The 144179-nt window shown below is 34.9% G+C and overlaps 1 protein-coding gene across 9 annotated transcripts; it reads right to left on the bottom strand.

Annotated features, from left to right (window-relative positions):
- Positions 1-33306: 33306 nt before the first annotated feature.
- PCDH17 (protocadherin 17) lies at positions 33307-129071 on the bottom strand. 9 transcript variants are annotated; one of them, XM_070578863.1, is made up of 5 exons: positions 128525-129067; positions 124069-128418; positions 94246-94304; positions 93940-94112; positions 33307-38042 (listed from the first exon to the last, which is right to left on the bottom strand). In XM_070578863.1, the coding sequence occupies exons 2-5, from the start codon at positions 126637-126639 to the stop codon at positions 37360-37362; spliced, it is 3486 nt and encodes a 1161-aa protein (XP_070434964.1). In that variant the 5' UTR covers positions 126640-128418; positions 128525-129067; the 3' UTR covers positions 33307-37359. The 9 variants fall into 9 exon arrangements, with proteins under 9 accessions (XP_070434964.1, XP_070434962.1, XP_070434963.1 ...); XM_070578861.1 differs by adding an exon at positions 52795-52878 and having other exon boundaries at positions 124069-129066; XM_070578862.1 differs by adding an exon at positions 52795-52878 and having other exon boundaries at positions 93940-94109; positions 124069-129066.
- Between the last annotated feature and the right edge of the window lie 15108 nt (positions 129072-144179).

The raw sequence follows: 144179 nt of genomic DNA, 5'->3' as shown, positions 1-144179 counted from the left end.
GACAAGAGAAACCCTAAGAAAAATAACCAGCTTCTAGAGAATGTTTTGTATGGGATGATAACTGAATCTTCCCTGTGTCCCAGCCCTCGGGAGCAAACAAATTTCTTTAGTTTGGTTTAAGGCAGGCTTTACCTTAAGATAACAGTTTAATGCATTTACTCAAAATGAAAATTATACAGTGAGATTAAACTAAAAAAAACCTCAACTGGAATAGGAGTGAGAGTGATACTCAATACAGATGAAAATATGCCTTAGGAGTGTTCTGAACATAGAAATAAGTAAAAAAAAAAAATGCTGGCTATAAGAATCCAGAGAATGGAGCAATGAAACACAACATTTTATCTATTGGATTTTTTATAGATAAAATAATCCTTTTATAACTTTTTATATTCTGTAAATTTTCCCAAATGCACATGCAATTTTTTATAATCAAGAATAATAAAGATACTAATAAATGTGTTTATGACTTCTCATAGACGTTCTGGGAAAACAAGTATCGGATAAAAAGTAAATCATTTCTTAGTAAACCTGACATATCTTAAGAAACAAACAGTTATATTAGAGTAAAATTTATGTACTCACGGCCTCCAACCCTCTCTACTGAGTTATGAGCTAGTAACTGGAATAATGCCACTAGTTGTTCAAATGTGGTAGGCTATTTGTCATGTTTTACTATTTTTTGTTAAATTAGGAGACTTCTAACAAACAATGGGTAGAGAAAGTCGGAAAAAAGAAACAAACCAAGGAAATACTAATATTGAATCTACATGATCTTGAAAAATTTGAGAATCTAACAACGCATTTCTAGGCAAGTCTCTTTGTCAGTAAAATAAATAAAAAGCTCAAAATTATTTGGCAAATCTAGTGAGTTTATACAGACACTGCAAATAAATAGCCAACATTATTTGCCAATCATTTTCCTTGAACAGACACTAAGAAGAAAAATTATAAAGATTTAAATGTATAAACATTTTTAAAATTATTCAAATTGATTCCTGTAATGAAACCAAGCTACTTGGCTGATTATTGGATGTTTAAATTTTAACTGTATGCTACACAAAAACCTGCACATGAATGTTTATAGCAACTTTATTCGCAATTGCAAAGCTTGGAAGCAACCAAGATGTCCTTCACTGGTGAATGGACAATAAACTGTGGTACTTCCAGGCACTGGAACGTTACTCGGCACTAAAGAGAAATGATCTATCAAGCCATACTGAGAAGGAAACATAAATGCATATTGCTAAGTGAAGGAAGCCAATCTGAAAATGCTACATACTGCATGATTTCAACTATATGACGTTCTGGAAAAGGCAAAACTATGAAGATATGGAAAAGATCAGTGGTTGCCAGGGGTTGGGGAGGGGAGGATCAATAGGTGGAGCACAGATGATTTTTAGAGTGAAAATACTCCACATGACACTATAATGATGGATACACATCATTTGTCAAAACCAATGAGCGAACTGTAAACTGTGAACTTTGAGTTATTAAGATGTGTCAGTGTAAGTCCATCAATTGTAACAAACGTGCCACTCTGGTGGGGGATGTTGATAACGGGGGCGGCTATGCGTGTGTGGGGGCAGGGAATATATGGGAATATCTCTGTACCTTCCCCTCAATTTTGCTGTGAACCTAAAACTGATCTAAAAAAATTGCTTTCATTAGAAAAACTTTTAATTGTATCAAGTACAAGTATTTTTTCTCAAATATTTTAATACTTTCTCATACTACCAGTAAAAATAAAATGCTAAATAACACCTGAAGTCTTTAAATTATTTAAATGTTATTTCTTTCTTACTTTACTTTGAGGATGAAAAAAATTTAGTCACTTTTTATTGAAGATGATTTAATATCTTAGGCCTGAAAAAAAGACAAAAGAAAGAAAAAGACAAAAGAAAAAGATAAAACTTGAAGCACATTTTAACCTTAAGTGTAATACTTTAATAAGACAATAGAAAGCTTTAAGCCACAGACCTCCTTGGAAGTATTGCATAGGTCCTGAGCATCTAGGAGAACAAAGCAAGATTCATCAGAGTCACATATTTCAAATTCAGCATTATGGTTTAAGAATTATCCTTTTGACACAAGGCTGAGGAAACAAGGTAGAGAAAGTCCCCAGGGATCAGCCCTTATTCAGCATGTGACAAGCCGGGAGAAAATACATTATATATGTAACTTTGTATTTGCACACACTATGTTGTACAGATCTAATTCTACCTGATGTGCCCCAAGATGAAAAAGCAAGTAAACAAAACACACACATACACACGCACACACTCACTCTCACTCACACATAAACACTAAACAAAAATAAGAGGAAAAGAGCCAAAGGATATCCTGAAATCCTTCATAATAGGATGGTTCTTGGTATTCCTTGTTTTCACTTACACCCTAGTGTCTTTTCAATTTTCCAGATAACAAACTCAGGCCTTTAAACTCTTCTTTTGTAAAGTAAAAATGTTCTGTTCCTATTGCTTTCGTTTCCCTCTGTCTCAAGAGACAACCAGAGAGATGGAAATATGAGTTTTTCATCTTTGATCCTTTCCTCCTTACAAAGAAAATGCACACAAAAAGTATACGATAAAAATTCTCCTTGTCAATAATAGCATTAAATAATGATCTTCCGTTAACTTGTTGTAAATGTGATATGTTTGATTTTGGTTTACATATTTATGTAATAAATTAGTGAGTGTATATTTTATATGTGATATGAATTTTAAGTGTTTTTAGGGTTGGTGATAATTGCTCATAGATAGAAAATGGATCGCATAAGGAATCATGAACCCAATATTCCTGTAAGCATGCATGTGCACGTGTGTGTGCACACACACTCACACACGGGAAAACAACCATTGGTTTATTTGGAGTTTCAACCATGAGTGCAGTGGTTGCCTTTCCTTATGCCTATGCCTCCCTGCCTGTATCTGATTGATTGAAAAAGAAAGTTAGGATTTGGCTAATTTGTTGGCATCCATGGCATCCTAGTTGTTAAGGGTGAAAAATTTAGTTAATTCAATATTTTGTTTCTGATTTCTTTTTTACCTTTTGTTTTTACCTTTTGTTGAGAAGTTCTTTGGCTTAGTGATTTAATCAAATAAAAATGAAAGCTAATGCTTATATAGCTATGATCTTAACCAATAAAATTGGGGGATTGGTAGAAAACGCCAACAAATATTTTCGGCTGATTTTCGTTCATTGGGTAGTATGAGTCGTTATGGCATTGTCGCCCTTATTTTATTGGCTCTTCACTTATTACTGCAGGACTCTAGCCTTCTGTCAAATCCTGCTTGGTTTCCGGGAATCAACAGAGGTTTAAATTTGCTCGTAAGAAGGTACACTTATTTCTCACCTGTTTACAGAGTGCTCTCTCTGATTAATAGAAATGCATCCTCATGGTTCTAATTTTGTTTAGTTATGGTGAAGAGGGGAAACACTTTCTGTTTTAGGTTGTCCTCATTTAAGAATGATTAAAGCTATACCGCCTTCTTCTTCACCATTTTAGAATTCCAATGGCAACTGCTTTCTCAGATCTTACTATGGATCCAACCATGGGCTCAGTGTCAAATTTGAATGCTAGATTCACCAGGTTGTGTTTAGAATCACTCCTTTTTGATGAGTACGTTTTTGTTATTCTGATAGATTTTCTACTTTACCTCTTTCTCTTAGGATGACTTTTCTAGATAGAAAAACGCAAAAGTGCTTCTGGTTGGCTTATTCTATAAATCCTCATGACAAGAATAGGCACTTTGAATTTGTTTTGGTGGACACAGCTGGAATTCTCTACCACATAGAGCAGGGGTGTTAGATTTCTTAAATAAAGATGATGATCATTCTTTGAAATAAATGTATGGCAATTTATCCTTCTTCACATATCTACTTTTTCCATTGGGAAATGCGGTCTCCCTCCTGAGTGTAACCAGAGCTGACTGGCTTTGTCTTACTATTTTCTACCTGTACTTAGTCTCACTTATATTTAATTTATGTCTCTGATAGTAGTGTGTATAATTTATAAGCATTATGAATATAATCCTAGCAAATAAACAAAAGAATGACTAAACACATTTCCTTAATTAATTTAGATAAGTCATATAATAGCTCAATTTACAAATAGATAACATGTTGTTAGTAAAAAGTAGATATATAATTAAAATACGATGATAGTATTGCTTGGGATTTAAACTTCAATGTATAAACATCTCTCATGATGCAATTAGGTTTTATCAGTGGTACGTCAGTAAATGTTTAATAACTGGTGTAGGGGAAGAAGAAATATTCCTCTACCCTTTTAGGTTCTTCTGGCTGGTCTAAGAATTAAATTGACAAGAGATAGAATAATAGGAGAAAATTAAACAAATTTAATAAAATGTATACACGGAAGAAACCAAGGAAAACTGAGTAATCCACCAAAATGGCCAAAGCCACCACCTTCAATACCATCTTCAACTAAAAACAAAGGAGGATGTTGGGGGTAGTAATTTGGGACATCAAAGGGGAGGAAGGCAATTCACCTGGAGATAGAAACGGAAATGTTTGGTAAACAAATGTTTGCCATGCCTCGCAAAGACAATGAGACATGGAGAGCACTTTGATCAAATGGGCTTTACTAAGTTGCTCCCTGTCTACCACACCTGGATCTTATTATACTATAGTTATCTATGGTATTAACTCTTTCCTGGAACAGGCCTTCTATCTTAAATTCTTGTAGGCAGTTAGAGAGTGAGGTCAAAGTTTTTTCCTGGGTCTTTTGTTCTTAAAAATAATCAAGCCAAACAGACACACTTTGGGGTAGCAAATTCGGCGGCCCTATACTGGCTTTTCAGGGAAAAAAATAAGCCCTGATTTATAACATTTGCCAATTTTCATGGTGTAAATACTCCCACAGGGACTAATTTCAAGCTACCAATATGACGTCACTTAACATGCAGTTGGGTAGAAATGTACAAAAGAACCACTCTCTCACACTAGTTGGTGCAAGCCAGTGTGAGCCTCCTGCAAAATATTATTGCTTGTTTTTGCATATCCTTCAATAGGTATTTGTAAAGTTTCCATTTCTGAGCTAATGTATTTTCAATTTTAAAATATAATTCAGTATATTTTAAAGGCCAGTATTTTATAATAGCCTTAAAATGTCAGTCACTAGGAGAAGCAGTTGCAGATAATAAAAATCTCATATCCTGGACATCAAAGGTAAATATTCCTTTACATTTAATAAGCAAAAATAATGATACAAAACTCTATGAGAAGCATAATGCGTATCATGATGGAAACACATGAATAGGGGTTTTCCTTAGAAAATCAGTCCCAAATATTTTCCTTAACACATTTAAGAATGGCCTAGATAACAATTACATTGCTTAGAAAAGAATTTAATATTGACCTCAGTTCATTTTACAAGAGAAAAGATTTACACTATGGTTACTGAAATCTTAAAAAGTTCCTTGTTCATGAAATTCTAGCTTCAAATTTTGCAAAATATACATATTTCAATTTTATGATTCAAGTACAATCTTTCAAATATTTCTGACAGAAGATCTATGATACACGAGATAAAGCAATAAACCAGAAACTTTTATTTCACAGCCTCTCACACTCACTTCCCTCAATAAGTCTGTCGCGTGAGGAGACATAATCGTATAGAACTTAAGGCTTCAAAGAAAGACTTCCAAAAAGTAATGCTGATTCACGCAGTTCCATGATAGGATCATAGTCTCTCAAGCTTAGAAAGGTCATAAATTTCATTTATTACATCTATTCATTTCATATTTAAATAAACGCAACAAACACATCTCTAGTTTAAAACACTTCTGTTGACTGGCAACTTTTATCCTATGTTTGGACAGTTTTGAATGTCATAAATGTCCACTTATTGTCTTCATTTTGTTCTTAACTTTATCCAATGGGGAAACACAAAACAATATCGTAATTCTAAATTCTTCAAATACTGTAAACAGCTTAACGTTGTTTAGTCTTTCTGTACCTATCTAAACCCAGTTTCTTCAGCCATAAATCACAAAAAAATACACTTGTATTCTTTTAATATCTTGATTACTTTCTTCTAAATGCTTTCTGATTTTTGATAGTATTTTTAGTGATTTATTTCCAGAACTGAAAATAATTTTCAAGATATAGTATTGCCACTGGAGACTAGAAAAGGACTTAGATCTTATCTATCATAGGCAATTTCTAGCAATTCTGCTCAAGAAAACTAATGGTCTGAAAAGTATAATTTAAACTTTCATAAAACAAATATACACACACACACACTTCACACATAGAACTTTATATTTGCAATTTTTGTGTCTAGGACAGCATGCACACCACACCCTTTTCTCTTGTAATTGGGACTTTCTAACAATGAAAATGGTAGAATCAAACCAAAGAGTAGTGGAAGCTAGGAACAGTAAAATAAGAAGAATGCAGTGATCTTTCCCCTAGATCCCTCTGGTTTTTCGATACGTTTTTCTCTCAGATATGAATCTTCTAAGATTCTTCCCAAAGAATGCCAAACACATTTTAAATGATAACAGCTATACCCATGACATCCTTTATGCAAAAAGTAAACAAATTGATGACTTCACCTTCTCTATCCTAGCTATCAATTTTACCACTTACTTATATACATGAAACTCTTTTGAATGGCTATCTATAATTTAGCAGAGATTATAAAACAGACTTACACAAAATACTGGTCATTGGTGTTACAGAATATAAATATCATATTTCAAAAGATCAGAATAACACCGTCCTCCTCTTTTCCTCTTTTTCTTTCCACACTTTGGCTATGCTCCTGAGAGGTCAGATAGCTGATGTGTGATCAAAGGGGCAAGGTCCTGCTTCTCTCTCTCTTGCCTGTCTCCCTTGGGATTCTTTACTATTAGACCCTTACTCTGTATATTTCTGTATTCTGTTTTCTATTTAGCTGTGAATATCTAAGTTCTACATATCTAGCTTCAATGCTGTTTAAATCAGACAGAATACTATAATATTTCCCTTATTTGTGGGTGTGAGTATGTATAAGGAAAATGGCTGTCTCCTTAATAAGACTATGTGGGAGATAATTCAAGAATCTTTGAAGATAATGATTGGAAACATCTTGTATTCTTTTCCTTACGTGAAGTTTTGTATTTAATATAAGGACAGTATTAAGTGTGAGTTTTCCATTCGTTAAATTAATAACACAGCTGTGAAACTAAAATTGTGAGATTTGCAAATCGTTGCTAAAAGATGTTAAATTTCCACAAATTCCAGGGTGTTTGATTACATTTTAAATCCAGGATTTCCTGAATGAAAAGTAACCCAAGTCATAGACCCATTACTTGTACCTGAGAGAAAGAGATCATGCACCTAACTTTACTCTTTCTTCAGTGCATCCTGGAAACTTCTTCCTGCTCTTTTGCCAGTTCTCAGCCAAAATTACATTAAAATACTCCTACGCAATTTTTACCATAAGTTAAATCATACAAGAAGTGACAGCAATGTTATTTCATATATTGATGCCACTCTGTGTAAAGATGAGAGCAAAAATGTAAAGATCAAAGTTTATTTTGATAAGAGCTTGTGGCTCAATTAACGGTACCAACTTTTTTTATGTTTTTAAAATTTTAACTCTGGACTTTTTTATTCATATTCTATTACTCTCTTGCAGTCCTGGTTAGCCAGTTCTCTACACTGACCCTGGATAGATGTCCTTTGAACACTGGGAGGTTCAAGGGGAAGGTTAGACACTAGAAGTTCAAAAAGACGTCAAAGAAATGATGTGCTGCTAATTAGCGTTGAATCTCATGCCTGCATTTCTCTTGGCCCTTTTTACCAGTTTTTATTCTTTGACTTTGGATACATTCTCCTTTCTGTCTTCTCTTTTTCCCTCTTTACTGCTATCCTGCCATATTGATTATAAGTGTTAGTTTCAATCATTTGTTTTCTGCATTCCTGGTGGTGATATATCTCACTGTGATTCATGTTAAGCTTCTACTGGCTGTATCTTCTGCCACAGGGCCCTTCTTTTGCTGACATACATGCACCAGTCATCTATTCTGATTTAAGATGAGTCAAAAGGTATTACCTACAGAAAGGAGCAGGAAAAATACCATGACTGCCATGCTTAGGTTGTTATATATAGTCATCATAATGTTTGTCTTGCTAATGTTTTAACTTTGTTCATATTTCAACATCTTTACAAAGATGTTAGGATCAATTAAAAGCAAGAGGGAGGATGTGAGACCATTAGGATGAATGGTATGTGCCAGCGTTCTTATTTTAACTTTGAATTATTTTATAGGCAAAAATTCAACAATTTTCATTGAAAGAATACCTAGTATGTCAGTTGAGTGTTTTATTGTACGTTGATGTTTTGAGACTTTATCCACAGTTTAATATATATGAGCCTAAAATAGCCTTTAGCTAGAAAAGAAATTAAGTGTGAAAAATTGCATTTGTAAACTGAAAACAAGAGTGAATATTCTTCCTTCTTTATTTGCAGGGAAGCACTGGTAAAAATGTGTACTTGAGATTTGCCCTCTGCCTTACATTTTTTCCATCATGATCTTTTAGCCTCAGTTGGATAATGTGGTATTTGTTACTAGGTAATTCAGCTGTTAGAATGTGCAATCTGGGGGTTTATTTGTTTTTCTTTCAACAGTTTAAACAACTCTATGTAGGTAATAGAATTACCTTTACTATCTCCTCACTAGTTTGAAACCTAAAAAAAGGATTTTATGCCATAATGGTAAAACGTGGTAAAGAAACCAATTCAAAAAGCCAAATGAGTTCTAACATGTGCTGAAAATATAATATTCTTCAAGCCAATGCAACTCAAGCAGACCATAATAACCTGTTGGGGTTAGAAAAGTTCACGCCCAAAACGGCTGATTTCCCTAGAGCCAATCAAAATGATGGAAACATTGGTGCAAAATCACAGCTGAGCAGGTTTAGTCCTCTCTTCACTAGCTACAGATGGCATGTAATTTAGGAATGCCCATTTGGTGAAATTTACCAGTTCCTCTAGAGATCACACATACGGGTTTGCATTTAAAAAGCAATTGCACCATGAATAGCTTTTTAAACAACAGATGTAAGTATTGACAGTAAAAGGATGTCCAAAATGCAAAGTGTCCACATACGAGAAAAGGGAGCTTATGTTATACTTTACAGCACTTTAAGTGGCCTTTTAACTTAAAAAAAAGACGGAAAATAATTATGAAATCAATGCATACAATGTTTGCCAACCCATGAATTAGATATAAGACTCTCTCTTCTCACTATGTTACTTTCCTGTGTTTGACTCCTTTTTTATACCTTCATATATTACAACCAAACTCTTAAATCCCCAAAGAATAGAGAAGAACCTTAAGAGAAAGTTGAGAACCATGAGGCAATGTGAGCTCTCGGCTTTTCAAAGCACTGTTTTCTGTTTTGTTGCTGTTTGTTTGATTGATTTCTTTAGGACGTTCACAATGAATCTGTGAAAACACCATCATCATTTAAAAAATGAATGCCACGTGTGTAAGCATACACAGAGGGGGATATTTGTGATTGCAGATGTGTGCACTAGTTAGTAGAGAGTTTTAGTTATAAGTCGTAAGGTTTCCAATTGCCTGTCCTTTATTGCTTCCTTTAAAGAAGGAAATTAATTGTGTGAAATTGCCTTGCTGGTAAAGTGGAACCAGATTGCAATGGCAGCACTGACCTAATCTAGCAGTAAAACAGGCAATCACTTCCTCAGTGAACACTCACAGAAATATTTGATGTCAGGAGTATGCAGGACCAAAGTTTCCCTGGAGAAACAAGCACGTAATTTCTATTCTTGCATTCAAAGGTAGTTCTGCTGTGGAATTCTCCTGTAGAGTACAAGATCTCGTTGTTTTTACTGAAGGATAAGGCTTTGCACCTCACAGCACAATCCCATATGGAAGGAAGCTCTAATTAAAAGGTTAGGTTTGGACATTAGGCTTTTGACACTGATTGTTTCTTGATTGAATAAAATACAATATTACTTTTTCTCTCATTCTCTGATGCAATGATGCACTGGAATACTAATAGCTATGCAAATGATGATATTAACAGGAAGATTCCATTTTTCTGGCTGCTTATGACTAGCATCAGGTGAAAAATTGTGGGAGATTGGATTGCTTTTGTTTAGAGGTGCAAAGAAGGGAAATTGGTACTATCCCAGGAAGCAAAGGAAAATGAAATTGCTTGTACAAAGGGATGAACAGATTCAGATTAGTACTCAAATATTTATGACGCCATTAAATGGGTGTACTGAGGATGCAGAATATGAAATGCCCATAAAGTACATATTCAAATAAGAGAACTGTTGTTATCATGCATCTTCTTCCATATTTGGCTTTATTTTTGTACTGAATATTTACAAAGAAACTACAACATTGCCCAAGCTATATTAAATTTGTGTATTAAATTAATTCAAGTGTTTTCTTATTTCACGGAATAGACTATATTAGAAGTATAAATGCTTGTATATATTACATATAGAACCATAAATGCAATTGATTGTTGTATTCCCACAGTGTTCTAACTGCTACTGTGCAGTTAGATAAAGAGCTCTGATTTTAGAAATTTACAATTTGAGAAAACAAAGAAACTACATAAGGCTTTCGCTTTGGATGCAAAATTATCAATTGTTTTCATTAGATATGTAATAGTTTATGTGTAATTTCCTGGATACAGGAATATGCGGTATAGTCAGTTTGGAATGAGGAGGGTGTCTGCAGAAAGGAAGACAAACTGAAATTCTTTCTAGGCATACAGGAAACTCCAGAGGTGAAACAGAACTAATTGCATGATTAGTGAGGCAGAAAGATGGCAGTGGGAACAGCTATGAGAGAGTTGCTCCATTGTGCCGCACATGCTGAAGGGGCTTTGTGGAGTATTTGAAGATCTCATTTTTTCCTATACTTCTGATTACTCTGGGCTCTCTCCATTGCCTACAGGCAGACTGCCAAAGCAGACCCTAAAGTGAATACATACATTTTTGGACTTTAGACTTCAAAAGTGACACATCAGGTATAGGAAAAGACAGAAGTTTCAAGAGTATCATTTCAGGTGCAGGAAAATACTAGGAAATGGTTGGAACAAATATTTGCTACCAATCTCCTTTTCTCTACTCTCTGCCCTGCACACAAACATAAGACACACATAGGTCATTTGAGAATCATTTCAAATAGAGAGAGAATTGAAAAGGACAGTGAAACAATGCAGGTAGGTGCTCGGGAGTATCCCTGAGAAGAGATCATGTGTCCATCCACCATGGTGAAGGGGTAACAGTGGCCTGGGAGAGTAGAGTATGAGAAGGCAGGTATAGGGCAGCCTCATGGCATCTCTCTGCTCCTTGAGGGAGAGAGAGGAGAGCCCTCTCTTTTTTCATGCCCGAATGTGGCCTGAACTAGCAGACCATGTCTTTTCAGCTGAGATAAGAAAACTATGAGGTGTTCAGACATCTGCCTCCCCACACCAGGTCACACAGATTTCTCAGAACCTAGATGACTTCCTAGGGAGAAGTTGGGAGGGTGTAGAGCTGTGATTGATCAAATTTGTCCTGAAACAACTGGGGAAACTCTCAAGCAATTCAATTTATCCTGAATTGGTGACATGAAGTTTTTTTATTACCAGGTAAAATGGCTCATTATAAAAATTTACTTCAATTAGAGAAAAAAAATAAAGCTAGATTTTTGCACATCTAAATACATGAATGAAGAATTCACACTGCTATGTAAATTAATCAGTAAATAAGGATTTTGGAAAATAGCTGTGGTTCCTAATTAAGGTTTTTTGTGGAAGTAAAATTGGTGTACATAAAGATAATTAGGGAACAATCCATGATGGCATATAAGTAGGTACTAAAGTGTGATACAGACCACTAGTGCTGTGGACATTTAGAAAAGAGAAGATTAGTGAAGATTGGAGAGGTCGCAAATGACTTTCTGGAATTTCTGAAAAAATGGTATAACCTGATAGAGAGAACATTTGAGGATGGAAGAGAGACTAAACTGTAATCGTCATGAGGAAAAAGGCCCTGCCTTCTACAAATACTATGTAGTCAATACTCAGTCTGACATATGGTAGACATTCAGTAAATATCGAATTATTGATTGATGCTAAAATATGATCACCATAAATTCAAAATACAATAATATTAGCCCTGAGTTTCTCAATGTCTATGCTGTGGACATTTTGGACCAGATAATTATTTGATGTGTGCAGCTGTCATGTGCATTGTTGCATATTTAGCACCACCTCTGGCCTCTATCCACTAGATGCAAGTAGCAACCCCTCTCCCTCAAGTCATGATGATCCAAAATGACATTGCCAAGTGTCCCTTCAGAGTCAAAATTGTCCCCCATTGAGAATTATTAGGTTGTCCTGACTACACCCTGAGAAGTAAATTAGGAAATGAGGTATGATAGGTAGCGTAACTGAATATATTTTTATAGATATAGGTTTACATGTTTTATTTGACCGAGTCATTGTTTTTTTCCCTTAATATGGCACCATTTATTGAGTTCATGGTCTGTCCAGGCATTATATTAAGTGCTTTACGGTCATTATTTAATATAAGAAATATATATTACTATCCTTATTTTGCAGACAATGAATTGCTAAAGGTTGCACAGTTAAGTTTGAACCTAAATCTGTCTGATTCAAAAGCTATGTTCAACATTAGGCTATACTGTTCCTCTATAGTGCTATAAGCTAATGGTATAGTCAGATTCTTAGATAATATATTTACACACATATGCATGCCTATCTGTAGACATATATATGATAAGTGGATGGATACGTACATACATTTATATACATACATAAACATATTTGCTCCATGTCTTATGACATAGAACACATTGATTACTTTGAAGATAAGATTATCTGGAATGAGATGTGTATTTCAATTATTACCTGAGCCAATATTAATCTTGCTTTATTCAATTTGAGTACAGTGTTGACTAACACTTCAATTAGTTCCACTTTGCTTAATTTCACACCCCATAAAAGTTAATGCCAGCTGTGTCTACACAGGCAAAGTGAAGATGAAGTGATTATGGCAAAATCCTAAGTAGGAAACACACATTCTGTTATTGAAAAAAGCTGGCCTGATAATCCTGATCTATTCAGATTGGCTTTCTACATTCAGGGCATAATATTAAAAGACAGAAAAATGTTAATTGACTCTTGGCAGACCTATTACGTGTTCTATTTACCTCAGTGAAAGAGAGGAGGATGAAATGAAGAGTATTTCCTACTCTGCTTTACAACTCATCTTGAAGTAACACAATTCTAAATCTCAATTTCACATGCAAAATACAGAGGCTTTGAGAAGTAAAATTTTGGGGCGGGCCTGGTTGAATTGTGTAATCCTGTTTTACTCCTGACATTTTCTTAAGCCAGATGGCTGTCAACTCCTCCAGTTACTTTACAGACTGCCTTCAAGTTCCTCAGGCCTCCAAGGTCAGACAAATTGAGTCTTTTGATGTAGTGACCACAGTACCCTTTGTTGTGTACATGGCACAATGGTCATTCACATTAGAAAGTAACAACCTGGTGCTGGGCATTGCAGCTCTCCAACTTGAGCTCAGAAGGCTCAGTTATGCAGTCTTCGAGTTCCTTTACTCCAGCTTTGTCCCTAGTCTGCAGTTTTGTCACTTAAAGCAGTGAATCTGATTGGAGTCTGTTCCAAAATCCAAAATTTGCCATCTTATTTACCATTTCCTCTTTTATTTGCCTGTTAGTCTAATCTTATCTTGCCTCTCCTTCGGTAGAGGTACGAACATAGCGTGGTTACGGGTATGACCTCCAAAGTTTCACGGGGTGGATTCAAACTGTGATTTCGTCCTTACCATTTGAATATCCTTGAGCAAGTTATGAAAGCTCTGAATGTCAGTTTTACTCATTGGAGTAATTAAAGTAACAATAATACATAACTACATAGGAATATCGTAAGGAATAAACAGCTGAAAAACAATACAGCACTTATGACAGTGCCTATTACATAGCCAGCCTTTACTTAGCATTTGCTATTTTATATTACATCATAATATTAGAGAAACAGAAGTTCTAGAGCAGAGATACACAGACAGCTGGAGGGTTGTGAGGACAAACATTTCATATTATAAGATTAATAGGCTTCAAGCACATACATCATCACGTCTGTTCTTTCTATTCCAAGAAATATGTGTGTGCAAAACCATTTTATAAACTTTAAATGCTATGAAAATTAACTCAAAAACACCAAAAATTTTCAATGCCCTGGAAAGCGTTAACACCTCATGTTCATTTTTAAATCACCACTTTAGTGGCATAAAGATACTTCCTTCAAGTTTCTTCAAATTCCTTGAAAAGATTTATTTTTTAGGGAAAGTGAATAATATAGGTATTTTGTTAAATAATAAACTGTTTTTATTTACCAAGTTATTTTCTTACTGAACTCACTGTTTCTCTAAAATTCCTTTATGAAGCAGAAATTCCAGCCCTTTTTGTCTTTGTACGAAAGTTCCCAAAGTTACTGGTTTCCGTAAAGAAGAAGGAGAAAATTTCTTATTCCTGAAATAACTACAAGAGGAGCTTTCATAGCACACGGGAATTCAGGTGTTGAGTAACTCCAAGCCGGGGTTTACAGTGACCACCCTTGTTTCTCATCTCCAGGTTTCTTGCTATCTGCTCTTTTTCCTCCCACTATGAAATTAGAAATTTTTGAGACGGAAAACTTCAAATAGTAGTGTATTAGACATTCATATCCCCAGAGTCAGTAATTAACATTTTATCTAATTTCCTTAATATCTATCTTGAATCTTTTAAAAATAAATTGCAGCCATCTTAACATTTAACCCTAAATACACATCAAATCCAAAACATAATCACATTGCTTTTTATTATGTTGTCTCTTTGGCCTCTTTTTGACAGAATGTGCTCACTAAATTTTCTTTTTTTTTAAGCAGGATATTGAATTTTAAAGAAACCAGGCCAATTACCTTTAAATATCCCATATTCTGAATTTGCCTGATCGTTTCCTTATAGTTTCTTTGAATCTATTCCTCTATCTCTGGAATTTTCTGTACAGTGAATGTTAGGTTTGAGATCTTGATTTAAATTAAAAACATTTTTTTTGGTAAGAATATATCATACATAATTCTGGGTCCTTTATATTACATGTATCAGGAGGCACATGACATCACATTGTCTCACTATTAGTGATGCTAAGTTTGATGGCTCAGTTAAGGCTAAGACCACAAGATCTCTGTTGAGAAGACTTTTTTCCCCCTCTGCAACTAGCAAATGATTATTTTTCTGACAATTTAATTGTGGAGATGAGAGTTCAGTTTTTGAATGTATTGAGTTTAAGATATCAGTTAGACATAGCAAGTAGAGATATCAAGCAAGGAGCTGGATATATGGAATTGGAATGTAGAGAGAGAGAGATCTAGGCTACAGCTGTAAATTTAGGAATCATTTGCACATTGACTAAAGCTGTGAGACCAGAGGAGACCACTAAAAGAATGCATATAGGGAGAGAAGTACTCCAAAGACTAAATTCTGAGGTGCTGTAGAATTGAGTTTATGGAGAAAAGTAGAAATCAGCAATGATACTGAAGGATCAATCAGTGTCAGAAAGAAAACCAAGAGAGTCTTGGAATCCAAGTAAAGAAATGTATCAATGAGAAAGGACAGAAGTGATCAACTACATGAAATGCTGCTAGTGTAATTGACCATTGTATTCAACAACCTGGAATTCAACTTTGGATTCTGCACCCTTGCCAAGAGCAGTGTCATGGGAATGAGAGAAGGGAGAAAAAGCCTAATTGGATTAGACTTCAGAGAGAATGAGAAGAGAAGATTTGGAGACAGAGTATAGACAATTTGTCCAAGGACTTTCATTGTAAATGGGAGGAGCAACAACAAAATATGCAATAACTGGTGGGGGAAGTAGGATCAGGAGAAATATGTTTGCGTGTGTGTATGTGTTTATAAATAACAACACATTTGTTTGCTAATTGCAGTGCTCAACAGAGAGCCAACCATTGATGATTCAGAAAAGAGTGACAAGAATCGCCTGGAGTGAAGTCCCTGAGAAGATAAAATTTGATGCAGAAATGATGGAATTGGTTTGCATGGGAGACCTGAGGGATCATCCATGGTGACAGTGAAGGAGGCAGAGTATGTGGGTACATATGCTATTTTCTCCTTCAATTGCTCCAATTTTCTCTTGAGGCAGGAAAAAACATCATGAAGTTTGCAAAAGTACTTTGATACCTGTAAAGAACTATTAAGGATATTATGATTTCTTATCAGGTCAATTGCCTTACCAATCCACTCTGTGTGTTACTCCATCACACATTATGTGTCTGATGGGTAGTTTCAAAAACCTTTCATGATCAACTTCAGTATGAAGTACAAACTCATAACAAAGCATTCAAGGTCATCCAAATCTAGCACAATTTGAATATTACATTCTAGTTCAACCTCCCACAGTCCATATTCCAATCACATAAATGTACTTCCTAATATAATAATCAATGAAATATCTTCCAAATAATCTATAACGTATCAGCCAAATTTGCCTTTGCTCTTAGTAGTCCCTTATCCTACAATTTTCTTCCTTCTTCCTACTCATTTAGTCTCATGTAGGTCTAGTTTGAATAGTACATCCTTTAATTCGTGAAGGGCTTCTCCAACCCCCTGCGTAGAATTCATCCAGACAAAGGGAACATATTCATGAGACAGCACATATTTCAAAACTGGGCCTTGGTTAGAATCTTGTGTGGATTAACTTGTCTAAGTTTCAGTTTTCTTACCCATTAAAAAAAGAGAGAGTGATAATAATATATAACAAAGCATTTATTTTTAAAATCAAATGGGGTAAAATATGTTAATTGAAACAGTGTCTCTCTCCACCTTCCTTAGTACTTCTGTATACAGTTGTTATATAGCTAAGATTCTCTTACGTTCATCATCTTTTTATTTTACATAGGATCTAACATATTTCCCTGAAGCTCAGCGTGAGTTTTTTGTTTGGAAATAACTTCAATTATAAAGGGATTACTTAATAATCAGCACTACCATTTAAAAAGAAATTACTATGAACCAGGCACTGCGTTGTATGTATATTATATCATAAAGATTATCAATTTTATCTGCATAATAACCTAATGAAGTAGGCATAATCATATGAATGAAAAACTGTAACTTAGATAATTTAAATAAATTGCTCAAGTTCACTCCATTTGCAAGAGCTTGAAGTAGATTTGCACATGTATCCCTCTGATTTCAAAGCCTGTGCTCTTAATAAATGATCTCTAATTATATCTCTTATATTTGAAGTGGAGAAACTTTTAGATGAGAATAAAATAAAAGAAATGAGCATTTTAGGACTTATCCCATAATGAATCTCAAATATATTCACTCTGCTTGTTTGCTTCTAGCCCAAGTGATGGAACTGGTGAAATAAATAAATATAGATATTCACATTGTTCAATATAGAGAGATAATACAAGCTCAATGTTTTTAAACTAATTCTACACATGAGATACGAAATTTAAAATGTGTGGAACAAACAGCGAACAACTCAGCACCCAAAATTCTATCTCACAAATGAGATCCAAGGGTATCCAGCCAGCAATGGCAAAGGTTATAATTCAATAGCAAATACAAGTATTTGGTAGAAACCCTCACTCAATGTAACACAATGCACTACTTTGGTATAAATATTTTTTTTTTTTCCTGAAATGTTCCCTTAGGGACGACCAGATCTGTTGTTCAAACACTGCCACCCACATCCATATGTATCGTCTTCCCTGCCAATGTTTTTCAGTTAGTTTTTACTTTGTTTTGTTGCTTTGCTTTTGGCCACCATGTAGACCTTAAACAGCCAAAATATATAGACACACATACATTATGAGATACATGTGGCACATATGACATAACTTCAGAAAAAGTAGTTTCAACAAAGTGTAATTGGGGAATGCTTGCCATACTCAGGACATTTGAATTCATTGCTAGTTACCAAGTTTCTTAGCAATATGAAGTAAGACCTTCTAGAATCTAGATAATTAATACAAATAACACATTTGGAAAACATGCCAAATTATCACTTCCTTTTGAAGGAATCACTTATTTCCTTGGAAAAATATCTGTCTTCTTGGAATAACTTTCACTCTAGTTTTAGCACATTGTTGTGGCAGTTTATTAAAACTTTGTGTGGGAGTCATACAGATTAGTCTATCTTATTTTGCTTTAACACTAGATATTTGTTAAAACAGAACAGATCATTATATCCATTCATCATCATTTGACTGTGAGGCTGCTGTAAGCCAAAAATAGTCAACACTTGTGGAATATATAATAATTGAGAGCAACAGTAAATTACATTTTAAGGGCTCATCAAGGTGAGAATGAGACACTTCAATGCCACTTCTTGCTTTCTTGTTAGGAACTTTGCCAAAATGAAGAAATATAAAGATTTGTTAAGCAGTGCCTAATTTCATTGACCTTTCCTCATTTAGAAGATCAACACTTCACCTCAACTCCTTCTCATCTTGTGGAGGTTCCCTGCATGGCGCTGATGTGCTTTTTTTCAACTGAATTGTGGATAAGGCTATAAACTCTGCTTATATTCATGAAATCAAATACAATTGCTAAAACTCGATCATGTGTTTCATTATGTTTCTATAGTACATTCTATTGTATCTCACAATTTAAGGCTTATATTCTGGAGAAAATATCATGAGGAATAGGATAAGGAGAACAAAAATAATTTGGACAAAAATAACCTCAGGATATTAAAATGACCACAATAAAAGATTCCTTCTATAACAGTTTCTCTCAGTTGGGACCCATATGTTCTCTAGGATATGCAGACATATCCTTGAATGTCAGAATATTTTCTACCAGAGTTTTCAAAGTATAGTGTTTCATTTTTAAAATCATAGAAAATTTTAGTTATTAAATTCAGACCTATATAACACTGTGTTTATTGCAGGAAATCATTCAGTGGGCTCATACTTTTTGACAGTAATCAATCATTCCAATAAGAAATTTCCTATTAATATAATTTTCTAAACAAGTCACAATTTTTCAGGCATCCAGGTTTTGTATGTGCTGCTTCCATTTCATAGAATTCCATTCTTTCCACCAATTTTTCCATCCATCCATTCACTGTAGAGACTTCTACTTAACCTTTAAAACAGCTAGGTAGTTACTTCCTGTGGTAACTCCTTTCATGAAGATGTTTGGGAGAATCAACTTATACATGCCTTGGACACAAAATTAATTCAGGTTACATTTCCCAGCCTGGTTCTTGACAGTTCTAAACCAAAACTACCATTAAACAAAGTGTCCCTAAGCACTGACAATATTGTGATGTACCACCTGCATTAGTTAGGGTTCTCCAGAGAAACAGAACCAATAGGAGATAGATGGATAGAGAGATAGATAGATAGATAGATAGATGATAGATATTATATGAAATTTACACACAAAATTAAACGTAGTACTCCTTCATATATAATTCAAAATAAAAATATCATAAAAACAGAACATATTTGTGAGGAGATCCAGTAATCATTTTACTCTCCCCATAATTAATTTAATCCTTTAAAAAATGTCAAATATGAAAATCACCATAAAACTTTCTCTTCATTTTTACACACAGCTTTGCTGATGTTCTTAACATGGCCATAGCCTGCTTACTTGGAGATCTAGTGTTGAATGTACCATGTACACCCCCAAATGATCTCACAAATGTGGACTTGTTGAATTTCCAAGTACTAAATATTAAGTTGTGAACTGCATGTCAAATTTAGCTGTTATTTCTTGAGATCTCTGAAATGAAACAGTAATGAGAACTGAACAAGCATAGTTTCCTGAGAAAAGCCTAAGCCAAGAAGCTGAAATGAGATAAAGAAAAACAGCAAAGAATCTAACATTTAATGAGAGCGAGCATATGGACTTTGTAGTAAACGACTCATGTTTTCAAAGTATTCAGCAGAGTCTATCGGTGGATATTTAAAAGTGCAATACCGTGCCGGCTCTGTTGTTCTCAGGTAAGGTCTGGAGCTCTGACTCTACTTGGTGATGCAACCCTCTCCTCCCCTCCCACAATGTTCAGAAATGCCTAAATGATTTTTGGTCAGCAGACCTGAGAGCATGGTAAGAATTAAAAGGGAATATTTAGAGAAATATTGCTTTTCTGAGATGGTCATTTTCTTTTTCTTGGAACTGGCCTTGCAGGCACATATACATTGATACATATATATTTTTAAAAGTCTAATTTGGTCTTAAAAGAAATTAAACTACTTTTATTGAGCAGAAACATTACTAAAAATATGTGTCTCTTAAACCCAAATTACATTTTATATTTTCAGAAGGTTATTTTTTAATACTTGATATACTTTTGTAAAATGCGATTGAAAGTGCATGGTTATATGACATTTTATATTTGGGTTAAAAAATCTTTCATTTAACTCTTCATTTTTATTTAAAGTGAGTCACGTATAAATTGCTCCGAAGTGAACTATTACCAAGATTTCTTCTTCCAGATTCCTAAAAGTTCAGATGTGTTAAAAATACAATAAAATTCTCATAGGGATTTTCTTTCTGCATAAGATTATAAGAATATTTTACTTTTCTTTGGAAAACACAATGGAACAGGTGTTAGGTTTCAGGATTTGGGGGAAATCAGAAATTAAGTTGCTTTTTCTAGATTAGGTACTGATTTTTTTAAAATAATGCTGACTTTGCCTATGGAAACTGCACTTAATCCTACGCCATTATTTTATATAGGCATTTAAAGGTGTTTTAATGAGCTTTGCAAGAAAAGGAAGCTAAACTCTAGCAATTTTTTCCTTAAATTTCCCCTCCCTTAGCATCTTTACTACTTATTTAAAAATAATTTTATTGACCTCCCAGAAAACTTACTAAGCTTTTTCTTTGGAGTTATTCTTTTTAAAGAATTCAAAATAAAGAACTATTTCCTTTTCTTCTGTTAAATTGTCTCTTCCTAACTGTTTTTACCCTCCCTCATTTTCCATTTTCCATTCTAAGCAAGTCTTTTCAAGTTCTTCTCACATTTGCCACCTCATTCATTTGTGATCCCCCTGTAATTTCCATGTGCTTAGTTTCACAGGTTGCGTATGCTACACAAAGCTGAAATAACGTATTGTCAAATGCTTAACGCGGTACTTTCAGTGGAACACAATTATAAGTGATTTTGAACATAATCTGAGGAAGGGCCAATTTGTTATTTTAAATCAGAAATAGTTGCGATGGTGATACATATTTTTCTAAAATTCCATTAAAACAATATTCTTTTCTACCCATTGATTTGACTTCGAAAGCAAATTCATATTTTTAACAACTGTCTGAGTTACATAACAGGACTCAATTACACCAGGTGGTATTGACTGATGTATTTAATAACGTGATAAAGATGCCAGCCATGACAGAATTGGTTAGTTTGATATTATGGCAAAATGCCATTTCTTCCACAATGTTGGCTAATAAAAAATATTGCTTACAATGTGGTGAGACCTGTCAGGTAAATTTATAGTATGCAAGAGTCATAAGCTCTCAAATATTTCTTTGGAGTTTGGCAGCGTGGGCAGCCTATAATGTGCTCTCTGTGTAAGAAACAACCAAATTGAAAGGAGGGTTAACTGGCTAGTAAGCAGTCCACGTTACAATGAATTAACTGGAAATATTTCATGTTGTGTATCCATCTATTATCTAGAATGTTCTTCTTTGGAGAGTTCTATATTTCCCATTCAATTTTTATGTTCCCTCGCAAGTTTCTCTGCTCTCACAATTCAGAGAGTCCGTTGAAGGGGAAATTAGCGGCTGTGATTCAGAATTCAGTGAGTCTAGCCCCTGCAGAAACTTGGCAGAGGATAGAATCAGTTCTTGGGATGCCAAATTTAGTGGCCGTGGGCCAGATCCTAATTTTGAATGCATGGCACATATCGCTTTGTGTCTCGATTAAGCCATGTCTGTGAATCCCATGCAAGCCCAGCAACAGATTTTATGCAACACATGTATTAGCGTTCAGCACATCGTAGATTGAATTCCGGCTTTAAACGTGTGACAGAAATTAATTATTTTACATTATAAATTCCACCTCTTTAAAAAAAAAATGAACAAGGAATTTCAATGGACTTTTTTAGTCCATGATTCCTTATTTAAAATTTAATAATACCAATTTTGGTCATTTCTTGTAAAGGCGTATTCAAGAAGAAAGAACTAATCTTACATAAGTGTAAAAATATGGCAGAGATAGCATAAGATTATTTTCCCCCTCCACTTCCTTCCTTCTTTAGTATGTGTTAGATAGAAATGTATTCATTAATTTGGATTTGCTCATAGGCTAATTCAGGAGTCTTATGGAAGACTAATAAAAATTATGGAGCAAAGAAAACTAAATATCAATGTATAAACCTGGGTTAAAAAGTTTTATTTGATTATCAATATTTCTACCTTATTTGAATCATACTGCTGTTTTATCCCCTGGGTACCTTACCAGAATGTTTTCTACGTTGGGAAGCTAAAGTTTTCTGCATATCTAAGCCCAGAAAAACGACCTTTTCCACGGAAGTAATTTTGGCATCGTTCTTGTTTGGAGTCATTTGTAAATATATATACATGTGTATTTTTAAGTGTAAAAAACATTTGAGTTGCTAATATAGATTTTTAAACATGAGAGTTGGAGCTATTGAGGGATAGAGAGGATTAATGTGCTGTCTTAATGTACTGAAGATGAAGTGTGCCAACTTTCTCTGTTTTCAGCCCAGATTAAAAAGACCAGGATGAATCATACACAGCTGGCTCTGTGAATTACAATAAAACATAAGATTCTTGTAAATGTATTATCTGAGAGCTCTACACAAGAGTCTTCTATCTAGGCTAATAATTGAAAAAAAAAATCAACTGATGTGTGAGAAACCCTGACGTTTTGTTCAGAGAAAAAGTCCATTAGTTAAATGATTGATTTTGTGCTTAATTTTTTTTCTCTACAGCATTTTATTTCCTTTCTGTGTTCCTTTTGAGTGTGTTTTATGCAACTCTGAGTATTTAGTCACCATTGGATACTTAGAAGAGAAAGGAGAGGAAAAGGCAACGACCAAATTAGAAACTCTTTTTGAATTGTTGGCTCTTATTCTAGCCAGTCTTCTTCTGAGTAGGAAATAATGTTGCTTGTTTGTAATTAAGGGGAAAAAAAAGATTTCAGTGTAAATTATATCGTTATTTTACAACATGCTTGCATTGGCCTAAGGGAAACACAAATTGAAACAGAAGAAACTTTTGAAGCACAGTAAAAAATCTTGTTTTCATCCAACACTGGTTTGACTTTGAGTGGATCTGGTCTAAATTGTGGGTACTGCGGTCATAGATAATGGAGATGAGATTGGGGAGGCCTGACATCTCTTAATTTATTTATTCTACCAGTGTAATGCTAGCCACCTCCTGTTTTTATTATACCAATTTAATGCCAGCCATTTCCTGTTTTCATTAGACCATTGTAACGCTAGCCTCCTACTGTTCTCATTAGTGCAGGACTGTGTAATGGCAGCCACCTCATGTTTTCATTATAACAGAGCTGTATGGTGCCAGCTGCCACTTGTTTAACTTTACTGAGAAGCATTTGACCATGGACTACATACTTCTACAAGCTGGTGGCAAAGAAGGGAAAGGCGTCGAGGGTTCTGGTGAATTAGTGGTAAGTGCATTAAGCGACTTATTAGATATTAATGTGCGAGGAACAGAGTTGCTGGTAATGGCTGGGAAACTACCGTAAACTGAGTAAACCCTTGAACTGTTTTGTTATTATTGTTGTTTTGTTGTATTTTGCTTTAGAATAATTTGTCTGACCAACTCCTTCAGTAAGATTTTGAATTATGTTTTATGGTTATGTGTGGATAGATTTGCCTTACTGAGAAAAGAGTCCATTTGCAATAATGGATAGCATTCATTGAGAGTTTATTGCGTGTCCAAACTATATCTAACCTGTTTATGTATTATCTCATTTATTCCTTATAATTGCCTTAGATGATATTTACTCTTATTCATATTTTACAGATGGAGAAATTGAAGTGTATAGTAGTTACATAATGCAGGGGCTGGCAAATTTCCTCTGTACAGGGCCAGGTAGTGAAGATTTTCTGCTTTGTGGGCCGTATACTTTGTCCTAACTCCTCAACTCCGCTGTTAGATTGGAAAACAGCCATAGACAATATGTAAATGAATTACTGTGGCTAGCTTCCAACGAATCTTTATTTACAAAAGTAGGCTGGGGTTTGGATTTCGTCCAAAGGCCACAGTTTGCCCACTCCTGCTATAAGGTCACATAGCTAGAAGGGTGGGGGGTGAGAGTCACAGCTCTAATGGAGGGAATTCAGCTATGCAGCCTATGACTGTAACCACTATCCTTTATGTCTCCGTAACTTTGGAAATACTTCCAATTCCATTTATTTGGGAACTTTTAATGTACAATGCTTAAAGTTTTCAAAGACAAAAATGACTTTGCTTAAGTATGTGCTTTTAAATTCTTTTCTGTTTTATTCTTTATATTTTCATAGTTCTGCCTCTAATGCTTTTACTTACGAAGCATCTCAGAATTCCTTTGAACAATAACATAAATATGAAATTTATTATTGAAAATAAAAGGAGTATTTGCTTACGGATTAAAAAAGAAAACTTTCAAATATGTTTTGACCTGCATTTTCTTTTCTTTGTGTTAAAACGTTACGGAATAAAACTTTTTAAAAAATCCAGCACTTCGTCACCTCAGATTGCTGTATTATTAACTTTACCAAATAGGGTAATTGACAGATGTGTGTACGTTTGTTGAAATGATTAAAAGCTGTTGAGAATTGTAACCTGTCAGTGTTCCCTGGGAAACGAAGTCATATCCATCTGTTAGGGGGCTCTCTAAAGGACTGTAATGAGTCACCTTTAAAATGGCAGCTGTCACCCTAGGATTTGAACCTTGAAGCATGAAAAAAAGTGCATATATCTATAAGGATGCATGTGCTTCAACCAAAAGGGAAAACATATCCCCAAATTTCACGTTCTTGATCACAGAAGGAGGTCAGAAAACAATGCTGTGTTATCTATAATGGGCATTTATAGTGGGCACCACCGTCTGTCTGAGGCCAATAAGCGTCAGGCAAGCAGGGGTGATGTTGAAGTTTGGTGAGACATTCTATGTCTGCCTGTAACTTTTCCCTTGTCTTTAACATTTCTCAAAATGAATATACCCACACAATGAACTTTGTATGGCTCAGCACCACCCGTGGAAATTACCTTCGCTGAACTTCAACAGTAAAGACACAAAAAGAGATTGAAACAGAAAGGCACTGCATTTATTAGTGGTGAGGGGAGAAAGCATCAGAGTCTTTCATGCCCTTTCCCGGTAACCAGGTTCAGTGTTGCCAAATGGGGATGGGTAGGTGAGAAGTTTCTTATATTCATTCTCTTCTTTAACTGTTTCTATTTTCTTCCTTAGTTTTGATGTTTTATCTAAAATAGGGCAGGTGGACTCATAACATTTGCTGCGAAATAAAATGCAAATTCCACTATGCAAATAGGCCATTAGGAAGTAAATTAGCTTGAACCATAGTGGTATTTTAGCAATTATATTGCTTTTTAATATAGAAAGATTCAGCATAAATAAAACCCAGCATGTTTGTGTCTGTGCTGGGGAGGTGACTGAGTGCCCGCTGGAAGACGAGCGTCCAAGGCTGAGGCTGTGGTTTTCTTTTTGCCTCTCGAGTTCATTTCAAAGTGTTCCTGGTCTGTTGGTAACACCAGCATTCACTTCAGTGTATAATAACTTTATTTTTCACATGCTTAGTGCATATTTAGTCAAGTTATACTAAATAAAATCTCACATGTCGATTGGCTATGGTAATCACTATTTATATTAATTAGCCTGTTAATGTGCAGACTTTCAACTTTGCCACTGGAGTTCCTGTCACCCTTTTAACACATTACCATTATTATTTTTAAACCAGAGTCATTTCAAGTTCAAATTCATAAAATGTGCACTGGAACCACCCACCCTGCATTACAGATGGGTAAAACAGAATGTGTCAAGAGAAATAAAACTTTTAAGAAACCATTTGCACTCACCTTCCCCTCACCTCATTTAGAAAGTGAATCTGACATTTTTTGGCATTCCACATATTACTTTGAAAGAATTAAAATCTGTATTTATGGTAGAAAGATGCCTAAGAGATCAATAGAGACATTCATTCTACAGCATCTAGGCATATTTATGGTCACTTAGCTTCTGCTTGAATGTTGCCATTCCTTGATCTGTCCCCTCCCCACCATCATCACCTTTTCTCTCTGGCCCCCACGAACTCCCGATGTCATGGTAGAGACAGAGTCCTCATACACCTTAAGGACAGGTGACTCGAGGTTGGAGGATAAGTTGATCACGCCAATTGACCTGTAAGGCAAAGTAGGCTAGACCCTCAAGATAGTCCCAGAGGCAGACTCTTTTCCCTCCCTTTATAGGCATGGAATTTTGTTTTCCCTGCCCTTCTTAGGGAATCAACTTTAGACTGCTTCGGGAGGCGTAAACAGCCAACCCAAGCAACACCTTTCTCTTTCATTTGATGGAGAGTCTTCTGTTACATGTGTTATTGGTACTGATTAGAGTTTGAGATAATATTCTCAGCTGCAGGGAGACACTGGCCCTGGCCCTGCCAATCTCCAGAGCAGAATATACCCACAAAAGTTGGAGATAAATTCTTATGCAAGGTAGTTAAGAAGAATTGCTAAGACTCCTCTTGAAACTCTGGAAGAAAATATGTCAATCCATTTAATATTCAGTGCCCATTATGCAAAGCCCAATGTTGTTCACTCCTCTTTGCTTAACTACATCCTTTTTCCCTAAGGCAGGATTTCTCAATCCCGAGCATTACTGACAGTTTTGACAACATAAATCTTTGTCGGGGGTGAGGAAGGCAATACTGTGCATTGCAGGATGTTTAGTAGCTACTAGATGCCAGTAGCAATCCAACTTCCCCATCTCTTGACAACCAAAATCGTTCCTAGATACTACCAAACATCCTCGCGGGGCGAAATTGCCCCCAGTTGGCAACCACTAATCTTAGGTTATTATTCCCTATTTCAGTGCCTAAATAATGAATAATTATAAGCCCCTCTACTGAGATGCATAGAACATTAAGGAAGCACTAAGATAGGACACCTATATCAGTCTGGGAGTTCCTGGGACAGTGGACATCGACAAAAAATTCTTAGGCATGGGGTTATTCTGCCTAACAGAATTCACACAGCAGATACTAGGAGATGCTGGAGAATCTGAGAATGCTAAAAAGCTACTTTTCCAGGGATGAAAATCATCCCCACTCTTGATCTTCGCCTTTCTCCTCTGTCTCTCTTTGCTTCCTAAAGCTTCAAACATGATTGCGGATTTCAAAGGAAGAATTATTTCTGGGAAGTGGGAAACATATACATAAATACTCTGCTGAGGGCTTGAAGCTGAGAATTGCAAGATTCAGCAAAGTTGGCACTGCCTCTAGATAGTTGGATCCGACCCAAGAACAAGGTGCTATTAGGCAGCATCTTATGAAGAATGGATCACCAGGCAGCAGCAAGCTGTCCTAGTGTTATTTTCCTGAATTCACATTCAGCTTGGCAAGACTTTCACAGAGCTCTCCCAGCTAGTGAGCCTAAGTCAGGTGTCCTCGAGTGTGTTCTTAAGCTCGGCATTGAACTAACCCACCTTTCCAACCCTTTCTAACTTTCTAATCAGAAAATACTGTGACTTCATTGAAATATTTTTGCACACACTGCCTCTCTCTTCTTCCGGAATGCATTTCCTGTAGATCTCCACTGCCAAAATCCTGTCCCACCTTAAATGTTCAATTCAAAAGCTGCCTTTTCCAAGAAGCTATTACTGATTCCCTCCCCAGCTTCTCATTTCCTCAGCTGAAAGTACTTGCTCTCTCTATTGTTTTTTTTTTTGCCCATTGCAGCTTGTATTTCTGTCACAGTACCAACTACAAACTGTATTTGTGTAAATATCTTCATTTCCCAATATATGTTAAATTCTATAGAGACAGAGACTGCATTTTATTAATATCTGTGTGCTCCATTCTATTCAAAAACACACTATATGCTCCACAAATTAGTGTTGAATTGAATTGGGACGTCACATTCTCAGGAACGAAAATCACCAGAGAAGCCAGGGTTGACCCTTCATTTATTTCTTTCCTCCCCTGGATTATGAACAGAGAGTAAATTTGAGTAGTTATCTAAAATGAAAGAAATGTTAAAATATGTATAATAGTTGAATTTTAGAGGTGTTTGGGGGAAAAACGCAGATTGAGAAATCATAAGCACATAATTTCAGCGGTAAGGATCTTTTCTTATCTTTAATCAAAGCCAAACATTTCATATGATGAGATATTAAAATGAAGATTTCTTAACGTATAGAAATTAGTAAAGACAGAGTAAGATGATCCACTTTCTATTACTTTTGCAACCTTTCAATGAAGTAGCTAGGCATTTACACAAAGATTTTAAAGAAGATCCTGCATCTTAACCTATTTACCTCTGTTACATTTTATTATGCATTTTGTCCATTTTAACACTCCATGTAGGTTACATCTGAAAAATACTGTTAGTTTTCCTATAACTAAAAAAAAAAGTTTGGACATTTTCCACCTGATGCCATTGAACATATGTATATATATTTATATATATAAACATATTTAATGGAATAATAGATTAAAAAGACTACATAATAGGTCATATTGAGAGAAAATTATGAAATGAAGATGCAAATAAGAGCATAGTCACATGCAAGGCCGTAGACAATTATAGGATGTTTAATACTACAAGCAGATATAGACGAAAATCTGATTTTAAAGGGGGAAGGATAAAATAAAAGTTCAAAAATCTTATCTCAAAGCAAATTATTATATTGATGACATAGTCTTTCAACTGAAATGGTAAAGGAAAATAATATCAAAATCTGATTTCATATTGCTAAAGAGGTAGTACTGAGATATTCAGGAGTCATATAACAAATAAACGAATAGCATGTCCAATCTATTTGAATTTAGATTCCCAAAACACAAAATAGCTAATTAGTGTTAAAAGGACATTAAAATTTACTTCTGGGCCTCTTGAGAATAAAGCTGGTTTTCTGTAAGTTGTAAAGAGAGATACTAAACAATGTTTTAGTATTCAGCTAGAATCAGAGCCACTTCCTTTTTGATTAATCAGTCTGAAAATGACTTTGACAGCAATTGCAATCTCTCTTTTTCCTCTGATCACTGAAGAAGCCAATAATATGTTATCTAACACGGATGAGGCAAGCCATATATAAAAAATGTGTTGCTCGTCCCTTAGCTATATTGCTACTGCTTAACTTCCCTCTCTCCTTTATTTTGTGATCCTGGTTGTCGAATATTTGACTCTCATTCCCTCAGATGTGTATATTAATCCATATGTATGGATGTAATATTTCAATGTCTCTTCAATATTGCTAGACTTTATGTAATTATTTCTAAGAAGCCAATTTGTAATCCTATTAATTTAGTATATGCAAAACTTCATGATCTAAAAGAATTCAGTAAAGCCTTTATGATTGCTTCCAGGTGAGGATATACCAAGTTCATGGACAAAACTAATGTTCCATAGCATCCTTTTAGAATATTTTGGAGTACACACCATCAATGTTGTGAAACATTTTTATAGATGGCAATAAAAAGTTGAGAGCACTCAAGAGAGCCACGGTTCTTATGACGTCTTTTCACTTTCTTGGAGACTATAAATCCTATTCTCTGCTTTTCAAATTATTCAATACTGCTATGAACTATTAATACAGAGACAATCTAAATTATATGATGTGACTGTCAATATAAAGGGAAAGCCCTATTACTGGCATTATTTAATTTTTTCAGATGATAAATTTAAGATACTAGAGAGGCAAGATATTAAATAGGGTGAAATTGTAGAATTCACAAAATCTGAAACAAGCAGAGGAACTGGACTTTTACTTTAAGTGTTGGCTTAAGGCTTCCTAGTTAATTGACGTTGGATAAGTCCATTTTCCTCTTTGAGCTTCAGAATTCTTAATTCTATGATGTCTGTAAATTTGTGAAAGTGCTCTATAAATTAGAAAATTCTCTACAAACAGAAATTATCAGTATTAATTTAGGTTTGTGTAATTATTCTTTTAGTCAGCCTTCCTGATGCTGTAAACCCCTAAGGAAGTAAGCAGAATCTTGATATCAGCAACACTGAACACACACTATGTTTCAAAGAAAATACAGTGATAATCTGTATAAGGTGAACAAAAAGACGCTTCCAAATTTGGCTCTGTTTGTTTTTGAACAATCTTTGAAAAATACTGTGAAATAATTTGAGTAATATAACTTCAGGGAACCAAATTTTTAAATATAAATCATAATCAAAATTTAGATTATTAAAATGCTATAGATATTAATGTGTATAAGAAAAAAAGAGTGGAACAAATAATAAGTTGTTCCTCTCAAAGTGAAATATTTCATCTGTAAGATAAAAAGTACAAGACCTATCTTGAACTAATGGGTGATAAATCAACCTGTGTAATATACAGTTTATAAAAATTCACTGAAATCTTCCCTCCCTGATTCAATCCTTGCATGTAACATACTCATTATTGATGAGGATTTTAGGCTGGTTAATTTTAAAACTGCAGATGAGAAGAAGGCTCTGAGGACTGGAGTTTGCTTGCCCTTTGTTGGGAAACATTTACATTTGTAAGGGAAACCTCCATCTGTAAAGATGCCTCCCTCTCTGTGCCGGGAAGAAGGCGGATGGCCTCATCTCTAGAAACTCTTAATTAATGCCAGAGGCAAGAACTTAAGTTGTTTATTGCCTGGCAACTTCATGTAACTGACCCCTCCCCCCAAAATTCTCCTTTGTCTTTGGCTGAGGATAATATTTATATGGTGGCTTCTGCCATTTACTCAATCCGGTTTGATTCTTATCTAAAAGTTGTGGGACTGCCCAATGGCCTGACCCTACCGGCACTGAGACCATTTTAACTTTTTTACATATTCTTTCCTTTGTCTTGTAAAGAGATAACTCATGTACCTATGCCTTAAATTTAGCCCTACTCTCCATCCATGTTGGCAGCAGAAGCGGCAACAGCAGCAGCTCCTCCTGCCCGTGGGTCCTGTCCCCATGCAGCAGCTCTGACTGCCCATAGGTCCTGTCCCCATGCTATTCCACACTATTCTCTAAATAAAAGAGCACTACTGCCAGATCTTGAGAGTCCAAGAAATCTTTCTTTCAACTCCTCGGCTCACTGACCCCACATCATTTCTGATCTAAAATAGTTTGAAAAAACTAAGTTATCTTTTGATAATTTTTTCTGATATGTTAAAAGGGGGAAATGGTAAAAGAAGCCACATTCTCTTTTAAAAATACTAAGAATTAATCCTTAATGTACAGTGGGTTGTCCAGCATTAGTAGTGTCTAAAATGAACAGAAGATGATGTATTTCCTTGGTAACCATGCGCAACCATCTCCAAAGGCACTTTATAGAGTTTGAAGATGGTCCATTGACTTGCTGATCTATCTCTATGTGCCATATTGATGCAATAGTGACCTTTAAGAATTTGTTATCTTCATATCCTACAAAGAATGTTCCCTACGATCGTCAAATAATTGTATCTTATGGGCATAGCTTCTTTAAAAAAACATAATTTGAGGGTCTTTAATAGTTCGTTGACATGGGGTAAGCCTGTAATATATCTCCCATCACGATTTCCTCCTAATTGCAGCATGGCTAGGTAAAGCTCTTCTTTTGAATGGCTCATTGCTCCCTCAACCCTGGTCAGATGGTTCAGGTGAGTCAATTAACAGGTTGGTCTACTCTCACACTTGACAGCAGTGAATGGCATGGTAGGCATATGGTTTTTCCTATTTTTTTTTTTTCCTTTAGATTGGCACCTGAGCTAACAACTGTTACCAATCTGTTTTTTTGTTGTTTCTGCTTTTTCTCCCCAAACTCCCCCAGTACATAGTTGTATACTTTAGTTGTGGGTCCTTCCAGCTGTGGCATGTGGGACGCTGCCTCAATGTGGCCTGACGAGCGGTGCCATGTCCACGCCCAGGATCCGAACCAGCAAAACCCTGGGCCGCCGCAGTAGAGCATGCGAACTTAACTACTTGGCCACAGGGCAGGCACCAGGCTGGCTTTTCCTATTCTTAAAAGTGAAATTATTTTCATTATGAAAAGGTAATAGTGTCAAGGCAACATAAAGCCATTTCCTATGTTAGCAAACATCACCTAGGTGCAAATTATAAGTACCTTGAAGGCAAAATGTACTTGGCTTAGTTTTTTGTACCTTAAGATCCTTGTACAGCACCTGACACTTAAGTGGTGCTCAGTGAAAAAGAAACAGACAAGTTTACAAATCAATGAGTGAAAGAATGAATAGACAAGCTATTTAGCCTATCCCAATAGGTCTCGCCCATAAAGATCTTCTTAACTATGAGAAAACAAAGCACTCTTCTTGATATATGTTATTCTGTCAGAAGAACAGTAAAGTCAAAAAAAGAAACTTAAATGGGTAGAATATCATGTTGGTTTGTAATTTAGGAGATGCCACTCACTGAGGGTGAGATGGCAGAAATGTGGGATGTGTGGAGTAACTGAGGAAAAATGCAAACAACCAAATCCAGTTTATAAAGAGGAATGTGTATCAGAACTTACCTATTTGTTTCTCCCACCAGACTGTGACCCAGGTACCATTTCTTGTTTACTGCTTACTCCTGGGGCATAGTAGCCCAGGGCAAACACACAGTGGGAATTCAGTAGATGTTTGTTGAATGAGCGGAAAGAGAGGCTCATTATTTTAAGATGCCATGATAAACATGCATTTACTTTAAAATGCCATTTATAAATATGCGTTTTCATCAGTCATGTAAGATTATGAAGGGGCTTATAAAAATTACTTTTCTTCAGTCTTTAGGATCTTGTACCAAATTGTCTTCAAGCCAATTGCAAATATTAAAAGCCACAAGTATCATTAGGTTATGATTCCATGGTGATTATTTGACTAGCCCACCTATGTAATCTATCCAAAAGATAAATTATTAAAGATAATTCTTAAATACATTTTTTAAAAATCTTACTTTACAGGCAAACAAATAACTAGCAAAAATTGTTGTGATGCCACAGTTGCTTTCTAAAATAATTATGATCAGGGTCCCTGTACGCAGTGTGTAACACATCACTTGTCTGTTAATGAATTCAAGGGAAGGCAACACCACTATTAGTAATAGCTTTTTATTCGGAGTCCTCATTTTCCAGATAGGTCACATTAAACACAGCCATTAAACAATAGCGTTGAGATAAATCCATACAATGTATGCTGCTTTTGTTGTTGTTGTCCTTGTTCACCAATCTCTTGGTGCAGCTAAGAACCTTATGGAGCGATGGGGCTGATAAATGGGAACAGCAAACCGGCAAAACACTGGGGCCAGGAAAGTCAGACTTTAATCAGGTCTCTTTCAATTATGTTTCGAATCAACACATCTTGATAGCCAAAACTCTCATTTGAATTAATGCTCTGATAAATGCTGTCTGTTGTCAAAAGAATATAATTAGACAATAACGAGTGGGCATATATTATGCCAGACCTCAGTCTACTTGTTGACCTCAGCAACTTCTACTCCATTAGGCAACAAACAGCTTTTAACCTGGTTCTAATCAAGCATACTGCTCTATTACTACATACTGCACTATTGACTATTTTTTATGGTGTCATTTTTTAAATTGAGCAGTGCCTAGATCCTTTAAAGGGAAGTCATGTTTTACAAGATCTCAGCTAATTTAGGAAAACAAAACAAGTCAATTTCCCAACCAGGAATTCAATTAATTTATGGAGCAGTGAGCCAATCTTTGTATATTGCCTGCAATAAGGAGAAGTATGTGAGGTTAAGAAATAATGTGAAAGCGTTCTTTGAAATTGCATGATATGTCTTGGAAATGTTTACTTTGGCATAGGTATAACTAACACTGATTCTCACTACTTTTAACTTTGATGAAAAGATCTTACATCATTTACATTTAATGAAAAGACTGTTTTGTTACTGATTTCTTTTTATTTCATCAGTAAACAATTTTTAGAGCTTTGACTTTCTTAAGAAAATTTCTATAAATTCTTTTCCTGTGCTTGACTTCAGTTATTTAAGGACCTAAAAGGCAAAGTATTATCAGACTATTCATTTTGAATGTGTGGGATTTTTCTGAGGGGTTAGTATTTGGAGGATGTGAATTAAGACAATTTTTTCACATTCTGAATTATGCTGAAACCCCTTGAAAGATCACTGTTTGATCATGTATCTCCCTGGAGAGCAAGTTGCTCCCCAAAGGGGTGATTTTGGCATCTCATAGACTTCCATGGAAGCCAAGCACCAGAGGTCTATGATAAAGGCAGTTGCCAGCCAAACGAATAAAAGCGAGATTCCCTCAACTCAACAATAAAAGCTTAGAGTCCTGACTGCTGAATTACCACCAACTTGTAAATAAATAATCTCTACTAAATACAGATAATGTGTTAAACAGCTAACACTAGTAAATCACTGGTGACAGAGAGCCTAAAGGTAAATCCCTCACACATTGGCACAACCAATTCTGAAAATCTTATAGTGTTTTAATATCTTTAGACACATATAACAAATTGAACAACTGGTTACTCAGCGTTAAGAATGTTTTAAAGAATAAACCCTACTCTCTTGATTGATTTCATTTACATACTGCCTTAGATTTTTACTAAGTGGCTAGTCTAGTAAGAGAGAGGCAACACTTGGTAAGACTAAATGGAAATCAGTTTTCCATCAAATTTCAGCCAACAAGCTAAATCAACCTGTAGTCTCCTGGCAAAAAGTAACATCATATAACAGAGACAACACATTTCAGTTACATAAATTGTCCAAAATATAGAGAGTCAATTAGCTTTCACATGTACAAGATCCCTTCTTTTCTAATTTAAACATTTACGAATAATAAAAACCACGAGTAGAGCTTTGGAAAGGCTGTTACTAGGAACCAAATACAGTTCTCAAGAGAATAAGGCTGCTGGGAGGTGTCCACTCTTCCCTTTCGAAGCAGTTTTGCCAACGAGGTACAGTCTAAAATCTGGACGGCATTTGACGGAAATATTTTCAGTTGAATTTTTTGAGGTTTAAAATTACAAAACTTAATTCAGTTCAATATTTGTTTTTGCTTTTGTTTGTGTTTTTAATATACAGATTTTATGACATTTATGCTGTTTCTACACTGGCGTGGTGGCCAGAAAAGAAGGCACAGAATTCTCCACCAGTTTGCAAATAATGCGTTTTTCTACTCCAGTGCACAAACAGCCTTTATTTAACTCAGCACCACATTTTCTAAGGTATGGGCTGGAAACTGTTTGTCATGAAGCTGTAAAATGCCAAAAATTTTAAACTCTGAAGGAAAATGTCAATCAAGGCGTTTTCCCATCTGCTGTTACTTCTGCAAGTGCTAATTTTATTTTTTCCAACTCCTGAAATTTGAGGTTTCCTAGCCTCATATGGAAGAAAGTTTGAAATGTGCTAAATGTCACAAGAAAAGGTGCGACCAAATGAAGGAATAGAAGGTGTATTGTTCTCAAAGGACACCAATAAAAAGAAGCAGAAAAGCATTGAGAAAAAGGAAAAACATTTTAAGACCCAGACCTCTTGAAAAACACTACACAGTGTAAGTAACCAATGCTGGTACCATACATGCATTAAAGCATTTTTCATGGTTTTGAAATAGAATGGGAACACGCATCTTGAACCACTGAAGATACTTTTGAGAACCAATCAACAGTATGATATCTACCTAGGCAGAAGCTGTATGTTATTGAGAAAACATGAAAAAGTTTCAGGTATTGGTACAAATGTAATTCTTGTGATTTAGCATGACTTTAATAAAAGCTTCTACAAGGACTTGCACATAACCCTGACTGACGGATGTATTTTTTGACCTTTCAGTTAGCTCCATCAGCTCACTCAAACACATTTTGAACAGATTATGTACTGTAGTACTTGGTAGACTATACATTAAACAAGAGACTCTGCTCTGAGGCACTGCTTCCCACACTCCATGGGGAAAAGGAAGCAGGAAAAAACAAAACTCATAGAGTTCGACAGCTACTGAGGCAACACTTGCCATTTACAATATAAGCCCAAATATTTTTGCAACACAACTATATATTAATTTAATAAAATACACAATATAGCTCTTATACACTTAACAATTTGGCTCATATGCACTGAATCTGCAATAAATCAATAAAAATATGTCATTTGATGTAAACACGTTGAATCTTCTTACACTTGCACATTTAAATGGTCATGTGATTTGTGTATGTCTAAGACATTTTCACTTTCCTGAGCTATTTTAGTGTCCACCAATGAATAAAACATATTAATCATGTTAATTTTCTCTGAATATTATCACTCAATGGCAACTATTTTTCAGAACTTTCCTGGGTCAGATTTAAAACATAGCCATCATTATTTATATGTTTGTTGGACACTAAAATGCTTAAAGAGACATTTTAAACCTTTAAATTTTCTTCTCCTTTCATGAAGTGAATTAGTCTATGTGTGTGCAGGACAAAATGGACTATATCTTTTTACACTTAACTTTTATACGACATGAGGTGTCTTACAAATGACCAAGTTTTTAAGATTTTTTTCGACTAATGATATGGAATGTTCTTTGTGTTTATATGTGTGGCAGGTAACTTTATACAGAAATGTTTACCACAAATATGTGTTAATGTTTGGTGTAGCTTGGACTACTGCAAGGTCTTTTTGGGACTTTCAGTAGAAGCCTATGATGACTGCTAGAAATCCACCACAGATCACAAATTATGACCCTGCTTTGTATGGGGTTTATAGGTAAACAGTTAAGTCAGCATAAATCACGGAGGACAGTCTTAAAGTGATCAGAAATACTTCAATTCTCACACCGCATACCTTCCTAACAGATTGTCAAAAGGTAACTCGCCTCCTCATTCTTGCCTCCTGTTTCTTCTCCCTTTTTTCTTCTCTCTTTTTCTGTTCTCTTTGAGCATTGTTATTTCTGTTCTAATATAAGGTTGGTCAAAACAAAACCATTGTTATCTCTGAAAAAGAAACAGCAGTGAAAAGAACATACTTGTGGGCACTTCAGATGTTCACTAAAAGCCTTAAAGCAGCATTGGTCTTTCTTCCTCCCTGTAAAATGGGTTGTCACCAGGAGGGATCATTTTTAAATCAACAGAAGAGACAAGAAAATGCCAATGCCTTTTTTTTTGTTTTTGTTTTTCACTTTCTCACAGCCACAGGGTCGTTTCCCCGGCAGTCCTGCAAAAGCTTATCAATTTCTCTCACGACTTCCTCTGCATCCACCGACTCTCTGCCCAGATCCCTGTTGGGGTGGTCAAGCTGCTCAAGAACAGCACCCATCTCACTGGAATCCCGGCTGGCTCTAGAATGCACATCTGCGAAGACCCTTGCCATCTGATCCGAAGCCATGAAGGAAGGGTCTCTTGGTTGCTTACTAGGCGACAGATACTGACTGTCATTGGGCAAGTACTGGCTACTTGCTTCAGCCAGGGCTCCAGCTTTTGCCTCGCAACCATCCAGAGAGCCTTTTGTTGAGGTGCAAGGCTCAATGCACGCCTTGGTTGGGCTGCTTGATGCTGAGGGGACCTCTTGGAGGAGAGGGCTCAGGGCACGTTTGGCTTTTAAATAAGGTTTAACATTGGCAATGAGAATAGTGTGCTCTCGCTTGTCTTTTCCAAATGTACAAAAAGTCTTTTTCCCAGTGGGATTCACAGTTTCATAAGTCTCAGTCTCGACATTAGCTTCAACTGTGGGTACAAAGAGATTTGTGCGGTAATCTGCATTTTCAGCTTGATTGGCTGCAGGGAACTGTGGCATCCAACACCTGTCAGAATGACCAAGCACTCGGCATTCATCTGTGCAATTAACACACTCTTCTGGTTCTGCAAAACAAAAGAGAAAACAGCAAATCCAATCATTAGAGTTGCCTTTAAATTTCTACCAAGGCTGCAATCAGCTCTCAGTGGGCTTACTTGACCTCTGGTCTCTTAATTAAAAAGGAAAAGAAAACAATAATTAAAACATTTCAGGACGGTTGCATAAACCTGCTGTTTGAGACAATGGTTTTATTTAAGTCTATCCTCTAGATATTAACGAATTCCCATAGCCTGGGAAAAAGTAAAAAGTGGCCATTAGAGAATCATTCTCAGTAGAATAGAACATCACTGTAAGCTAATCTCCTGGGGATATCAGTTTGTCTTTGTTCCGTATAACTCATCCTGGAAACGGTGAATTTCAAAAAGGATTATCAGGATTAATTTTTCAAATCAAATAACAGGGCAAAACTGGATTGCAAACTTCCATAACAAGTCCTAAGCTGCCTTTTTTTTTTTTCATGTTTTAGCCCTATTTTGCTTGTAATTGTTATTTTGGTGATAGTCATAAAATAAAAGGTTTCCTTTAAAAGCCTGCTTTTCCTACGGAGAGTAGCAAATGGAATTTTCTATCAGAATGTGTTATGAATAAGCTTGTCAAAAAGTGCACATTCCTATTTTATTAGATATGCGTATGGATCATGTAATCAGTTTTCTTCACTTCAGCTTTTTGTTTTTGGTGTAAGTAGGTGAAAATGGATTTAGTCAACAGATACAGTTGAGAATGAATGACAAATCATGGATTCCTATTTTTAAAGATAATGCTTTCTGTGAGAATTTTTGCTTCTCTTCTTTGTCAATAGGCATATAGAGAATCTAAATAAAGCATTCTTTAATGATCCCTATTTCAAAGATGCTGAACAGGAAAATATGAAAGAAAATTCCTTCATTGTGACAACAGCTGCATACTTCCATGACCCTAATATTTTAAACTATAACTTTGAACTACATCTTCCCAGTTGTCCCTTCATCTACAAATGGTTGTTCCCCTTATGTGTAACGATCCTTTTTAAATCAGAGACTCTTTTTTTTTTTCAGCAGAGGATATTTACAATTTACATCTATGTGATGGGAATAGAATTCCCTGCACATTTAGGAACACTTGGGATTGCCTCTTAATTGATGCAAGAGGATCTCTACAAATTCATAGTGTCCTGTGCAAGGAAAAAAGTCCATGTGAAAGATATTTAAAATAGAAAGCAGTAAATTTTAACAGTAGTGATAAATTTATACTGTTACTTTTTAAAATCATATATAAAGTCTGAATTTATATATAAAACATATAAATAATTCCTTATCCAAAAGGAAAAAATAAACAACAATCTATTTTGTCTCAAAAGATTTTAGGATAAAATAATTTCGTACGAGACTAAAAGGTTTTAGAAAGGAATCAAAATGACGTCTTGACAGAATAAAAAGACTGTGGCGTGTATCAGTCACACTTGTGAAATGTTAAAAAAAATTTAGGTAATTTGCCTCTATTTAATTTTGTCATGTTTTTAAAAATTTATTTACCTATGAGTGAATGAAATATGTTAAGTTTATCATGTAATGCAGGCAAGAATGCTGAAATGTGCTCTCAAAGCTAGGCATATAAAATTTTCGAAGAAGTCTTCCTGTACGGATTTAAAGTACAGCAGAGATTAAAAAACCAAAAGGATATCAGAAAAGTTTAATATCAGGTATCTCTCTTCTTTGCCTATTCTGAATGGGAATCATAAATATTACCTCTGTATCTGTGTCAGTAAGTGTTAGAAAAAGATAATATGTATCATTTTATTCAATCAATTTTATCTTTCAAAAAGACAGTAGAAAACGTTACTATCTATTTCACTTGGTAATAACTTTTTTATCTTATAGGCTTGTGATTTTTAAAAAATTCGTTTACAACCCATACACTCAGTTTGAAATACAGCAACACAGTTTTATATTCCAATATTGACTGGCCTTCCATTTCAGCAATTTGGATAGACTAGCATTGAATAAATTCAATCTGAATTGAAGAAGAGAGTGAAAGAGAGAGAATAATGCAGATGTATGAATGTGTAAATCGACCTCGAATTTGAAACCATCAACATAAAATGATTGTTTGCACTTCAAGGCTGAAAATCTGCAGCTTTTTACTTGACTTCTTTATGTCACATCCTAGGGAGCAAATTTTGAGTATTGATTATGATACATTATAAGCTGTTCACCTAGCGATTAGACTGTAATTTTGACGGCAGCAGTTCACACACAGCGAAGAAAATCGAATGACACTTTTGTACTAGAAGCACAAACTGTGAGCATAAAGTGACCTATAGCTGCCAAGGGTCAAATAAAGATTTATGGGAGAGTGGAATTATTTCTGAAGTAACATAAATAAATAGATAAATCAGTAGGCACATGAAAGAGATATAGGTAGGATATAATGAATGACTAGCTAGACAAAAAAAAAAATAGACAAAATGAAAAAAAAGAAGAAAAAAGAAGGAAGAAGGAAAGCTAAGTGAAAGGAGAGAGGTAATCAGGAAGCGAGGAGGGAGAGGAGAGGGTTTTAAGAAAAGGGGAATTGTATTGGCAGGCTTTCTGCCATGTGTACCTCCTAGTATATACGTTTTTAAATCCCCTCAATAAAATAAGGGTCTATAATAAAGAATAATAGTGTGGAGTATTTTCTCAAGCCCTAGAGATATAGAGGTAGATAAATCAAACTTCTTTCTGTACCTCAGGGAAAACGGATCCCTGAAAAGATATGTTAAAGTGTAAGCTATAGAAATTAAAAAGTAGCAAATTATATAAACAGCCACTATTTGCATAGATTACACATTTGTATCCGAAACCAAATTCAGAAACCCTGCACAGAAGAAATCAAAGCAAAAATAATTGATCCAACATTCATTTTTTTTCTTCTGGACCAATCTGGGATAACAAAGAATTTATTTACCATAATTTTCATCCTTGCCTCAATATAACATGATTATCCTTTCACAGAATGCACCCTTTGCCAAGAAAGATGGTATAATCCAAATGGTGTGAAAATGAGAGAAACTGAGAGATGAGCATGTTTATGTTGCAAAGAGAAAACAATTCTAAAGTCCAGCAGCTGGAATTCAGGCCAGTTCAGCCTATAGGGAAAGCTCATAGTGTTTAATTTTTAAATGCATGATTCCCTGAAGGATCAGGTGACAATCAGATAAATTTAAATACTTGTTTAGTATTAAGAATCATTTTCTATCCTCCTATAGTCACATCTATTATACAAGCTCCCAAAGGGAGGGATCTAAACACAGTCATCTTCATCAGCTAAATTTTGCATCTTAATTTATGTGATAATTTTTGCAAAAGATATAAAGTCATTCAAATGATGATCGTACTTGCAGTTCAGCTGCACCACAAACCATACACACACGTGTATAGATCTTTATTTGTATATGTGTGAGTGACAAAATTGAGCTTTCTCCAAGTGTAGTTGAAATGAAATTTAAGAACTTAAATGCTTATCCAATGCATTCCTGAAAACTAAATATTAGTAACTGTCATAAGAGAAATAAAGTGAATCAATAAAATACACAGGAAAGTTCTAGATTCATAATATTTGGGATAACATAAATACATATAAATACATATAAGCATATTTTTATATATAATGTACATGTATATGTATAAATCTTTTTATTTACAATCTCCAACAAACAACATTTCAATCTTTCCCTTTGCCCTACTACTGTGAGTGTGAAATCTATGCTTGGATCAACAAATTGACTACCTCCGATTTTAGAACTTTATATAATTCACATTGATTTAGACATAAAGATTTCTGAAACCTGCATATTCATATTGGCTGACATATCTGAAAGCTCCCTCTCCCTTTTTTTAACCTAGACTAAGCAGTTTAATAACTTAATCTTAGAAATATTAAGCAAGTAATCGTTTTGTGCCAAAATATACCTTCAAAGGAGCTGTCACTGTGGAAGTTACATCCAGGTGAGGAAAAAATATTTAGTTAAAATATCAAGTAATCTGCCCTTAAACTATTGAATTTTAGCCATCTTCCACAAAGATTACCTTAACTTAATGTTTACAAAGTGATTTTAATGTAATGTTACTATATATCCTTAGGAGTGCCAAGTCATTTCAATGATGGGTAAAAGGTGCCAACAATTACTATTTGTAAGATTAAAATTTGAAGCCAAAACACTTTGTAAACCAGCAAGGATTAACAAAAATTAAGGGGCCTCTGTTGAACATAGTTGTTTTGAGAAAGGTCAGAGAAAAAACTCCTCGCGTGTTATGACTCAGTGGTGCTCACTGTAGAGGAATCATGTTGAGGAAACAGGCCATAAAATTTCTTACTTCAGAGTAAATCAACCTCTGTATTCTAATCTGTCTCATTCTCAAGCAGGAAATATCACAAAGGAAGCAGTCAAACTTATTTGCCCATCTTCAAAGCACTACACCATGCCATCCAAAGAAAGATACTTGGCAACTAATTTGTTACCACTTAGGGAAATATTAGAAAACATGAAAGGATTTCCTCGCCTTAGTTTCAAATTTGCCTGCTGCCTCCAGAACCCACATATTTGTACATCTGAAAACATGCACATAGTTTCTAGAATAAGAGTTTCAGATACACATCTGATTTAATTTTTTATAATGAAGAAATAAATGTCTGTGTCTTAGAAATTTGAAAACCAAAATCTCTAAATCAGGGCATCACTGGGAGGTTCTGAAGTGCTGTGGCCATGGGGGAAGGATATCTAGGAGTTTTCTCTGCGTTATGACTGTCAACAAAATGGTTTTATTTCTGCTTGTAAACAGCTTTAAACAGGAATAGCACTCTTCTATTGGTGCCGTGGTTGCTACTGTTTCTAACAGCATCTTAAAATTAGAGTTGTTTCCAAGTAGACAACTCTATAAATGGAAGTCCACTTTTTATTTGTTCTCATTTTTCTTTTTTATTTCTAATTTACCTTCTTTCACTAACATAAGCTTTCATAACACCTAATTAGTTGTCTGGAAAAGGAGAGAGCAGACACCCATCTCTATTTATGGCTGGCACAAGTGTTCTGCAGAATAACTCTACAGAATTTAAACTAGGCACCCATCACAGATTATCTACCAGCAAACAATGACAAGCAAGACCTTAGACTGGCAGTTCATGTTTACCAGTTTTCTACTGAAAGGTTTTAATGGTGTAACCACAACTTCCTTTTACTGTCTTTTTTTTTCTTCAGCGCACACACACTATTTCACACGTGCATACATACTTCTCTATCAGCACAGTAAATAACTTATCCAAATATATTCTAAAATATCACAGAAAAATATCAATACTAAAATAGAAATCTCATCAGAACCCAGTCTAACAAACCTCTAACAAAACTTTTCTTTCAGTAAATTGACATAATTTGCAACATCCTGTGAAGTGACACTTTTCTAACATAAATGGTTCTTTCTTTTTTGGGGTGATATTGATTATTATTCATTCACTTCCCTTTACCATCCTATAAACGCCTTACACTTGTTATGATAGGGGGAGTCATTCCATGTAAATGGCACCTTATATTCATTCAAATTATTTCCATTTATGATTTCTATGTCCCATTTACTACCATAATAGTTAAAAATAAATTTTCTGATTTCACTCTATCTGACTATGAGAGAGAGAAAAATTTCACTTTCATTATTATTTCTGGAGACAGTGTTGGAAAGTTATCTCAAAACTTTTTTCCTTGTGTCAGAATAAAAAAGAAAGGAACATTCTTTTACAATTACAATTATTAGAATTTTACCACATGCTTTTTTTTTCTGCTAGTGTTCACATAATTGCCAGGCTTAATTTTAGCAAAATTTTTAATAAGCTTGGTGCATCTCTTAAGCAGGGAAAAGCAAAGAAAAATGTGGCATCAGAGAACTACTCACTTTATTTTAGCTAAATGATCTTTCATCTACTGCATTGTATTTCCCATGTTTCTTAACTGTGCACGGGGATCTATGTTAGTTTACTAGTCAAGTAACTGATATACACATACACAGATGTGAAATGTGTTTTTGCTTCTTTTATTTTTCAGTGTAAGGCGGATCATGTATCTGGTTACCATATGCTCATTTGCTCATTTCAGGAGGATGCCCATTCACATAGTGACATAATGATAAAACACTAAGTATAGAACTCCAGGAACTTAAATTATTTCCTAATAATTGGCATAAGAATCAGAATTTAGAAACGTAGTTCACATAATAAAACTACTATGACAGAAATGTGTGTATTTTTAAGTGGATGCACTGCCAATCTGGTTTCCAGATTTTACCTCCATTGCGAAATGCCATCCTATCTGCTTTTGATAGGCAGAGAGCATAGTTTGAAGGGAAGTTATTACAATATTGTCAAATAGTCAAACCGTGACAGCTTTGAAGTACCGGTCTTGTACTATGCACCTGCATCGCACAATGCTTCTGCGTGTATTGCCACAGCTGCATTCAGACACCAGAAACCACTGGCCTGTATCGTTTTCAACTGAATCCAATTGCAGCTGGGTATCTAGAGTGCTTGGAGCATCTGCACTTACCATTCAGTGCACCGGCACACCTTCAGTGATGGTTTTAAGTGGTTGTGACCCTTTGGACATACTAGCATGTCTACCAGAGTGAACTTTCTGGCATATATGTTAGAAACACGTAGAGAATGCTCTGAAATGAAGAAAACTTAAATGGAAATTCATGTTAAAGAACGTAATGCTCTGGCATGAAGCAAACTTAAATTAAATGGAAACTCATGTTAAAGAATGGAAGCAAAAGGATATGAAGAAATTTGATATGGAAGTACCAGGAGCATAAAAAAATGAAAATCTAAACCATGCATTAGGAATCTATGGCACAGATATAACTGTGTCCCATGGCACACTGCTCTGAGATGAACATTCAAAATTTAGCTGACTCCCTGCCCCAATTCTGTACTGTAGGCACAGTCATCCCCTGGGGCAGCAGCAGATGCTTGGAAGTGAAGGCACAGATAAATAGGACCATCTCTTTCTTAACAGGTACCCTGAGGAGAGCCGGCTCTGTAGCTTGATAATATACTAATGGAACAGGGTTTGTATTTTTTGTGTGAGTGTGAGAAAAAAACTCTAACACAACCTTTCAAGAAAAAAAATACAACTCAAATGTCCCACCAGAGTAAAGACAGCTCAAATTCAGTGGGTGCATTAGATGCATAGATGTGTGTAGTTTAGCAGTTAGTTTAAAGGATTTATACTCAATCATTCATAAGGTAAGAATGAGTTAAACATCAACTTCGTGCCTAGGCATTGGAAGTTTTCCAGCAAAGGAATCTGGAATAAAATGTTGTAGAACAGGTGTTATGTCAAGTAAAGGTTTGTGGTAAATCAACCTATGTCTATCTGCCTCTAAAATTCTCCAGTCTGGAAGACTACATCTCCTCACCAAGGACTTTACACCTTGATTGGAAACTAGACACTAGATTTGAAATCATCATAGGGGAAATGATGTTAATCAATTACATTTTGAATCATGTCATATGAATGTCAAGCAACAGATACAGAGCGAAAAGTGTAGACTGTAATACTGTGAAGGGCTCTGTACAAGGGTGGTGCTTAATGTGCAATTCAAAGGTTGATCAGGGTTTCAACAGATACTGGAGAGCAAGGAGAAGGAGATCCTGGTGAAGAGATTGAAAAATGAAACAATCACCACACAGGAGCGTTCATTTCACAGAGTAGTAAGAGCCCAGCTTTAAAAGTCAAAGGATGTATGTTGCAATGCCAAAAAGTAAAACAATTATGTAGAGGAAATTGGCTAGGTTTTAAAAGAGAATGAATGGAAAAGCTCCTAATAAAAGACCAAATTTAATGTAGCAGGCAATAGAGCACTAATATAGGTATTTGAGCAGTTTATTGTATGTCTCAGAAGATTCTTGAAATATTTAGGTGCTTTATTGCAAAAGTATTGGATGACATGTATGAACATGGGGGCACAGGGCAAGTACTATTCAAGTCAGCATCATTTGTGGAAACAGATATCTAGAATTTTGGCTCTAACCAGGCTATCTCCATCAGAGCACAATAGGCTTTGGCATGATTCAATGGCATAGTCATTCAGACCCCAAAGCAATGGTACTCTGCTTGCATCTCATCTCACTCCAAACCTAGAGAAATGTATGATGATTCAACTGGTATTTGATATGAACTGTGTAAACCCTGCATTTTATAACTCTGCATTAGAAAAATATTTCTTGCTACATCTACTTTATCTCTCTTCCCTCTTTCTCTAATTTGTTATTATTAATAACCAATCATAAGACTGCATATGATCACATACTTGAAAGATTAAAGGATTTCTTTAGAAGATCAGAAAAGAGAAAGTTTGGAAGAAAGAAGATCTTTATAGATATCTAGGAGAGAGGTAATAAATACTCCCACAAGACAAGGAGAATGGCCACAGATAAGGTAAATGTGGAATCTCAGAAACCTTTCAAATTTGATTCTGGATATTCAAGAATAAATAATGAAAGAAAATTCCTGAAAATTTTCTCCCAAACAAGCATTTCTATTTTGGATCAAGATAATACCACCATTTTCCCATTGAATTATATATCCTAGCCTTGCTGGCTAATTCTTATTGTCTTTTAACTGTTTGCCTCATTGAGATCCTTATATTCTTTGAGGATCAAGATATCGATACCATGGTGTATTCTTTCATGTTCTGTTCCTTCAGTACACAGAACACAATACTCACACTTCTGAATTTGAACAGAATGCTGTCACTGACGTAAAGAAAGATTAAATTTAAAAGGTATCAAATATTATTGGTAATCTATAATAGGAGCGACTATGCCTCACAAATTACTCAAACCAAAACCATTCCTTTTTCAGGCTTTAATGTCAGTTTTCAGAATGATCGCAGGACCTAAACAAAGTTATTCCTAATAGTTCTCTTTTGCTATGAGATACACAGACTTTAAAGTAACATCAGATCTGTCTGTTAAATATCATGTTTATATAAAAATCCAAAGTTCTCTATTTATTATTGAGGGTACGATTTTAAATAAGATAAGTAAATCCTGTCTGACAGACATCCACTGAAACATGGAGGTCAGAATATATTCCCCTAGGGAATTTTTTAAACCAGTGACTCTGTTACTGAAATTATAGCTTATATTTAAATAATCACCTCTTTATAATTTTAAATTATGAAAAACAGTGAGTATCCTGAAAACCTACATCTCAGCATCTACAAGTCTCTTTCTTCTCTCCTAGGTTTCTCCTTTTGTCCTCTTTTGATTCTATGGCATTCAAATGTGCCAGTTTCACTTTTGTGTTAAGTTGGTTCCCTCTGTGTCTTACACTTTAACAGCTATCATCAAAATGTGAAGTAACTAATAAGCCCTTGTAATTTTAGAGTCTTCAAAGGGTTAATACAGCTTCTAAAGGAACCTGATTTATATGCAGTGACAAACCTATGCTGTGGCATGCAATAGTTAGTAAAAGCTGTTTGGTTTACAAGGACAAATTTAAAATTCTAACAACTTAAATAATACTGTGAATTTCAGACCCAAGACTATTTAAATATGCTACTCTTCTTCATCTTTAGAGAGGATGTTTTCCTCATGCTTTTATTACCTTTGTAAGCTAACCTCATCTCTGATAATAACACCATTTTTTGATGACATGGATGAATACATAGAAAATTGAAGTCATCCTCCTAGCAAAGTGGTAATCCTGTAAGAAAGGTCAATGAAAACATGCCTATTAAGCCAAACTCCTTGTAAGAAGCAAGCAAGATAGTCTTATTAGTGTTTTCCTCTCCTGCCTGCTATCTGATGTCTACTAGGATATATATCTATTTACTAGTTTAAATCCTGCTGTTCATCTTGTTTCTAGCACTTGTTTGTGTTCAATTGCTAGAGACAAGTAAACAGAATCGGGTGTCATTTTTAGCATTCTCAGAAAACAGAGTTAATTCAGATGCAACTAATCCTCTCCTGCTTATTATTTAGTAATCATGCCTGTCAATAGGATTTGGGAGTCCCAGAAGATAGATTTTTATGAAAGATTTTAATATTTTTATGTTTTTAATGACATTCTAGTCTCCAAAAGCTATTCATTAAATTCATAGAACTCTACTCTAGAGATAGAGCTAAAGTTTCAATTAAGTTACCTGAAATTAGATGGACACGGTTCCAAAAGAACAGATGGGTGCCTTGCTTAGATCAGTATTTTTAAAAATATGATGTTTTTAAAGAAAAAAGTAATACAAAAGATGTTTTCTTTTAAGATTTAAAGCAGTGGGGAATATATTTGAAACTATCCTTCTCCATAAAGGATTTCTACAAAAATTATTTATATCATAAAAATTAAAAAATTAACTGAAACTAAATATCCTCAATGTGCATGCATGCACACACATGAATTACAATAAGTATATATTTTCACCAAAATTGTTTCCTGTGAAATGAAGTCTCTGAGAGAACTATTAAAATTGACGGTATCCCGAATGTAACTTTAGAACAAAATACAGGCCCTTTGAACCAAAACATTTTGGCCTTGATCTTACTAAAGCAACATCTCCTATCACCCAGCTGCTAATACCATCACTATTATTGCTACTATTAGTCTACTATTATAGATAATTTAAAAATATATAAAGAGTAAGAAAGGAAAGATAATTGACATTTTAAAGAAAATCTGTTCTTGGAATTACTTCTCTAAAACCATTCTGCTCTTCTACCATTTAGTGAGCTGTAAGTTTATTGGAAGCTGATGTTTTTTATCTTGTATGATTGGGTCATCACAAGAACAAAATTTTAAGCAAAATCAATACACTCAATATCCATGTTCTAGAGTAAATGTACAGAAGTGTTTCTTATAATGGATTTTACTGGCAATGGCAAGCCATTTTTCTAGTAACAGCTTTAATATTTTGTAATCATTAAAACACACTGAAGCAATGAATAAATTGGGAAAAGAGGTCAGTAAACTCACATACAGAAAGATAGGGGATGAGGCCCTCTGAATCACTCTGGTTTGTAGTCAAATTGAAGGCCAAAATGCTATTGGAGAAGGCTATCCTTGAATCAGAGCAAAGATAAAAATGTGGTTTTAAAGGCTATGAAAATCTTTCCATACATAATGCCTTATATACATCAAAAGGTGTCTACAGTAGTGTTTTAAATACTTTCTTATCTTGGAGAGTACTTTCTGTGATTTAATTGATAACCAGCTATACCTGGAGCAAGGAACAGATCATAAAAGTGAAACATATTCCCCATGAGTAATAATAACAGAAAAATAAATATAAATATATGAGAATTTGTCTTATTTTCAGACTTGTAATCTAAATCTAATCTAAAAAGAAATTCATATTGACATCACAGGGAGAATTCACTGAGACAGTCTTTTTTTAATTCAAGCATGCTACATTTGAGTTTTTCCCTTTAAAAACATGTCTGCTCGATCTTAGAAGGAAGCAATCCTTTGTACTGGCTAAGCTATTTTTGAGGAACTGCCTGACAATTTAGAGGGTCATTACTGAAAAAGGTTATAATCTGAACTACTCAGTTTGGTGTTCAAAGTCCTCCATAATCTGTTTCCAATAAATTCTTTAGGCAATTCTGTCATTAAAGAAAAAATAAACTTAAATTCTAACAACTAGTCAAATTTGTACACTTTCTTTTACAGCAAATCTCTTTGTAATCTTTCAGAAAATAGTAGCATAACTGAATCCTAAAATTCCTTTAGAATGTTGTGATTACTTAAGTCAATTACAGAATGTGGAACCTGCTACTGGGCACATATTTGGGATCACAAAGAGTCTTCTCAAAGGAGAGAACAACTTGAATTTGAGAAAGTGTCTCTTTAACCTTAAATTTTTAGATAACATCTAATTTTTTAGATTCAGACAAGTTTTTTTTCCTTGATCTAAAATTATTCAGTTTTGGGGCTGGCCCCGTGGCCGAGTGGTTAAGTTTGCACGCTCCACTGCAGGCAGCCCAGTGTTTCGTTGGTTCGAATCCTGGGCGCGGACATGGCACTGCTCATCAAACCACGTTGAGGCAGCGTCCCACATGCCACAGCTAGAAGGACCCACAAAGAAGAATATACACCTATGTACCGGGGAGCTTTGGGGAGAAAAAGGAAAAAAAAAGTCTTTAAAATTATCCAGTTTTAAAATACATGTTCCACCCAGAAATGGAATGGAAATTAACTATTTAATTTGACAAATTTCAAATAAAATGTTTACTTTAATGTTTATTCATTGAATTGATAAAAACATACATGACCACAAGAGAAAATTATCCAGCTAGTTATTACTGTAAATATTGTCCTTGTGGTAACCATTATTGCAAAATGGAAAAATTATTAAGTTAAGAGTACTTGGGAAAGAGAACTGTCTTATCTATTGGATATGGTTGCGTTATTATTAAAAACATATGTATTTGCACATAATTTTGCCTAAAATACCAGATATAAATGATGTGTTGTGAGATTAGGCATTTATTTAAAAAGTATACAGTCTAACATATATAACTCATTGATTTACATATTACCCAGAAAGATAAGTGTTGTATCTTTGTGAATCATATATTTGGGAGATAGTGGTTTAAACAAAAAGAAAAAGATACAGTTACTTTTTTATAACATACAAATAAAGTTATTATATTACATATAATAATTCTAGTATAATAGTCAAAGAAATATATATGTACAAAAATAGAAAAAGAGTATATTTAGTAAGCCCCAATAACTGAGTTCTAAATTCAAGAGTTTTATTGTAGCATATACATCAATGGAAAATATTCACAAGCTTCACCATCTTGATACTTTAAGTGAAGAAAATATAAGTTTTGAAATGATAACATCAAACCTGTCAGATAAAACTATCAACCAAAAAGTACAATTAAAAAGCAGGCGTGCATATCCTTACATATGCACCCTTTGTACACATGATAAAAAATCACATTCCTATTCCAGATAGAAATGAATGGAAGGAGGCTTGCCTAAGGGCGAAAATCTTCTAGAACCATTTAGTAAATGTAACAATAAAGGCCTGATCCACCTAACGACAGCTTCTGGTTTTCCCGGTGCTCAATCACAGCTCGCAGATTGCTCTGTGTTTCAGCTTGGTAGACGGCCATGGTCAAGCACAGGTGTGTAAAAGCACACACATGTGCACCCACCAGCTATCGTGCGCGTGCACATGAGCGGAAAATGGATGGCAGACCAAGAGAGATTTTTAAGAACACATAAAATAATGTATAGAAATTTACATTCTGAAAGCTAAAATGCTTTATTGGTATAAATGTGATCCTTGAATTTAACTTTTACAGAATTGAAAAACAAAACTCTCATTCTCAATTCTTTATACTATAATGATTGTGAAATCACAAGTATTTAAGGGTAAACAAGAATATTTTAGATAAATGTGTGTGTGTGCGTGTGTGTGTGTATGCACGCAGACGTGCTGTCAAACTTCCTATTTCACCCACTAAAATGAGGGAAGAGTCTAACTTTCCTAACTCTAATGCCATTTATTTAAGGCCTTTGCTCGCATTTTCTGCATTTACAATTTCCATTCATTTCCATACAGAAAATAATGCAACCTCTTCTCTTTCTCTAGCATGAATAAAGCAATACAAATAAATATAACAGTGACTGTTAGATTGCTATAACACACATGTATATTTTTCAAGCACAGCAACAACCTGATACAATAATTTTCTCCCCTGGTTTATTTCCCTTATGTAGAGATTAGACTACTCAGAAACCAGAGATTACTCAGAAACCAATCAAATCTCTCAAAAGCATTCAAATGACTCAAAGACTTGGACTATATGTAATCCGAACGTAGAAAAACATAATGTAATGAGCTAAAATTTCACCTGGGACAGATTCTCCTTCCTGCTTTTCACATAATCTGTTCCATTATTTCCAATTTTAATGTGTTTTCCCAGATTATCTGAGTCACATACTTAGAGCATACATAGAGATTAAAATATGCAGGCAAAATTTATCAAGTTCAGGGGATTTTAACATTGAGCTTCACTAGCTGTTGTAATTTATATGAATTTGGCTCTGCTCTGCCTTTAAGAATCTATATTAGGGAGATATGTAAAGATTGCACAAAGTAATGTGTAAAGAAACCTTTAATATATTTCCACAAAATAACACTTATCTAATATGGAGTGTAATTGCCTGTTCAAAAAGAAAGAAGAATTTGGGGATCCGGTTTCTCAGGGGAAACACAGTTCTTCAGGTTGTAACATTGAAGCAGCTTACACTGCACCCACAACTAACATCCAAGGAAAAGAATCAGTCCTTTTTTCTGTACCAGCCCACTTTTATTCCATCAGTTTCTTCCTTCACATTTTCTATATTATCTCCAAAGTGAAATTAGTGTAAGTGCTAGATTTTTTATATTAAATAGTTCAGATTTGGACCACTTAAACTTACCTAAGAATAATAAATATGAAAAATTCTGCTATAAATAAATATTTAGATTCTCTTTTCAGCCCTTAACACTACACAACTTTTCCTGAAATGCTAATAGTACCAATGCAGATATAATAGGATAAGTTACTTATTTACTATGCTATTTTCCTTGAAATAAATAAAGCCTACAAGTTCTGCACATATAGATGTATGTATGTATATGTATATATACTATATAACATTTATGTGTGTATAGTCTTATGAGTGCCATCATCTAACAAGTAAAATTAGGATCACAGAGAAGAAAGCTAGCAGATGAAGAAATTGCTCACCTGGAGGAAGCTGATCAACAGCCTGAAGTCTACTTGTGATGGTGTGTAGGGTGAGGATAGCAAAGGAAAGCAAAGTCGGGAATGCTTGAAAAATAAAATATTTTTAGTTAACAAATAGAAAAAGCAAGTGGGTAAAAAGGGCCAATTGAATCAAGAATCCTTCTCTATTGATTTCAAAGTTAAGCCTAAAATTACTTGGATTGACAAGTCCCTAGAAGATACGGTCATTGGTATTTCCCCAGATACATAAGACTTAGTCTTATTGGAAGAAAATTATTTTTTGGAGTACTTCAGTTTAGCTGAGATAGAACAGAGCAAAGTTACTATATGAATGCCTGGGTCAATGGGAAAAATACTCTCGTGATAACGGTGGATTTACTTAACCTAAATAAAATAGATACTTTTCTGCAATAGTGAGTAGGTAGAAGATGTGAACAAGCAGGCCACCAAGATTAAACTTGCAAACTGTCTATTTTTTTAATATCCCTAGAGGGCAAGGTTTTAACAAAAATTTTTACTGCATCTTAACGTTAGTTACGCAATGTGTATTGTCTGGAACTTGAAACAGCACAATAGTTGTAATTTAGCTCTTTACTCAGTCATCTAGAAACCTTCAATTTTTAAAAGCGCATTGACTTTAGTAATGAGAAAAATACATATATATATTTCTGTAACAATTTCTACTCTTTTTTTCATCTGATGTGAAACATTTATGTAATATGAAATTAAGAAAATGCTGTCCTTTTTGTTTTTGTTTTCCTTTTTATGAACTACTAATTTAGGGATACTATGGATGTGTATAATTGATCAATTTCTTAGACTACACAAAAGGGAGGATTTTGTTTGTATTAATGTTATTGAAATGTACAGTGAATATAAGAAATCGATTGTCTGAAAGTCGTGCGAAAAATATACCTGTCAGTGAGCAAAAGTAGCTTTAATTTTTAAATAGTCTCATTTTCTTATTTTCCATCTTTATTCAACATCTGTTGTTTGCCCCTCCCCTGGAATGTAATTATGCAGGATTCCAATGTAAAACGGGTTGAGTAGTTAATAACAGGCAGCTCAAACATTTTTTTCCACACTGTTGCCCTCCAGATGTTTCTTTCATTTTTTTTCTTTTTTCCCCTGGCTTCGTGTTTAATTTGTGTATGTTTCTTTCCTATTCTTAAAGTACCTTCCTACAACAGATGGAAACACCTGAAAATAAGTCTGCCTCATGCACATGTTTAAATGATGCCTATTGTGATATTTAACACAGTAAAGGGAATACAGAATATACAGAATATTTGTTTAGGGGAAGGAAAATAATTAATCTGTAAGTCATCTTGTTATTATGTTCAATTTAAAATTCTGAAGAGACAATCTACTGCTTGCCAAAGACATATGAAGAAAAGTTTATAGTCTACAACCTTCATTTGTTCTTATTTTGTTAACAGATTCATTTGCCTTTTTTGCATTTGACATAATTTTCTTAAATTTTCAGTGCCACTAGATATCGTACTTTTTTTTATTCACTGACCATTTTACACATAAAAGGCACTTTACATTCACTTGATAATAATCCAAACTCAGTAAACAGTACGTGACATATTTTAGACATATTGAAAATATGTCATATATTTTTTAAATAATATAATCAGAGTCACACCAGGTATAGAACGCCTTTATTCAGAAAAATATACCTCATCCAAAGAAGAAAGAACAGATATACGCTGTGCACTAGGTTGGATACTGTCCCCTCAATATTCATGTCCACCCGGAACATCAAATAGGACCTTATTTGGAAATAGGGTCCTTGCAAATGTAATTACTTAAGATGAGGTCATACTGGATTAGAGTGGTCCCTAATCCAAATTCTGATGCCCTTATAGGAAGAGAAAACTGAGACACAGACAGTCGCACAGAAAGAAAGCCATGTGAAGATGGAATGAGAGATTGGAGTGTTGTGTCTAGGATTGCTGGGAATTACCAGAAGCTAGCCAGAAGCAAGAATGAATCTTCCCCTAGAGCCATCAGAGAGCATGGCCCTGCCCATACCTTGGTTTTGGACTTCTAGCCTCCAGAACTGCAAGAGAATAAATTTCTGTTATTTTTAAGCCACTTAGTTTATGGCATTCTGTTATGGCAGCCCTAGGAAGCCAATACTGATTTTGGAACCAGGAAGTAATGTGCTGCTGTAACAAATACTTAAAAATGTGGAAGTGACGTTGGAATTGGGTAATGAGTAGAAACTGGAAGAGTTTTGAGACACTTGATTAAAAAAAGCCTAGATTGCCATGAGGAGACTACTGGAAGAAATATGAACATGAAAGGTGATTCTGATGAGGGTTCAGAAAGAAGTGAGGAGAGCTGTAGAGAAAGCTTCTATCATCTTAGAGGATACATATATGGTTATATCATCATGAATAGAAGGTGGGTAGAAGTAAATGGTAAAGGTGTTTCTCATGAGGCCTCAGATGGAAATGTTACTGGACACTGGAAAGAATCATTATTATAAAGTGGCAGAAAACTTGGCCAAAGTGTTGTGTGGAAAGTAGAACTTTTAAGCAATAAACTTGGATATTTAGCTGAAGAGAGTTCCAAGCAAAGTGTGGTAGGTGTGGCCTGGTTTCTCTTTGCCAGTTATAGTAAAACATGAGAGGAAAGAGATTAATTAAGGAATGAACTTTTAAGCAAAAAAGAACTAGGTTGATTTGGAAAGTTTTCTGCCTATCCAATTAGTATGCTCTGGAAACACAGATAAGAGTGTGGCTGGACAGTCATTTGCTGTAGAGATTAGCCATGTGATTTATGGATCCAATCAATCATCTCAAGACAAGTCAGGATTGGAGAAGTGGTTATTGAGGATGGATCTGTGGAGGACAGTCTTGTCTAATGGTATGGATCCCCTCAGCAGCCACAGAAGACAAAGTTTCTGAGAATTTTACGCTAGCAGAACCACTGTCAACTTGGACTGAAAGAGACAAGAAAGGGGACAAATGAAGGGAAAATGACTCCAAGGGTACAGTCACAGATACAGGGACCCAGAAGAATGGGAGACTTCCCCAGAGGGTCAAGAGGACTTAAAGGCAGAGCATTAAGACACAGAGGATTATTTTCAGGCCTTGAAACTTAGTGGAATTTGCCCTGCTGCATTACCAACTTCCTTTAGACTAGTAACCTCTTCGTTCCTTCCATTTTCTCCCTTTCAGAATGAAATGTCCATCCTATGCCTTTTCCACCATTGTATTTTGGAAGCAGGTAATTTATTTTCTAGTTTGATAGGCCTGTGAAAGGAAAGGAATGGTGCCCCTGGATGGACCATACCCAGAGTCTCACCCACACCTGGTGCTGATGCTGAGATTTGGGACTTTCTGAGTTAGTATTTAGACGAGATTTGGAACTTAGAGTTCATGTTGGAAAAGGTTAAGACATTTGGATGATGTTGGGAGGGGATGAATGGATTTTATAAATGGGACAACTGTGAATTTAGAGGGGGCCAGAGGGTAGACTAAGTTGAATAGTGTCCCCCCAAAATTTGTTCACCCAGAAAATCAGAATATGACAACAGAAATAGAGTCTGCAGATTTAATTATTTAGGATGAAGCCAGTTAAGCTAATATTAGGATGGGTCCTAATCCCATGACTGGTGTCCTTATAAGAAGAGAAACAAGAGACACAGGGAGAGTCATTCAAGAGAACACCATGTGACCTTGGAGCAGAGATGAGAGTGATGTGTCTGGGATTGCTGGCAACCTCCAGAAGCTAGGAAGAGGTGAGGAAGGATTCTTTCCTAGAGCTGTGAGAGAGCAGGGCCCTGCCGATACCTTCATTTTGGACTTCTAGTCTCCAGAACTGTGAGACAACAAATTTCTTCTGTTTTAAGCCCCCCGGTGAGTTCTATCTTGTTACAGTAGCCCTAGGAAACTAATACAGACTGTCAAGAAAGACTTTAAAAATATAGATACCCAGAATACAAAAAAATGGCTGTTGAGAATGACAACGGGGCCAATTAAAAAGTAGAGTCTAGAAAAGTAAAACAAGATTGATTGATATAACTAAATTAAAATGTTGTCTTCTATAGGATGGTTCATAAATAAACTAAATTTGGCATAAGAGATAAGTACATATGCCAGTAACATTGATGCCGCTGAGTATAAGACTGAAGTGAAATCAGCCAGGAAAAAGGTGTGTGTGTGCATATGCGTGTGTAAGATTGTTCCACATCTTACCAAATACTTTGAAATTGAATATTTCCTTAAAATGCCTGAAAATGAATAGTTCTTTGTGCTTTATTTTCTAAGATTTCTAAGGCTTCTCTTTTCAGTTCATATGACTTGATTTTTATGTATACTAATCACGTTTTTGGTACCATCTGCGCAGCAACTTTTACTTAAAATCTCCATGTCTATTAGAGGACTATTAAATAAAATGTATGACTGTAGGTATGCACGCATATGTGCATGAGTATTTGGATTAAAATAAAAAAAGAGATAGTCCTTTGTAAGTAAAAAACATATCTCCCTATTTGTGAATACGGCTTCAAATCACCCACGTTTTTAGGAAACTTACTATGGATAGTATGGAAAAGTGATTCAAATTCACATATACTCAGAATTATCTCAATGCATATACTAATAAATTTTTCTACTTCTTTCAAAAATGAATACATAAACATTAAAATATTCAATTTTTATGTATTTATTGGGAGGCATTTGACTACATTTTTTATTTAAATGGAAGAAATAAGGCAGAAATATATTTCCTTTAAGAAATACAATGCTAAATTTCACCAAAATATACTGTACATTAGCAATAGTTACATGCGTTATTAGCGAAGACATTTCTTTTTAAGTTAATATAGTACGCGCCCAGTGTGTTTCTCTTGGGTTTTATGTCCCAATTTATTAATATTAAATCATCTTTTTTTCTGTAAGACACTCGCTTTAGTCTGTTTAGGCTTCTGTAACAAACTACCATAGACTGGGTGCTTATAAACAACAGAAATGTATTGCTCACAGTTCTGGAGGCTGGGGAAAAGTCCAAGATCAAGGCACCCGCAGATGCAGCATCTGGAGAGGACCCGCTTCCTGATTCACGGAAGGCTGCTTTGACCCTGTGTTCTCACATGGTGAAAGGAGGCCTCTTTTATTAGAGAACTAATCCCACTCGTGAGGGCTCCACTCTCATGGCCTAAGCACCTCCCAAAGGCCCCACCTCCCAATACCATCACATTGGGGATCAGGTTTCAACACACGAATTTTGGATGGACACACAAGCATTTGGTCTACAGCAGCCCTCTACTTCATGAAAGAAAAGAAATGTGGGGGGAGGGGAGAAGACCAAATGCCACATAGATCTAAAAAGAAATTGAGCCAAATCTCAGATCTAGTCTGTTGTGGAACTACCTAAGAATGAAAAGAAAAAAAAAAAAAACCCTGCTACATTCTATATATGTGTATATATAGAGAGAGACATACATATATGTTAGTGAGTATTCACGTGCCCTTTCCAAGTGCAAAGCCTAAGAATCAATCCTTCCATGTTATATAATATGTCTCACAGTAATTGAATCTAACAGTGTGTAAAAACTGACATCAGTATCTCACACACAAATGCAAGAAAATATCTCACTGTTTTGTGATATTGTCCACGTGATGTTATTTCAGTTTCTTTACACGAAAAATCAATGCATACTTTATTGTAACATAGCAAATTACCCCTGGTCACTTTGTTTCAAATAGTGTCTTCTAAGTACCATACTGACATCTTAGATTTCAGTGGGTTCTGAGCAGAGATTTGAAGCACCGAGCCAGGTTTTACAATAGGGAACAGCTATTAAATTAATTTTTTCCTGATATTTGGCTCTCAATCATTAGGCTGACCCAGAAAAATAATGTAAAACTAGATTTTAAAAACTAATTTACCACAACTAGAAGGACCTGCAACTAAGATATACAACTATGTACAGGGGGGTTTGAGGAGATAAAGCAGAAAAAAAATAAAAAAGAAGATTGGCAACAGTTGTTAGCTCAGGTGCCAATCTTTAAAAAAAAAAGCTAATTTATATTATCAGAACTATAATCAAAGAGGAAAAATGCTCCATACATTTTGGGTTTTCTGCAAAATTTCTGCTCACTACCATACTGCTTTAGTGAGCAGATTTTGTAATGTGTAATGCCTACCAAAAAGTCACAAGGCCACAATAAGCCATCTAATCAACATTATCCTTGATGATGGTTACAGAGAAGAGGGAAATCATTTAATCCATATGACTTTGATGTCAAAACAAAATGGCACACTGACAGGTGCAGGCCAGGTTGTGATTAAATTTCAGAGATTACAAACCCGGGTAGCTGAATTCTCGTTCATTTTAGTCTTGAAATCAAAGGACAGGTATTGAAGAGTATTAAAATATCCAACTAAGACAGAAACAGATCTTATCCGAAAATTTCTCTGTAAATTTCTCTAACAAAACAGTAACAATGACAGTAAAAAGAAAGACGAGTCAACATTCTTATTATGACAGAAAGCAAACATCACTAGTACATTTCCATGCAATCAAAAATACTGAGCTTATTCCACAATTACAAATGAGCTATGTTCTGAAAGTTTATTCATTATACTGACTCTGGGAATTCAAAATATATTGTACTACATGTAAAAGTCATGGAGATTCATAGTTTAGTTTACAAAAACCTACTGAACATATGGAGTGGCTGAACTATAGTACTATGAATATCAACTCTGACATTAATTTGAAGTCCTAGCAACAGGGAACAATAAAGATAATAGGAAGTGGAGGAGGTACAGCTAGTTCCTTGCTTCCCAGACACAAGGGACTGTATGAAGACATACGGAATAAGAGTTTGTTTCACTCCAACCTCCTTTGCTCTCCCTTCCTTCTCTTCCATCCACTTAACACTCTCCCATCCCTAAATTTATTAGACTTCCTTTATTTTCCCAATTGGCCAATTTTCCCTTGGCTAATTTACTCTCCTTGTAAGTTCACTATGCCTCCAAATCACCTATAGACTTTTCCTCCTTCAAGAAAACTTTACTTCGTGCCAAGCTGTTCACATCTGGTGTATGCTATGCCTAAAAGCAAGCTCATTGAATATATCTAAACTCATCTGACTTAATAAACCCATACCACTCTCAAAATTTAAAGAAAAATAAGGCACCTTTTATGAACTTTTTAAGAAACTTCTTGGCCAAAGAGACCATGTCTTTACAAATTTGGGAACATTAATAAAACAAGTTTGTCTCATTTGTGAAATTTTAATAGAAGTAAACTGGTGATATGAAAACATAAGACAGAACACACAAATACACATGTGCACCTGCACACACACATACGTAGAGACTTTTGCAGAGGCACAGAAAGGCCAGTGTCATGTGGCAGCCTGTCAGCATCCCTAGCTGTGCCTGCTTCTAATAGCAGCTTCCTTTTCTCACTTTTCGAAGGCACAGTCAGCAGCAGGGGTTCAGAATGTGGCAAAGACAGTGAGGAAGGGAGAGTGCCCTGCATATGTGGGTCATTTATAAGTCAGAGACTGCCTGTGCTGCTCCCTACGGCTGCATATTATACTGCCGAGCTCTTGGTGTCAATGTGGATACCAAGTCAGTTTGAATACGGAGCCTCGTGCAAAGGAAAGCCATTCATTTTGGGATTCTACGTTTTAGCATCACAAAGCAAAACATAAAGGTATTCTTGTTTTTAATATGGTCATATAATACTTCTCACACCAAATTTAAGCACATAATGAGTAATACACATAATCACTTGGGGGTGGTATTAATCTACAGTTGAGGTGAAAAGGTCATAAATATATGATTCTTTCCCTCTAGGTCATTTTTGTAGTGAATGGAGACAGAATTCCAGGGCCGTTGAAGATCTATTTCTACGTTTCTCTAACAGGAATGTGTGTTTGAGATACACAAAACCAAAAATAGATAAGACATGTTTTTCTGAAGAATAAAATTACTAGACAGAAAATAATTTAAATCATTAATTCTCTGTTAAAGCAAATATTATTACAAAACAGAAAGCAAAACATGGGTATTACCAGCAGTCCTCAGAAGACTCATTAGTATTCATTATTTATCCTCTGCCTTCAGGGATCCTTTCATGGAAAATCTGAGAAATACCAGAAAGATAAGGGGCTTTGACCTGTGTCACATGCAAATTAGAAGCAGATTGGAAGTCAGAACCACATATATCTATTTTTCTTTTTTCTTTTTCTTTTGGTGAGGAAGATTGGGCCTGAGTTACCAACATCTGTTGCCAATCTCCCTCTTTTTTTTTTTTCCTCCCCATGTCTACCATACAGCTTCTTTTCCACCCTCCATTTCTACAGTTTATGTAACAAAAATCAGGGAATCAAAAGAGATACAGTAATACTGTGACAAGGTAATTTGATAAACTACAAAAAGTGATGCTAGCTTTTGTCTTTCTTTGAGTTTTTAAATAAAGTAAATTCCATTTTTAACAATTGTTTTCTGCCTGATCTCAATAGTGGAAGAGAATGAAGAGGAAGATTTATTTTTAGTTTGGCCTTCTCTTCATTATTTACCTATGGTTCCTTGACATTCTAAGAAATAGTGACACACAAAAAAATTATATCTCATTTAACTCTTAGTTGAACATTGTGGGAAGCACCCTATTTCTAGAATGGCTTGGCCTTCGCTTTTCTTAGAGCCTAGTTCAGGTGTCCATGTGTATGAGTGACTGCTCAGACAAAGAATGATAGTTATATTAATAAATTTGTTTTGTATTTTCCAAATGTAATTGGACAACATCAACATAACTCCAAATAGAAGAAAGCAAATATTCATGCCTGCAATCAAGCCACCTCTTCAGTCAAGTATATCCATCTAACCTTCTTTCCTTGCAACTGTTGTTTATATGCATAAACAATCTTCGAATAGTTTGAATCTCAAAGGAGATGCACTTGTGTGTGATAATTTACATTTTAGGGGTGAGAGGGAGTCTAGATAATACAGGAGTCTATGTAATAAAATGTCTTTATATTCCAGGTAAGAAAATTGAAGTTCAAAATAGTTAGTGGCAGACTAAAATTATTCTCCTAATCCTAAATACAGTTCTCTTCCCACACTACATCCATATATTTTTCTTTTCTTTTCTTTTGTCTGGTGAGGAAGATTGGCCCTGAGTTAACATCTGTTGCCAATCTTCCTCTTTTTTTTTTTTCTCCCCAAAGCCCGAGTACACAGCTGTATATCCTTACTGTAAGTCATTCTAGTTCACTATGTGGGACACCACCACAGCATGGCTTGATGAGCAGCATGTAGGTCTGTGCCCAGGGTCTGAACCAGGGAACCCCAATCCACAGAAGTGGAGCATGCGAACTTAACCTCTATGGCACCAGGCCAGCCCTCATATATATTTTTCTTTCTATGATGTTTTGTTGTAGTCACCCATAACACAGTGGCCATATAATGTATTGTCCAAAGAAGGGTGTTTTTGAAAGAGATAGGAGCCACTATTGATAATTATGCCTGGACAAACAGTGTAGGCAGAGACTTTTCTGAGCAAACCACGACTAATGATAATCTACACAGAAAGTAAAGAAAGACCAAGGTTAGCAATCTTTGATTTGTTCTGAAAAGGCCATTTAAAAAACAAAACAAGTAAGGGGCCAGCCCAGCGGCACAGCAGTTAAGTGCTCATGTTCCCCTTCTGGGGCCTGGGGTTCACTGGTTCAGATCCCAGGTGTGGACATGGCACCATGTGGCAAGCCATGCTGTGGTAGGCGTCCCACATATAAAAGTACAGGAAGATGGGCATGGATGTTAGCTCAGGGCTAGTCTCTCTCAGAAAAAAGAGGAAGATTGGCAAATGTTACCTCAGGACTAATCTTCCTCCAAAAAAAATAAATAAATAAAACAAGTAAAGGTTTCATTTTGGATCAATAATCATAAAACTTTAGTAGAAAATAATATGAATTTTTATCCTTTAAATTTGGAAAACAATTTCATATTTACTGACTGAATTAAAAGATGTTTCATCTATGTACATAGAAAAATGCAGTAGAAAAATCTTTATTGTTTTTGTTAGAAACCAGAGACACCACCATGAACAAAAATAGGGGACTGTTAGGGAAATCCATATAAAATATTAAGCTAATCAAAGCCCTTTAAACCAAATTAAGAGTTACAAAATAGTAACAAAAACATGCCTTGTAAAAAATCTAATAGATAAAGCAGCTAGTAAAGAACAACACACAAAAATAGAAGAAGGATAAAAAAGCACTAGATCCAGAATGAAAATGCAAATATGCAAAGAGATTACGTGAATTAATCATACAAAACCGAAGGGAGAAATATGACGTGCAAATTCGATGAAGGGATCCTGGTGGTGCTCACTTGAGCAATCAAAGAATGAAAGATCAATAATTAAAATTAGAAAGATAGCTGAGAGAATAGTCTGTTAAAAATTCAGGAAATGAATAGAAAAGAACTTTCACCTTTTTTTAAATTTAAGGAAGAAACAACCCAGAGATGTGAATTATTTCATACACACACACAAACTTTAAAAACACAAATCAATGAAACATAACTAAATATAGACCTTCTAATATCTCTTTTGACACAACATCAATGCCTACAAGGGAATGCACACATCACAGTAATACAAGCTGAAACCATTCAGATGTACCATGGCTAGTAATTATCTAGGACACTAAAAGTTCCAGGCAAAAGTTAATCTAATAAATCTGCCATTATCTCTAATACTTCAACTGTGTGCCTAGAGCTAAACAGTTGTCAAAATGGAGATCTGTTTACATAGAACTGAATCAGAGTGGGGGAAAACAAGATGTCAAGGCTTGTCTAATAATTTTTGTTTCCTTTCAGTTGTTGGTGTGAAATAGTTAGCTGACCTATTTTATTCTGACTTTCCACAAGGTGCCAAAGATCGCCTATTTTCTCTCATAAATATATGCTACATAACATGAGGGTGACTGCTCACTCGAATTCTTTAGATCTTAAAGCCAGCTTTGGCAGTGTTTAGGGCCATTCTACAAGACAACATCTCTGATTATTATATCTCTACGACCTGAATGAATCAACCTCAGAGGAAAAGACAATATGTTGGAATATTTTTTGAGGGAGTCATATTATTCAATGACTTCTGTAAAATAGGTAAATTCATTTCACTAGATAGTGCTCAAAATTAGTAATTGAAATTGTGAAAAACATGATACGCTGCTCTTTAGTGTTTTCTGTAACGTGGGCATGAATAGTTGCCTGAACTCTATAATCACCCCCTGTTTCTCAGGAAGGTTAGGAGAGAGCAGTATGATCTTTATAAACCACTGAAGCCCAATATTTGAACCCTGATGTTTCTTCAAAACTGTGACTATGCACGTATCTGCTCTGTAGCCTCAATTTCTCTATCAGGCCAACAAGAAAAGTTTGCTCCTGTGAATATCTCCAGCAATGGTTCTTAGAGTAATCATATGAATGGAGACTTTTGTTATTTAAAAAAATAAACAAAAGAAAACTAAAAAACCCTCTTCTCCTCTTATATGTATCCCTCTATATATTCTTTCTGTAGTTATATTAAAAAATGCAATCGGTTCAATCAATTCAGACATTTTATAGGTCTACAACGGCACAAAATATATCAAGTCAAGGTAAAAATCCACTTGATGAAATCTCCGTGTACACTGTTACACCAAAATATACATTTTACTACCTTATCCAAGTTATGGATGCTTACTGTCATTGAATTTTGATGCTCCACCACTATGACTTGGTTATCTATGAAAGGAACTAAAGAACATGTAGGATACTAAAGTATATTGTAATATATTTGAAAGAATGATGGAAACCAAAGTAGAATTATGATTTATTCTATTTCATATAATAAAGATAATTTCAACTCATTTAATGTGAAGTACACTAGACTTAGAGTCTTGGCTCTGTTTTGTTTCTGACCTTTCCAACTTTATTTGTAGCCTTAAAAAAAAGTCGCCCTTTGTTTTAAGATGTAGGATGAGGATGCTCAACATATAGATGCTGTGTTTTAGTTCATTGTTAGTATTCTACAATCTTTAAAAAAACTTCTAGAATATTTGAATTTTGACTCTACATACAAAGTGTACAAAGACAAGCATTCTTATCCAAGCATTATGATCTGGTAACAGGTGGTTCACAGATCACGTTTTGTAGAAACATGCTATATTAAACCTAAATCACAGATAACATGATAACAGAGCCATTCATTCATGTTGGATATAAGAGACAGTTGGCTTCTTAACATCTTTTTCCCTATTTTGCTTATTTGGCAAGATCTTCGCTTTTTTTTTCTATGTGAGTTGTATATAGTGGATGTTAAACATATTAAAATAAATCTAAAAGGCTAGCTTAAAAAAACTAATGTCTCTTCAGGAATAAAGAAAGTCATCTTAGATTTCTAGCATGAAATGCATGCAAAAATTTGCTAAATCACTCTTCCGCAACATGGCTAATATGCATAAAAATCATTTTATTTTGTGAATAAATAAGGACTACTTTGTATAGTCTTGAAGGTCTAGAAAGAGTAGAAAACCAGGCTGAATTCATGGGGTTTTCAACTTAATGAAAACAAGTGCATGCAGCTCAATGGAGAGAGGGGCATCTGAAAACGTACGCAGGTGCCTAAATGAATAGAAGACTGTCTCCATAAAAGATGGAGCCCCTACCATAGAAAAAGCAAATGGCTGCTCTAAAAATGTAAAGTTTTAACGATAAATAAATAAATAAATGATAAAAGACAGAAAAAACCACACAAATGATTCCACTTGATGTATTTCCTAATGATTTCTTCAAGTCTACTTAAAAATCCAAAAAAAATTTAAGAATTATTTAAAACAAATCAAGTGGGCAATTATCAGTTTGTTGAGAGTGTCAATCAACTGTGGACGTGGGAGGAATTTAAGCAGATGAAAGCACTGCCAACCTTCATATTATAGACTCCTTTCTTCTACTAACACAGATAAAATCTTTCGCAGTTTCACTGCCATTTAGAAGGAAAAATGGTTTTTCCCTCACTGTGATTTCAATTTATAATTCTTTTCTAAATTCTATTGTTAGTACTCAAAATGTGTAAAATCCTATACCTTGCTTGAAAAAGAGAATGACTAACTTTCTTTATCCAGTGTAAATGACAAAAATAAATTTTAACCTCACTATTAATGCTTTGAACTATGTAATATATTTTGCTGGATACAGTATGAGATAGAATTAATCAATTCTAAGGCATTTAAAAACAATCCAATTATTTTCCTCATTTTTTTGTTTGCAAAAATTTTATATCTGTATTTTTCCTTTACTAAAATATCTGTTTGAAATAACATTGACATTTTCTACCAATATTCTATTTTAATGTATTTCTCTATTCATTGAATATGGTTTTCTTTCTTAAAAAGTTAGGGCTAACTACAATTAGTTTATATGAAACTGTAAATCCTCTTTTTTGAAGATTTATAAAATAAGAAGAATTTGGCTGTTTAAAACTAAAGATTTAAATAATTTTATACCAACTGCAGTTTTCTTTTTGTATTCTAGAAGCAAGATAGTATTTTCATAAAATGCTGTCAGTTGAAACTTAAAAGTAACTGGTTTGGAATATCAAGGTAATAGTTAGAAAAAACTATAAAGATCAACCTTTTACTCCTATTTCTTGTTAAAAACAATCATTATTATAATATCATATGTGTATAGAGTTACAGAGTTTACACATTGTGTTTACATATATCAACACACCTGAACTTCATTTCTAAAGAAGATGAGGCAGGTGTTACTAGTTCTGGATTTCAAAAGAGGATCTTGAAAGCCAGACTTAAAGGGACAAGTGGCAAAAATAAACCAGAACCCAGGTCTTCTGCATCATGTCTACTTCTACAGGAAACAAGATACCTTAGACAGAGTAGACAGCGCACAAGAATAATTGCTGAGCCATAATCTAAAATACAGAGGTTTTTATCTGTGAGGACAGTGAGGATGTAAAAGACGGGATACAGAGTAGAGATGTGGTAAATGGCAGACGTGTATTCTACTGCACTCGTCCATCACTGTTAAATTTGGCCAAATTGTCCTCTCCAAAATTAACTTTATTTCAGAAAAGCTTAGTTTTTTGGGGAAAAATGATAATCAGCAGACTATAATTTAGAAATGGATTGATTTTCATTGAAATAATGGAATTAATACAATTTCTGCTGAAAATATAATTTACCTTTAGAAACAAATCTTTTCCCTTCCTTCTTCTCCCTCCTCCACTTTTCCTCTCTCTCTCTCTCACTCTTCTTCCTACCTCCCTTCCTCCCTTCCTTCTTTCTAATTTGTAATCTCAATTTTATCTTGTATGTTTTGACATGAAAGCCCTGTTTCTGGCAGCATCTCAAAACCAAGGACTTAAGCTAGAATTGCTAAATAAGAGGCAATAATTTACCAACAAACTAAACTTGATCATGTCCCTCCTTCTTGAGAGCTGCTTAATTTTTTAAGATGTAAATTATCAGCACACTTGGAGCCACTGTTTTATACCAGATAGTTTACAATAGAAAAAAAGCAACTCAACTTTCCCTTCTTCCCCATACACTTGATTTTAATGTATTTGGAAAAGAAAAACATAGTTGATTTCATTTCATGCAGGCAGTGGGAAACTTTTGTAAAAATTATCTTCAATTGGACAATAAAACTTTCACTTACTGGACAAAAAAATGTGTCCTACTTAGCAGGTACGCTAAGTAGCAACTGAGTGGTTAATAAAATACAAAACACTAAAGTCTCAGTAGCACAAAAGGCCAATATCTTTCTACTCCTCACCAGGGAATGACAAAAACATCCTGACCCAGGTCTTTGGACACACAGGAGTTGCCATCCTGATTCAGATCCTTGATTAATATACTCTAGAATGATACATCTGGCAATGGCCTACATAGGATCTCTCTCAGGACTGGGGAAAAAATAGACTCTATTAAAATGGAACAATTATACTACCATATACTACGACCGTTTTTTGGTCTGCAGTGAAATAAAACAAAACAAAACAAAATTAAATTTTTTAAAATAATCAAGTGCTGATCTCAAGACAAGAGACTTCACTTCAGGATGGTGTAAAAGAAAAGATAACACTTACCCTCATATAGTTTATTTTAGAGACTGAAACTAGTATTAAGTGTGTTTATTCAAAAAGAAATGAATTCATACGGACTTCATTTTGAAGGTTAAAAATTTGCCTCTAACTTCTGAATTCGCTAATGCTTCTTAACACTTTTCCTAATACTGAACATGCTCTTCCACAGGATAAAGCCGTGCATGCAAGAGGAAGACTGAACCGGAGGCTGGTCCTTCATTCTCATTGAAACCTTTTCACATTTATTACTTACTGGATTCTAACAATTGCTCTCTATGGTAAGTATGTAAGCCATTGTTGACATAATTTTACAGATAAAAAGGTAGCTATTATAAGGCAGTAATCACAGTGTGTTCCAAAAATACTGCAGAGATAACCCCTCTCCAACGGGTATTTTTAACAAACGTCTTTGGCTGACAAAGCAAAGCATAAGAGTCATACACTTGAATGAGTTTACCTACTTCTAGCTTTCAAATCTTGATAACTGAGTCAAGATTCAAATTTTGTCACATTAAGTTAGGACTGATTTCATTCTGCATCTAACTTGATCCAGAAAGAAAAGATGAAACTCAGCTATAACACATCCAAGATGTGCTGCCATCAATTATCTGGACCTTCCTGATATGCCATTCTTTACATGGTTTGCCTAAAAAAAATATTTCAATGAAAGTTGTAATATGATCCCTAAAATTTATGTATCTACAGTTTGAAACTTGGAAGTATTCTTACAAACTCCTGTGACTTTAATGGTCTCCGAAGATGTAACTTGAATTGTTATAAAAAGAATATAGAACACGAAACTCTAAAGACAGTTTTTAGATTTTCTCCTTAAATCAGAGATTTATAAAACTGTGTTAGTATTTTTCTAACAATATGTACACCCTCCAAAGACAATAAGAGATGATAAAATGTGAGAAGAGTAACATAAAAAGATTTATATAATTAAGAAAACTACCATTTGACTGCAGTGAAGTGCTGTGTAATAATTTAACCCTTCTTTGAAAAGCTATTTCTATGTAGCTGAAAATTAAAAAATAAAGCATCATCAATGTTGAATTATTGTACCCCCACTCTAATATTTGAAACAATATTATCCAAATGATTTTAAGCAATTTGATTTCATTCACCATTGCCAAATAAAATAAATAGGATCCACTTCCACTCTGATCTACCTGTCATTCCTCTAATAATATGCTGAAACTTTAAAAAATAAAATAGGAAAAAGCAACGCAAAAATTTTTAGTAGATCTGAATCTCGAAATTTAAGTATTATTTGAGAAAATATGTTTTCTCTCCTAACTCCCTGATATACCCAATAAAAGTAAGTGAACATAGCAGGTTCCTTTTTTAAAATTTATACTTCAAATACCATTTCAATTCACAATGAGTTATGTTGAAATAGAGAAAAATGTTGCTCTGCATTCAAGTGTTCACCTTTACTACTTCAAGAACACCAGCTGCTTTGGTATTTGAAAATTGTGGAAACATCTTAAATGGAAGTCCTGACAACAGGCACTTCCCTTCAGAGGAGGAGTCAGGAACTGTAACCTCCAACGCGAGCTGTGTCATGGTCTCTTTGGCTGTGGGAAAGCTGAAAAATTCCAATATCTCTTTTCTTCAACTGAAGCAATTCTTAAAGCTCTTAAAATTTCATTTATTTATTTATGTGAGAAATGGACCTAAAATAATGTGATTAGAAAGGAAGTTGATATAAACTCAAAGGCTGTATCATATAGATCATCTTACTGCCAAATATATGTTTGTTTTTTAAGTGAAATGGTTATTTTGGAAAATGAGATTTACTCTTACAGATTGAACTGGAAAAATTAAACAAATTTTCCTCCTCTTTGAAAAGGGTGGCTTGAAAAGGGGCTTAAAAAAGAAAAGAAAATAGAAAGAAAGAAAGAAAAGCAGGGTCGGCGCCAGTGGCCTAGTGGTTAAATTTGGCACACTCCACTTCGGCAGCCCGGAGTTCGGTTCCCAGGCACAGATCTATACCACTCATCAGTGGTCATGCTGTGGCAGTGACTCACAAAACAGAGGAAGATTCGCAACAGATGTTAGCTCAGGGAAAATCTTCCTCAGCAAAAAAAGAAAAAAGAAAGAAAGTAAAATAATAATCTAAAATAAGTGAATGAGATTATATTAGTTCATCTAATATTGCCACTTTTGGAAGTGTGTTCTAATCACGGATATGAAATGCATACAACACTTCAGAATTCCCAGATGTAACTCTTTTATATTAAATAAAATATCTGACTTACTATACAAGTAGCTGAACTAGTTTATGGCACATCTTAACTCATTTTAATAAAAGGCTTTGAAAATCTTATTTCAATGTAAATAAGATTGCCAAATATAAGCCTAGTTAACCTCAAAACATATTACAATATTAAGAAACTAAAAAGTAAACTAATACAGATATAATTAACTCTTGATAAACCAAGAGAGCAGCTAAAGTAAACTTCCACTGATGTATGGAAGTGAAGTCTGCCAGTATGCTTCCTGGACATGGCTGAGAAATGGAGAGATTTTCATTTACTTATCCATAAATTGCAGACAATTTAGTAATAAGCATAGAACTGTTATTCAAAGCATCAAAATGCTAAATACCAAGGTCTGGATACCAGAAAATAAAGGACAAAAAGAAATGGTAAGAGAAAATTTTATCAGTCTGCACCATGAAACATTATCAAGTTGAAATTATCTTCCCAAATTTTATAGGCCTTTTAACTTCCTGTTCTCACTGGCATTTATTAAACCATAAGTCACCTTAAATTGGTTTACTTGTATTAAAATTTAATAAGCTCCAGTATACATTCAAAATAGAAAGACATAGTCTGTTATGCATTCAAATATAGGTTTCCCTTTAATTCAAAAATAAATTACCTTTATTACTTGGCATAATACTAATATGTTTATTGACTCAGGAAAAGGCAAAATATGTAAGAATGATATGCTTTCATTTTGGCAGCAAGTAAAATTATTCTAGATAGGCCATTTTATCTATGAATTAAATTTAAATAATTTTCTTTCTCATAGATTCCCTTTCAAACTACACATTTCCACTTCTAAATACTCAAGGGAGACGCGTAAAGCTATTTTTAAAGCTATTAAACTTTTAATTGATGTGTACACATACTACATCTACGAGTAACAAAAATAGCTTGCATTCTCTTTAAAAATTAAAATGCAAATGTTAAAAGCTTTAACAGTAAAAAATAACCACAGAGGAGCCAAATAGAACAATGCTAATTTTTACTTTTCACTTTTTATCTCTTCATTATACTTACATTTTGGTTTTCCTGCATAATAACTCTTTATTCCATTTATTTAAAAAATCCCTATATATTAGGCTGACCATAGGTTCAGATTTGCCCTGAAAAATCTGTTTCAATGAAAGTATTAAAAGTGTCCCTGTCACCCTAAAGAATGAGTCATTTTGGAAAATAAATCATATGGTCTTTTTACTAAATACTCTCATTAAGTGCTATTAAAATGGTTATGAATTAATGAGTGAATGAAATTTACGTAAAATGACCAAAAAGTTTGCTTCATTTCTGTATTTTTTTCACTTAATAGAATTTTGGCTGAAGCAATTAAATAATTGTCCATAATTTCTTCATATTCAACTTTGGGAAATACTTTTGATAAATTAATTTGTAAATAGTAGCCAAGGAAATATTAACTTACCATACATCCAATCACCAGGAGTAGGTGAAAAAAATATATTGCAAACATTTTTCAGAAGATGTAATTTTTAACTCAAATGCATGTAACTTAAATGCTTGCAGAATGATTCTGCAAAAATGTTGACGCTGCATTTTAAAATCACAAGGGATATCATTTTCAAACTTTATATAGTTACACTATTAAATGAAGGGCATATAATATAGCTGGTTACAGTAATGCAATTAGTGAACATGCTGTGGTTAGACTATTTTGAATATTGTACCTGGCACAATGTAAAGAGTACACAATTTACACATCACAGACCATCACACATAAATGATACTATAAAGGATTTGTGTTATGGTTCATGCATCTTTTTTCTTCCCATGAAAAATTTCAGTTTTATTCAGAAGTCATGCTCTCTGATCATAGCTACACACTAAATACATTATTTCACCTAGGAAAAATCCATGATTTTGCATTCAGTGTCAGTTGCATAATTTGATAAAACAAGGTATATTCTTTTGTGCATATTATGGTAATAATTTTAGGTTTTCTGAACTGCTGTGTCTAAAAACCAAACTCCCTTATTTCATCAAATGATCTCTTTATGCTCTAATTGAATAAAAACCTTTGAACGCAATCTCCTAAACTCTTTATTACATTAAACTGATATTATAGCAACTCTTAAAATTAATTTGTGAAAACATTTTAGCCCAAGTAATGTCAACAATATAATAAAAACCCAGCATGAATATGGCTAGGGTGCTGATCTAAAAATTAGAATAATTATTTTTTCATACATGATTTCTGAAACCTAATTAAATATGAAATGTGAAAAACCAATTATATTTCCTTCTTAAGAATATTTCTATGTGAACAGTATGGATATTAGGCTGGTTTTCCATGTGAAAAGTTTGAGTAATCTAGAGCCTATTAACTTTATTTTAAATTCCTTTGCAGTTTTAGCTTTTATCAAGAAGCTTTAAAAACATTCATATTCTTTGAAACAGTAATTGTGCCCCTAGGATTGCCTTTTAAGGAAACAGTAAGATACATTATTGTAAAAGGTATCTTCAAGAGTATATTGTCTGTAAAAGTAATTAGAATATCCTATTATTTATCAAAATAATTTTAAAATATGTGAACATATGTATTATATATAATTTTCCCAAAATAGTAGCATGCTTCTATAAAAAATTGTTCAATCCACAATTTTGAATACTGAGTTGAATAAGACTATCGTTTTTGAAGAAATTTAGGGATCAGAGACTTGCTTAAGATATAATGCAAAGTGTTAAGGGAAGTGCCCAAATTATATATTTGAGATAAATCCAATTGTGATATATGTATATCTATATATACACACAAACGTATACCGTATACACATACACAGATACATTCAAAGACACTTAATGAGGAAACATGCAAACATGTTTACAAAAGTCATCTCTAGGCAGGTTTGATTACAATCCATAATTCCCACAAAAGTTTGGTGTTTACTGTAAGAGATCCCCATTTAGATGATTCTTTGAATATAAGCATCATCAGTTAGACAGTAACTAGAAACTGAGTTCTTTCCGTTTTCTATGACTATATGGTCATCTGCCACCCTTCTGCCTTCCCCATCTGACACCTACTTCAACTCAAACTCACCTCCTCTGCCCCAGCCATGCTGGATTTTGTGCTTTTTATTCAACATGCCAGACAAGCAGGGACTGCACTGGTCATTTTCTTTGTTTGGAACTGTCTTCCCCCGGGAGCTACCTGGCTCTGCTTCCTCACTACCTTCAGGCTGTCCTCCCTCATTACCACCTAGTGTTGACGAGAATGCCATATTCTCCATAAGGACTCCTGTCTCCACTGTCTACAGTGTATCTGGCTTATTGTAGGCACTTAGTAAAAAAATGTTAAGTGAATGAACTATTTCTCAGAAATATTTTTAATTATTAATATATCATCATCATCCTTATCACCAGCAACAGTAGGACTGTTGAACATTTGGAACAGCACAAATGAATTCTCTCTCTAATAAATTCTCAGTTATTGACATTACCTATGCAAACTTAATCATAGCTTTCTCTATACAGAGAAAATAATTGGTAGAATTCTAGTAGAGGCTGCCAAATCAGTCTTACAATGGCAAAACTTTTCAGTTTCCATATATCTGCATATATAGGGCATTAAAAGGTGGTAAGGCATATTAGGGATAACCTAATTTGGTCCTTCCACTTATGGATAAGGCATTTAAGACTCAGGAAGTTGAGGTCGTAGTCAAAGACGTAGAAATGCAACTGGTATTACTACTGAGCCAGTACTAGAACTGAGCCTACTAATTCCTGATCTAACATGCCTTACAATGATGTGGAAAGTTTTGACTTCTTCTGTGTATTTCATAATAGATTAAAGCAATTTTATTTGATATATGGCATTTCTGCAAATACTCATGCAATCACAGCTGATACTTCCCTGCCAATATGTATTTGTAAAGACAAAAACAAAAACAAGTCTTGCATTAAGGAGAAAGAACAGTCTCAGATATAATAGTCATTAACCTTGCTTTTTTCTGACCAAAAAAATTTTTCGATTGCATTAGTATGTGTTGATTAGTATAAAAATGGATATTTTATTTCACTTGCTATATACAAACATAATTTGTCCCAAAGAATTTTTAAATGCACTATCTAACTATCCGAAGAGAAAAGCCCGTAACCTCGAAAGATTTCAGAGACAATAGGATGTGGGGTAGGGCATGATTAGATTAAGCTTTTTCAACGGAGGAAAAATTCCCAAAGATATTTGTAACTCATTGCCCTATGAGTAATCTAAAGGAACAGCCTCTGTCCACAGTTTATCCTGCCCAAATACTTTCACAGGATTCCAACCATCCTGAAAATATTTGCACCTGATGGGGGAAAATAATCTATCATGTTCCAGGACTTTGCTCCCCTGAGAGAGATTCCCCCACAGCTTGAGGCTTAGACAACCCTGATAGTGGGGTACGATACAACAGCTCATGGTCATCACTGGAGAATTTGTGGTATCCATCCTCTCATGTGAACAAAAGTTCCAGTATTCTTTCCAGGTTTTCAAGGGCAAATTTGAGGTCAAATGTATACATCTTTTAACCATTTTAATCATAAAATTATGTCACATTTTGCTGAATCCAAACGAAAAGCAGTATACAGATCAACACTGGATGTGAGTCCCTTATCTCCTCCCTCCCTGACCACGAAGAACTACTTCATAGCTATTCTTTCAATAATGTAATTTTAGGTTTTTTTTAAATGAAGTTTTTTTTTTTAATAAGAATGACCCTAAAGAGTCAGTCAAGTCTATAAAATGCAAATTCAAATCCAATTAAGATTGTGTTGAATCTAATAGGTATTTCTAATTAGAACACTTCAAAATGCATACAAAAACATTCTAGGAACTTCCATTGACATCAAGGGGACTGTTCCACACAATAGGAATAAGTTTCAGTTCTCTCTCTCAAGTTATTACTGGTGTTTTGTGGCTCACTTTCAACTTCGATAATTCCAGCCATTTACCACTCTTTATAAGTTTCAGAAGTAATTTATTTTCCACTTGTGAAATACAGAACATAAAATTACTTTTAATAATAAAAAGTAGAAATGTAAATGAGAATAAAATAAAAGTTAACTACCTAAAATTTCATTTTATCAAATGAATTTTGGAATTGTAGCAATGTGCCATTTTTAGACTTCTATTATAACCATTAATTAATATTGTGAATACATATTAAAGATTACTGATTAAGTGATAGTCTGGCAGCTGGAAATTTTCCTATTTTACTCCTAATTCTTAGCTTATGCATTAAGAGGGAGTGGCTCACTATAGATTTACGAGAAAAATATTAATATTTCAAATAAGACACAATCGTTATAACAAAAATATTGTGAAATAGACCAGTAACATTCTAGGCTCAAAAATTCCAAACATTCCTTCTTCACTGCTCTAGAGGTTTCAAATTATTTAACCATAGGACATTCCTGGAGGAAATGATTAACTCAACTGGCCATGGGAACTCAAATATATCTTCTTTTATCCTATCTAATTTAACACCATCGGCAAATGTAGTTTCTAAGTCTAAAATTATATATTACTTTCCCATTGTATGTCCAGTACATTATGTTATAAATCTCTTTCCTAAATCACCCAGACTTTGTTTCTCCAATAGACTCCATATCCAATAAATTGCCAAATACTTTTAGTTACTTCTTTGTACTGTGTCAAATCTTTATCTTTCCATTCACACTGACCACTACATGAATTCTGGTCTTTATCACTTTATATGGAAGTTATTGAATCAAATTTGTGTCCTTGGTGCCACTTTTCCCTTCCTACAATTTGTCTGTGCAGTCACAGAAAAAGTTTCTCTAAATGGCCGCATTAATTATGTTATACTCTTGCCCAGACATTTTCTTTTTTTTGGGGTGGGGGGAGATTAGCCCTGAGCTAACTGCTGCCAATCCTCCTCTTTTTGCTGAGGAAGGCTGGCCCTGAGCTAACATCCATGCCCATCTTCCTCTGCTTTATACGTGGGATGCCCACCACAGCATAGCGTGCCAAGCGGTGCCGTGTTGGCAACCTGGATCCAAACGAGCAGACGGGCTGTCAAAGTGGAACGTGCGCACTTAACCACTGCACCACGGGGCCTTCCCTGTGCCCATTTTCAATAGCTTCTTACTGATCATTAAAAAGGCACAAATTCTTAGTTCAACATCTAAGCTTCCGTACAATTTGGTCTCCTCAATTTCTTTTCTGCCAAAGTTAAGAATTTGTAAAATAAACTTATAAATTTTAGAATAGGTTTAGATTTACAGAAAAATTGAGAAGATACTACAGAGAGTTCCATGTACCTCACACCCAGTTGTCCCTAACATCTTACATTCATATGGTACATTTGCCATAATTAATGAATCAATATTAATACATCGTTCTTAACTAATGTCCATACTTCATTCACATTTCCTTAGTTTTCGCATTATTTGTGTCCTTTTTCTGTTCAAGGATTCCATGTAGGATATCATTCCTCAGTATTTTTATCTATATGAAGGGGGTAAAAATTCCATCCTACAACTTTCACAGCTGCAGATAAGAGAAATTTTTACCTCACCAAATTTTTAAAGTTAACTCTCATGTATTCATTGATTTTTACAGGGTAGATCTAAACTGTGTCTTTCAGACTGTACGCTTCACTAACAAAAAGTCAGATTAGATATTGTTCTGAGAGTTTTGAATAACACAAACACCTACTAAGGATAAACTGCAAGAGATCAGGACGTGGGTTTGTTTTGTACATAATTTCATTCCTTAGTGCCTTAAACAGTGTCTGGCACAAATAAATGTTGAATCATTTAATGCAAACCATATTTGAGAACATGAGAAATGATGTATACCACTTTGAAGCATCAGCAATGCTTTATATATCAGTATAATTATTCCTGGGTATATCTGTTATCTAGTCCAACATTTTTAATAGATATTGCACTAAATTAAGAGCATAAACATAATTAAAGGGATACTTATAGTACTAAGGGAACAAACTACTTTTAATCTCCCCCAAATAAATTAGAAGCAAATCATAGATAACATACTAATTACTATCTATCACATCTATTCATCTTTGAAGATTTTAATAAGGATTTATATGGCAACATACTATTGAATCAATTTGAATTTCAGTACATCTTTGAATCAAAACAAAATTGAAATCTGGCTTCTTTTTAAAGTAATTCTTGATGCAGATAGGTCCCCAGATAGAATTAATGACCATGCTGTACTATTAAAGTTAATTTGAGTAGTTTAACATTATTGAACTGTTATGAGAGAAAAATTGGTTACATCTGAAGAAAAGGATAGCCTATCACTCAAGCATTGGGGGTATTAACAAATGTATCCAGAGTGTCCAAACAAACTGATGATATGTAAGTAATAAATATACTGAATGAATGTACATATTTATATTCTTAACACATAGTTCCAAAAACTACTAGGCAAAATACATAACGTCTAATCATAAAAACATATTAATCACAACCTAAAACAAATAACTAGCCCTATGACTTTTAAAAAGCTGCTTCTTCCATTCTTTTCAGCATTCAAAATTTTTTAAATGATGGTTAATAAATATTGCCATGTGAATACAAAAGTAATTAGGTTGTTAATGGATTTCAAATACTCTTGTGCTAATATACCTATGAGAAAATAGATTATTATATATTGTTTATACTGTTGTAATTGCAAGGACAAGTCTCTAGTAACCTGGTATAATTTCCAGGCATAATTACAATAAATTTGAGAAGTTAAAGATATTCTGGTAGACGTAGGCTAAATGTAACGAAAAAAACTTTTAAACCTTTCCCATTCAAATTTTGAAGATAACCATATGTTTATATGGTTTATACACATAAACTCCTGTATGTTTTCATACATATATGTGTGAGTATAAAACAGAAGATAAGTTAAGTAATCAAACAGAGAATGTCAAAGTTATATCTCATAAAGACAAATCTAATAGGAGGTGTATTTCCTAACCTATGGAATTTCAAGTAGCCTAGTTTTTTAAAATCTCAATATTCTGCAGAAGAGGGAGCAGAAACATAGCATTGGTATCTTCAATAATATGTAAGGAAGAAATCTGGGAAACCTTGGTTTCTAGAGAGTTGTTTCTTTAATCTTTATTACTTTAAAAATATGTTCTTCTTAAAGTATGAACTCAAGGGGATCTCACACTATCCTGGGAAGAGGTCCCCTTGTCCTTGTCTTTAGAAATTATTCAATAAATGACTACTTTCCTGCTATTCCTTTTCTTAGTGTTGCGTATTAACCCTTATTGACAAAGCTTTGATTTTCACCACATCTCTAACACTTTAGATGGACATCTAAATCAATGATTTTCAAAATCAGTGCACGTATATGGCCAACTGTATCGGTATTTCACAAATAAATGAGCACCATATTCTGGGTATGCAAACCTAATTATTTTATTGAAAATGTGGGTTCTGGGTCTAGTAATATGAAGGACCACTTCTGAGCCCTGTGGAATCTTTACCTGCCTCCCCTAAGGTTCTACATTGCATTTACTCACAAGATAAGTTTCCATTTTACTGACTTGTCTCCTGTGTTTCATAATAGAAATTTGCTTTACTGTCTTCCTGAATGTATCAGTTTATCCACTTGCTCCAATTTTTGTATATACTTTACAGTCCAATATTAGTAATTGACATTCCAAAGCTAATCCAAATTTTTCCATTTTTCTCTCAACATTACAGCATATTCTGAGTGTCTGCAGTCATATATTGGAAGTAGATTGTACTCACTTTTTGAATTATTATTTCTCTTTTCACCCATTCCTATTGCACCATGTACTTTCTCTGCATATTGCTTTCACCAGCTAATACTATTCAATAGCTCAACAATATTGTTAACACCTGATGGAAGCTTTAAATATTGAAAAATTTGATGTTTGTTTCTTACTCCCTACCAAGATGTTAAGATCTTTATTTTTCAACTATTGTCATCCCAATGACTCCCTCTTATTTTCACTATCACCTAGACTGGTTAGAACTTTGCTATTTCCCACGTGGGCTATTGCCACTGTAAAATAATGAAAAGGCCTATGAAATTATAATCAGATACCCTAGGCTACAATTTTGGCTCAGCCACATAAAAACTCGATGACATCCTTGGTCATTTCTTCTACTCAGAATGGAAATGGCAACATACGTCTTATAAAATTATTGAAATTTGTGTACATTAAATGAGATAATTTAAGTAAATGTGCATAATTCAGTTCTTTGAAGTCATTCAGGGTTTGTTGGATTAGTTTCTAATGACAACAGACCTGGCCTCCCTAAAGATGAATTCAATATCATATCATTTACCAGATCAAGAGCCTTTAATTTCACCCAATAACTTCAAGTTCTCTAAAATCTCCTCCTGAATCTCTGGTTTTAATCCTTGATACTCCCCTCCCCACTTTTTCTTAACTAAACATTAGGAATACATTGGAGAATAAGAGAAATATCTCCTTCGCATATGGAGCATGCAGACTACTGAGGGAGTGAAATTAGTGCAAAAAAGGTCCCACCACTAGAAGCCTCTTGAGAAAGAAAAGAAGAAACTGAAAGAAGACTTCAGTGACTGACAGGTGGTGAGCAAGAAGGAGAGCGACACAAGCGCAGGACTTAAAGGCCAAGGTTAAAAGTCCAGATCTTTTTTTGTATTACTCTGTGGAGGCCACTAAAGGGTTTTAATTGGAGTGAAATGATTAAATTCACACCTCAAACAAGATATCAAGGGAAGCAGGTGACCACCTACCTAGGAGGGTGTTGTGGTGAGAAAGAGAGGTGGCCTTCAGTGCGTCAAATATGGGAGGTAAGGGAATGAATTAACTTCAAGTAAAACTGGCTGGTGGTAACAGTAGAACTTACTGATACACGCTGGGATGAGGAGGAGAAAGGAAATAAGAGAAGTTCCTGTGTTCTGACTGAAGTGACTAGGTAGAGGGTAGTACCTTTTACTGGGATTAGAAGGGAGCTGGATGGGAAGGATTTGAGAAAGTGCTGGTAGGTTAGGGATGGAGGGGAAAAAATGAGGTAAATGGCATATATTCAAAATTTTTTGCTTCATTTTAATTGTCCAAAAATGTTGATCAAATGCCTGGAGAACTGTGAAACGCCTTAAGAATACATATGAACTACAGCATTTTACAAATTGTAGATTACAAATAAAGTGGAGTTCAATTTGTGTATGTGACTTAGATATCTCTGAGTGGTCTGTCATAGTTCTAAAAGTAACACTAATGCTAGAGCTTAATGCATACAGTATTTAAAAAACAAAGTAATTTTATCTATTGCTCAAAAATAGCAGAAATATCATCTGTCAAACTAAAGAGGCAATAAAAGGGGAGATGGAACATATATCTGGAACTGTCTTGTTATACGCTGTTTTGACCTGTGATTACATATTACTAAGCTGGCCCACATTCATAAAGGCGACTCTTAGGAGCATATGGAAATTAAATTATTTTCCAAATGGTTTCAATGTACTTAACATGGAAAATTTTGTGCTTTTTGCTCATTAATAAGATTGACTAGGGTTAACTACAGAATCTGTAGCAATGAAATAAAGGTTATTCTGGGTAAAGGCAATTAGTCTGTATAAGGACCAAAAAACAATAGTCTTAGTACTAGATGCTGCTGCAGAGCGAGTCAAAATAATGATAATAATAATAAAATCATGGCATGTGGTACTTCAGAACCCTTCATAACTCTACACACTTAGGCATAAAGAATCAGATTCAACTCTACTTTCAAAAGTAAGATACCCTATTTTCACCTTGGAAATATTAGTATAACTACCCTGTGAACTCTCCTTTGCACATTATTATTGAAGACTATAAATATGCAAAAAGGACAAGAGTGGAAACAGCACAGACATAGCATCAGACAGACAATTGCTCCATTTCTAAGGGCATCAACCATGGGCACGTTACTTCGGTTCCCTGATGCTCAGGTTTTTCACCTGTTAGAGGAGATAAAAGCCATCTCACCAGCTTGCCATGAGACAAATTTGTTTAAAAGTACTTCACACAGTGCTTGACATATAGTAGATGTTCAATAAATGTTTTCTTTTCCTTTTCAATTCCCTGTTAATACTAACTGATCTTTTGTTATCTGATTAAATAAATTCACATAGTTTGTCATATATTTACAATTTTTTAATGGTTTTGTTAGGATTTATATTTAAGGTAGTGTTGTCAGCTCTGCTGACATAAAAATGAAAGTGAAAATCAACTTTGATCAATTGTAAACTTATAAGTATAAATAGTACTTTGATTTGAGTAATCTTTCTTCTGAGTTATATTTATTGCTCAGAATGATTTCAGTAAAAACTCTTGGGCATGGAAATTAAATTTCATGACATTATGATATACAAAAATTAGAAAATATTAAACACACTCCTGCACTTTTAAAACTTGATAAATGATCAGTTTGGTCATTGAGCTCCCTTCATTTCCAACCCTACTATGGTCTATTACTAATTGATCATTATAAAACAAAAATCTGATCAATAACTCCACTCAAAATAAAGTTTTTAATGTCCTATAGAATCAGATTCAAATTCCTTAGTAGGGCATTCAAGGTATTTCATAATCTGACTCTAATCCATTCATTTGGTCCAATTTCTCTCCATTATAACTCTACACCTAGTATTCCAATAAAAATATCTCTACTCATTTGCCACTTGTGGATTATACCATGACTTGCCACATCTATTGTCCCAGCTTCGAATATTTCAATTCACTCTGTATCTTGCAGTCCTACTCTACTTTCAAGACCCTATTAGAAACATATCTAATTTGTGAAGTAGCTCCCTATTCACTTCTCTAGCAGAATTAATTTTATGTATCCATATATCACAATATTTAACTAATTGAATTACAGCTGGATGGATAGAGGATTGATATCCTCAAAGACTAAACACCTTGAAGGCAGAATGTCATACACATGGGTTCTGAAATAATATTTATTAAATTAACTTATCTATGTATTAATTAATGGCAATGAGATCTGCTCCCAAGCAAGAGTCACAACATAACTCCAGGACTGAAAAAACAAAAAAATTATCAGATATATTTACTTAAGATTTAATCTATTGTCTATGGTTTCCCACAGTGTGGAGTAGGGCTTCTGTACATCACAAAGTCATTCTGTGTATATTAAAATTTTCTAAAGTTTTCTTGCCAACTTTCTCTTAAATATCTTTAAAAATATTAGCTTGTAAGGGTAAAAGGTCAGATGTCTATATAAAGGATATTATGTAATAAACACAGTAATTAAAATTAGGAAGGAAATGACTCAGGACAGAAACAAAATAAAACAATTTCATCCCTTAATATGAATTTTCAAAACCTCAAAGAAAATAAAATCCAGGGCAGACAAATCAATCTCCATGAAATATGTATCTTGTTTCAAAAATATACCCTGTATTGAGGTGAGGGTGCATTTGTTATCTGTCTGCAAATCCTAAAAGTACTACTCAAAATGAGCTTATGATGTGATTAAACATTTAAACGTCCCAGGATTACTTTTCATCTTCCCAAGGTAAATATTTATCACGTTAAAAGTATTATGAGGATGATAGGCAATTTTGTCTACATTTGGTCTGAAGCAAGACCCCCAACTGCACATTTATATTATGATTTAAAAAGAAACTGAATTAAAAAATTTATCTTGATGGTAGATAATATCTTTTTCACTATTTTATTACTGGAATCATCATCAGTATAACTGGCTGTCAAGAATTTAAGGAAGCAAAAGTCCTAACATGCAAATTAAGTCCTTATCCATAATTTTGAAATCTAAAATAATTTCAAATCTGGAAGTTATGCTGTTACTCATTCAGTGGTTAACAACTGACTTGAATTGACATGGGCTATTTATATTATTCATTTATTCCATTTAGTGTGAATATTCAGACTTTTTACTACAAAATTGTTAATGTGTTTGATTGTGAGTATTGGCCCAGATCCCAGTGGGGATGTTATATAATATGTGGTATATGTATTACATCACCTTTCCAAAATCTGAAACATTCTTGATTCTAGAAAATATCTGGACTGTAGGCCTACACATCAAAATATCAGCTTTCAAAAATTCATGCAAGCTATGAAGTTGAAAAGTATAGGAAGAGTTAATATGAATATGTTAACATATTTGGGTTGGTATATCATAGGTTCCTATTTCTTGATTTTTAACAATTACAAATATAAAATAACGGCCATATTTGTTTTTGACAGATGTGCACTTTACTATAGACTATCTTGGTAATTTCCTAAGCTGTCTGGCTTTTCACAAATATGAGTGTCATTTATGTAAGTCCTTATGTGAAAATAAGGAGATTGATGACTTTTCCCTTGCAGTTTATAGAGAAGATTGGAGTCACCTTTTACGAGCTCCCTATAATTATTTCCCCTTTACCTCCACATTGTTGTTTATCTTTTCAAATTTATTTCTCCTTTCTTTCCTTTACAGAAAAGGAGTTCATCTTTACTTTAAAGTTAGTGTCCCCATCATGCTCCAATGAATATCCTCTATCTAGTCCAATCCTTCAATAATTCCTTCTAATTGGATTATTTGCCTCAGCATATTGATATTCATTACCTTGAATAATTAAACCATTTCCATCCATAATACTATCTTCCTTAGCAACTTTTTCCCTTTCTTTCTCTTATTCCATTATCTGATAATCTTCTTGAAAGAACAGGGAAATGCTGTCTCCAATTCCTTACCATACCTCCATGGTACATCCTTTCGAAATCTCTTTTCTTTTTTCATTACTCCATCAAAACTCCTCTCATGGAAATCAAGAGTGACTTGTCAGTTATCAGATGGCATAGGCATTCCTTGAGTCTCATTTTCTTGGATTTCTCTAAGGAATCAACACGTTTCTTCTTGTCTATCTTTGACTACTGTGACACTCTGGCTTGCTACTTACTCCCTTCCTTAGTGACCACTTCTTTCCTGTTTTCACCGGTATCTCTTCTTCTTGATTTTGTCCATTCTCCTCTGGACACATTTGAATTATTTATTAACCCCTCTATATTACTTACACTTTCCACATCCCATGAGTGTGATTGTGTATTTGCTGTGTTTCTTCTAACTCTCAAAGTAAAGACTTTGTTCACTCCTTAAGTCCTAGCTCAAATTTCAAGTCTTCCTTGAATAATTCAGTATTCTATCCCTCCTTCTGAAACTCTCAGACCCTTTTATTTATACCTAATCAATAGTACATTATTTTGTACATTTTATTATATTTTTAGACTATAAGTTCGGTGGAAATGGGTTTCATGGGTCTCAAGAGGGTTTACTTGAGAATTTCATCTTCATTAGAATGTAAGTTCCATGTGAGCAGAAATATTTGTATCTCTTTCTACTCAATCCTCAAAACTTGGAGAAGTGCCTGGCACATACCAGAAACTCAACAAATACGTATTGAACAAATAGTCAACATAGCACCTAAGATAGTCCCATATACATAATAGATACCATGCAAAAAGTTACTGGATTACATTAAAAATTAAAAATATATGATTCCAAGTGAAGGTTTCTTCCTTCAAAATAGTGAGCTTTGGAAGTTATACATATATGCCAGTGATGACAGATCACATATCTGGGACTGTCCTCAGAACTAGTTTGTGAACCATAAAGTAAAACCAGTTCAGTATCATTGTTTTTAAAACAAAACCCCATTATCTAGCTTTACGTAATGAATTGATTTAATTTGGCTCTCATTTACATTCGTTGGAAATGAAATCTAAAAACTAGGCGTCAGTCAAATAACTCATCTAGGGGGTCTCCAGATTTTGGATTATGACAAAACATACTGAATATGTTTCTCGGCAGGTTGAACAATTATTAAACTTTTCCCCTTCTCAATTTCTAAAGGCTATGGTTTGCACGATTCTATCCTGGACCTTATTCTATTTTTTTCCCCAAGAATCTTTCTCACCAAGTTACTTTAATTTAACTATGATCCTATGTCACTGGCTTCTAAATTTATACCTCCTGACCTCTCCTCTCATTACCAAACTCTAATTTTCAGTTGCCTCTTCTGAAACTCATTTAACTCTTCTTTTTGCTTCCCAAATGTTTTCCGATGACGATCTCACCTTGTCTTTACCACTTTAGCAAACTGAACTCAGTTACCCAAGTCACAATCCTAAGATGCATTATGACACTAACTTTTATACTACCTCACTGTTTTCTGAATGTTCTCTCAAAGATGTGGTTAACTGAAATTTTTCCCCCTAGCATCTTTGAATGGTAGAGTTTATTAAGTCAATTCTACTACACAAATAAGCACTGGTCATTTAGAAAAAATGTTATAAGTTTCAAACATTTATGTGTTAATTTAATATATGTGGTACATATCACATAAAAAACTTACTTAAAGGCATTAAATAATTCAAGTGATATCCCATTTACTTGGGCATCAAATGATTATTTTCCTTTAGAAACTCTACATCAAAATCGATTTGAAATGAATACCAAGCAATTGATTATAATCATAAAAGTATAGTATATACTAAAAGAAGTTTTTAATCTTTCACTTTGTTCCATTTCTGCTACCTCTTTACTGCTCTGGGCTTCATTTTGCCCTGCTTTGGATTACTTCCCCAGTTACCTAATGGTATCTTCATCTCCCGAGGCATTGTTATATAAATCATCTCTTTAAAATGAAATTGTTACCTCCTGAAACTTCTAGGGCTCCCTATCAGTCATCCCATCATTGGGCTTCTACTCACATCCCCAGTCCCGGACCTGCCATTTCTAGTCCCACACGTCACTACTTACATGCATCTAACAGCAACTTGCCATGCATAGCTTCATTTCATCTGTGTTTCTGAGAGTGCCTTGTCATCTTCCCTCCCCCAATTTCACTCTGCCAAGTAAACTAAACATTTTCTGAAGGGTCAACTCAGGTGTTTTCTCCAGGAATTTTCTTTAATCCCCCAAATGTGGGCTGAGTATTCATTCTCATGACTCCATTAATACTCAGGACATCTCTCTCACTGCACCAACCTCATAGTTTTTATGTCAAATTCTCTTACTATAAGGTGAGCTCCTTGAGGACCCAGTCTGTGCTTTAGCTCATCTTTGTATCCCTGACACAGTCGTTTATTGAAAGAAAAAATAAGTGATTCAATAAACGATAAATGAAAATCTCTCCTGGAACCACCATTCCTTAGTGCACCAAGAAGTATCAGGGACCACAGTTAGGAGAGCTGTAGGTATGGTGCCCAGGTTGAAGAGATATATACATTCTTGTTCTTGGTGACAAATAACATTGTAGCATCAATGTCCAACCTCTGGAATAATACATTTTATTGACCTTTTGGAGCTTTTATTAAATATATATAAAATATATGAATATATGAAATATTTATTCAATATATACGAAAGAATAAAGAATGAAGCTCCCAAGTATGGCTGCTGACATCTTCAGATTAATAAAGAAATAAAGTGTGATGACAAATTTGAAGTATCTGTGTGGAGACTCTGAGGTCACTATTAGTTACAGGAATGGCATTGAAATATGGAAAGAACTCTAGACAGAAAATTATAAGCCTGGAACTAGTACTACCTCTGCCACTGACTTGAAGACTCTACAGAAGTCACTTAATCTATTTTCTTACCTAGAAAATAAGGGAGTTATACTTCAAGGATTCTTTTTTACCCTAATGTTTTGTAGTACGGCTTTCAAAAGAACAGAGAACCTGCAATATTAGAACATGTTATTAGAGTGAAAGATTGGAAAATTTCTAGAAGTTTCATACTCATTAACAGTATTTTCGTATAGTTCTTAATTAACAGGTCAGCTGATAACCGTTCTTGATTTTCATAGTTTATGGGCATACTCCTACTTTCATAGAATTGTATGGAATATCAGTATAGAATTTTACTTATGAAAGTGAAAAAAAATATTGTCATTATAAAAAACTGCAAAAAGTAAAATCCTCTGGTTTTTTGAGAGTATTTGAGAGATACAATAATTCTAAGGCTGGGGAGGGTGCCGCTGCTACCAAGTATGAAGCAAAGTAAGTTTCAAAAGGTTGCAAAATACTGTCCCAACATTCCCTAATTGGAATATTTTAGCAAAAGTCATTGCTGTGCTTACCAAAAGCAAGAGAATCTCAAAATCACATTGAGACTATAGTAAATCATGCAACACTTGTTAGGGAGGCTTTACGACGAGCAACAAATGTGAGGGTGATAAAATCTCTCTATTTTCATGATACCAGCTGCTGGATTCTTGAAGCAGATGTTTGCATATGAGGAAAAGAGATGTCACTGAAACCTTTAAAGTTAGGTGAACTGAGGGACAGTTGCAAAGTTTGATAAGCAAAAATAAACTGAAGCTGCTCAGAGTTTGGGAATATTTTATCCAGTAATATGTAAAACCAGATGAATTCTGAAAGTTCTAAAAGATAGCACAGGAGAGTGGGGAAATTGATATTAAGGTGCTTGCAGATACACATACTCTAATAAAAACAGGGCTTGAAAGTAATATGAATTCTTGGTTAATAATATAGTCTTTTAAATGCCATGAACGAGAATCGTAAAGAAGCAGTGCTTTTAAAAATTTGTAAATGATTTCTTCCTGGCATTAAATATCCAACAATTCTTCCCCATGTCCCCATATATGGCAGTAATTTTCCATTTCCTTCCCAAGACAAATTTACTATTAATAAGTTTATAGCAGCATGTCTTTTAAAAATTACTTTCAGACATTGCCAGATGGTTGCTGAGAGAACGGACATAGACATCACCTTCGCGCTCTCGCTTATGTAGAAGTGGACTTGCTGTTGCCTGTTATGGGAGGGTCTGGGAGAAGGCACTGCTTGAATGGAAGGGTCTTAACTGCAGTCACCATAATGCAGAATAGAAAACAGAATGGAAGCTTGAGAATATAAACATACTATCCTGGTACTTTTCCATTCAGGGTCAGTTCTAGGGGAAATTGCAAAGTAGGTCAAGTTTGTGTTCAGCCTCCTAACCCTCTTTCTCAATAAGCTCCTCCCAATTCCTGAATGTGTGGTTCCTCCCTCACTCCACTGAACAAGAACCTCGACCTCTCTTCCCCCATTTGCCTGCTACTGCTTTTTAACAATAGCTCCTTCACAGTCAAGTATAGAGTGTGAAAACCTTAAACTGTTTCCTTTCCAGACATAATTAGAAATGTGGTGAAACCACAGTCATTGAGCAGTGACTTAGGGATGCTGATTTGAAGGAATGGGGCTTAGAGCCTCGCCATACCTGGAAATCATGTAACAAATATTGTAGTCATTTAAACTAGCCTAATCCTGTTTTGAATATGGGGCCCACAAGCAAAATTCAAGCACTGACTTAACGCAAAAAAGGAACAAAACAAAATTCATCAGTTTTAGTTTTTGAGGTTTTCTAGAATCTCCTCTTGGAAGAGGGAAGGCAGCTCTTAAAAATGTAGTTTAGGTTTAAAACTGAATTTACCGGAGCAAATCTGGCTTACTTGGTATTTCTATTATTCTCAAGTTTCTTTTTATTAGATTTTAATCAAAGATTCCATAGTGAAATGTTTTGAACCCAGAACGTAACTTAAGAAGTCAGATTTTCTAGCAGTAGCGAGAGGAACGGGGAGGCACAGAAATGAATAGACAAAAAAAGAGAGAGATTATAAAGCAATTAAATAAAATGAGAAAGAATTTGAATGGAGCAATTCCTGAGGGTCAGAAAAGTCCTGGAATCCAGTCACAGGGGAAGAGACCCACAGCTGGCCACCCAACAGGGGTGTCAGATGCCATGACGGTGACGCTTCTAGCGCAATCCTGGCACGGGTGTCAACACAAAAGGTACAATGCTATTCCATTCACTTCAGGCTTTGATTCAAGAACTTGGTTTCAGTCAATTATAAAGATATCAGAAGACTGATTATCCTTGGAAAATTGATGACAGTCACTGAGTTATCCATAATGAGCTCAGAGAAATCACCAGTCAGCATTGACGAAAACTGCACATTTATTATTTGGGAATCAATAGAGAGTACTGAATTTTAGCGAAAGCTTATTAAATCTTTTTAAGGAAGAAACAGCTATTGCTAACAATCCAAATACTTTACAGGGCTTCTAGTGGACAGAAATTCAAAGGTGTAGTACTTCCTTAAAGAAGTCAAAGTGTGAATAATATTCTGAAACCTAAGAAGTAAGTAAACTTAAAAAAATTTTTGGAAGAGTTTTTATTCTTTATAAAATTGTTTGTGACTCCTCTTTAAAGAATAACATTATATGTACTTTTATTAGTTCTTGATATAAATCAGTTTTTCTTCTTCCAAAATATGAAATCAGCAAAATAAGATCAAGTATATTTTTGTCAATTTCCTGTGTCATTTTCTGATAAACAGTGGTTTATTAAATAGAAATATATTTATTTGCCTTTCTAATTAAGTAATTTGCTACTGTGGTACCATATAAATTCGAAAACATTTGGATTGTTTTATCTATCTACCTATTTACCTACAACATTTCATGAAAGGAGTATGGAGAAAATCTAACTGACAAATAGAGAGGCAGGGCACAAAAATGCAATCAAATAGAAAGAAATTAAGTACATTCTATGAGATGGTTTTTTTAATCACGCCAAGGGAAAGTAAAATAACCTCTTTCTATTAGACGGTTTATTAACATAAAATTCCTTAAAGCTATCTTCAGCTGCAGTGCCGCACATCATACCTTCAATTAACTACTGAACACTTCCAAATATTTTAGCTAAAATAATGGGCAACACATACTAGAGCTGTATGTTTGGGATAATTAAACTGATGGTAGCAAAACTACACAAACAGCAGGAGCAGAATAAGAGGAAAAAATCTGACTGCACAAAAAAGAAGGAAAAAAGTGACATTTGAGCTAATAAAATAAAATTTCAAAAGGCTTAAGTCATCTGCAAAAGAAAATTATTATTAGCATGGAGATTTCCATTGAAAAATGTGAAGATTTTCTTTTAATCATTTGAATTTCTAAAGAAATATTTCAATGTGGAGATAGAACATTACTTTTTTAATAGAAATGATTTAAACAAGGAAAGAAGCCAGTGAGAATAATAGAAAAAAATGTTAAATATACTAGGCTACTGATTTTTCTGTTTTAAAAGATTGGCACCTGAGCTAACAACTGTCGCCAATCTTTTTTTTTCTCCTGCTTTTTCTCCCTAAATCTCCCCAGTACATAGTTGTATATCTTAGTTGCGGGTCCTTCTAGTTGTAGCATGTGGGACGCCGCCTCAGCATGGCTTAATGAGCAGTGCCATGTCTGCACCCAGGATCTGAACCGGTGAAACCCTGGGCCACCGAAGTGGATAGAGCGAACTTAACCACTCAGCCATCGGGCCACCCCTAGGCTACTGACTTTCAATTGAAATCTGTTAAGGTATTATTACAAATTTTTAAGAAAAGAAAAATTCTGATAAATATATTTCTTTTTGTTTAGCTTTTAGTTTCTTTCTTTTAAGAGAAAATTTTGCTTTTTGGGAGATTTTTAAAGGTATTAAAAATTAAGGGTTAATATTTAAAATCTGACATGAGATAATTGTTTGAATACAGCTGTCATCATCTTTCATCTGTAAAGAAAATTATTCTTTATAGTTGTGCATTGCATTAAGTTGGCATGGCCTCCCATGATGTTTTTCAAATAAATTAACAGAGTACATTGACCAAGACAATGGCTGATTGCTTCTTCAAACATTTTAAAATTATTTCTGAGTAAACCATTCATTACGTGAATAGTATAAAGCATTGCGTAAGAGGTCAGGCTGTGATGGCCTGTTATTTTATTGCTAACTCTGCCTTCACTAATTAAAGCTGCAGAATGTTTAGGAAGTTTCTTAACATCTATTAAATGTGAAAGCAACAATACTTACCTATCTATAAATGCAATGAAAACTACATAGGATAATAAATTTTAAGTACTGAATAATTCATTCAATGCATATGACCTATTTTGATGTTCTCCCTCGAAGTTTGCTTACATGAACTCAGGTTTTAACTTACTCTTCAATGTTTATTTGATGTCTAAGTCACAGCAATGCATCAGAATGCCTATTTGAGTAAACTCTTCCACTTGGAGACAAAGTTTTATAGAAACGACACAAGTTTTGGCCATCTCTAGACCTAGGATAAAACTCCAGCCTGCTGTGCAAGTTAATACATTTCCCATAAATTCAGTCTTCTTATATGTAAGATAAAAATGATAACTGTTTTAGTTTTGCAGATTAAATAAGCTAATGTTGAAATGAAGCCAGCACAGTTTATGGTAAGTAGTTAGAACTCAGTAAGTGCTAGTCTGCTCCTCTGAATCTAGATAGATAGATATTAACATGGATACATAGATAGAAGAAAGAAAAGAAGGAAGAGAAAAAAAGGCAAAAAAGGTGATATAGATGATAGAGAGAGAAACATAGATAGGAGATAGATACAGAGATAGATAGGGAGACAGAGAGATGACAGATAGAGGTTATTGAGAGAGGAGAGATGAGAGACAGAAACAGAGAGAGACCTCCTATTTCTATCAGTTACATATAGTTTCTTGAAGGGAGGCTCCAAGTGAAATTTATTTTTGATGTTTCTGAAGAATCTAACTTTCCTTACATACTGAAAGCAGTTAGTAATTTATCAAATAAATGAATTAAGGAATCAAACCAATAGATCAATCAATCAATGAAATACTATTTTAGCTTATCCCTCTAAATCATGTTTTAAAGCAGAAGTCAGTCTCTCTTCTATATAATTCATGGATTACGTAAGTGTGGCTTCCAGATTCACAATAACTTTCCCATAAGGATGTGTGAAAACTATACGTTTTACAGGAGACATTTCTATTGGCATTCTCACTTTTAGACTAGTAAGTATTTTATGTGGAATATTAATTAAAATACTGTATGTGCCAAATATTTGTTCTTTTAAGAATAGCCACCTTTCTAAGATAGTATTTTTTTATATCAAAATTGAAAAAACAGCTTTTCAGTATAAATTTCATTTTATGACATAAATGAAACCACTTCCTTTTTCTATAGAGGTCTTTGTTCATTTCCATCAAATACAATGCTCAATTAGTGGATGGAAAGAAATTAAAGAGTTAATGTGAGCAGCAGATTATTATTTTTTTAATTAACAAAGTTTCTCATGAAAATATGACAATAAATGCAAACTCTTTACTTACTCTATACAGCTTTACAAATAGTAGCCAATGAATTACCTGTCAATCACTGTCAACACACACGTAGATGAGTCTGTGTTAGGCTATGAATTCACATAGCAAGAGCCAACAACCTATTATTTAAAATGTGTCTAAAAGATTCATATATCATAATATCACGTAGTCAAAACCCATCAAGACAATTCAAGTCACTTCAGGTAAACATTCAAATTTGCAGGAGTTGTGAATATTAGATAAATATTCAAATAGCTTTTGTTAAAAATAATTTAAAAAACAATATCCCATTGTTACACAGAATGTTACTATGGTATATCTGGCAGTTGTTACTTAGAAAAGAAGACATTTTGGGAAGTCAACCTTAAAATAAATCCGGCATAATTATATTCAGTGCAGAAATATTGATACATATGTAATACTGAATATGTATATTTATTTCTATATTGAATGTATACATATGTGTGTATGGGTATACATATTTGTACTGAAATCTCAACATGATTAGAGAAATTAATAAGCATTATATCTGCTGAGATATAAGTGATAGGACAGACTTACTAGAGGTAAAAATTTACTTTCCATGAGTCATCAATCAATAAATGACTCAGAAGAATAAATGACTATGTTTATGTAGTTTAAATGTAATTTCTCATTAAAAAACCTGAAACTATAAATATTAAATATTTTTAAATACTATTAATATTTTGCAAACTAATATTAAGCAATATAATATGCATTTATAGTTCTGAAATCTGATTTATACAATAGTTATTTTTATTTTTTGTAATTGGACATAAAAAAAAACCTATTCACAATGTCTAAGGCTTACACATAAGAGTAGCTTAATTCTCTTTGGGTGAAGTGTTAGCAAATATTCTGTTGTGTTTGAAACAATAAAAATATCAAAATTAATAAAAAGTCATATCAAATGAATAAATTGAAGGCAGACTTTTAGAAAAAAAATCATGTATTTATTAAAGTATTTCATTTTTATCTCTATCTGGGTAAATAAGTTCAAGTTTATTTGATATCCACGAAGACTTAGATGTAAATCAAAAGAAGCAGCCAAAACTCTGGCTTAGCTGTTATTTGACTCTTGAAAACCTACTTTGAAGCTAAAATTCACGCTAAAAATAAAGCAACATTGCTAAGAGCTATAAAATTCCAGTCAAGTTTTTATTTCACCTAAAAGTGTTGAAATTACTAATTTTAATTCTGTAAATTAGTATATTAAGATGTGCATATCTAATATATGACTTATTTTCCTTGTTAATATAATGCAAAATAGGAAAGGTTAGGAAATGTCCATAAAGATAAAAACAATATAATGACTTTGGTCAAGTTCTCATTTCAAGAATGTTACAGACTAATATCCATGGCCTTCCTTTTTCTGTTGTTACAGAAGCATCGAATAGTTGCTTTTTGTCTGGGACAACCTCAGGATTTGCTATTTCTTTTGATATATTATCAATAGTCCATTCCACTATGATAACCTGCAACTCTAGAACTAACAGGTTGATAACGACTGCTTAAGCTTTACACTTTGTAAGCATCGGAAGGCTTCACTCACCTTGTTCAAGTGGTTGGCTTTTAGTTGAAGTAGTTTTCATCTTGAGTGCCTCCCTAACAGACATGTCACAGCAGGAGCCTTTGTTAGTGTCTTGGTCACTGTCAGCCTGATCACTGTCCCCGTGCCCACTGTCTCTCAGGCTGGCTCTTTCTGGGTCCTTAAACGTGGAACTACTGAAATACATATAAAGAAAAAGAAGAGAAAGTGTTGTCTCTACAAGTTTGAATCTGAAGTGTAGTCTCTTGCAAAGCAATTTTGACACGAATGCAAATGGGGAAGCTGAGAAAGTTATTTAATAGGCCTTACCTTTGAACAAACTGCTGCCTGCTGCCCATGTAATTGGGCTCTGCGGGAAAATTGTCTGTCTGCGAAAGAGAAGGAAAAAATACGTATAGTTGTACACTGGACAAATCTCCTGCAGAGCAACAAGATTTCCTAGTGGAAAAATGATTAATAATTCAAAAATTCCCTTAATCTTCAGATTTGTACATTTTAATTAAATTGGAAATTGCTGACATGTAATTATGTACTCAGAACAATTAAATGATTCCGGTCCACAAATTACCTGTTAAAGTAAACAATGAGCCTGTCATAACTGGCATTCTCTGTTAGTACCAGGATGGATAACACTGTCTGTGTTGTTTCATTACTCAGATACCAACATTTAATATTTGTGGGAGGAGTGGAAAAATGACCTAATTTCTCCATATTAAAAGTGTGAATTATTTAATAATACTCATTTTTAAACATAATTACATCATCTGCTGGGATTCCATGCCCTCCTTGAAAGAATATCATTTAAAGTCATCCACTCTTCAATTAAGAGATACAGGGCCTTGCCTTCAAATTTTGCCAATAACAAATACAAGCATGATGCGTATGGTTGAACTCATCTCTATGATTCATTCTCATCTACATCCCTACTGTGGAAAGTGTACTCAAATAATACAAAGGAAAGAGTTATTCAAAACAAAGCAAAGTAAAATGTTACTTTAAACACTGAGAGCAAAGACATGGAGAACCTAGGCTTGTTTTTGTGGTTGTTTTTACTGCTTTCCAAACTGTCGTGGAGGTCTGCCAAAAAGAACTGAGTTCTCCTTGTATCATGGAACAGAGTCTTTTGGGAGAAAGAGACTAGATCTTTCATAGATCTCCCTATACTGTACATTCATACACGTTACTGCTTCTTGCAGCTGACCCAGCGACAAAGGTTCTCCTGTTTTCGGCATCACATCATATCACACCATTGTGCTCTGAAGCAGCTATGGGTTTCTACAAGATCATCCAGCATGCAAGTATGAGTGACACAGGAGCATGCAATTCACGAAGCAGAGGGCCCAAGGTAAGGCTTAATGTAGAGCAATGTGTTTTCTTTACAAACAAGGCTAATTTGAACTAACAGTACTCTTTTTTTCTTCCCATATAATAATTTAAATTATTTGCCTTTTGGAACTATTACTGAAAAAAAAAAAAAAGCATGTTAAGAGTAATAGCTTAAAGTATTATCTAAGTTTCACCGTCTGTTAGAAGTTTGGGAACAGAAAAACCCTCACAAATTTCTTAATCCGTAATCTTTTTGCTGTTGTTCAAATGCGCTTTATCAAATTAAATGCAAAGATAAAGGTAAACAAGGTAGATTCATTTCTGACTCCTAATCCTCTTAAACTAGTAGTTGGTAACAGACATTTGCCATTAACATGTTGTAATAGTTTCTAGATTTTGTGAAGCACCTTAATTTTTGTTTCCATAATAACAAATTACCAATTTTTAAGGATAACTTGATCTTCTGGTAAAAATAATACTAGTAACCAACACCAAGGGCAAAAATATTTGCAAAAGAAGTTTGCTAATTGTCAAAACTGTAATTATTTAGAAACTCCACATTTTAATTTAATAAAATCTAGGTCACTTTTTGAGTTGGTCAAAAACATGTATCCACGCCACTATTGCTATCAGTTGAAAGCTAAGCATGAGAGTATCTTAGAACACTTCAGAAAAACAGAATCCTGGGTGTTAAGCAGAGAGTAAAATGTAAAGTGGAAGTGGAAACTCTAGTTAGAAAATATAGGTGCTATTATAAGTAGTCTTGTGATTTTAATGGCTTTAATTGGGAGGAACCTCATCCGATGTGGATCTCTATTCAGTTAGACACAGAGAGACAGATTGGCGAAATTTTTCTTCACCTGTTCTAATAGGGACAGTCTTTAAAAATGTTAGCATATTATTAAAGTTCTAAGCGATTCTAATACAATAAGAGACTTAAGAAGTAAAATACATTTTTCCATTGACTGAAGAGCTTTTTTTAAATTATACGCGTGTATGTGTGTGCGTGTGTGTGTGTGTGTGTGTGCGTGTATCAGAGAGTTAGATGAACACTGGGCAATGGTATTGATACCAAATATTGTTTTGATGAAAATAGAAAAACAAGAGGAAGGTAGAAAAGAAGGGATTTTGGAAGGGAAAGAAAGAGAAGAAAAACCAAAGCAGGGAGAGAGGCAAGGGAAAAATAGAAGGAAGAGAGAAACAAAAAGATATACGAAGGAGGAGGAATGAGGGTGGAAAGAGGGAAAAAGAAATGTAAAAAAAGAAAGAAGTTGGTTTATTATTGTAAATTTCACAAAATACAATTTTAAAAGTTTGCAACTTAATCAGTAGTAGAGAATCAGAAGTTTACTAATAATGTCTGCATTCATTCATTAAAATAGGTAGGAATGTGAGAGATTGTGTTTGCACTTGTAATTACCATAATGAAATAGTCATTTGGCCTTTAACAAACATATAACTAATTCACTATAAAAATCACACTGGTTTTAATATAGAAAATAACATTTTCAATATCCAGGCTCCAAGGGTGTCTGAAAACTCATTTAAAATAATCTGAATAAAAATAACAGTATTTGCATAGAAAAATGAAAAATTGAGAAAAAAAAGCCATATGTATCACAGTATCATTTAATTTAGAAGTAGAAGAGCTTTCAGATATTTTCCAACACTGTTTTATAAAAATTGAGTTCTACCTTGTATATTTATAAATCTTAACTTTTAAGTCTAAGAAGAAAGTAAAATTTGAAGTCAGACACTTGTAGTTTTTTGGGTCTCAGCAGAGTAATAAAATGTGAATATTTACAACTCTTGAAAATTTTATCTTCTTCCATACAAACTGATTACTAGAAAGTGTTCCCCTCAAACTCAATTTGAATCAGTGACTTTTAACTATTATTTTCTTGTTTATTATTTTAAAAAGTGTAGCCGGAATTGGTGGGCTGTTACAGAAAAGTTCTAAAGTAGATACTTTAGATATGAAGATCTTTTTGATCTATTCCAAAGTCAGGAATAAAAAGACAAAAGTTTTGGTGTTTTATAAGTGATTATTTGCTCATAAAAAAACAGATCAGAACTAACTTATAAGACTGAGTGTGCTCTCCTAGTTTTATTTTTTTGTTTCTGGTTATTTTGTTTGATGAAGATAGAAATTTAGATATTCTTTACTTTCCTTTGTACAGAAAACATGAAGAAATAAACAAGTAATAAAGTAAACAAATGCACAAATTAGATAAAGTCTGCACGATATGAATGGTTTCTTTGATTATTTGCTTTTATGCATTTTCTCTACTAGTGCTCAGCAAATTGTAGCAAATTTATAAAAGATATTCAAAACCAGAATTTTTATCAGCAGTGGTCAATAATAAACTATTCCTAAGATACACTATCTTCTACAATTTGCTCATGCTATTAGAACTCTAAAAAACAAATCACGGGGCCAGCCCAGTGGGGTAGTGGTTAAGTTCCCGTGCTCTGCTTCAGGAGCCCAGGGTTTACAGGTTCAGATCCTAGGCGTGGACCTACACACTGCTCATCAAGCCATGCTGTGGCCACATCCCACCTACAAAATAGAGGAAGATTGGCACAGATGTTAACTCAGGGCCAATCTTCCTCTCCAAAAAAATAAAAATCATGACTTAAAAAACAAGCCTCTCTGAGAAAGACCAAAAGAAAACACCTACCGAAACTGAATGATGTCAGCCGAAATTGGGAAAGCTCTTTATTTGTGGAAGTAGATTAATTTAATATGACCACTTATATGTGCTCAAAGAAGTTAATTGAAAATGGATAGTAAAAGTGGGTCAAAATAGATGTTTTTACCACTAAAATATTAAAAACAGAAATTTTAAAAATATATCAAGCATGTGACAAAATTCAATTTCAATATTATTAATGATAAAAATTCTCAGCAAAATAGGAACAGAAGGAAACTTCCTCAACTTTAGCGAAGGGTGCCTACCAAAAAAAACCTTATAACTAACATCATATTACTGGTGAAAGATTAAAAACTTTCACCCTAGCCTTCACCTCTTCCATTCACCATTGTACTGAAGTCCTAGTAAGTTCAATAAGGCAGGAAAAACAAATAAAGGATACACAAATTGGAAACAAAGAGAAAAAAATTTTCACAATGTTATTGTATTCACAGATAACATTATTGTTTAGGAAGAAAATAAGAAAGAATCAAAACAAACAAAAACAAACAAACAACACTTTCAAGAACTAATTAATAAGTTAAGCAAAGCTGTCACATTCAAGGTCACCATACAAAAATCAATCATCTCTTTATATTCTAGCAATGAACTATTGGAAACCAAAATTTCAAAATTCAATACATTTATAAAAGTTCCCCAAAATCAAGTACTTATCAAATAAATATTTTTAAAAAACACATACAGAATCTGTATGCTGAACATTACAAAAACTGATGAAATAAATCAAAGACGACCTACATAGATGGGGAGATATATCATCTTTACAGACTGGAAGACACAAAATGGAAAAGATGTTAATGCTCCTCAAATAATCTATACATGTAACATAATTCCATTCATATTAATAGCACAATTTTCTGTAGATATAAACAATAGGATCCTCAAATTCATATGGAAAATATAATAGCCAAAATAATTTTGAAAAAGAAGAATAAAGTGAACAAATTACACCATCCTATTTTAAGAGTTACTATGAAGCTACACCAATCAAGATAGTGTAGTGTGTCAATGGAAAAGACACATAGATCAACGAAACAGAAGAGACTGTTCAGAAGCAGCCCACACAAATATGGCCAATTCATTTTTGACAAAGTTTCAAAAAGGCAATTCCACCGATAATTAAAAAATTAAAAGTTGAAATGAAATTCAACCTCCACCTCACATTTTATTAAAAAAAACAAAACAAAGTGGATCATAGATCTAAATGTAAAACATAAAACTGCAAAACTTTACAAGAAAACCAAGCAGAAAATATTTGTGACCTAGTGTTAGAGTTCTTAGACATGATACCAAAAGCATGATTTGCAGGGGAAAAAAAGATGCAAAATGACCCAGCAATTTGGTATTTACTTTAAAGAAATCAAAACTATGCTTACACAAAATTTGTACATGAATAGTTACAGGAGCTCTCTTTGCCAAAACTGGAATCACCCAGATGTCTTTCAACAGGTGAATAGGAAGACCATGGTTCATATACACAATGGGAAATTTAGCAATAAATAAACGAACTATTGATATCACAAATTGGATGAATCTCAAAAGCATTATGTTGAGTGAAAGAAACTAGTCTCAGAAAATTGCAAACTGTATAATTCCATTGATAGGACTTCTCAAAAAAAGCAAAAACTATTATGATGAAGAACAGATCAGTGGTTGCCAGGGGTTAAAGTTGCCTATGGAGATACAGCATGAGGAAGATTTTCGGGGGACAGAACTGTTTAGTATCCTGATTGTGGTGGGGTCTCATGAAGCTATACACGAACAAAACACACAGAACTCTAAACTGAAAAAATGTTCATTTTACTGTGTGCTAATAAAAAGTAATTCTAAAAATATATCTACAGTGATCATCTGCATCTCATAGATGCTGAGGATTCTTCTGTCTCATTGAGAATTATAAAAATACAAGTTCTTTTACTAAATATTCTCAATAAAGAGTTTTTCTGAACTTTGACTTTTAAAGGTATACTCTGCCAACTTTTAAAATCCACGTATAAATCCCATATTCATTTGGACAGACTACAAATTGATTTGGGATATAAAGATGCATTTAGCCACACTAGCAAACCCAAGCAACAGCCCTATAAGACTGTCACCTTAAATATTTAAATATGAATTCTTTAGCTCAATTTTCATTTCTTTCAAATTTGTTTTTCTTGTGTGCAGTTCCTGTTTACCCAACTACAAAAAAAAAAGTACTTTAAAGAAAGATTTAAGACTGCATTTATGGCAAAGAGTAGCTTTTCCTTTCAATGCAGGAAACAAACATGGCTTTATCGTGAAAAACTGAGATCCATCCTCAGAAATGATGAGTTTTTGAACTTAGAAAATGCCTCTTAAAATCAATTTTGCATTTGGAAGCAAATGAATAGAAAACCTTTGTAAAGACGCTAAAGAAATTTAGTATGAAATGATTAGCATCTAAGATGTACCAAAGCTAGGCAAAATATTGTACAAAGTGTACACAAAATAATTTTACAACTTTGGTGTAAAACTAGGATAACATTACCTAAAATGTGTGCTTTTATGTTTTATATGAGATGATATATGAAATTTTCTTAGTTATATAACACAATTCCTGTTATAACTTTTTTATTATTTAAAATCCTACACGCAGCACTGTAATGATCATGAAATAATGATAATTGGATGAAAGTCTGGTAAATTTTAAAGCAAGACTTAGGTATCTAGAAAAATGAGACAACTGTAGGATGAGAAAAATTAAAACCTCATTATTTTGAGTCTTATTTCAAATAAATTTCTAAGAAAAAATATCAGAATGCTATTCTTCAAATGTATCCCTGAAAAAGGAAGAGAGAAGAATAACGTGAGCATTAGGAAACTGGATTCTATGATTAGTTTTCACCATCAGAGGTACTATTTAAGTAAATGTTGCTCAACACCTTGGTGCTAATTTGCCAGTATTATCCTATATTTCCCAATATAGAGTCATGGGACAGTCAGGAAATTTCCAATGGAGAGAACAATTTTGACAAACCAAACAGCTCTTTGCATTTCCAGAATCTTTCATGTGGAAACACAAGAGGCAATGGTTTATAAATTGCTGGCATTCTTGATATTCTTTTGCCTTTCTATGTCAGTTTCTTCACCAAAGAGGAGACCTTTGGGACAGAGGCCCAATAGGTAAATTCATTCCATAAATACACATTTAGCTCAGACCATAAGCAATATAAAAAAATCCAGCATTCGACAATGTAAAATTCACAATATCTGAGATCTAATCAGGAATTACAAGGCATGCAATAAACCAGGAAATATAACTCATATGTAGGAGAAAAATCAATCAATAGAAACAGATCTAGGCAAGAAACAAATGACAGAATTAACCAATAAGGACCTTTAAAATCTATTAGAATATTAAAAGTATGGTCAAGAATGTAAAAGCATGGCCCTGAGCATAAGTGCCTCCTTAAATTTTGAGCCCTAAGTACCTCCTTGTCTCATCTTAATCTCGCGCCTGAAGGACAGAAATAGATGATATAAAAAAGACCCAAATGGAACTTCTAAAAATGAAAACCACAATATTTGAAATTAACAATACACTAGATATAACTGACAGCAGATTAGAAACTGAGGAAGAAAAGATGCAACATTTTGCACCAGGTTCTAGAAGCATTTGCCTCAATAATTATACATAATATTAAATCTATTTTTTGCATTTATCTATATAAACTTTATATGTTTGTGTCAACATTGTCTTCATAAATTTGTAATATACTAGAGAGTAAAGACAAGTATGTCAAATGCCAAGAGGATCTCCCAAAAGTTGCAATACAAATATGAAGAAAGTTTAATTCTAGAGGTATTTATCTAGAATAGGAATTATTAAAAAAAAAATGAAAGTACGTCTTCAACTCTTTAAAGTCATCATTAAGAGAGCAACTTAACTCTCACAGACTAATTTGGGGTTGGATGTTTACTTATGGTATTAAATCATATCATTATAGCTTCAGTTATACTTAGATGATCATTCCTAATCCAGGAGTACAGGGGAGTGGAATTTTGAAAATTCCTTTGAATTAGGAACACAAGGTTGATTGCACATATGGATGCTATTGGTTGAAAACAAAATAAATTGAACTTTTCCCTTAATTCAAAGTGACTGCTTTTCACAGTGATAACGAGTATTCTCTTTGCAGCAGATTGAACACAATGGAGTGTTAAGACACAAATAATTCACTTTAGCCTTTTCATACCGACATTGCTTCTGATAGTTTTGCCTTCAACAGAATATATGGTGTGGTTCTTTGTACATTGCTGAAGTAGGCAACAGCATTTTAAGCCACTACTTATAAAGTTATCTGACAGCACCTATGGCTTTGGAATTTTTAAAGTGCATGAAGTATGGCAATAACTGTAGTTATCAGCGATTTTCACAATAATACATTTTACACAAGTATAGTGTGGTTGACATTTGTGTTTTGTTACTAAAGGCATAATAAAACCAAGAGAAGTTTGTACCACATTTAGAAAAACTAGCATTATTATAAATTAAAAATGGGAGAAAAAGGACAGTCACATCTTGTAAGTTAGAATTTTAAGTCTACTGCTCAATTAGGATGATTTAGATGATTTTTTTAAAGTGATGTGGCTGTATAGTAAAACTTCTTGCAAATATTAACTCTTTTATAAGTGAAACTGATAACTTCAATAATAAATTCTGTGCTAGAATTTAATTATGTAATTTATGAATCTTGAAGAATATCATCTTTGACAAGAGAGAAGAAAATCGAGATAATCAAAAGGTAAGATGAGTGATAATTGTTATCTATGAAAGCATGCAAAATAGAGAAGGCTGCACATTCTTTTTATGTATTTCTGAAGCTTGGGGCCCAGAGGTCACTAAGGTGCCACTGAATGCTAGATGTGCTTTCTCATTGGCAATGGCACAGCATTACACCACGAGTTCATGTCTTAGGAAAAAATCCACATTTACTTCAGCGTTGCTAATTTTGACATCCCCCAATTAACCCATTCTCTTTGGTACAGTCAGCCTCTCCATCTCAACTCTATCCAATACCCAGTCTTCCCTTTTTCTTCCAGTGGTGATGGTGGCGAAGGGAGTTTGGAGTTGTTTGCTTTCCTGTTTTTTGCTCTCTCTCAACCAGACATTCCATCTTAGGAGACTTCTCTGCTTTCCTCCTATCATGTTCCTTCTCCATCTCTATTAAGAATACTGAAGGATCTTCCCACTGGAAGGAATACCTAAAATGGGATCCCCTGCAATCAGCCCTCCAAGATGAAGAACTCAACACTCATATACAGCCAATGAAAACTCATTACAAGCCTGAACTTCTAGAATTCTCGACACATGAACAGAAGGATAGAACAAGGAAGGAGACAAATTGGTGACACATTATTTTATTTATTACCACTATGAATGCTGAGTCTTCTGCAAGATACTTTTCCTTAAAATCTTATTTTATTAATTTTTAGGAACTTGGTAATAAGCAAAAGGAAATTTTTACAAATTGAATTATGTAGATTCAAACCAGTTCTTAGTCTAATGTATTTAGCTAATATAGACATGCTTTGAAACTACACTGCACTGAATCTAAATGTATGTAAATAGCGTCATTGTGCACACTGTGCTAGGAGATTTGGAGTATGCTGTCTTATATTAGGATCTGCAAAACAGTAGTATTGATACTCATGATTCATTCTTCTGAATTGCCCTAGGATACACAGTAGTGTTATTGTCCACATCTTACTTTTTTTAACAGAGAAACTGCAGCTAAGTGACTTTCATAAAGTTGCCCATTACAGACTCAATTCATTGTAGAACAACAACACTTGCCAGAGACAGCCGGCACCAGTCAGTTGCTGTGCTGCCTCTCTGAGAAACAGGGAAAAATAATGATCCATCTCAATACTTTTAGAAATAAGTTAATGAGAAATGAATGTAACTTGCCTTGAAAATGCTTTTAAAAATTGTTACATACTATGCAAAAATAGTACTGCTATCACCTCTAATAAAAAGAGAGCTCTTTGAAAGTCTGCACTTTCACCTTTCTATATTTCCATGTAAATCATTTTAATATGCTGAACATTACATATAACACCAATAACTAGATTTTTCCTAGACCTAAACTACAGTTTAATAATAATGGCCATTTATTATCAAATATTCTAATGCATACAGCGGGCTTAACTACATGTTTACTTACTATCATTATAGTCACATAAATTGTACAAATAGGCACTTCTGAACACTTACTTTTTAAAGTGTAAAAGAAATTTAAAATATTACATTTAATCAACCATTATGTAAGATTCCCAAACAAATAACTAATTTAAAAGGTGAACTGAATTGCATGTCTGTTATTCATTTGATAAGCAAAGTTTTCGACAACACACTAAAATTAAAAATATCATGAATGTAATAATTTTGGTAAACATAATTCACCAGACTTGCTCCTCAAAATATTAAACTGTCAATCAGAAGATAGTGTCAACTATTATTTCGATAATAGGTTATATTTTGCAAATGAGAGAAAAACTTATCAACAAGGTCAGTTTCGTGTCTGATTTTGCATCAGCTTTTCAAGTTATCACCTGCATGGATGCATTCCAGTTTCTAACAGAAGGAAAGAAAAATAGGAGGAATTCAAGGTGAAATTGAATGAGGCAACACCTTTCTAATTTTTTCCTTCCTCTAACTCTTGATAGGCCTAGAGAATTTTTGACTCTTTATAATTATAATCAATAATTCAGCCAACTGCTAATCAACCAATATATTTTACAAGAAATTAGTAAATACTTTGGGAGAATTTTTAAGTCCTCAACTTTTTGCATGGATTTCAAAGATAATTTACTAACCCCTTCCAAAAAGCAAAACTTACATAAAAATTTAAATTTCCAAAAAAATGTGCCCATTGGATTTTAATTTTTAGTTTGAAAACACAAGAGTAAGTTGAGAGTACAACTATGGAAATTCAGGCAATAACATACATGTAATTTAGAAAACTTGTCCTCAGAAATACTATTACAAAGGAAAAGGCATTCCTAAATTTGAGGAAAAATTAATTATTAATCAAACATGAGTTTTAGTTCACTAGACTATTTATCATTTTCTCTCTGAAACACAAGAGTGAGTATCACATTTAAAATGTATGATTCAATGGAAAGAGTCTATTTTCGGTTGGTGCTCATACCTGAAATTAAAATAAAGCTAAGTATCTTTACTAATATTAACATATTTTTAATTAAACATTAGCACAAAATGAAATGAAGTATCTCTAATCTTTATCAGATTTTCACTTAAGACCTAATTCAAACATCCCCAGCTCTTCCTTTGCTTGAAGACTCTAATTCCAAGAATTTTTTTCTTCTAGTGAAAGAAGCAATCTTACCTAGACAACCACTTCATGAAACAATAGGTCTGTATTCTTCTAGTTTTGAAACAACATTTTGATTTTGTTAGAAACTTTTTATAATGTACATGGTGTAATTTTTTTAGAAACACACAAATGGTAAAAAGTTAAGAAATATTGTTAACAATATTTAACTATATTATTAAGAATATTATTAATGTATTAACATATTAAAATATTAGCAATATTTAACTATATTATTAACTATATACCTAATAGTAAGGCATTAGTAATGCCTTACCACAGTGGTTGGTAAACTCTGGCCCATGACCCACTATCTATTTTTGAAAATAAGGTTTTATTGGAACTCAGCCATGCCCTTTCATTTATCTGTTATTTATGGCTGCTTTCATGCTTCAATGGCAGAGTTGAGTAGTTATGACTGAAATCATATGGCCCACAAGCTGTAAAATATTTACTATCTGGCCCTTAATAGAAAAAGTTTCAGGCTCCTGGCTTAAAAGGATTGCCTCAGCTCTTAATTATATAATTAAAATTTTTACTGTACTCAATCCTGTAGATAAAATACTAATAGGGCATTTTCATATATGCACTATGCTTACCTAGGTTATAGTTTAGGGAAAAAAATCACAAATCATTTTCATCCTCTGTAGGACACAGATTTGCCTCACAGAGTATGCATTTGGAAGGCGCCTGATTGAAAAATTGTTCACATTTTTATAAGTGGATTTCAGTGTTAGGTGATTTGTGGCATGTTTACATTCAATTTCAAACTCTTAAAACTGTGGAAACAGCACCATCATGGCAACACCTGAAAACAAAATGCACTTAGACGCATGAAGTTTCCTGAAGTGTATTACAAGTTCCTCTAGAGTGTACTTAGAAGAAGAGTAAGTAACCCATTCTTTGCCAGAGGAAAGTATTCTTCGGTTCTTGGTCCTTTGTCTCCTTTGCTTCCTTGTACATTTCACAGGGTTATCTCATCACTATATTTCAACCCTTCTAAATTTCCTTTAAACCAGCGGGGGCCATTATAATTATTTCTAATACATGGATGGAGAATTTGAGGCCTGTGGAATTAATGAAAGGCTAGCTGGAGGTTGCAATATGACGAAGAAATATAAACAAGTTTCATTTGACTAAAAATTTTGGCACTCTTTTAAATAAAAAAACCTGCAAGTACTATATAATTCATCTCGCTTTTGTGTGTATTGTGCTTTTCTTTCTATTTTATTCTATTTACCATTGTCTGCTGTATTCTACAGATTTATTATTTTTATTTTAATAACGCTTGCTCATCAGTGCTCCCTCCAGAGTTCTAATACCAGGTCATACCTCCTTAAATAGTTTTGTTCCTATAACTGTTCAGCTCTGAATTAGATCAAACACAGATAAAAGCAATTAGGTCTACTGAACAATTTTGATTAGAATAAAAGGATCAAAGCCAGGTCTATGATCATATCTGAGAATCCCTGGCTGCTTCTGGAGTCTCCAAAATTTAGAAATATTTTCACTATATTATATAAGACCAAACTAGAGAATCTCTTGAAACTACTGCTGGTTCCTCATTTGAAAGACTTTGTGGCAATGTGTTATACATAATTCCAGCAGAAGTTTTGATGATTAATATGTAGAGGTCTTGGAGAATTCTCTTCCAAATTGATGTAAAGTCTAGGAACTCAGTGCAGTACTTCATAACAGAAGTATTCACGTGATAAGATGTTCTCGGACTCCACAGATAATTCAACATACATGCATGTCGAACATGATATCGCTGGTATAGGAGCAACACCCTTAAATTTCTCTATTCCTAGCTAGCTGTATACACTTGGGTAGCATTTCTGAGCTTCAATTTTCTCACATGAAAAGAAGTGCAAATGAAATCAAATGCTATCACATGTCTCTAACTTTCTAGTATTCGTTGCCCTACAATAGTTCTTTGTGAAAACTTCTTTGCAGTTTCTACCTGGTGTGAGGTTTCTTTTCCTACAAGCTCTTCCTGCATAAAAACCACAGTTCTTAAGGAAGACAACATCTTTCCATTTCAGAGTTCATTTTGGTAGTTTAAGAAGTTTAACATATCTGGAAACCAATTTTTGCAAGAAAGTCTATCAACAATTGGTCTTTTTTTAAAAGGTCTACTTAACATTAAGACAAAAGTGGCCAATCCTGGTTTAGAGACGTCAAAATGGAAATTTTCAAGAAAACAAATTAGCATTCCAGTAAAATTACTTTTTTAATAATTTTAAGTACACTGGAATAAAACTGTACTCTCGTACAATTGCTAGCATTTAGGCCAATCAAAATATTGTTTTTACAGAGAATATGTCTGCATATCGGTGCTCTAAAGTTTAATTGCTTCAGAATGTTTTATGTCATTTCCTGTTAACAACAATAATAATACGTGTTAATATTCATTCAGCATTTAGTATCGATCAGTCTTGAATGCATAATCATATTTCATCTTTACTTCCTAAGACACCCCTATGAATAGCAAATATTATTACACCTGATAAGAAAGAAAAAGAAAACAGTTAAACAACTTTCTCTGGACTGAAAAGCTAATTTGTTTTTTAAACGAAGAACAGTGGGAATAAAATCTCAGTGTAAAGAATCTGTCCATCAGAGAGTAACTGATTAAATGAATATATCCATTAAATTGACCCAGAATTCCACAATTGTTAAGATAATATGATACTATATCATTGACATGGAAAGATGTCTTTGATATATTTATATAATTTTAAGCAAAAAGCAGCTTAATTTATTATGTTTAGTATATACCACTTTTTGTAAAAAATCTAGTGAGCTCATGCACACATGCCCATATGGAGTGGGAAGATACACAGGTTCACAATCCCTTATTCTAAACCCTTGCATCCAGACATGTTTTGTAATCCCAGCTCTTTCATATTTCAGAATGATATTTTTTTGTATATGTCATGTATTACTCATGCCAGCAGGGACTGGTACAACACCTCAAAATTGAACATATTGATGTTTCTTCAGTAAAAAATGTTAATATTAACACTAAGTGGAACAAATAAAGATTAAAAATAGCTTTAAATCAGTTCAGATCTGAGTCCTTTAGATTTTGTAATTAGAAAAGGGATAGTGGATCCGAACCACAAAAAATTTAGCAATAGCTACCTCTGAGTACCAGATTATGAGCATTTACCACTTTCTAAACGCAAATTCCCCTAATTTCAGTCCACAAGTACATAATGAGTTCTATACACCAGGCACTGTTTTAGATATGGTTTTTCAGTAGCATATTTTCAGTTAGTAAGAATTTCTCTTAAAATTAGGCAAAAAATGCAGTCATTTAATTTTGAAAAAAATGAAAAAGAAATTCAAAGACATATACTGGAAAACAACTTGAAGTTATTTTAGTGCAAAAATTTAGATTTTTGCATATCAGAGTTGTGCAATAGTTGTTTTCCCCATGAATGAAGTCTCTTCTAGGGAAACTATTGACTTTCTAAACATCAAACAGGAAAGGAGTAACTGCCCTGCAGTCAGATGTAGCCAATTCATCCCTGGAGGCTGACTACAAATTGCCAGTTCAATGATAGAGTAGTTGAAATCCAAAGGCACTAGCGGAGCAGTGCCTGAATCTCAGCTCCACAAGTCTAGAGACACAGTGTCAGTGGAGCAGCTCCATCTTTGGAATATCTGCATGGAACAAAAAAAACCAAGGGTCCAAAAATCTCAAATATTTAAATCTCAATTGTCCTTGAAGAACTCTTCCTTACAGATTACCTAATTCTATGCTTTTTAAAAAATATTATGTCTTCTTATTGGTGCATTAGACACATTTTGTCTAAATATAAAACACAAAGTAAATAATTTTCCCCAAAAAGAAATGAAAAAGCAAGATTGTTCTCTTTGCTGATAGTCTCCTTTCTCTTTCCTTCTTCTCAAAACAGGGAATCAGGTTATCATATATAGTTTGAAAAACAGGTTTTTCCTCCCTCTGAAGGAGCATGAGTTTATTCAAGCAGAGTCAGGTAGTTTATAAAAGCTATTCACTTAATTTAAAAAAGTCAAAGTATAAAGCTCTTGCCTTAGTCTAATGTGATTTAAAGATCCTGATATCCTTTTTCTTGAGAGGACAGAACATCACAAATCTGAAACGGAGCACCTCGTAGCACAGCGCATAAATAACTCAAGCTGAAAGCATAACAATAAGTTCTCCGTCTATTATTGCAGGACCAATAAATAAGCATAATGAAAATCATGACACATTATTACATTACTCTGTATTGCCTCTATTCATTAAAAAAAAAAGATGAGTGCATTTGAAATAATTTCACATGTCAAATGACAGTAAGCCTTGCAGTTGAAATGATGCTGAAAGGAATATTTGTAAAGGGCAGATGTATAGTCTTATGTGGCTTATATCAAGATTACGATAGAAGTAGGAAGATCTGAGCAGTAACTGCTTTGCACCAAAATGGTAGTAGCATAGTATCCAAAACATTTACATCATTCACCTGTGCCATGTGTGTTCGGGAATTATGAAGTGAATAAAAGCACATTAAAAAGCTTTAGAACAAGCTTCTGTGTCAATTAGCACTTGGATAGGTTCTACTTTTTCAGTTTCCCTGTTGATTTAATATACTAGATTATATTAACAGCACTCACTTGTAAACAGGGAAGATCTGAATCCTATTAATGGAGATATGCTGCCAAAATAATCAGCTTCATACTTAACAAGTTTCCAAGTATTTGGAAAAGCTGTGAAATGGGATTATAAGGTTAAGCTGTGTACATCTGGCTCATCACTATATAAATATTTCAGAAATTTGATCTTGTAGGCTGAAGAAACAGCTGTCTAATCATGACTCTTTTCCAGCTTATATGAACTTTAGTGAGGAGAGCAGTACACAAATGCTGACAAGAGATCATGATCAATTTACATAATGCACTTCTTATATTAAGCGTATAATTTTATCATATATCACCCTCATAAATGAAGACATAAGAAACATTTTAGGAAGGTTCTGTGGTATCACACTCATAGTGACAAAAGGGGTTGGGGGAGATGCCAAAATTTTTGAAATTCAGAGCAACCACCTGATACTAAATACTGCTTTTTTCTTACGCCATGGTATGTAATTTTAGTGCAATTGGGATGTTGTAAGTATAAATGTAGTGTAATATGGACCCGGAGAATAATTAATGAGAAGCAGGAGTTCGTGCATAAAGTGACAGTAAAAAGTTCAGCAGTCCCTCTAATTAATCGAAACCTTAATGAAGTCGAACATTAGTTGCTTTAACCAGATCCAGCATTATATAACTATGCTGACTCTTTGTCAAATATACACCAGTCCATTAAGCCTGATTTTATTTTTTCAAATTTTGTTCAAAAAGGTAATTGGGTTAAAAATGTACTGAATATAGCTCTTATCAAATTAACTTCAAATGTCCAACTTGAAAACATAGATTTTGAAACTATGGTCCAAAATGGCAGGTAAAGGCCAATGAATTGAGTTTCCAGTTATATTTCCTGGGAGCAGATGGGTGCAATGAAACCTAATGATTGAATTTTAAATGCTTTCATGCACGTTTTATCTGTTTCCCAACATGTTGATTCTACCTTAATGCTCTAACAAGATAATAGGTTTATCACAATTAACCAACTGAAATGATATCTCCATTTTCCAATTATTCATATCATATTACCTGGGGATATTGAATCAGAGCTCCTTTCTTTCTCCCACTCCTAGTGCCTTTCCATTACCATCCCACACTTCCACCAAATAAAACCCAAACTATAATATCATTAAATAACAGATGTGTCTTGGAGATTTGATTTCTCTAGTTAAATGATGAGTATTTAAAATAAAGTTTACTTTCACCGAGCCTCAACGGAAAACTTCAAAAGAAAATAATTTTAAGGAATATGTTGACTAAGTTTCACTGTAAATTTCCTTTCCTTACATTATGAACTGATATGTTAGTCTATTTCTCTGACCTGCATAAGTATAAACATATAAAGAAGGTTTATTAGGAGGTAAAAATATTAAACTTTCTACTTTCAGGAGTGGCAGATGGAAGGTTTTATCTCTACTATATCTCAGTAGTGCATACTCTTGCCCGGACAACAGGAAGAGGGAATCCTATGGAGAGGTTTACTTTATAGCTTTTATATAAGAGAAAAATCAACATTTTACCTCTTAAAATATATACTCAAGTCTAGATTAAAGGAAATCCAAGAAGCTTTTATTTTAATAATCAAAAGTTTCTTGTCTATTAAATGCATTCTAATAATGCTAAACATAATACTATTCAATCCAATCCATTTCAGAACCATCCCACCACTATATAGGTCCAGCATATAAAATCAGCTACATGAATCTCGGGTCCAAATGAAGAAAGAGGTAAAGATAAAACTGGTGATAAACACCACCATGGTCTCATCAACATATATATCCAAATGTTTAAAAAATACTTACATTAGATATAAATATACAAGGTTCTTAATGTATCTCTGTAAAAATATATTTTCAAATGGATATCACAGAAAAGAGACCAGATGGCAAGGATAAGGAGAAACTAATTAGAACAAGTTAAAACAAAACGCAAATAATTCCTTTCCTTTGCTTCCCTTCAATTATGTGTTTTGAGACTTTTCAAATAAGCAATTTTTTAAAGTTTTTAAATAATGAAATATGTTTTTAGATTATATGGTTTTATGTGAAGACTAACATAAATGAATGAAAACGTGTATTTGCAAAACATTCACATTTTTTGCGAACATTGTTTGGAAGTCATATTTCCAGTAGATTTCTAAACTGTATTTTTTAAAAGAAAGCATGTATGACAGTTCAAGAAGGAGCACATTCAGAAAAATGAGTAAAATTCGGCAGATTATGGAATCTTACAGGCCCAGCTTCTGATCGACTGTCTGAGAGAATTTCTGCTCCCAGTACTTAGGCCTCTTGGACGACATGAAACCAAGACCTAGCTAAGCATCCCACCTGGCCAGAGCAGCACTGATTGCTATGTGCCTTCTTTCCCCAAATGCCAAATATTCCAGCGTAAATTTACAGAAGGGCTTGAACTATAATGTTTAGATAATTGTGGATATAAATGTCCCCTTTGCGAACTTATTATTTGTGATCTTATCTTACGTAATATTTAACACTATCAGTTTAATCTTTCAGAAAGTCTTTCTCTGCTTTATGAATGTTAACTGACAGTGAATCCTAAACTTCTTAAATTTATATTCTATGCTCTTTTTTAGTATTTTTTCCTTCATTTTGTATCCCAGCCTCTCTGGCAAATGGGGACAATTAAATTTTTAATACAGTTTGAAAGCTTATTCTCCTTGAAGCTTTTATTCTATCAAAGCTCTGTCTTGTTAGATATGGATTTTGCAATTAAAATTTAAAATTCAAATAAATAGTAATTAAGTCACGGGATAGCTTAAAAGTAGTAAATTATTTCAGTTAAGAGCTTTTTAAATTATTTCATTATTTATTAATTGAATGAATGATTAGGAGTGGAACAACTCTGCAGGTCGTAGATTATTTTAAATAACAACACTGAAATGGGCAACACACTGTTTATATGAATGTTTTCTTATGTTTCCTCAATATGTGCATGAAAATTTCATACCACCTACACAAGATAAATTCTGAAATTTTAAGAAAAACTTTGTAAGTTTGTTTATTATTATTACCTGCATTTGCTAATCGCCCATGGTGATTTTCTTTTCCCATTATCAGATGGCAAATTGTTGGTACCAAAGTGATTAAATCATAAAATTATACATCAACAAATACAAATAAATGTAATCCTAAAATTATTATTTATGATTTATCTATAATTTCATTTCATTAGAAAAATCATATGGAAAGAAATTATTTACATTTTATGGAGAGTCTTCATTAATATAAATATCTTAAATGTAATTAATCTATAGAAAAAGGATCACATTAGTTTCTTAATAATTTACTAGAGCTTTGTGATCTTTAAAGGTTTAACAAACATAGATAACATCTGAATTGCATAGTTTCAATACTTTATAAACTATACCAACAAATGGGACAAAAGATGGGAGATATGCTCTTACCAACACTATTTTCTCTTGCCATACTGTATATATATTTATGCATTTAAATACATGTGTGTGTATATATATATAAACAAATTCTGTGAAAGCTTGACATTCATAATTTGAACCTTGTTCACCTGTTTTTTTCCATGAACTTGTAATATTATCAATAGAGTTGTATAGGAATTTTCTTTGTAGTTATTAAAAAGGTAACAACTATAAATAAAAATTATCAAAATATGCCACCTTCAAATAAATTATTTACCAGCAGGTCATTATTTCAGTATGTTTATATAAATAATAACTTAGACTTTGTCCTTAGTAATTTCTAGGTTTGAATCCAAGCTACAGCTCATATCTGAACACTGATCAGATCCAATTACAAAGAATTCATATACTTTTAAGTGCCTACTATGTACTAGAAACCGTGCAGGATTCTCTCAACTATAGTGACAAACAAGATGGATGTGGTTCCTGTCCTCAAATGTTCTGCTATCTAGACCTCTTTGTGACAAATTACCTTTACTAATAAAGAGTTACAACCCTGATCCATAGGTTTAAAACTGTTCATATTTAATAACATTCACTAATTTGTGAGTAGATCAATTAGATCTTGGTTAAAAATGGAGTTTACACACCACAACCAAAAGAAGGAATGAATAGAAATTGATAGAGTGTTCAGTCTCCTTAGCCATCCAGTCTCAATATCTGTATTATGGCTCTTTAAAATTCTTATGCATTAAGTAGCTTTAGAATCAAGCATAGAATAAAAATACTTCCATTGATTTCTGCTGATTAGATATTATTTCACAGTTGAAAAGACTGCACTTTTCTTTTCACCTGCTGGTCTAAGTCCTGCTCTCTCAACACTGCCAATGGGCTTACTACCATCTAATTCAAACTTAACCAGGCAACAGAGGAGCATGTTGGAAAATATTATCCGCTCCTTTGCTGACATGTTACATGTCAACTTTTCGCCTAAGGCAAAATTTAATGGCTGACTTGTGGATCTTCATTTCTAGAGATTTACTATGGAAACACTGACATAACCTTTAACCAGAGCAAACAGAGCCACTCTAATAAGCAGGTGACACCAAACCTAAAAATGCACGAGGAACAGAAAGATCCTGGCAGGAATTAATCTGCCATTTTCACACATCTGCCCAAGGGAGGTATTGTAATTGCAAAAATTTACTCTAAGACTGCTGAGACTCATAGTAATTATGTTTCTTTTTTTTTTTAATAGAAATAGCCACAGGTGGTAACAAATTGGGTTTTGAGATGGGGAACTGGGCATGCATTCTAACCCAAATTACTATGTAATTGTCTTGATTATAAAAAAAATCGTGGAACGCCTATTGCTCAAAATCAAAAAAAAAAAGTCTCCTTAAATGTATTCCTTCTTTTAGTTTTTCTCCACTTAGGGAGATTGCTTCATTTGTTGGTTTTGGCACATCTGACATTAGGGCTACACTATAGAATAGGCTTTTGCCAATAACCCTTACAAATTCCTGTGAGTGGGATTTGTTTAATAGGATAGTTCTCTTATTTCCTGCCTTATTATCATCTAGGCATAAATAGTAGCTTTCCTAGAATGTCAGGATTTGGAAATTTAGCTAATAATTACTACTATGCTGCATCTGCAAACACTAAAAGTGCAAGGCTATTGACTTTTTTTCAATCTATGCATTGTATTAAAAAGTTTGCTATTTTCCATATGTATACATCTGCCGCAATGATCCTCCATTTTACCCCACACTTAAGTCCATGCATTAGCACCAACACACTTTCATTGTTTTTTATAATTACAAACTCACGACAGGCAAACGATGCTGAGTAAGAGTCAATGTGTTTCACTAAACTTTTTTTTAATCAGGAAATTCTGATTTAATCAACCAAGAATAAAATAAGAGACTAAGCATTGGTTTAAAACTAAGGAGAAAAAATCATTAAGGCAACAGGAGGTTCCACAAAGCTTAAAATAAGAAGAAAAAAATAATCAAGTGTCTTGCCTTGAACCTATGTAAACGCAAGTTTGTATGTAACCTTTAATTCTATCTTGATACTGATAATAAAGATAATTGATTTCTCTTTTGTTTTGCATGATTTGTAACTCCTCTTATTCACATTCTTAATGCAAATAAGTTGATTTGGGATAAACTATTTTAAAATAGATGCAAAAGCAAAATCTAAAGCAAGAATTTTGTCCCCCAAGAAGACACTACAATAGAATTCGTCAATATTTACACAATATTCTGCTTTTCACTGACAGAACTATAGAAATCAAAGCAAGTTATTTTTCAAGTTGTTCAGAAAGCTTTCATGACAAATATTTACAAAAAGATGCATCATTAAGCAATTATTAGATTTTAGCTGGAAAATATCCCTTTTTGAAACTAATTCTTTCTTTTTCCAAAATACTAAGTGATAACACTTTCTCTTAGTACATTTTGCTAAGATTTTAAGCTTATTATTTCTCAAACATTCTAATTTCTTTCTGTCATCTCATCTACTGAAATGGGGACATGAGTAAAAAGCGAATATTGGCCACTTTACACTGTGGGGAGATAATCCTTCTCATGGTAATCATGGGTGAATTACTTTTAAAATGTCAGTTCTGCTTATGCAATTGCTCTGGTGAAATAGCAAAAAATCCACTGAATATTCAGTCATAAAATAATCTCAGTATACTCTGATAAAATACGCTGTGTGAAAAGTAAAATGAACAGCTTTGAGCAAAGGTATTTATGTTTCAGTCTGTGAATAGAAAAGGAATATTCTATCTTAACAGTAAAAACTATAGTTTTAAGTTTCGAAACTGATGAAAGTGTTTGTACCACAAATAAATAAAAATTTAAGATAGTCTATAATTGGCTTATAAAAATAAGAGGTATTTAGACCCCTGTGACCATTTTTGCCTACATTAAAATACTTTTTGCATTTCTACTGTATAAAATTAAGCTATTGGAATTGAGAGGATATACTTGTATATTTCAATTTGAGTTTTATTGAATTGGAGCACATGAAAATTCTAGGTATAAGTATAATCCCATCATTGCTTAGCAATGATTATTAAGGATTCAGGTAGAATTACCATAAAGAAGTATACCAATTGATGTCTTGTGCTTAAATTACATTTTTTAAAATTTATCACCAAAAGAAGCTGAAGAAAATATATCTAAAGCACCGTAGTTGTTGGGAAGAAATTAGTTATTTAGCCACATTGTAAATTAAATCTGTTATTTAAACATACATATGCTACCAAATAGCATTAGAACGTTTCTGAATATAAAGGCATTATCTACATTATGTATTAATATAATTTACAAACATGTACCAATTGTCTCTTAAAAGCAGTGTATATCTACAGAACAATTCTGAATGTATAGCTTTGAAAACTTGAAATAGAGTTTTAATGCTCTTGCTTTCAAATTCCACAAAGGCTGCTTTTAGCTGATAAAGAGAGTAAACAAGAAATTGTCCTTTATATGCTCCCTTTAATGTGTTCCATTAATTAAAAATCAATCAAAAACATTACAAGTTTAAAAAATAATAAATATTGTTCCAGAACCAAACAGAAGCTTGTACGATTGTATTTATCTTTACCTTGTCCATTTTTCATCCAATATGGTTCATGACTATATTATTGAATAGAAACATGAAGAAAATAACACAGGTCTTTAAATTTTTCAAAATGACTGAAACAAAATGCATTTCTAATACTATTAAATTATTTTAATATATTCCATTCCTCTAATCAGCCCAAAGTCTATTTATGTAGATTAGTTACATCTAAAGTCTCATTTATCCAACCTGTATTTATCCTTTGATCACAAAGCTTGTTAACTTAAATGGTCTTTTATTGTTATGATTCGTTTTCCCATAATTATGCTGTTTAACTACCTTATTTTTTGAATAAATATATGCAAACGTGCCAATCATCTTCAGCACAGTTATGCTAGATGCTCAATGAACTGTATGAGCCATTTCACCACAATAAAACTGCCTGGAATAGATCCAGGGCAAGGCCTACAAATACCAGTAATCAGGATGTCACTAGGACCAGAGCAGATAAATAGAAGCACGTCACATGTATATCAATAGATTCTCTCAGACGCTGTCTGAAACCAATTTTACAATCTATCAGTGGAAGAACTTGGTGCATACAAGGGAAAGATGCCACCCACACAGCCACAATTTTGTATCTGTATTTTGTTACGAATCTTTTTTTTTGGCTTTCCCTTAAAAATATTGAACTCATACTTCTGCAGTAGCAACGAAGCACAAGCAAGCTTCTGCTTAGTCACAGCAGGAAATGTTGATGTCATTAAGGACTTCTTTATTGCAGATAATTTATTTCAGCAGACCAAAGGATAGCAATATATCACTGTCAAAGCTGGTGGTGAAAGCTATGACTAACTGTAAAATACTGTGTGCCATTGAAGGAAATTCCTGTCAACGTCTCCTTTACTAAAATAGGTTGACAATAGATTAGTGTAGGTCTGATGAACTTTAAAAGTGTTTTGTAGGTGGGTGGCAGAAGTCATTCTATCTTCAAATTGATACTTCAAAATGAAGTTTATGCTTTTCTCTAACAAATATACAGTCATTGGTTGAAGGAATTCAGTACAAAAAAAAAAAAAAAAAACCTTCCTAAAATATGACTTTAAGACAAGGCCCTGTGGGATTTATTAAACAGAAGTATCACTGAAGGGAATACATTCTGCAGCAATGACTAATATCATAATTAGCAGGTGCATTTGTAAGAATTTACCCACTATTGAGTGTATTGCAAGACTTCTCAGCGTAAGGGAGTTAAGTTTTACTTCCTAACTGGCATGAGCCCAGTTCCAGTGGCCTCATCTTCCTCCTGTTGTTTCATCATCAGGCTCACAGCATATAACCTCACAAAGTCTCTAGCTATCCCACCATCCTCCCAAAAGAACCAGAAAAAGATGAGATTTTTTTTTCTCTTAATCTGCATAAACTCCAACCTATTGTCTACTGAAGGCCAACTGTTCCTTAACTTTTTCTCTGCTCTAGAATGACCAGCTCTACTCTAAGGAACTTCAAAATGTTTGAAGTTTTAAAACAGTAAAGACATCAAGTTTTAACATATTTTCAGAGAAATATAAAGGATTGAGTCCATCCTTAAAAAAAGGAGAATTGCCTTTGAATTAAAAAAGTATAAAAATGGGCAAATATTTGTGCTTAAGTATACATGTATTATACTGAAAATATAAAGACATATGTACATGTATACATATAATTTAATTTTGCCAAGAAGTTTTATTGTTCACATTTTCATAAATATAAGCAGAACCAACCTTCACTGCAATAAATGCACGTAAACCTTTATTAACCTTAAAAAACATAAAATATTTTCTTAATTTACAACTTTTATTTTATAGATATATTTCTATTGCATTATACTACATAAGCAGAAATACAGCGAAAAATTTGAAACCTAACAATTATAGTGAAACATGATAATGTATAACTGTTACATTGTTAAATAGTATTAAGTATTTATCTAGAGATTGTGAAAGTTTTTTTCATTTAAAATATGTATATTTCTTAGTCCTTTAATAGAGATAATATTTGGGATTATTTTAAGAATAATTAATTTATTTTAACCTCATATATAAATACGTGTCTATGTACTGTAAAAAAGTGAATAATACATATTACAACATCAACTTTATAGAGAAAAGTTTCTGGAAAATATACTATTTTAATTTTTTGTATTTTAGATTACTTTTTGGCCTGGCTTGATCAGTATAGTCACAGGCGATAGATGTTTTAGAACATGTAAAATTTTTTTTGACTAAAAAATATGTTGAAGCAGTTGAGATAGAAATTTTAGGGCACACTTTTCTATGATTTGATATTTTTCACAATCACACACAGCCTTAAAAAACGTGAAGATGCAGAGAATAAAATTCCAAAATCCTCCATGTAGACTTTACATGATATTTATTGCAATTATAAAACTCACTCATAGAACTCAAGGAAAATTATAGAATTCACTCATAGAACTCAAGGAAAATTATAGAATTCACTCATAGAACTCAAGGAAAATTATAGAAGTCAAGTAAAATAAAAAATTATCTTACTCTTACATTTTTAAAAGACTGATGAATTATCATGTCAGAGTAAGGATGATTAAGTATCACCTATATGGTCCTTGGGAAATTCTATTGAAAAATAAAAACTAATAGATAAAGAAGTTATTACTGTATGAGTAGCTATATCAACTAATATTAAAAATAAGATTTTCAGGTTTCTAGGTCATATAGTTAAAATTATACTTTTTGTGTTTTCATTTATTGTAAAATAGAGAATGCACACAGATTTACATCGGGGTTGAGATTTTCATGAGTGTACACAAAACTAAGGATGAAAGTAACAATATGTTAAGAATGATGATAATAATTTGGATTTTAAACTCTTCTCCAAGGAAACTCAAAACACCTCAATGACTGACTATCTTCTTAAGTTTATTTGTACTACTTTTAATACGTGGTAAAACACACAAAAAAGTTTTATGACTGTGAACTTACGTTAATTTAAAGAAGAAATTAATCTTTCTACCTTTTAAAAACCTTTAATAAAAAGACAGGTGGACAAGACACTCCCTTTCTACTCTGCCCACCGTACGTCTATAAATAGAGATGTAGATAAAATTTACGGAAACGAATGCATGTAACGTGTCAAACGGTGCTGTCATAGAATAACATTGCAGAAAAATATCTGCAAAATTATAAACGAAGAAAGAAACTGTTCACATACTTTGTGTTTGTTCCTGAAAGCACTAACATACTAGAGTGTGAAGTTTTGAAGACCGTGATCTTGGGAGCTCGTCTGAGTCTCTATCGTCAAGACTCTTGTACTAGAGAAGTGGAAATAAAGGCAAACAGGGCATAACGTTGCCAGTAGAGACATACTTTTTCTTTCACCTTTTCATTTTAAAATACTGAGTTTAATGTCTATACTCTGATACTTTAGCCTTCTATGCATCAGTCTTACTTTTATATATTTTGGATTAACTGTTAGTGTTTACCATATGTTTAACTCCCTTTTATTGAAAAGGCCATGCACATACATCAAAAGGATTTTCTCTTCCAGTATAAAGAGTTTAAAGTGAATCCTAATGTGAATCTTTTAAAATTGAACTGTAAAACACTGTGAAAGAATGCATTTCTTTAAAATTTTATTTTAGTACATCTTATCTGCTGGCTCAATATATTTTCTTCTGTGACAGAATATTAAAATGACTTGTGATAGTGCCACAAAAAAATCTAAAAACACAGATGTTCAATCAAAACTGAAAATTCTTCCACCAGTGAGAAGTCCCCAGACTCCTCGCCTCTTCTCAGTCAGGCTACGTTGAAAACACCTGTTAAGAAGTTACCCTGAGACTTAACAAATAATTCTCGAGAAGCCACGATTAGCAGTTACTCATGACAACTAGTAATGATCTCTACTTGATTTTAGATTCTCACATTAACATATGAAACAATTCACATGGAAATTGCTCTTATGAAAAGTGCTTTTATAAATTTTTACAACAATCTATTTGCCTTACCTCCCACAAAAGCTGCTCCTATTTTTCAAAATCAGTTTCACAGCTTTAAAATGAATAAAATATTTTATTATAACAATGCTGCGTTATGATTCACACTACTGACGATGTGTTAATCACTAGTCTATTGTTTAAAAACTTCATAGACTGACTTTACTTCTGCTAAGGAACTTGAAGAAGACCCGAAATAAAATCTCTCCTCACAAACCACTGTTTCTACATGATTGTTCTGTATCCATATTCAGTAGAAATACTTTTATGCCCCAAGAACCTACAGATCTTTACTTTAAAATTTTAGACGCTGTGACCCACACAAAATCTTTTGATACTTAAACAATTCTTAATTTAAACTGAAATATGAGTCTTATAAATCCTGAAGTTTCTAAATTTCATATCAACACTCTTTCCCAGTGTATCTCAAAACAATTATGAAATTCTTTTCATTCCATCAATAGAAATATGCTGTGCACCTTTTAAATAGCATGGAAGATGCTGGACTATAAAGGTAAACCAGACCTAGGAGCTGCTGGTCGAAGTGTACTCTGTGGAGTATAATACTTCCTTCAGAAATACACGTGAGATTAATAGTATTTCCTAAACAGGCTGTGTTAAATACACACAGTAATAAACGCACTTGAAACAACATTATGGGATACCTACACATTTTAATTTAAGCATGTCACTTCAACACAAAGTGTTTGCAGCATACATAAAATGAAAGAAAAAAGGAAGGTCACTGCAGTTAATTTACCGGGTACTCCATAACAGGTATTGAGAAAAACCTGGTACATTTAAAAGGAAATTAACATATTAGGAATTTACAAAGTACCCCTCATAGGATTGCAAAAACTCAATTAAAAAAAAAAAGAGCCTGCTTTAACAGTTTATACTGAGGCTATTTCCAGGGTAGGAGCAATATGGGAAATTGAGCCATTTTGGAAAAAAATTCAGGAACTTTAACTTTTTCTGTGTCTTTATAGCATGGATTAAGATTGTAGAAGAAAAGAGAATAACAGGTAGTTTGTCCTTTGTTTTTTGTCTAAACTATTTCTCTCTCTCTCTTTCTTCCTGGGTGAGTGTGCGTGATTTGCTTTAGCTCAAATTTTACTGCTAATGAGAGGAATCACCATCACCATCATCATCAACATTCCCTGAGCAATGACCAGCTTCAAGAACAGATGGTGTAAAAACAGTATATGCACCCCTGTCCCTCAAAGCCTTCTGGATACTTCCATCCAAAATTGTTCCTCACTAAACTGACTAAGGAATCAGGCTTACTGAGAATTCTACTGCACCAACTTAATTTTTACTGGATCCTGAATAAGAATTCAACTCATAGCACTTGAAGTGGAAGATTAAGCATTAACCCTCTGTGATACTATTTAATTGTCAATGCTATAAAATATAAGAAAGGTGTATAACATGCATATTTATAAAATGCCTGCAAAAGATCTATTAATACATATTTTCACGTATTTCCCTCTAAAGAGACTGATTATCATAAATACCAGTTTTACGAGTCACAGAAAGACTTCCACGGAAACCACAATTTTTCTAAGGGAGGAATTTCTTGTTCAGTTTTATATAGACATCAAACAAAATCCTGATTACTGGTATAGAGTCAACACTGTAAAAAGTGGTGTTTAATACAACAGTTGATACTTTAATATTCAGTAGCACCAAGTACAAGAGTCTGGTTTACCAGGACATATACTATCATATGAAAATATGTTTTGCTAAGTTTTAGTATTTGTTACACTCATGTTAGAAAGGATAAGATAAGATTTTGAAATTTTACTACTCCATTTTAATAATAAAAACCTTACCGAGTCTAGTGTCATTAAAAGGTATTTGCTTTTCCAAGCATAAAATTATGAACAAATTATTTTCATCTGCCCCAAACTAATCTTCCTCCCGAAGTGTCACTTTTAGTTAAACTTAATTTTGAATTTCAAGTACTGCTCATCCAGAGTAATTTGTAGCAACATGAATTCATAATAAACAAGAATTAAGTTTTCCTGTGACACAACTCAGTAGTGGATTAAAGAAACGAGGCAGTGACTAGACATAATATGGTCACTTGCAGTCGTTAGAATCTATGCCCATGCTGGGTCAGTTGGTTTTTTCATATATCAATAACTTTGAAATATACTATCTAATATATATTAAATATCACTTAGATATACTAAAAATATGCAGTATGCAAACTAAATGCATCCTGGAATTCTTTCCGGCACAAATGCCTTTAGTGCAACTTTGCCTCCTGTTTTCAACAGCACAAAATGAGTGTGTGACCCTCTGGTGTTCTCTGTTCTTTCTTCAATGACTCCAAGAAACAGATCAGGAAAACCACAGGACAAAATGAATATAAGCTTTTCATAGACAGTTACTAGTCATTATCCAGAGCCTACATTTATTCAAACTTTTGAAAGATCTTCAGAGCACAATTCACATTTCCAAAGCTTAAGCCACACTAATGCATTATGCTGCAATTCCAGCTGAAGAATAAATGAGATTCATGTCTTTTAAAACACTTCTTAAATATAAAGCTGACTTTTTTGAGTGGTGAAAACTTCGTTCAAATTGATTCAGGCTCTGGAGTTCTGACTGGTTGCTATGTTGTACTTCAAGTAGTTAATTTCTCAATATTTGGGTATACATTTTTTCATTTTTGGCATCAGGGTTTTCTAAATGGAATTAAAAACTTTGAGTGAATTAACCGAACAAATTTTTTTTCCACTCTGGATATCCTTTGTTATGAAAGGAAATGCAGACCCACAAATAAAAATGAAGTAAAATAAACTATGAATACTGAACATTGCTAACATTTTTAAACCTATAAAAATAAACTTTAAAAATGCAACAAAAGTAAGACATTTACATCTTGTAGATTTTGTACTATTTATATGGGAGGGGTTATGTATAGAATATGTGGTACACCCATTGGCAAACTGTAAACCATTTGCATTAAAAAAATTTTCCCCTCTCACTGCTGTTGGTCCTGTGGCTTGTCCTGTTCCAAAGGTTTCAGGACAGCTCCCAAACCAGCAATAAAGTGAAGTCTCAGTTATGCTAAAAGTCTCCTACCTGAATTATGGACATCCGAGTAGCGGGGGTCTCGCTCGCATTAGTCCCTTGTCCAGTGAAGCTAGTGTGGCAGCCCGCGTGCCCCTGAGGGACAGTCAGGTTGTTGGAGGCCGGTTTGAGATACATCACCTCCGACCGGGGCGAGCTGAGGGGCAGGCGGGTCTGGTAGTCGAAGTACATGGGGGAGGTGGCCAGGGAGGGGCTGCTCACCACGTTCATGACGTTCATGGCGTTCCTCTCTTCCACCTCGCTCTGCACCAGCATGATATCATTTTTGTTGATCTTCTTCTTCTTGCCCTTGCCCCCACCCAGCTGAGGGTGGCTATACTCCGCGATGCGGCAGTTGTAGGTGCGGATCTCCTTGTTCTCGCGCTTGCACTTGACGGCGATGGTGATCATGGCCGCTAGGAGGATGATGGAGATAGTGCTCAGAGTCACGATGAGCGGCAGCGACATGTCCCAGTGGTGCTGCTCGCCGTTCACCCGGGGAACCCCCTCGGGCAAGGAGCCGCTCACCGAGCGGATGATGAGCTTGGCCACCGCGGACAGGGTGGGCTTGCCATGGTCAGTCACCTTCACTACCAGCTCCACTACAGGCGTCACGTCCTCCCAGAAGGGGTGCAGGGTGCGGATCTCGCCGCTGGATGGATCGATTTCAAACAGGTGGTCGTCGTTTCCGTCTACGATCTCATAGGTGAGGCGCCCGCTCTCGCCGAAGTCGCTATCTAGGGCGCGCACGGTGCTTACCAGGTAGCCCAAGCCAGCATTGCGCGGTACCTGAAGTTCAGCCGTATCGTTCTGCAGAGTGGGCAGCACGATCACCGGAGCGTTGTCATTCACGTCTAGCACTGTCACCCTCACAGTGGCATTGCTCTCCAAGTGCGCGGGCGCCCCGGAGTCCTTAGCAAGCACCTTGAACTCAAAAGCCTTGGTCTGCTCGTAGTTAAAGGAGCGCAGGGCGTAGATGGCCCCGTTGGTGGGGTTCACAGACACATAGGTGTAGATGGACACGTCGCCGATGTGCGAGGGCAGGATAGAGTAGGACACTGTGCCGTTTTGGCCCAGATCGGGGTCCTGGGCGAGCACCGAGCCCAGGTACTCTCCTGGGATGTTGTTCTCGTGCACCTGCAGCACGTAGAGTCCCTTGGTGAAACGAGGCGGGTTGTCGTTCTCGTCCAGAATCTTGACGGCGAACGATTTGGTGGAGTTGAGTGGAGGTGAGCCCCCGTCCCGCGCCACGATTGTCACGTTGTACTCATCCTGTGTCTCGCGGTCCAGCGGGCGGTCAGTCACGACCGTGTAGAAGTTGTCATAGTTCTCCTCAAGCTTGAAGGGCACAGAGCCTCCTGATCCGCCCAGACCGCCGCCGCCGGTGCCCCCTCCGCCCAGGACCCGGCACTGCAGCTGCCCGTTCTTGCCGGAGTCGCGGTCAGTGACCCGCACCAGGGCGATGACGGTACCGGGCGGGGCGGCCTCGCTCAGCGCCCCCTGGCGCACGGAGACGAAACCGATGGACGGCGCGTTATCGTTGCGGTCGATGAGCTTGACAGTGACCTTGCAGTGGGCAGGGATGGGGTTGGGTCCTAGGTCTCGGGCCTGCACATCGATCTCCAGCATCCCATTCTCCTCATAGTCCAGATTGCCCTTGACACGGATCAGGCCTGTCTTGGGGTCGATGGAGAAGAGCTCCCGCACGCGGTCGGGCACATAGCTGCTGAAAGAGTAGAGCACTTCGCCATTGGGACCCTCGTCGGCGTCGGTGGCATTCAAATCAATGACCACGGTGCCCAGCGGGGCGTTCTCGGGCAGCTCCACCAGGTAGGAGGGCGCCTCGAAGACCGGGCTGTTGTCGTTGGAGTCAATCACCTTCACGTTGATCTGCACGGTGGCCGAGCGCGGCGGCTCGCCGCCATCCAGGGCCGTCAGCACGAGAGTGTGATGGTTCTGCTGCTCGCGGTCCAGCGCCTTCTGGATAACCAGCTCTGGGAACTTAGTGCCGTCGCCGCGGGACTTGACGTCCAGCGCGAAGAGGCCGTGGTCGTCGCGCGTGAGCAGATAGGTGCGGAGCCCGTTCTCGCCGGCGTCGGGGTCATGAGCACTGGTGAGAGGGAAGCGGGTGCCAGGAGCCGCGTTTTCCGAGATGTCCATCTCAATCTGGTCTGAGGGGAAGGAGGGTGCATTGTCGTTAATGTCCTGGATCTCCACCTTGATCATGCAGATCTCCTTGTCGTTGGCGAACACCTCGAGGGACAGCTGGCACTTGGCGTTGTGGCGGCACAGGGACTCGCGGTCGATGCGCTGCTTGGTGTAGAGGAGCCCGCTGTCGGCGTCCACGTCCAGCAGGTGCGGCGCCGAGTTCTCCAGAACCCGGTAGCTACCCGACTTGCTGCGCCCGCCGCCGCCACTGCCGCCGCGCTCTGCGGGTGGAAGCCCTGGCTGCAGTCGAGCATCCTTGCCGATGTTGCCGATCACCGTGCCGGCCCCTTGCTCCTCCGGCACGGAGTAGTTTAGGTTTTTGAGCGTCAGGGCAGGGGCCCATAGGAGGAAACAGCAACAGATGGAAAGGTACATCCCAGACCAGTGGGGTGGGGACAAGAGCAGCCGGACTGGAGGGGCGAGCGGATGGGTGCGCGCCAGCCTGGAGCCCGGGCGCAGGGTGCGCGCGACGCGAGCTACAAGTCTGTGGGTCCTTCCTTCCCTCTGCTCCCGGGATGCGGCACCGGGCGGTCTCTCCTTATTCCGCTCAAGTTCCCCGAACCTGTTGATCTACAGCATCCGCACTGGGCGAGAAGCAGCGGCGCAGCGGAGCCGCAGGGGCACGGAGCAAGGCGGCGGCTCCCTGCGGCTGGGGGCGAGCCCGGGGCTTTGTCTCTCCCGCCGGGACTTCGGGTGACTCAAACTTGAGCGATGAGGCCGGGGATAAGAAGGAAATCGCGTCTGGGAGGGATGATAATGAGCTAAAGAATCCGTGGGTTTTCTCCACTCCCGCTAGGGCGCTGCAAATCTACTCCCGCCGGTAGCCTCCCGATTACTCTTCACATTGGGTGGGGGAGGGAGCGGGGAGGTGTGTCTCCAGGCAGATCGGAAAGTGAAATCCTTACTTGTTTCTCGTCTCCTGTGATGAAATTGATGGGGATGAGGAGCAACGAAGAGAGAGTCAGATAGCTTTTGAAGCTTTCCCGGAGCCTTGTGAAATGTCTGCTCGCTTCGCGGGCTGGTCTGTTTTCAGGCAGTGTTTTGCTGCATTTAGAGATCTAATCTCGCATTGCTGGCTGAGGCAGCGGCGGCGGCGGACTGCATCTCCCAGCCAAGCGTATTTTTTTTTCTCTCCTTTCCGAGCAGCCAAAGGGAGGGGAGGAAATGCAGCGCAAAGAACTAGTGTCCCGATTTGTAGTTTCCTCCCTCCGCCAGGCTCCTCCCTCTCTTCCTCGGAAAAGGCTCTCCCCCGAAGTCAAGAAAGCTACAGCCGGATCAGCGTTTGTGGTGTGTCTACCGGGAGGGGGGAAATGTATAGCTAGATCTCCGCCTCTGCTCGTAGAACACACACTCTGTGAATTCTCTACGCCAAGCCGCCGCTACCATCCCATTCTCTCCCCGAAAGCAGAGACTTTTCTCGATGCAGTTCAATTCCAGTTTGCTTTTCTTCCCGGGCGAAAGGAAATCAACAGGCAACTCATGGTTGGATGTGCAGATTTGAAGGGGGAGGGGGAGGCGGAATAAAAAGGAAGGGGGAGCCACCCTCCCAGTCCTCGCACACACACTCTCCCTGTCTCTCGCTAGAAGGGAAACAGTCTCTGCATTCACAGGGCTAGGCTGTCAAGTGCCTCTCTTTTCTTTCTATTCAGCATCTCCTTCCAATGGCCCTGCCTCCCAGTCCTCTTCATCTAGAAAGGAAAACCTTGGCGAGGAATAAAAGTGGTGAATATTTGAAGCGAATAAAGTGAGGGGTGTTTTTTTTTTTCCTTCAATTTTTTTTAAAGTAGGAGTGGGCTGGATAAAAGAAACACATCAAGGTTTGGCGCGATGCATTCTGCAGTCTCGCTCTCACAGTCTCTCTGGGCGACTCGGGGAGGGCAGGGGGCGAAGAGCTGCGGCCTCGGCGGTCCAGCTAGGGGCACCCACCTCGGGGAGCTACCTCCGAGGGGATGTTAGGCACAGGTCTGTCTACACGTTATTTCGGGTTCTCCAGGCGCCTCGGCATACGGGAATGACACATCCAGAAATGCAGGTGTTCCGATCTGCCCGATGAGTCAGAAGCAGCGGAACGAATCGTATTCACTCTCGCCTCATGGTCCTCCCTTCACAGACATTAGTTGCGGCTTCTTCCTAACGCTTTCTCTGACTCACTCTCTAGAAAGAAAAGCCAGATTCACGTTTTGGAGAAAAAGAAAAAGCAAGAGAAAGGGAGGGAGGGAAAGAGGAAGGTGAAGCTGAATCCAGTAGCACTTTACTCTACCTCTTTCTGCCGGAGTCCGAGGGTCTGGAAAACAAGGCGTCTGTTTTGCTAGGTGTATTTATTTATTTATTTTTTTAAAAAAACCTTTCCTTTTGGTTTAGGCGTGAGGAGCCCCCAAATCTTTCAGAGTCTTGGAAAACAAGGAAAAAAATCAGGATTCCGGGGACTGTTCACAGCTTAGCCCCGCATCACAGTTCACGATTTTCCTCTCAATGTTCTCTATTCACAAAGTCTAGCACCGGTGTGCATAGTTAATTGTGCAGTCCGTTGTGGAGGTTTTTTTTTTTTTTTTTTTTTTTTTCTCCTTTTCTGTCACGGGTGGTCTCTTTCAGTCTGCTGCTAGTCAGGATCAGCTCACAGCCTGCGAAAGACGTGCGGATTTCAAGGTAAATAAATCCATCTCCGCAAGCAAAACATCCGAGGAAATGAAAGGTGAAAATTCAATTCAACAGTTGGAGTAGCGTCTCCCCAGCCGCCCTCCGCCGCTGCCGCATCCGCCGGGCTCTCAGTCCCTGCTCTCTCCCCAGCGCCTCTTGCTGACTGACTCTATTCACCTCACGCCGCCGCTTAAACATTGATACTGATTCCCTGCCAGCCAATCGGCGTGAGGAACAAGGCCCTGCCTCTTCAGCCTGCGCCCAATGGGAGAAGGAGAAGAAACTGGCGGGGGCGGAGCCATAAGCCCCAGCGCTTCAGAGTCATTGATTAGATCAGTTAGATGGGAGACCAGCCGGGCTAGCTGAACCCAGCGCTCCGCTGTGGCGGCTGCGCCCAGAGCCTCGCCGCCGGGCTCCCGAGTCTTTAACTACTGGGAGGCGCTCCTCCGTCGTAATCCTCTGGAAAAAAGAGGATTAAAAGAAAAAAAAGTTTGACAGCGATTTAATTTATTTTTTTGTCCGATGTACACAGGAACGGAATTGCAACATGCTTGCAGAATAATTTAGCTGCAGTCTTCCTGATGGGTTCTGCATACACACACACACACACACACGCACACACAGAGGCACCATACACAGCCATGCCAAGGGAGGCGCAGATCTTCTGCTTGCGCTTGGACTCGTCTGAATGAGGTGCAGAGGGACGTGCGTATGTATTCATGTGTAGGCTGTGTGTGGGGGGGAGGAGGGCTCGGGGATGGGGGGGGCGGTGTGTGATGTGTATTTCAGTGAGTGTGTGTGAATGCGAGGGCGCTCGCGCGCCCGCTTCTGCCCGCGCTGGTGCAGACACACCGAGAGCAACAGCAATCAATACGTAACTTTCTTTATCCTCTGAGAGAAATCAGCTGACCCCAGGCACCCATGCAAGGAAAGTCACTTGATTATGAAAGTGTTTCAGAAGAAAAGCAGAAGCCCAGTGAAAGAGCAGCCGGGTCTCCCCAGAGGAAAAGCGCCTCTCCGTTAAGGAGAAAGGCTCACTGTCAATTCAAGTTTTGTAGCCTGTTAAAACTCAAATCTGGCTAAGTAATACTTAGGGCTCTACCCCTTCCAGTGACCCGCATCTCAGCCCAGATTCAAGGTAAAACAGACATCCACCGACCCACACACGACAGTTTTGGTGTTTTGTTCACCTCGATCTTGCTATTAAAGTTTCATATGGCAATTTGAATTTTATCTCCTTAATACCGAGTAAGTGTTGATAACCATATTGCCAAAGCTCCTATGCGTAGAAGCTGAACCGAAAACGTGAAGGTAGATCGATGAGAGATCTGTCAAGATTCATGTTTTGTAAGCAACACCACGACCACCACTACACACACACACACAAGCGCGCGCGCACACACACGTACACACACACACACAGAGGCTCTTAATTCATTTACCTCTCCAACTTCAGTTCCTAATCTCAGAGATTCTTTCTTCCCAAACTATTATCACAAACATCCACAAGCTGGGACTGGTTTGCTCGTGATCCAGCTGTCGTTCTGGGAAAGAGTTAAGAACAAAAAAGACAACCGAAGTATTGAAATAGAAAAGGTGAGTGTTTTGATTGCTGGAGTATTGATAGCAATTCATAAATACTAAAGTTAAGCTGCCATTTATAAATTGTGAATGACTAACGTACAAGTCTGTAACACGAATCATACAGGATTCAAAGAAAATCAAATCCAGACCAATTACAAGAAAGTTTTGATGATTGTTGGTGGGATAATTGCTTAAAGATTCAGGTAAAGGAGCTACGTATTTCCCGGAGGATTCAATGAGATAACCTATGGTCTGAATTTGCAGTCTCATCTGGATCCAAAATTCACCACTCCCTTAAGAGACTATCTTTAACAGTTCAAAAGCTCAAAGAGGAGCTCTTTACAGCCAGACTTTCAAATCCTAAAATGTCTTTGTATTTTCTGAAGAGGTAGTTTGTCACGCATATATACCTTTGCTGAACAAGGGAGCCAGAGCTTTGCAGAAATCTGGGTTGTTAGTGCTGAGTGGGCGCCTAACCTCCCTGCCTTGGGAAACCTCACCTTTACACCTCTTTGAAGTTAGTACCCCTGTCCTAACACAGGTACCTTGGAAGCTGAGGCTGCGAGGCTTTAAAAGCAGCAGCTAACTTAATTAAAGAGTAGTGATTACACACTCATTTTTTAATCCTTGCCTTTGAAATACGACAAATCTATGGTTATTTTGCATTGCCTGCTAATTCAAGGAAAGTTATAAAATGTCCTTACTTGAAGTTTATGATAAAGCAAAAACAAGAGAATGAGAAAATGCCAAGGAAAGGGTAATATGGTTTACTGATTAGCCCTAATAAGGCTGTTATGCACTGAGGGGAGGAACACAATGTCTAAGAGAACAGCGATAGGAAATGCATCTTCATAGACATCAATTTTCCCACCACCCCTCTGGAGTAAGTATGTCACACCTCCCCCTCGTGTGTAGAAAGAGAACCACCATGCTTCTGGTAAATACCACAGGAAGTCTGCCAAAAGGAGCAAAATAGAACTGTATCAGATATTTTATCCATATATTATTTAATTTGTAGTATGTATTGATTTCTGTTGTTAAAGATTGACACATACCAAAAGTAATTAATTTTCATCGTATGTCTTATCCCTATTTTATTTTTAAAGGAAATAGAATCAACTAATATTTCCAATTGTGTGGCTTCCCTTTAGCCAGACACAATTTTTTAAACTATAATCACTCCTACTTTTTAACCATCTTATAAGTTCTATATTTTTTCCACCAATATTCTTTTCTATTTAGCACATAGTTACTGAGGAATTTCTTTTTAGCCATGCTTAAAATATTGAGCTCAATTTTTTAAAAAATAGATGATATAAGTATGGTTAAATAGTTCAAAAATCCTGTTGGTTTTTATACCATGGTAGGCTACAAACATATGAGACCTAGTTGAGGAATCTAGAAGAGAGTAGTGTTGTACATAATTTAAGATATCTACAATCTCACATTTCTCAAGAAGAGACTGGTTGATAATCACTATTTATAATTACAAATGATAGTCTCAACCTTAAACAAGATTATATTATTCCTTTTTTATTATATAGATATTGAACATCCAAAGGTCTTCTGTGATTTAACCAAAATATATATGTGTGCACACTCATTGAGAAAAAGTACTTGGAAAGACTTGCATAAACATAACGTTATTTAATTAATACGATGCTATGCTAGTCCAAGTGAGTTGTAAAATAAGTTGATCATTATGTTGGGATAGCTTCAACAGAGGAATATTAAGGTCTGTTTTTATAGACTGATAAAGACTGATTAATACTACCACATTAAATTAATAACTGAATTAGTATCATTATTATTAAGGAATAATCCTAAAGATGCTTTTTTTGTGAAATTTTATGCTATTTAAGTTACTTAATTTTGCCTCTGAGAAACTCTTTAAAATTCATATTTACTACAATATACAAAAACTACATTCAGAGTTCTGAATGTTTATTCATGCAGCTGTAATGGCAGCGCTTACACTAGTCTTCAAAAGCTTGTCCTGCTTGCCGTATTCTTGAGTTCAATAAAGTACAGTGCTTAAGAGAAATTTTTGACACTGATATTTTCAACGCAATCAGTATTTATACAAATGAAAAATTCTCTCTCCACTATCTCCTTCTCTGTCATTTTTATCATTATTTCACTACCTGGTTTCATACATTTTTGTTAGCAGAGAATTTTCAAAAATAAATTTAACAACTAAACTATTTTAGATATAATAAGTATCAGAGGTTTCTATGTCATATTTAAACCCTAAAAGGAATGATAGTATTTCATTTGCAGCTGGTTCTCCTAATTCCCACTGCCTTCACAGATATTTGTGGCTCACCTCTAACACACAGCTATTGGCCATTTGCTGACTTTTCATCAAAGCCTCACCCTTTAACATGGCAAATTCACACTACTAATAGGACCATCACTAAAACATACCTTTCTCCATTGTGATAAATATGAATTGTAATAAAGGAAATTACAATTTTCAAGCTCAGGGGAAATGTTTTATAATTTTAAAAGTTTTTAAGAACTCAATCTCTCCTACATAACAACAAAATAAGAAAAAGTGTGAGGCCAGCCCAGTGACGCAGCAGTTAAGTGCGCAGGTTCCACTTCCTCGGCCGGGGTTTGCTGGTTCGGATCCCGGGTGCTGACATGGCACCGCTTGGCAAGCTATGCTGTGGTAGGCGTCCCACATATAAAGTAGAGGAAGATGGGCATGGATGTTAGCTCAGGGCCAGTCTTCTTCAGTAAAAAGAGGAGGATTGGCAGCAGTTAACTCAGGGCTAATCTTCCTCAAACAAAAGAGAAAAAAGAAAAGAAAAAGTGTAAAATATTTCGATGAAGAAACAGCATTTTAAATTGAGCGTTAATTTTTTCTAATTTTTATTAAAATTATCAAATCTTGCTTTTGGAAAAATGTCAGGAAATAATATAAACTTTCTTCTAAATTGTATGTATGTTATGTTACTGTATGATAATATATACATCCATGTAATGTATGTATGTGCTTTCCTCCCACACATAGCAAGTATGTTCCCAATGAACAGTGGAAAACAAAGTTACAGGATTAACCCCACAAAAATAAGCAAGTGCTATTAATTTGAAATTCACACATAAATGAAATGAATTTCCAACTGGTGTCCATGTATTTTACACATACTCCTAAGTATGTAAGTCAGAAGGAAATATCATAAATTAGTTACCAATGATCAACCTTTGAACAGTGACGTATGTTTCAGTATGTTTATTTTAAAGTATTGAGACAAATTAAAAGGTAAATTAAGATTTTTATATTTAATTTTAACAATTGAAGGTTATTTGGTGTGATTTAAATAAATTGTGTTGTGTGTAGAGTACCTGAGAGAGAGAGACCATATAGAAACAATAATTGTCAGATGAAAAAATGTATCTTACACTATATCCAATGTATTAATTAGCATATATTAAAAAAAGGTGAGTTGGATTACATTGTGCAAAATGTAATTCTGAGAAAAATTGTCTTGAGCTTCATGAATTCCAAATGACATATTTATGTCTTCTGCTGACTTACCCAGAAATAAAAGGGTTTAATTAATAATGAAACCTCAACTCTCCTGCCCCCATTAAGGAATTACATGCTAGCTCCCCCTTGTGGTCACTTTGACAATAAAGAGAGATTCAGGAATTTGTTTTGGAAATTTCCTTCTTAAGAAAATTAGGTTTGTTCAATATTTGTATACTACTTTTTAAAACAAATGAAAAGCTTATGAATGAAATAGTTAATTTATAGCTGTGTCTGCTAGATCACTAAGATAAAGTGGCTGAAGCTGTAAACAAAGATATCAAGTATTTCACGCATGATGCAGAAATCCCATTAATTCTTATAGTTAAACATGTTAGGACAATTCTAAAGCTGTGAGACCAGCCCTAGGAGGGAACCTGGGAAATTTGATTCAGTAGGTGGCACTCTTTCCTCAGAGTCAGTTTTGCTATGATGACCTGAAATGTTTCAAAGAGCTGTGTCACTGGAGGTCCTGCCTTTCAGGTGAGGCAAAACCCAAAAGCTTATAATCACTTATGGTTATAACAGGTCACACGTTTCTTTCCATTATTCTGAGATATTTAAATGTCCTGTTATATAGCTATCGCAGGCAGATCAATGAGAAGACTATACGGGAAGTACACTGAGCTCTTTAGAAAGCAAATAAGTACTCTACAAATCCTCTGCGTTTTGATTATCATCATAATCATTAACCCTCCCAAGCCTCAGTGACAAGGTCTTACTCAGATAATTATGTTCTACTTATGTAAATTCCTCTTTTCAGTGAGCTAGGCATATTATTTCCTCTTATCTTATAAAAATTCAGAGCAGTTTAATAGAAAACCAAGTGCTGTTAAACAGCTATTGTCTGTCACCCTGGAAATAGCACACTTTTGTTTTATGTAAAGCACCTTTGTTTACTTTATTCCCCCAAACATATATAAACAAGGACACATCCAATAAAATTATCTCTGTTATTGCTCAAGTGATGTTTTTGAAATCATGTTAAATGTTAAATAGAGGGAGTCACCGGAATGAATCATCTTTAAAATTACCATGACTGGATTGATTTGTGGAGCTACTGAAACCTAATTTCTAACCTCAGACTCTTAGAGAGTGTCCACAGCTTTCTGAATCAGTGCCACCTGTTTCTAGAAAAGATGAGAGCGTAATATGCAGCAAAAAGGCCATGGTCACTTACAAATTGCCAATGCTAAAATAGAAATGTAATGATTTGTAATATTTTAATTAAATATTGAAGAACTTCAATCCAACTTTGGTAGTAAATGAGTGAGCTATCCTGATTTCTAACCAAAAGTAGTCACTGTAGTATAACTTTGATAGGTGACAACATAAATATGGTATTAAAAGAATTTAGATTCTTGAGTACTTATTTATATATTGGCCAACTCATCTTAGAACAACACAGATTAAATTCTGAAACATATTGGCTATGATAATTAGATGAGTTGGGATGATCTATTTTCCCCTTCTAACTGATGTGTTTGGAGCATAGGAATCAAATGAAAGCATAAAAAGGAAGAACTTAAAATTTATTGCACTGCTCAGCCATTTATGCAAATATAAATTAACAATGTTCTGAAGGTATATCAATAAGGAACAGTGGTAATTAAACTCTTTTGTGACAAGGATCCTTTCAAGAATCTGCTAAACGCTACAGAACCCCCTTCCAATAAATTTGATGGTAATTTATAAATTCAGTTTGTACAAACATTTTCATGAACACTTGTAGGAATTGTATATACTTGATTAGCATACTCATTGTGTACAAGCACTGAAGTAACTGTTTCATAAAATGATAAAAAAGCAGCTTTGCTCGGCTAACGTTAAATTTTTAAGAGGTGAGATGAATTTGTGTGATGCACTGCGCTAGATGAGATATATTTGAAAAGTTCATTTTTTTTAAAGAAAAAGGTTCCTGTGCTTTGATCGGAAGCTTCATTTGCAGTGGGAAGCTTAATTGATTATAACTATCGGGATACAAGTGAATCTCACATCCCGCAGGAAAGTAAAAGATTGCCCAGGGAGCAGCCTTTCACTTCCTGTTCATGTTTAGCAGCAACAAGTCCATTGAGATATAGAGATCTTTCTTACTCTGACTGGTGAAAGATGGACGTATAATTCTGTCTAGTTAGAGGTAAAGGGCACTGCTGATGTGATCAGGCAAGAGCAGCCAGAGAAGGGCTTAAGAATGGTAAGGATTTAAAAGTTTACTTTATGGCTCAGCCATTTCAACAAGTCTAAGTTACTAGTCTAAAAGTGGTAACTAGACTCTTGGGTCATAGACTCTTCCTCAAATCTTCTGAATGCTTTGGAACTTATTTCTAATATATTTGCATAGAAAAACATACATTTAAAATATTACTTAGTTTTTAAGGGAGCATTTGTGAAGAACCAACCCATGGAATTCCTTGTGCACCATGAACTCTGGATTAGAAGAGTCGTGAGCACTTTCGGCAGCATAGTGTACCACCCCAAGTAGTTTAAGGAAAGAATGAAAACATTTAAGAAAAGGAAACTGAAATACTTGGTTTTAAATGCATGCATACATTAAAAGAAAGAAATATTTACAATTAATCAGAATCTAAAATCTTGCCCTAGCTTCAAAGTGAATTAGTGATGTGTAGATGTCATTTATTCCTCCCTTGCTAAATTGTCATTAAAAATATCTTTACAAAAATAAAGGGGAAGTAAAGAAAATTGTGCACCATTGTGGAAAGAGCAATAATGACATATTTGGATAACTAAGGGGATTTTATAGATACAGTTGAGATTGGACTAGATTAAAGGAAACTTCTCAAGTGTTAACTCCCCAGAGCCACTTTCCTGGGAATAAGAGGAAGAGACGGGGAAAGATGTCAATATCATGCACCCTAAAGAGAAGAAGCCAAAAGAGCAGGCTGTGGGGAGAGAGTGGCTGCAAATTTTTTTTTTAAAGATTTTATTTTTCTTTTCTCTCCCCAAAGCCCCCCGGGACATAGTTGTATATATTTTCTTAGTTGTGGGTCGTTCTAGTTGTGGTATGTGGGATGCCGCCTCAGCACAGCTTGATGAGCAGTGTCATGTCCGCACCCAGCATCTGAACCGGTGAAACCCTGGGCTGCCAAAGTGGAGCGAGCAAACTTAACCACTCAGCCAGGGGGTAGCCCCGCATATTTTGTTTTATTAGTAGTTCTGGGAAGTGCATGAGATGAATGAGCCTTTACTTTTGTCTGGATCTGATCAAAATCTGCACAGTCTGTCATGGAAACTGTCTGCCTTCAATGATCTCCCTCTGTGCAGATAAACAAGGTAGGTGTATTATTCTGAACAACAGGTACCGCAGATGAGGGTTTGAGGACCACACTGAGGAACGAAAGCATCTGTTCTCTTGTGAAGTGGAATTAATGCAGAAAGAGAAGGAAGTCTTCCAAAATTCTGGTTCTTGTTCTAAAAATATTTTTGGAGATAGTGAATCCAAGAAACTTGAAGAAGTGGCCATGAATAGAAAATAATATAAAATTTAAAAAGTCATCACTGTGACATGCAAAACTACAGTAGGTGCAGTCAATAGCAGAAAGAATATTGCAGAAAACTTAAAGACATATACGAAAAAGTTTAGCAATTATCCTATCACTCAGAACAAAGGGGCAAGCTTAGAGGTAAATAAAATCAGAGAAAAATAAACAGGATGACACATACAGGGTATCCATTAGCAGCACATAATAATGAAAGAAATTTATTTAAATTATAAAAAAACATAAAAAATTATATAAATTATAAAAAAAGAATGAAATAGAATGGGGAAAATGAGGAAAATTTGTAACCATAATAATATGAAGAAAAAATTTTGGAGGGGTGAAAAAGGCCCAGGTTTGTTAATTAAAATAGCTAATTGATTACCAGGCAAAATGTAAAAAACAGCACAGAAATAGTCCCTTGATTTTTGAATTTCAAGGATGATGAAAAAAGTATTGTTAAGTGTTAATGCCAAGTTATGCTCCCCAGGACTGCTTTGGGTGGAATGCACCCTCTGGACAGAGACAGCCAGATGAGCAGCAGCCTCCCATATTTGTTCAAGTCCCAAACGCACTGGTCAACATAAAAGTGGGTTTCTATCAATTCCAGGACAAATGACATTTTCAGGGAGCAATGCTGATGGGAAGAAGAGCAAGACAGCATGGAAGCTAAATTACTTGACTTGTAGGCAAACCAGTGTGCCTAAACCATGGAAGAAAGCACAGGTCTACAGTCCCCAGAAGCTCTGTAGTATTTGAACTCAGTTTAAGTTTTTGTGAGTAATACATATCTCTCCTCTCATGACTTGACTTGTTGCACAAACTCATTCTACACTCCTCCTTGGACTAAGGGAATCATGCTTTAGTCTTTAATCAATCAAAACTTGACTCCATGTACTCAAAGTCCTTTTGCATTCTTGGTTCTTTCCACTCCTGTACCAGAGTAATGGGCAATTTCCAAAGTTCTGCATGTTTCTTCTCCCTATTTTGTTTTCCTGATTTTACTGAATTAGTTCTTTTTATTTCTAACTCACTTTGGTGCATTCCTTTCCTCTTACAAAATAGATTCCTCTTCTAAATTTCACATCCTAACAATATCACAAATTTAATACAGAACTTGCAACTCCTACAAATTAAGAAAAATGAAATCATCTCTCAAGAAACAAACAAAAAACCTGTACAAGCGATATTAAAGAACAATCTACACAAGCAGAAATATAATTCATTCATTCATCGATTTCGCAAATGAGATGTACATTTTAGATTCTGGAACTATAGTAGTGAACAAGGCAGACAAAGAAGGTCTTCATCCATCATCCAGGTTTGTTGGCCAAATTCAGTTCTGTGTGGCTGTAGGAATGAGGTCTGATTTCCTTGCTGGTTGTCAAGCAGGAGATTTACTCAGCTCTTTAAGGCAGTCTGCATTCCTTGTCATGTTGCTCTCTCCATTTTCAAACTGGCAAAGCTGGCTCCTTCTTAAACTGAATTTCTCTGCCTTCTCCTCCTGCTGCATCTCTTTTGCCTCCACTAGGGAAAATTCTCTGCTTTTAAAGGCTCATGTTGTTGGATTGAGTCCACTCAGATACTTTAGGACAATCTGCCTAGATTAAAGTCTGTAACCTCATTTATAGACAGCCCTGGCTGTCTAGTAGTTAAGATTTCAGTGATGCTCTTACTGCCACAGCTCATGTTCTTTCCCCAGTCAGGGAAACACACTACCCATCCGTCGGTTGTCATACTGTGGTGATTGTGCATTGCTGTGATGCCGAAATCTATGCCACAGGTGTTTCGAATACTGGCAAGGTCGTCTACGGTGGACAGGTTTCGGAGGACCTTCCAGACTAAGATAGATGAGGAAGAAGGACCTGGCCACCCACTTCCAAATAAACTGGTCATGAAAACCCTATGAATAGCAGCAGAGCATTGTCTGACATAGCGCTGGAAGGTGAGAGGATGGGGCAGAAACACGGGGCAGGGCTCCATTCTGCTGTACACAGGGTCATTAGGAGATGGAATTGATTGGGCAGGCACTGAAAACAAACTGTATTTACATCTGGGAAGTCCCTTTTTTCATGTCTTGTAACATTTTTGCAGTTTCCAGGGATTAGGATGTGAACCTCTTTGCGGGGAGCATTCTGCCCACCACATAGGGATTAGATAAATAAGGGATAGAAGAGTTGCATTAGCATTCTAGTCAAATGTTAATATAAGAAAAACTAATAAAATGGAAAACACTTAAAAATCTACATGAAAAATTATTTAATGAAAGCAGAGTATGCAATATTAGAACTTTCTTAAAACTTGTGGATACACATTTGTACATAAAAAATAAGTGGGGAGAGATTAAGCATCAAGCATTTATAAGAAGATATCATAAGCATTTATGTCTGAGTGACAGAGTGGTGGGTGACTTCTTAATATCTTCAATTTTACAAATTTTCTATAATGAATACACAATAATTTATGCTAAAGAAAATAAATAACCTAATAGTAGCATTTGCCCTCACTAGCACTTTAGTTTTAGTCACTTCCCTATTTCTCACATAAGCAATATTAATTTCCATGTTTGCTTTTGTTATTCTACCCACTGGCCAACTCTTCTTTTTCATAGAGATCACTCAGTTTGCTAAAACGCTAGAGTTCCACAAGAAACAACTGGTTGCTTATAACTACTTTAGCTTGTTTTCCATTGTTACATTTATAGTAAATCCTTTACCCCGCAAGTAGAATAGCAGCATCCTTAGTCTAGATCCATGACTGACATTCTTTTTTATTTTCATGCGTTGTTGGGAAACCAGTCAATACTAAAGAAAGGAACCAACTTAGAGGTAAATGAAATAAGAACCCATTGACTTGGTATGCTATAACTTAACATTTCAAAGGGAAAATATTTATTAGTACTTCCCACTTTTATTTACATGACTTAACTCTTTAGATAAGGCATACTAAATTGTTATGTTTCAATACTGCTGTATATGTAAGGTACAGTATCTGATGAATTTCTTTAGTGCATCAATTAGTTTAGTGCCATATTAACAAAATACTATTTTTCTTATAAAAGTGTGGATTAATTCCCTGAAACTCACAGTTGTCTTCATTTCTGTCCATTTGAATTCATTTATCATTCATCCTAATGGATTTAAGATATCTATGACACAAGAACTAAACACATGTAATTGGTTTATGTGAATTTAGTGAGCATTTTCAACAAAAGCATTAAAAATTTTTTTAACAAAACATTCGTAAGTATAATCAGAGTATATAATAAAATACACAGGATCATTGGCAGTCTTAACTGTGCCTAAAAGTTTCTGACAGTGTTGATGTGGAGTGGGGGTGGGCTGTTCAGGATGAGATGCATTGTTAATGATGTTGAAAATGTTTCTGGAAGATCTTGGTTTCATCTGGTCCAGCAGGCAAGTTAGTTATCTTTCCAGTGACTAAATTTTATCATCTCAAAAATACTAATAAAATATCTTATATCTGATGTTCCTCCCTCCCAAATTTGTGAGGACCAGATCATATTTGGGAAAGATTTTGTTAACTAAAAAAAGTTGTCGGGTCGGCCCTGTGGCCAGATGGTTCAGTTCTCGTGCTCTGCTTTAGTGGCTCAAGGTTCGCTGGTTCGGATCCTGGGTGTGGACCTACACACCGCTTGTCAAGCCATGCTATGGTGGCATCCCACATAGAAGAACTACAATGACCTATAGCTAGGGTATACAACTATGTACTGGGACTTCGGAGAGAAAAGACAAAAAATAAAAAGATGAAGATTGGCAAGAGATGTTGGCTTAAGGCCAATCTGAAAAAGTGAAATAAATAAATAAAGAGTTGTCAATTTTATAGTATTAGTCAATTTGTAGCTAAACTCTGACAAAAATGAATATAGTGAACATTTAAAAACTATGTTTGTTTTTAAAAATATACAGTAATTGTATTTATTTATAATTACTAATCTCTTGATCATCCTAAAAGGTATTTGTTGTCAAATGTTCCAAATGTGCTTTCTTGATAGATATTTTATTTGATTAATCCATGAAATATTTTGCATATTTGAAATTAATTTGCTTTTGATTTGTATGTTTGTCTGTAATCAGCTAACTAGCACATATTTTTACTTTAGTTTAGTTTTTCATTTGTTTGCTCCTGCATGTGTAGCAGCATCAACAAAACTGTAAAGAGCACAGATAAGCTCTCAAAATGCTACATGGCATTTTACCCAAACATCTGTCAAGTAAAAGGTTAGAATTTTCACTTCTAGGAAAAAAATATATACCAATTAGCAGCAATATTCTGCTACCTGTTGCATGATTTGGTGGGGAAATTGGCATGCTCATTGATTGCATAGTGGGCATTTCCTCATGGGACTTTCTCTGCTGAATGTCTACAAGTTGAATCAAAAGATAATTTCCACACATTATTTAGACAGTTATGTGACGTACATATACACTTAGCTTTGGCATGTAATTTGACTATATACTAGACATATTACCAAAAATTATCAGTTACATAGATTAATAATAATCTTACATATTCCAAAATACAAATAGATACTGCTTTTCTGACTTTGTAAAGAGAATTTGCTATTAGAAGTCCCATAATGAATAAAATGCTTGAGGTTATAATACTTTTAGATGTCGCTGAAATTCTTACACATATCTCTTGTTAGAAAACTTCTGAATCAAAAAATTTGTAAAATGTTTTAATAAGAGAGGTTTTAATGATTTAGATTAGTATTAAAATATAATTTGAATAATATGCTAAATTTGTGTGCTTGATATGAAATATTGAGTACAAAATAATATTAATATAAAATTTTCTAAGTGTGTTTCAGTCACAGTATTTGTAAAAGCAGCAATATCCTACCACATTGGTAGAGTATACCACGCAGGGAGGACATATATGTGATTGAAGTATTAATCACAATTTTTTATAATCTATTTTTCTTCCAGTAATTATAAGTTCAGCACATCTTTCAATACCAGATATGCTTTTGAATAAATATGTAGTTTTTCATTGTGTAGATACATAATCACATATGTAACTAATTCCCTCTTAATTGGCATAAAGTTTCCTTTGAGGTTTTATTTTTAATGTGTTGAAATTGACACAATGATTAACATATTTTTATATATGTGTGGAAATATTTTCCACAGGAAATTAATTATCTATGTCAAAAGAAATGCATAGTTTATTAACAAAAAGATATACCCTTCTAAAAAGTTAGTGGAACTATATTCTTCATAAACGCCAATTTCATAAAAGACAAAGAAAGGCTGTGGAAATATTTCAGATTAAAGGAGACTAAAGAGACGTGACAATTAATTGTAATGCCTGATTCTAGACAGAACTCTGTACTGAATCTTAAAAATGTTATACAGGACATTATTAGATAAAGTCACAAAATTGGAATACACATAGTTAATTAGACAAAAAATGTACCCATGTTACATTTTTGATGCCAGTAGCTATACTGGGGTTATGTAAGGCAATATTCTTATTTTGAGGAAATACACATTAAAATATTTAGGAGTAAATGGCCATGGTATATGAAACTTACTTACAAATGATTCATAAAAAAAAGTGTGTGTATACATAGATTCATATGTATATACATATATGCTTATATAGATACACATGTTTACACACATGCCATATAGAGAAGAGAGAATGAGAAAGCAAATGTGGCAAAGTGTTTATAAAAGGTAAATCTAGTAAATTATTTATAGGTGTTCTTTGTACTACTCTCATTGTTGCAACTTTTCTGTGTCTGTAATTATTTCTAAGTAAAAAGTTATAAAAATCAGTAGACATTTACAAATTGCTCTCACAAAAGCAGGACTGTTCCTGTTCCTCTTTTTTCCTCCTTCCTTTTTCTTTAAACAGTATTTACTGTTTTCTTCCCTCTATCGTCCCCTCTCCTTCTTTCATTGCTTTCATTGTCAAAAACCCATTAGGCAAACTCAAATGAGGTAGGCAGCCCTGCGTTAGACTGGCTTGAGTCAGTGTAGGGGTCAACCTGTGAGGGTGCAGCAGCCTGGCAGGGATGGGACACTGGCTACATTCAAGAGGACTGAGGTGATGGGAGCCATATTTCACACTCCACCAAGGAAGGCACAAATTTGGAAGTGGCTGGAGATAGTGAGAACTTTGTTTTGCAGTGGAATTGGAAGTACTGGTATGTACTCATGATCATCAACACACATGCACAGATATAGAAATAAATAGAGATGTGCGTGTATGCATTTATATACGTATTTTTCTGGCTTTTTCTATTGACAGAGCCTGGCGTGAGTGACACTCCAGCAACAATAATCTCATCTAGTCACCACTTGTTTTTCATGTCACTCTCCAATTAAGGAACTAGGAATCCTTGAAAAAATTGTTGATTCTAGGGCTGGGGTAAAGAAAAATGTTAGATGAACCTGAAAAATCTTGTTTTGTAAGAAAGTAAAGAGATGCTCGAGGAATGATAAGGATCTAGTGAAAAAGACAAAGAAGCCAATTTGAAAAGGTTCCCGCTGGCCGAATTGACACATTAGTGTATCAAAATAATGATAGTAGTAGATCATAAGCCATTGAATAAAATAGGAAGTTGCACATACACACTGATACAGATATATGAACAAGGAGAAGAGAAAATGCTCCTTATATTAGAATGT

The sequence above is a fragment of the Equus przewalskii genome, chromosome 16, assembly GCF_037783145.1.
Source record: "Equus przewalskii isolate Varuska chromosome 16, EquPr2, whole genome shotgun sequence".
In the NCBI taxonomy this organism is placed as follows: Eukaryota; Metazoa; Chordata; class Mammalia; order Perissodactyla; family Equidae; genus Equus; species Equus przewalskii.
This window is presented reverse-complemented; position numbering and strand designations above follow the sequence as displayed.

Bases quoted from the DNA above. Each gene is read 5' to 3' on its own strand.
- PCDH17 (XM_070578861.1), bottom strand. From the start codon at position 126,639: ATGTACCTTTCCATCTGTTGCTGTTTCCTCCTATGGGCCCCTGCCCTG. The intron at 94,305-124,068 runs GTAGGAGACTTT...TCTCTTTCGCAG, and splicing joins CTCGGATGTCCATAATTCAG to ACAGACAATTTTCCCGCAGA. The intron at 38,043-52,794 runs GTGAGCAATTTC...TTTGTTTTGCAG, and splicing joins TGTTGATCAGCTTCCTCCAG to AACCAGAAGAGTGTGTTAAT.